At 42.8% G+C, this 144,179-nt stretch overlaps 2 protein-coding genes across 7 annotated transcripts; one reads left to right on the top strand and one right to left on the bottom strand.

The window, feature by feature from the left end:
- Window positions 1–32,555: 32,555 nt before the first annotated feature.
- RBM26 (RNA binding motif protein 26) lies at window positions 32,556–80,115 on the bottom strand. Of its 3 annotated transcripts, none has more exons than XM_083501145.1 (22): window positions 80,031–80,115; window positions 66,733–66,851; window positions 65,341–65,477; window positions 64,560–64,648; window positions 62,415–62,632; window positions 61,112–61,372; window positions 60,584–60,823; window positions 59,603–59,740; window positions 58,821–58,961; window positions 57,029–57,137; window positions 55,778–55,937; window positions 54,076–54,240; window positions 52,924–53,055; window positions 51,666–51,737; window positions 48,864–48,992; window positions 44,811–44,885; window positions 43,410–43,580; window positions 41,780–41,884; window positions 39,738–39,947; window positions 38,759–38,845; window positions 35,872–35,985; window positions 32,556–33,378 (listed from the first exon to the last, which is right to left on the bottom strand). In XM_083501145.1, the coding sequence occupies exons 1-22, from the start codon at window positions 80,087–80,089 to the stop codon at window positions 33,289–33,291; spliced, it is 3,021 nt and encodes a 1,006-aa protein (XP_083357271.1). In that variant the 5' UTR covers window positions 80,090–80,115; the 3' UTR covers window positions 32,556–33,288. The 3 variants fall into 3 exon arrangements, with proteins under 3 accessions (XP_083357271.1, XP_083357270.1, XP_083357272.1); XM_083501144.1 differs by lacking the exon at window positions 80,031–80,115 and adding an exon at window positions 77,596–78,069; XM_083501146.1 differs by lacking the exons at window positions 48,864–48,992; window positions 80,031–80,115 and adding an exon at window positions 77,596–78,069.
- On the top strand, window positions 79,940–139,993 carry NDFIP2 (Nedd4 family interacting protein 2). Of its 4 annotated transcripts, none has more exons than XM_083501370.1 (9): window positions 80,185–80,326; window positions 118,292–118,451; window positions 118,945–119,084; window positions 120,555–120,614; window positions 126,597–126,684; window positions 130,206–130,330; window positions 132,717–132,783; window positions 134,193–134,298; window positions 137,710–139,993. In XM_083501370.1, exons 1-8 carry the CDS (start codon window positions 80,264–80,266, stop codon window positions 134,294–134,296), a joined length of 807 nt encoding a protein of 268 aa, XP_083357496.1. In that variant the 5' UTR covers window positions 80,185–80,263; the 3' UTR covers window positions 134,297–134,298; window positions 137,710–139,993. The 4 variants fall into 4 exon arrangements, with proteins under 4 accessions (XP_083357498.1, XP_083357496.1, XP_083357499.1 ...); XM_083501371.1 differs by lacking the exon at window positions 80,185–80,326 and adding an exon at window positions 105,691–105,866; XM_083501372.1 differs by lacking the exon at window positions 120,555–120,614 and having other exon boundaries at window positions 79,940–80,326.
- Window positions 139,994–144,179: the final 4,186 nt, after the last annotated feature.

The raw sequence follows: 144,179 nt of genomic DNA, 5'->3' as shown, positions 1-144,179 counted from the left end.
GTCAAGAACCATGTCAACCCTGTATGGAGAAGGTTGATGATGAGGCTGAACATGGAACTGCATCTCTAAGACCCAGGTCCAACACCCAGTGGGAACAATAGCTACAGGCAACGGGATATGCAATGCATGGCAAGTTATTATTTCTGCAGCATTTACATTATGCTGTACATAAATCACAATATACTAGCCCTGCCCCAGGCTTACAGTCTGAAAGACTAGAAGATACAGGAGTGGAGGGGAAAGGATAGAGATAGTAGGATGATGAAATGAGGCTAAAAAAGGCATACCCTCCAACTTTTCTCCGATGAAAATAGAGATGTCCCATTCCATAATTATAATTTTACCAACGCAGAGTGTCCCAGCTGCTCTGGGTAGCTTCCAACATATTTAAAAACGTAATAAAACATAAAACATTTTAAAAAAAAAAAACCTTCCCTATATAGGATTGCCTTCAGTTGGGGATCAGATAACTCCACACCCTCCAACATTTCTCCAATGAAAATAGGGACATCCTAAGGGAAAGCGGGACATTCCAGGATCAAATCAGAAACTGGGATGGCTTCTCTAAATCCGGGACGTCCCTGGAAAATAGAGGCACTTGAGAGAAGACTAGAAAACGTTCATTGAATATATGGGGGAAATTGTGTACACTTGAAAACATTGTAAATAAGTGTTGATGGATGTAATAATGGAATACTGAATGGTTTAGTTTTTGTAAAACACGAGGGATTAAATAATAATAATAATAATAATAATAATAATAATAATAATAATAATAATATTTATACCCCACCCATCTGGCTGGGTTTCCCCAGCCATTCTGGGCGGCTCCCAACAGAAAATTAAAAGCACAATAAAACGTCAAACATTAAAAACTTCCCTAAACAGGGCTGATATGCAAAATGAACCGTGGAATGAGAAGAAGGGAAGTCATTTATATTTTAAAGGTAAAGGTAAAGGGACCCCTAATCATTAGGTCCAGTCGTGACCGACTCTGGGGTTGCGGCGCTCATATCGCTTTATTGGCCGAGGGAGCCGGCGTATATTTTAAGGATGTTTAAATGAGTATTTTAAATTGTAAAACAGAAAATTTAAGTGTGTGTGTGTGTGTGTGTGAGAGAGAGAGAGAGAGAGAGAGAGAGAGAGAGAGAGAGAGAGAGAATAGGGACACTTGGAGGGTCTGAGGTGAGTTTTTAGCAGGCATCAATTGGGATCAGGTTGGTCTTTTTTTGCTGGTGTTTTTACTGGGATGCAGCTGTTGCATCTACCTGGTGATGTTCAGTCTTATGCCCAGTTACTGAGGCCAAATTGTTTTTGCAAGAAGGTCATCTCCTCTGTATCCTGTTCCTACAAACAGGGAGTCTTTTGTTTTATCTTTTGCAGGGAAACAGTGCAATGGGCTGTAATGGGTGAAGGCAAAGATCACTTTTTAAAAAAATGGAGGGGAGACATAGCTTTAGAAAAAACTCTGCCCCCCCCTCCCAATTCGTTCAAACATAGCCAAATTAGGCATTGATCCATTTAAGCAATCAGCAGCGAAACTGGATCCAGCTCTCCAATTTACAGTCAACTTCTTGTGGCTGCTGTTTTTGAAAAATAAAAGACCCAACCATATTGGCATGTTTGGATTAAAAAAAAAAAAAAGCTACAGGCCAAATAAACAGAGGAAGAGACGAAAATGCGCAACCAAATTGTGACATGAAATTTCCCTTGGGCAACAAAAGAGCCGGCGAGGTATCAGCGAGCGTTTTAGTCTATCCTCCTGACGCACCTAATTTGGGAATATTCCCCCTGAAAGTCGGAGAAATGGTTCCAAGCAGATACATAGTTAATGCTGGAAAACATACCCCCAGCGCCGTCTAAATGGCAATGTTTAATACTGGTTTTTGAAAACTTTGCATAATTACAAGGGGGAACAAACAACACAGGCTTCGCAAATCGAACCCAATAGCTGTCTATGTGGGGAGTGCCGTTTTGGAAGAATGCGTGTTTGGATTTTAATGCGGTTGTGAATTTAAATTACGCTGATGGCTTTATTTATCTTACGTATCTCTCTGCGCTCCCAGTGGCACCCCAGTTGCAGTCCCTGAAGTGCATAGGCAAAGCTGCTTTGTGGGATAATGCAGTATGAGAGTAGTACAAGAAGCAAATAAATATACAGTGGTACCTCGGGTTAAGAACTTAATTCGTTCTGGAGGTCCGTTCTTAACCTGAAACTGTTCTTAACCTGAGGTTCCACTTTAGCTAATGGGGCCTCCCGCTGCCACTGCGCCACCACCGTGCGATTTCTGTTCTCATCCTGAAGCAAAGTTCTTAACCTGAGGTACTATTTCTGGGTTAGCAGAGTCTGTAACCTGAAGTGTCTGTAACCTGAAGCGTCTGTAACCCAAGGTACCACTGTACCGTATTGGCCTGAATATAAGCCTCACTTCCCCCCCCCCCAAAAAAAAATTCTGGTTGTGAAAAGTTAAAGTGCGGCTTAAATTCGCGACCTCACAAAAATAGGCTTTTACGATATCGCTGCTGAAACAGACCTACAGTAAAACAGAACCAGCGTGAGCGCCTGCAGAATTTTAAGGGAACGGCTTATATTTGGGTATTGTCTTTTTTTCCCCTTGAATTTTAAAGGTGCGGCTTTTATTTGGGTGTGGCTTATATTCGGACCAATGTGGCAGCAGGAGTTCAATATGGGTATGTCTTTGAGTTAACATCCTACATCAAAAACCTAACAGTACCTAACTATCGAAGGCTTTTCACCAAAGCCAGACTGAATGTCTTCCCCTCTGCAGTGCTAGATGGTAGGTTGAGAGGAGTTCCCTACCAGGACAGACTTTGCTCGTGTGCTCAAGACATCGATTCCATAGATCATATTTTGTTACATTGTGCGAAGTATGAGCAGGCCAGGGCTGAACTGATACTACCCTTGCTGGTGCTAAAGTCAGAGGCTCACTATGTCAGGCTCCTACTGGAAGACCGGACAAAAGCTAGAACGTTGGCAGTGGCAAAGTTTTTATCGGTGGTTGCAAGAACAAACGAGCCCTATATTCCAAACAAAGTGCTTGATTAACCTGGAGGTAGGCTGTATGAACTCTGTATTAATTTGTAATGTTTTGTTGGGTCTCTGGACCGTAATAAAGATTGATGATGATGATGAAATATATCACCCAATCCGAATTTTGTATACTGGAAATGCAGGCTCAACAACAACTATGGGCACACTTTTGCCTGCATGCTGTATGGAAGCATAATGCTAAAAGCAGCCATGGGATTCCACTTTGCATGTTCCCTACTACCCACAAAATCATAGAAGCGTATTGTTGGAAGGGACCCTGAGGATCATCTAGTCCAACCCTCTGCAAGGCAGGAATATGCTGCTGTCCTATACGGGGATCGAACCTGCAACCTTGGCGTTATCAGCCCCATGCTCTCACCAACTGAGCTATCTAGCCTTGTGCAAATACATACATAATATCGCCATTTTATGTGCTGCCTTTCCATAATTCAAACCACACTCAAGGTGGCTTGTTGTTGTTGTTGTTTAGTCGTGTCCAACTCTTCGTGACCCCATGGACCAGAGCACGCCAGGCACTCCTGTCTTCCACTGCCTCCCGCAGTTTGGTCAGACTCATGCTGGTAGCTTCGAGAACACTGTCCAACCATCTCGTCCTCTGTCTTCCCCTTCTCCTTGTGCCCTCCATCTTTCCCAACATCAGGGTCTTTTCCAGGGAGTCTTCTCTTCTCATGAGGTGGCCAAAGTATTGGAGATTCAGCTTCAGGATCTGTCCTTCCAGTGAGCACTCAGGGCTGATTTCCTTAAGAATGGATTGGTTTGATCTTCTTGCAGTCCATGGGACTCTCAAGAGTCTCCTCCAGCACCAGAATTCAAAAGCATCAATTCTTCAGCGATCAGCCTTCTTTATGGTCCAGCTCTCACTTCCATACATCACTACTAATATGATTTTTTAATGTTTTTTACATATTTACGAACATAACAAAAGTAATCACAAACAATAAAGAAGACATCAAAAAGTACACAAAACCGTGAGATTAGGGATTAGTGTGCAGAGCAAAAGCATAACGTCCATGTGCAAAACTGCCTTGCTAGATGATGCAGTTACTCAGGAGTCTGCCGCAGCCTCAAGATGCAAAATTAAAGTACCATGTTTTTCGCCCCCTTTGCCATCGTTATGATTTTCTTCCATTTGTTAATGGCTACTGTACAACTCCTCTTCCTTGCCCGTGGTAGTGCTTTCCTAGGCGTGTGAAGAAAAATATTTACCGTGGGATAGAAAGGCAGCTGCTGAATGGGTTTTTGTAAAAACAGAAGAATGCCAGCTCTCTGCTTGGGAAGCATTTGGTAAAAAAGTTGGAGCCTTTTTAAAATCAGATGGTCTGAATCTGCTATGAATCCCTTTCATTGCAAGAGGAAACTTGGGACGTTTTTCTGTCTCAGTGATCTCAGCTTGGCCTCTATCAGTGCCATTAACTGTAGACTAGCTTGTAAACAACTTGTCGCCGGGAAGGCTCAGGATCAGGACCATAGTGGAGACAAAGGGTTAAAGCCCCTCTCCAAATGTTAGGGTCACGATCCAGACAGAGATCTCTGCATTGGCAATCTGAGTGGAAAAAAACAAGAATGCTGCACTTATAACAGACAGGGAGCTAGTGGCTGCTGTTTAGGAATCTGAGTTAAAATCTAACTTCAGCAAGGCTGGCAATGCCCAAGATTTTACTTGAGATTCATTTCAAAGTTGTGAGTAGCAGAATTCCTCCCTGTGGTAAAAAGAAACCATAGTTCTCTCAAGGCACACTGTGATCCGTGGAGATAAAACAGGAAGCGAGGGTAAAAATAAAAAAATTCCTTCCAGTAGCACCTTAAAGACCAACTAAGTTAGTTCTTGGTATGAGCTTTCGTGTGCATGCACACTTCTTCAGATACTTCAGATTCAGCAGCTTCTCTTCTCTGAATTGCAACTCATTACCAAACTTAAAACCATGGAGAGACCTGGTCTGAACAAAGACATTGGATTCTTATCTCATTATACATGACTTAGCCATTTTTCACCTTCTCACCCCTTGCCTTTTCCTGTAAGACCTATTGCAGTCGTTAAGAGTCGTCAACAGGCTCATCTCAGCTATCTGCCAATCTCCCATTCCCACCACCCTTCTGAGTAATACCCCTCCCCACCTTCTCTCTATATAGAAGGATCTGGCAACTTCTGTTTCAGTGTATCTGAAGAAGTGTGCATGCACACGAAAGCTCATACCAAGAACTAACTTAGTTTGTCTTTAAGGTGCTACTGGAAGGAATTTTTTTATTTTGACTATGGCAGACCAACACGGCTACCTATCTGTAACAGGAAGTGAGGGGTAAGCATCTAGAAATTCACTCCTAGGTAGGGCTGCCATTTTCCCAGACGTTACCGGGATTTCAAAGATGGAATTGACATCCAAGGGGAATTCCCGAAAGGTGGCACTTTGTCCTGGATCTCGGGCAAGTCAAAATTGCGTTTCTTTTGGCGCTTTTTTAGAAGAAAGCTCAACAACTTTGGGGGTTCCTGAAAAAAGCTCCACAATCTTGGGTCTTTCCAAAGAAAGCTCAACAACTTTTGGGGTGTCTTTTGAAATATGGCAAGCCTACTCATAGGGCCACATAGGAGCCAACTCATAGGGGCTGAAGGGACTTGAGTCCCCCCCATAAAATTTTGAAGGCCCCCCAAGTTAATGGGTATTGCCATTTAAATGGTGTGTTTGTGCCACATAATGTGATCGACTGAGGGGACAAACGGACACAGTTTTTGTAAAGAAACAGCTCAACTACTTTGGGAGTTCCACAATCAAAGGGTCTTCCAATAATAATAATAATAATAATAATAATAATAATAATAATTCACCATTTGAGGTGTCCTGGTTTTTACTTTTTGAAATATGGCAACCCCATTCTTTCAATGTAATTATCTATGGTTTAGGGTGAAATTCTACCCGTCCTCACTGCCCAGTGGGGCTGACAAGAGCGATGGGGCAACCTCCATATTAGCAGCCGGGCCACACACAGTAGCCAGGCCAGAAGGGGGTCAGGCTGAATGATGGGCCAAGGATCCAACAGTTTCGACATTGGTTCAGACTCTCTCCTTCCTTTCCCCCAGCATGTCCCAGTTTGAGACTGGCCACAGGCATTTCTGCCCACATGTCTAGTGTAAGGTTACCAGACGTCCCCGTTTCCCAGGGACAGTCCCTGGATTTACAAATCAGCCCCCATACAAAATCCTATCATTCCTATTGAAGTTGAAAAGTGTCCTCGGATTCATTGAAAAAAATCTGGTAACCTTAGCCTAGTGGTCAGAAGGGAAGCTGGCACACCGACATTACCTTCAAGGCAACGGATGGCAGGAATGGGTGGAAGGTCACTTCTGATCAATGCAGATCCCCCAAGAGATGCTAAGCAGTGGGTTGCTCTGCCAGTTTGTGTTTGTGTATGGAGATTGTATTATTTTAATCTTGATATTGCAAGTTGGCTTAATTGTTTGGGTGAACAGTAAGGTAAGATATAACTGTTTTTAATCAATGACCACATCATCTTGGGAACTGTAACTTGGAAAAGATGCTGAGAATTCATTCAGCCCACTTCACAGATAAGAACAACAGCCATCAGAATTCCTCAAGGAGAGGGAATGGCTATTAAACCAAATGTAAAGACATCCATACATCACTGCTGGATGGAAGTGAGAGATGGACCATAAAGTAGGCTTCTTGGGAGAAAAGCAATAGCAAACCTAGACAGCATCTTAAAAAGCAGGGACATCACCTTGCCGACAAAGGTCCGTATAGTTAAAGCTATGGTTTTCCCAGTAGTGATGTATGGAAGTGAAAGCTGGACCATAAAGAAGGCTGATCGCCGAAGAATTGATGCTTTTGAATTATGGTGCTGGAGGAGACTCTTGAGAGTCCCATGGGCTGCAAGAAGATCAAACCTCTCCATTCTGAAGGAAATCAGCCCTGAGTGCTCACTGGAAGGACAGATCCTGAAGCTGAGGCTCCAATACTTTGGCCACCTCATGAGAAGAGAAGACTCCCTGGAAAAGACCCTGATGTTGGGAAAGGTGGAGGGCACAAGGAGAAGGGGACGACAGAGGACGAGATGGTTGGATTGTTCTCGAAGCTACCAGCATGAGTTTGACCAAACTGCGGGAGGCAGTGGAAGACAGGAGTGCCTGGCGTGCTCTGGTCCATGGGGTCACGAAGAGTCGGACACGACTAAATGACTAAACAACAAGAAAGACATGATCTGTTTCAGTTCATGAAATTCGAAATAAACTTCAGGTGCTGCAGTGGAATGATTTAAGGTTCACTTCAGTTGGATATTTTGTGCAAGAGCTCAGGAGTAGATTTGGTTGCAGTGGTTTTGTGAAGCAGGCAAACATTGCTGGGGAGGTGGTGCTCTGCAGCCATTGTTTCTGCCGAATCTTCAATAGATCTGGCTCCTTGCTAGATTTACTTTTGTTTAGCTTTAAGAGTTCCTTTAAAAGCTAGCCTATTTCGGGGGAGGTGGCGTGTGAATAGGGATAAAGAGACCAATTAACCATTTTTCCTTGCCTGTTCCCTCATACCCAGACACGTTCCGTACAATCCCCAGTTTTGATGTATTATTTTAATTAATCCAAGTCTCTTTGATTTCTGGGGGGGAGAAGAAGCAGGTTAGCAAATGTAACAATGCTCGGGAGTTTCTTTATCGTAAAAGACACATAATTTCAAGCATTTAATAAGGTAGATTTATTCTGGGTAGTTTAGTTTGCCCAGGCACTCAAACAGCCCTCCCCAAAGACAACATTAAAAATGTGATTAGTTAGCTGCCATCAATAACACAAAATAGAAAAACGCTCTCTGAAGGGACAGCTTTGTGGAGGGCACTGCACAGTGTGTAGTAAAAAATATATGGCCTAATAAGTTTACATTTGCAGGCTCATTTGTTAAAACTCTTGAATTTCTAATTTGTGTCTGAAAGATAAATGGATAGCACCTCAGTAAAGTGTGAGATTAATACTGATAGATGGGGATTCGGTTTTTTGCTAGGCTCTAACTTCCTTGCAACCAGGTAGGCAGTTTATGGGAGAAACCAAATGTAAATAAAAAGGCCGCACATTATTTACGTTGGTCAAGACCAATTACCTGGGATATTGTTCTTCGGAACTTTATAGTATTGATGCAAATTACCCTTATCTAATTATTGTTTTACTGTGCTTTGGTAATCGGGACTGTTGCAAAGTGTAACTCTCTGCTAAAAGGGACTGGCAGCCATCAGGTTGAAAAGGAACCCTTTTTGGGGTACGGGACACTTTCACGGGAGATACCAAGCAGATGCCAGAAAGATAAAGGATATCGATGAGTTTTATTTTCAGTTTTCAAGAATTTACAAGTACACATCTTAGAGCACGGGTGTCAAACACAAGGCCCGCGGGCCAAATCCGGCCCGCCAGACCTCGCCATGTGGCCCGTGTAGCCGCCATTCTCGCTGCTGTTCTCGCCCGTCCAGTGCACCATCGCCTGGTTGTGCGCCGCGTCACCTCTCAGCACGAAGGAGGTGGTGAGCAGAGAGGCCGCCTCCGGAGCTCCCCCGCCGGCACGACCCCACAGGCCGCCCGCCTCGTCCCGCGGGCTGACGTGTCTCTGGCGCCCGCTCCGGTCCAGCGGGCGCGCCGCCCAGGAGGCGCCCAGTGCGAGCAGCAGCAGCAAGCAGAGCGGAGCTGCCTGGCCGGACGCTCCTCCGCGCGCCCCGGCAGCCGCTGCTGGCGCCGTGCTCGGCCTCTGCTGCGCCGCCGCCGGCGCTGCCGGGCAGGGATGCGAGTCTGGCAGGCGAGACGCGGAGGTGGAGGACGGGAGGGAGCGAGCCGAGATGGAGGCGGGAGCGCGGCGCGGATGGCGGTGTGGAAAACAACGTGCCAGCAGGGCTTCCACGCCCAGGCGAGGCGCAGCCCCACCGAGCCCCGGAGCCCGGCCGGCCGCCTTCCCCGATGGCTGCTGGCAGCAGGGCTGCAGCAGGCGCGCCGGAGCAAGTGGACGGGAGCCCCGCGCCCGGCGCCTCCTCCGCCTCGGCTTGCCACGGAGGACAAGGGGAGGCGGCTGCCTCAGGCAGCAGGATCCACAGGGGCAGCTCGGTCCGTAGTGGAAATTTGCTTCCTCCACCAGCGCCAGATCTGGTGCCGTGCGGGCGCCTCACCCGCCCCGAGCCAAGGGAGCACAAAATAATGATAACAATGCCTATTTATTCTATTGGGGGGGCACCAAATTTTGTCCTCACTCAGGGTGGGTGCCATATTACCAAAGTCCGCCCCTGCCCCCCCTCAATGGGATTTGAAATCCAGGGATTTGAAATCCAATACATTCCTAGGAGTGCCCCTGTCCGTACTGAGTAAGCCCCTCAGCCCCTAAAAGCAGACGATACCAACTTTTCAACATTGTGATAGTGATGTTGTGATATGGTAGCAATATATTGCAGTGTTGAAAAGCAGAGGGAGGAACAAGCAGCATTGGCCCCCCTCAGAAACTGGGGTGCAACCGGCACATCTCCCCCCCCCCCACCAGTGCCTGGCACAGGGAGGAGGCAGCAACAGGCGGAGAAGGAAGAGAAGGCGCAGACAAGCCCCAGCCACAAGACGCAGTCTGGTAAAGGTGCCCTCAGACTGGGCCTGCACAATGTTATGATACATCACCACAGGGGCAGACTTTAGTAATCTTTCATAACAGGGGTGTCAGCCTGAATAAAATATTGAGGGGGGCAGGTAGGCCCCACCTCACATCATCATCACCATCATCATCATCATCATCATCATCATAATTTATTACTGGTCAAAGACCAGCTTGAACCTCACATAATTTATCACATGCCACACACACCCCATTTAAATGTCAAAGCCCATCAACTTCGGGGGTCTCAGCCTGCTCAAATATTTTAGGCCGATATAACCAGCCCTTTGAGGGTGACCAAACTGCTGATGCGGCCCCCGATGAATTTGAGTTTGACACCCCTGTCTTAGAGTCATGTACTTCCAACACAAATACATATCAGACCCCCCTCCCATCGCCTTTGTGGTTTCTTCTCTTACTTAGATTTTTAACACTGCATTTTCTATTTTTTGAATTAATCTTGGTAATACTTTTCACTGCTCGATTTAAGTTAACCCTACCAACGCACTTAGTTGCATACCATGAAAGGAAAGATAAAGGATTTCAAATCGGCTCCGTTAAGTTTCAGTTTGAGATCAAAATCTGCAAACGGAAAGGAAGTGAGGATAATGTTAATAGGAATGTTAAATAAATGTTGTTGTTGTTGTTGTTGTTGTTGTTGTTGTTGTTGTTGTTGTTGTTGTTAATTTGTACCCCAGCCATTCTGGGTGGCTTACATTATATATAAAAACATGATAAAACATTACACATTAAAAAGCTTCCCTCTACAGGGCTGCCTTCAGGTGTCTTCTAAAGGTTGCATAGTTACTCATCTCCTCAACATCTGATGCCATTACATCTGATGTAATGGCCCTCTGCCTGGTTCCCTGTAGCTTCACTTCTAGCAGCAAGGGAACTTCCAGAAGACCCTTGGAGCTGAACGAAGGGGATGGAGACGCTCCTACAGGTAAAGGTAAAAAGGTAAAGGACCCCTGGACAGTTAAGTCCAGTCAAAGGCGACTATGGGGTTGCAGCACTCATCGCGCTTTTAGGCCGAAGGAGCCGGCATTTTTCCACAGACAGCTTTCCATGTCTTGTGGCCAGCATGACTAAACCACTTCTGGCGCAATGGAACACTGTGACAGAAACCAGAGCGCATGGAAACGCTGTTTACCTTCCCGCCGCGGTAGTACCTATTTATCTACTTGCACTGGTGTGCTTTTGAACTGCTAGGTTGGCAGGAGCTGGGACAGAGCAACGGGAGCTCACCCCGTCGTGGGGATTCAAACCACTGACCTTCTGATCAGCAAGCCCAAGAGGCTCAGTGGTTTAGACCATAGCGCCACCCGCATCCCTTGCTCCTTCAGGCATACAGGGCCTAACCATTTAGGACTTTAGAGGTCAGCACCTGGCTTGTTCATCCCTTCATTCAGTTCTTATGCACCTGGAACTACCCTTGGCCTCCCCACTTCCTCTCCCCACCTCTAGTGTCCTGCCTTTCGCCTGCTCTTTTTTATTTGGTCCCACTGACTTTTCTATTTTTCTTCTCTTTTTCATTTTATTTCTACTCTCCCCACCACACCCCTACTTATAGGAAATAAACAGCCCCTGGCTGGCAAGAAACCATTGATTATAAATGGTCATAATTGTACCAACTTATAGCTGTGACTGGCGTAAATTTCCATCTCTCCTATTTTAATTTCTTCCAAGTTATTCTTGTTTGTTTAGTACAGCGCTCTTTATATTTTGTGTGTAACAGGCAATTAAATCAGGTACATTTTCTAACATGTTCTTGAGGAACAGCCCAAATATCTAAACAGCCTGACCAATGGCAACTGTTCCATATAATCTCATTATTCTCAACATTGAGCAAAATGGTGTAATTACTCTAGGAAGTTTTATTCAGTTGTGAAATGGCTGGTTACATCGTTTTAACCAATGATCTGTAGAAACGCTAATCACACTTTTATAGCTCCTTTCCCAGCAGCAAATACAAGATCTGGATTCTCAAGTTTAAACATCAATGGTATTTAAGGTATTTTTATTTTTTTAAAAAACAAACAAACAGGGTTGGTCATGTAAAAACGAAACTAGGCAGGTGTGAGGCACAGGGGGTCCTGAAATGGCAACCTCTGAGATCTCAAGTGGGAATTCAGCCTGGGCAGAAGAGCACAGCTGCTAAAAGGAATACTCCGACAAGAAAGCGTCTGCTTATTTAATCTTCCCTGCTGCAAGTATTTAAGTGAAACATTTAAATATTCTAATAGACTAATGTTTTCTTATGCATTCTGAATAAATACTGCTTAGTAATTGAAACCCTGCCAGCAACTTCATTTGCTTATATTCATCCTTTGCTATCCTGCCTTTCCCTCTGTTGTCATCCCCACCACCGAAATTCGGATTTGTAAAGTGTGGATTCAAGCGAGCTCTAGTATGAGCAGGAGCTACTTGCAGTAGGGTTGCCATATATCAAAAATTAAAAACCAGGACACCCTCACATTGTCACTTGTTGAGCCTTTCTTTACAAAAACGCCCAAAAAAGGGCAAATTTTCAGTTGGCTTGCACAAGATCCAGGACAAAGCACCGCCTTTTGGAAATTTCTCCTGGATGTCAATTCCACCTTTGAAATCCCGGTAAAATCCAGAGGTATGGCAGTCCTACTGTAAGGCTACTCAGCAAGCCCATGGTTATACTGAGGTGGCTCTAGATGCGGACATTCAGGCTTTTAATTCCTATGTTATGCCCACTTCAGAAATTCTAGGACAAACCTAAATTCCATGCGTCTAACTTCAGATAGCTCTAACACAGTATGTCATAAGGGACAATGTGTTAAATAAGGAGTAAGATGCAAGAACATATAAAAAGCTCCAAGAACAGAGAGCCAGCTGTTCTCAAACTGATCCCGTTTGCTGACAGTCATCAACAACGGCTGGGCAATCACACGTACAATTTATTGACTGGGAGTGGCCGCCGAGACCATAGAACACCAGTCCTGAAAGATCTTGGCTCCCAGTACGTTTCTGAGCACAATTAAAAGTGCTGGTGCTGACCTTTAAAGCCCTAAACGGCCTCGGTCCTGTATACCTGAAGGAGCGTCTCCACCCACATCGTTCAGCCCTGAGGTCAAGCTCCGAGGGCCTTCTGGCAGTTCTCTCCCTGCAAGAAGTGAGGTTAAAGGGCACCAGGCAGAGGGTCTTCTTGGTAGTGGCGCCCTCCCATCAGATGTCAAGGAAATCAACAACTACCTGACTTTTAGAAGACATCTGAAGGTAACCCTGTATCAGGAAATGTCTAATGTTTTACAATTTTTTATATGTAAGCCGCCCAGAGTGGCAGGGGAAACCCAGCCAGATGGGTGGGGTATAAATAATAAAATTATGATTACTATTACAGTGATACCTCGGGTTACAGATACTTCAGGTTACAGACTCCACTAACTCAGAAATAATACCTCCGGTTAAGAACTTTACTTCAGGATGAGAACAGAAATTGTGCGGCGGTGGCGCAGCAGCAGCAGGAGGCCCCATTAGCTAAAGTGGTACCTCAGGTTAAGAACAGTTTCAGGTTAAGAACGGACCTCCAGAATGAATTAAGTTCTTAACCCGAGGTACCACTGTATTATTATTTGGATGTCAATGAGATAAATAACTATACTGCTTTTAGGTGTATGGCTGCCCTAACTTAGAGCCAGACAAGGGGTGGTCTTTTTGATTTCCACCTATCACACACACAAACCCAGCTACAAACACTTTTCTAGGGAGACCTCAACCCCTTAAGAAACCCTTAAGCCTTATGAGGAACAGTTGAGGGAGTTGGGTATGTTTTGCTTGGAGAAGAGAAGGCTGAGAGGCGATGTGATAGCTGCCTCAGAATATCTGAAGGGAACATGGAAAAAACTTGTCTTCTACTGCTCCAGAGGGTAGAAACCAAACCAATGGCTTCAAGTTACAAGAAAGGAGATTCCCATTAAACATCAGGAAGAACTTTCTGATGGTAAGAGCTGCTCAACGGTGGAATGAACTATCTCAGATGGTGGTGGACTCCATGCCTGACGCTACCTGAAGGAGCGTCTCCACCCCCATCGTTCTGCCCGGACACTGAGGTCCAGTGCCGAGAGCCTTCTGGCAGTTCCCTCGCTGCGAGAAGCCAAGTTACAGAGAACCAGGCAGAGGGCCATCTAGGTAGTGGCACCTGCCCTGTGGAACGCCCTCCCACCAGATGTCAAAGAGAAAAACAACTACCAGACTTTTAGGTGACATCTGAAGGCAGCCCTGTTTAGGGAAGCTTTTAATGTTTAATAGACTATTGTATTTTAATATTCTGTTGGAACCCGCCCAGAGTGGGCGGGGTATAAATAAATTATTAATAATAATAATAATAATAATAATAATAATAATAATAATAATTCGCCATCTGTCCAGGATTATTTAGCTGTGATTCCTGGATGACCTTTGGGATCCCTTCCAACTGTATAATTCTGTTTGTTGGGAGACATTGGGGGCTACAGCATAAAGGAGGTCGGAAAGCCCCATTCTTGTGCTTGCCAGTGCTTGCTCCATAATACCCCAACACAGCATCACTCTGAGGCATTGTGGGAGATATTCAAGGTGGCTTTCACATCCCCCATTGTTAAAGCAGGGGCCCCAGCAGGTGTCTAAGAACGCTGTGCGCCCATTTCAAGATCAGAGCCTATCATTCTTATGGCATTAATAGGAGTAAAAAAACCTAATTCACTTTATAACTGGATGAGCAAGCATGAAAAAACAAAAGTTTTGCACATGCTAGAACTTATAGGAGAATAGAGTTCTGACATGCTCTGCAGAAAATCAAATTGCATGTGTGTGGATACTTTGCTAGCTCTGCAAGAGAACGTGGGGAGAGGGAGGGAATGGAGGGACGGTTATTTGCCCAGGTAGACAAGGGAAAATGAGAAAAATCCCCACAGAATTCACAGAGGTACTAATGGAAGCGGGAGAAAGGACTGCTGTTAATCAAATGTCAATAGATGTCTAATAGGAGGATAAGAAGGAGCTGTGTGTTTGAGACCTAGGGGAACGGCACAAAACAGTTTCCCACTAATATTGGTTCAAAAATTAAATGGATCGTTAGACTTCACACATACCTTGTGTCAGCTCTGTACAAACAGTCCCTCAAGAAATTTTACAACCGGGCAAGGGGGCGGGGGAGACAATACCACAGAATCCTCTAAAAGTAAACTTAGGATCATGGGTCCTCACCAGCTCAATTTGTACATCTTAGGAATTAAGAACTGGCCATCTGGGGTGAAAAACAGATGCACATTCAGATGAGAGATGACCACATATATGAAGGTGGAGCAGAGAATCTGTGGATCCTCTAGATCAGGCTCCCTCAAACTCAACCCTCCAGATGTTTTTGGCCTACAATTCCCATGCCAGTGGTCAGGGATGATGGGAATTGTAGTCCCAAAAAGCTGGAGGGCCACGTTTGGCCATGCCTGGCTTCTACGTAAACCCAGCACTTATTTAGGAGACCACTGGAAACAGATGGAAACAAGACCAGGATTTTGACTCACTTGTAGTGTAAAAAATATTATGGATAATATGGCTTGATATAAAAATTGGAATCTGGACTAATATGCAGTTGTAGATGTTTAAAATAAGACTCCATGGATAGGATGGGGGGGTGAGTCTTGAGATTTGGAGAATCCCCTCATACAGTATGATTCTATTGATCTCTGTTTATTTGTACTTTTTATTTGTAAAACCATTAAAATACCTTTTTTTAAAAAAAAAAAATCCCTCCACTTATGTGGCAAATCCATTGGTGTGTAGAGTCTACTTATAACCTGTAGTTCTGCTCCCCCCTTCATTTCTCAGTGTTGATTAAAACACAGACCCTTACACTTAACAGATGTCATTTGCTCTTACGCTTTTCAAAATTTAAAAGCAAACAATGTGTTTTAACAGCAAAACTCCCTGATCCCTTAAGGCACAATGCTAGAGCGTAAGTGCTTTTCATAAGTGTTGCAGCAAACATTATTCAGCTTTCGCCGGATGGCATTTAAAAGCCATTCAGCTATTCATTCCTGGATCCACGACCTCAGTGTGGAGGACCCGGACTCAAGCTTTCTTGTCACGGCACAAGTCGGCTTTTGTGGAGTGTAAGGATTCACACATGTAATCCCATAAAGAATTTATCCATATCCACAATATCTTGACTCAAACAACTACCTTTCCACGGCAGCAAGCACACACATTCGTGCAGTTCATCTCCTCCTCTTGCACTGAACCAAGAACACCAGGGACTCAGCTACATTAATAAAGAAAAATGTTTTATATGCGTTATAACACTGTGACGCCAGATGGCGCTGTGGAGCCCCGTCTTTCGCCAACGGGATTCCCCCCTTTGAGGTTTACAATGCGTTTTCCTGAAACACTTTTCTGATGTGTCTAGATCCAGCCCGGGTCAAACATCTGAATTGGCCATAGATAAAAGGTATGGTTGGACAGTGTTCTCGAAGCTACCAGCATGAGTTTGACCAAACTGCGGGAGGCAGTGGAAGACAGGAGTGCCTGGCGTGCTCTGGTCCATGGGGTCACACAGAGTCGGACACGACTAAACGACTAAACAACAATAACAGAAGGTATACTTCATACCTGTTTTACGCCTTCAAGGTTGATGTGTATGTACATGTAACAGATATGCACTTTGTAATAGAACGCTATTTATTCTGAAAGTTATAGTTAACATATGGAACTTGTTCCCACAAAAGGTGGTGATGGCCACCAATTTGGATGGCTATACAGTGGATGCTCGGGTTGCGAACGTGATCCGTGCGGGATGCATGTTTGCAACCCGCAGTGTTTGCAACCCGCAGCTGCACGTCTGCGCACGCACGGGTTGTGATTCACGCTTCTGCACATGCGCAAAATGCGATTTAGCACTTCTGCACATGCTAAGATTCTCCTTTCCTTTCTCCCCCACAACAAACACTCTGTGAGGTGAGTGGGGCTGAAAGACTTCAAAGAAGTGTGACTACCCCAAGGTCACCCAGTAGCTGCATGTGGAGGAGCAGAGACGAGAACCCGGTTCCCCAGATTACGAGACTACCGCTCTTAACCACTACACCACACTGGCTCTCATGAGATGATTGGGAGCAAGGAATTCCTTTAAAAAATGATTGGAAGAGGCAGATTGGAAGTGATCCTTTTTGTTTCTATAATATGCATGAGCCAATAATACAACAAAATGGATGAAACCACTTTAAAACCAATAAGGGGAAACAAGTCAAGTGTAGAGGAATTTTAGAGATTCATCAGAAATTTCCAATATGGCTTTGGGTTTTTGTTTTTCTTTTTAAAAAAAGACAAAATATTTTGGAAAAGAAAATGATCTGCCATACTCATATGGCATTTGGATATCTACTAATATTAATATATAATACTCAAACCGCTATACTGAATGTAAGAAGTGATATCACACACATTTTTTATTATGGTCCAAAGACCCACAAAAACAGTTTCTAAAGCAAAATGCAGCAGGAATACAGAGAAAACATCCCAAGGCAGCCACTATGTTTTATCCAGAGGATGTTGATTTCTAATTCTTATTACCTCCGAGAGAAGTTTTGACACGGCCAGGGTAATAACATTTGTCTTACCTTCGAGAAGATACTTGAGATAGGTTTCAGAATTTCCAGGTAAATTTACCAATAAGGGTTTAATTATGTGATCCCTGGAAGTAACTTTAACAATGACAACAAGCAGCAATATATTCTGCCAACACAATAAAAAACCCCACACAGAATTAGAGAGGGAGGGCACTCAACACGCCAGTACACAACCGCAAATATCAATTTAGGGAAGATGCAACTGCCGTTGTCTTACCAGGTTTTTAATTATGTGTTTGTTTGCCGTGGTGGCCTAATTTCGTCAAGTAGATGAGCCGACATTAAAAGCTGGGGGGGGAGGTAAGTAATCCCCAGGGCGTGAGGTTCACGCAGACAGTTTAAAAGGTACAGGTATGGTAGCATAACGGCACGGCAAATTTGAGAAGGGGGCCTGCATGATGAACAGCGAAAAGCCAGCAAATCAGATTTTTCACAATTAGTTGGACAACAACTGTGACAGGTTCGGCGCTTAGCGTTTTCATTTGTGTGCTCAAATTTGGTTATCCGTCCTCTTTTATGCAAATGTGATGTGACAGGAAAAGCTGAGATCACTCAACCAGGCCGATCGCTCACAACAGGAGCTGGAGCCGTACAGAGGAGAGGCCCAGATTAAATGGACCGAAAGCTGATGGAGAAGTGACAAGGAGGAGAGCTCTGGAAATCTCGTGAACTGATTTTCTTATTTTATTTCATTTTCTATTAACTGATATTTTATTGGGTGAAAATTCAAATATAAAGCAGTCAAGTGAGACAAAAAGAAGGAAAAAGCACAAAACAAAGAACTGTGTAAAGGGGGAATATTATTTGAATACATACCAAAAACACCCATAAATTCTTTTCTAAATTTGATATTGTTATCCTAATACAGTGGACCCTCTGGATATGAATGTAAATCGTTCCAGGGGTCTGCACGTACCCCAAAAAATCTGCAAGTAGAGGCGCCGCTTCTGCGTATGCTCAATAGAGCGTTTCTGCGCATGCAGGCGAGGCGAAACCCGGAAGAATACACTTCCGGGTTTGCCGAGTTAGCAACCCGAAAGTTACGTTACCCGAAGGTAACGTAACCCGAGGGTCCACTGTACTAATAGAAAGATTAATAGTCTACATTTTGTATAAGTCCGTTCCAAATATTGTCGTATTTATCCAAGCAGAGTCTACGTCTGTAAGCAGTCCGTTTGTAGGTTGCAAGTGTTATCAAATTATCAATCCACCGATTAAAGGAGATCAAATCTTCACTCTTCCAGTTCATCAATATCAGCCTCTTGGCTACCATTACAGCTCATATAATCCATCTTTGTTGTCCGGTTGTTAACTTCCATATAGTAGGTATATAGTTCAGAAGAATATTCCATGCCTTTAGTTTTTTTTTCTGAACAGTCACAGTTATACAATCCAGAACTTTAGTAAGTATAGAACACCGATTTTAAACTTCTCTGGGAAGGTGCACACCGCAGGACCTCGAATGCCAACGCCGTAATGTGTCAAAGCAGAACAATAAGAAATGAATGCCAGTTGGGCGTATACTTCATCAAAGCCCATGTATTTGCCCTCCGTTGTGAAGAAAAGAAGAAAATACATGATGAAGATTGTAATAATTGGGTTATGCATTTTTTTACGGGGCTGTGACACTTTATGGAATGGCACTTGAGGAAGAGGGGGGGGGGGGAGAAGAGAATGCAAACAAAGAAAAACATACTAGCCTAAGAGTTACTGGACTATAATTTGTTTATACAATTCACCTTTTGCTTAATCCATTTCCTCTACGGATATACAAATGGTACAGCAATAGAAAGAACTGGCCAGTAAATCTTACAGCACTTGAGGGTTCAGTTACAGTGGTACCTCATGTTACATAAGCTTCAGGTTACATACGCTTCAGGTTACAGACTCCGCTAACCCAGAAAAAATACCTCGGGTTAAAAACTTTGCCTCGGGATGAGAACAGAAATTGCACGGTGGTGGCACGGCAGCAGCGGGAGGCCCCATTAGCTAAAGTGGTGCTTCAGGTTAAGAACAGTTTCAGGTTAAGAACGCACCTCCGGAACGAATTAAGTACGTAACCAGAGGTACCACTGTATTACGATGCTTGATTGAGCTGGAACTAAGGCTGCCATGTGTCCTCTTTTTCCAGGACTCGTCCTCTTTATCAGGGGTAAAATTTCAGTCCGGGCGGATTTTTAAAATTTGCCAAAATGCCTCTGGCTATACTTTCTGGATGAGACATAGACACAACCGGTGGTTGAAGATTTGCCTTCCTCTTCTCTTCTCTTCTGCCCCCACCCCCTCAGCAATATATCACAACTTCTACAGCTTACATATAGTCGGGATATTTAAAATGAGAGTCGTCATAGAGTCCTCTTTTTTGCTCTTCAAAATATGCCAACCCTAGCCGGAAAGGATGTCTTTAGCCTAAATCTGACTATTCGGAAGTCAAGTTACACTGAATCCAGCATAGTATTGCAGTCCTGGCCACAGGAGAGAAAGAGAGAATTGTGTGCACAGCTCCACTAAACGGCAGGTATAATTTTGATACAAAAATTACAGATCAGAGATTTCATCCATTTATTTTTAAAGAAACAGACTCCCACTGGTAATATAAACCAGAACTGCCCCGAGAGCTGGTTCCTTCCATCTCAACCAGTTGAAGAAATGAGCACTTGCATTCTTCTGCACATAAAACAGAGTAGCCTTCCATGCAAAAGAAAGTAATAACCGCCTTTTAAATTTTTCCGTGTTTTTTATATACTTCTGTTATGGCCACCAACTTACACACGGCCTCAAGCCTGGAGCCGTCTCTGCGTACTGTGAGAGGAACGACAGTTTTAGATATTGGCTAAGCCAATGCAGAAACTGTTTTGTCCTCTCATTCCTCCAACCCAATTGGTCTCTAGCCAGAGCACTCTGTTAAAAGGGATTTTCTTAATAAATAAAAAAGCAGAACCCACCAAACCCCAGTAGCTGGGGCACAACCGAGCCTAGACACTACTTATCCCAGTGCTTAGCCAAGAGAGATAAGTGATTAACCTCATTCAGTGTCCTAAAAATGCATACCCCCCCCCAACATTTCTCTGATGAAAATAGGGACATCCTATTCAATAATAGGGACGCGGGTGGCACTGTGGGTTAAACCACAGAGCCTAGGACTTGCCGATCAGAAGGTCGGCGGTTCGAATCCCCACGACGGAGTGAGCTCCCGTTGCTCAGTCCCAGCTCCTGCCAACCTAGCAGTTTGAAAGCACGTCAAAGTGCAAGTAGATAAACAGGTACAGTTCCGGCGGGAAGGTAAACGGTGTTTCTGTGCGCTGCTCTGGTTCGCCAGAAGCGGTTTAGTCATGCTGGCCACATGACCCAGAAGCTGTACACCGGCCAATAAAGCGAGATGAGTGCCACAACCCCAGAGTCGGTCACGATTGGACCTAATGGTCAGGGGTCCCTTTACCTTTATTCAATTATAATAATAATAATAAAATAATAATACTTTTACTGTTTATGCCCCACCCCAACAGTCTGTTCAGCAGCCTCAGCTTTTGTAGCTGGAGTCAGTCCTGTAGCTCCAAGCCAGGCAGAAAAGGTCCTGCATATTCAATAGTAATAATACCAATAATAATTTTACTATTTATACCCAGTGGCGGAGCTCATGCTACAGCACCTGGGGGTGGAGAGCAGGTGGGGGCGTGGCTCATGCCCTGGGGGCGTGGCACCCAGTGTGGGCGGAGGGGCAGCCGCGATGGCACCCCACCATCTGCCAGTGTTTATACCCCAACTACAGGCTGCCTTATGTATGTACATGGAAGTTCATGTTTTAAAATCAAAATTCATTTTTTTTTTCCTACTGGAGGCCTAACTCACAACAAGAGGAGAATTTATAACATTTGTATTCCGTCCTGCAGCCAGAAGCAAAGTATAATATCCTAGCCTCACACTCTATATGTAAAGTAAGGCAGAGTTAATAAGACCAGAGCTATCTGGTGATCTTCATAGCCGAGTTGAGGAACGCTACTCACACTGGGACCCATCTCGCCACAATCATCTCCTTTAAACAAAGAGGTCTTAATAATGACAAATGAAATCAGAGAAAGGGACCTCAGCTAACATGCAGGAACTATGAGTGTTTCTGCATTGCAAACTCTGGTTAAACTGTGCCAAGCAAACCTCCCCATTTTAAATTCCTTCCTTCGCACACAGATGGGAAACAGAGCTGGTTACGTTCAAAGGAAAAACCAAGCCACCACAGAAACGAGCATTTCAATGTCACAAGCTATGGTTGCTGCCACAATGATTGGTTATAGCTACTTTTTTGCTTCCTCACATCGTCTCATACTTGATTGAACTTGGCAGCCCCAGGATACGTCTCAAGAAACTCGCTTGTATCTTATCTAAAACACTATGATATGCTTGTATCCATATTGGGATCCCAAAAAGTAGTTGGGACGACACTTTAGCTTGAATAATCCGAATAGAAGAAGAGGCGTTTGGATTTGATATCCCGCTTTATCACTACCCAGAGTCTCAAAGCGGCTAACATTCTCCTTTCCCTTCCTCCCCCACAACAAACACTCTGTGAGGTGAGTGGGGCTGAGAGACTTCAAAGAAGTGTGACTAGCCCAAGGTCACCCAGCAGCTGCATGTGGAGGAGCGGAGACGTGAACCCAGTTCCCCAGATTATGAGTCTATCACTCTTTACCACTACACCACACTGGCTCTCTAGCAGCTAGTATAAATTGGTTAAAGTCTTATGAATTCATGCTCCAAGCAGTCTAACCGCCACTTGCTCAACCATCTTCTTTTCTTTCTTTCCTTCCTTCCTTCCTTCCTTCCTTCCTTCCTTCCTTCCTTCCTTCCGCTTACTGTCTCAACCAATACTTTCATCCCCCCCCCCAACATTCAGGGGATAAGCGTCCCAATGAGAAGGGTTAACTACATCTTCCAGCAACCAGAAGGTTATCATCATCCTACAGAACTAGTATTTGAAAAGGGAAAGAAGAACACGAATTATGGAAAGATTAAAAGGATAAGATGAGTAAACAGGGAGAAAAGTGGAGGTATAAGGGACCATTGGGAATAATACCCCTCGCCCTGACACAACTTCCTTTGGGGTCTTTACGTAGCCTTGAATTTTGGCAATATCTCTCGCTTGTCTAGACAAGCTGGGAAAGGCACTTGTAGCCACAGATGACATCTGGGCATCTAAAGACAAAGATGTCACAAGACGTCACAGACCGCCTCTCCCCACATAAACAGACCTGGACTTTGCAATCATCACCCATGGCCCATATGCGGCCCCCAAAAGATTGCCCAGAAGGGCTGAGAAAGGTTCCCCACCAATGGTATATGTTCATAGGCACCAGCTCCTGGGGGCCGAGGCACTTTGGGTCCCCCTCCAGGTTTCTTTTATTTGAGGAAGGCAGGACCCCTCTATGTTCAGAAGGTGTTTGGCTTCACCCCCTGTCGCGTAGGGCCCCCTCAATCATCCCGAGAAGTTGGCGCCTCCGTACACATTAATGATGTGCAGGAATTGTGAGAAGTCGCCAGAGAGAAAAATAAGGAAAGGAAAGGAATGGAAAGGCTACTCAACACGCCTGAGTTGAGCTTCTGTTCACCAGATTGTGGGCAAACAACACATTCAAGCTGCTGATCTAAGCATATGCCAGGAACGGAAAAACATTAGACCAATCTGTCCAAAGCATTACTACCCCTAAGTAGAATACTGGGAACCATGAAAGAAATTTTCTAATATCTTAACACATTAAAAATATCTTCTTGTGCGGTCTTGAAGAAAAAAGTTGTGCATTAGTATGTGTGGTTTTTTTTTAAAAAAGACTATTTTAAAACTACCACAACATAATGAGCGTTTAGTCGACTTTATTGCTGAGTTTTGGCAAACGTGCAACTTTCCTGCGTTTACAAGGAACGGAAATGCAAATTGCTCAGGAAAATGCTAGAAGGACACCTGAACCTTTTAAAAATAGTGTCTTTTTCCTGGTGAGTTGGAAGTTCATTCCTCCCCACCTTTCATGTTACAAATTATCATTTACGTAGCCCCGTGAGCCATGTGCTGGCGATTATTCTGGCACATCAAGAACGCGAAACCTTTTCCTGTGGCTTACACCTTTGGAGCAGCTGGCTAGCTAGGAAGCCATCATTGTGACCGTCTGGAGATTATCGGAAGAGAAGACAGAACTATAACAGCAGCTGGAAAACAAAGCAAAAAATTGTGCAGCTGTGGAGTCTCTCTGTAGGATTATCTATTTCTTTTCCGACTTGCTCTGCTATGCTTCAGCAGCAACCTGTAGGAAGGGCAGGCAATGCAGGCAGGTAAAGACAATAATATACCTTACGACTGGGAATCACATTCCAGGTCATGAAATCATCACCAACTATACATTTGATAAGAAGCCATGCGGTGACTTATAAGGTTAACAAATCACAAACCACATTATCTCAGTGGCTCTAAAAGCAGAGCAGGCTAAACTCTGAACTTTTGATGGAACCAGTTTTCAAGTGGGGACTTTGTAAGAATGTGCAACCTCAACGCAAAATACTGGCCACAAACATTCATTCGATGGGAAAGGCCCAAGAGAGGGGAAACTGACTGAAGAGGAGCCGGCAAGTGCGAGAAAATGAATTTGGTTTCACTTACGGAGACAGACTGCCCCCTAGCCTTCAACAAACAAAAAAACCATGTACATAACAATATTATTGCCATCAACATGTTTCTACTTCGTTTTCAGAAAATCTGGACGGAAAGTGTAGCTTTTGCTAGAAGAAGGAAACTTTCCTCAAACTTGGCAACGACCTGCAAAGCATGTGTGTTCTCAAAATCTGGTCTTCGAGCAGATTGGTGGCCTTCTACATCCTTGCTACAGAAAAAAAAGGGGGGGGAATTAACAGGTGAGGAAAGCTTTCAGTCAGAAGAAGCATGATCTGCAAGGATTTCAAAAGCACACATGCAAATCAAGGGTCATTTAGTCCAACGCCTTGCAATGCAGGAATCTAAACTAAAGCATTCAGGATTCAGGACACAAGGCCAAGCAACAGCCTCTCCTGTTCTTGTTGACAGCACTGAGAGACAAACCACATTTGAATCTATATTCAACACTTAGCTATCATGCCTAGTAGCTGATAAGGCTTTCCCTCCATGAATTTGTCTTTTTTTTAAAAAAAATATTTTTTTATTATTGCAAGTTTTTAACAGAAGAAGATCACCAAACATATAAAATACCATCACCAAAAAGTAACAAACAAAGAAAACATAATTAAACAAAATCATAGACATACATAAAAAAGGTCATAACCGTTCATACATTGTTTTTTCATAACTATCTGGACTTCCTCACATCTCCCTTTCCTGCGTTCTCCAGAAAAAAGTTATAAACAGCAATTTATTACCTTATTTCAATCCTTATTTTCTAATTCTCATATATTATGCCTCAAACTTTAAGTATTTTTATCAAATGGTTAACTGATTGGTTCAAACATAACATTACCTCAAGTTTCATCTTTATCATTCCACTTATTCTCATATATCTCTTATCTAAATTGCTGATGCCGTGTTATTTCCTTTCGTGCACCTTCTTAGCATTCATACAGTTTATAATGTTTTTGTAAATAGTCTTTAAACTTTTTCCAGTCCTCTTCCACCACCTCTTCTCCCAAGTCTCGGATTCTGCCAGTCATCTCGGCCAGCTCCATGTAGTCTATCAGTTGCGTCTGCCATTCTTCCAGTGTGGGCAAATCTTGTGTTTTCCAATGTTTTGCAATAAGTATTCTTGCTGCTGTTGTTGCGTACATAAAAAAGGTACACAATAAGCTTTGTATTTGCCTTTATAAACCTTAAGACTATTTAGATCTAGATAGATCTAGATAGATAGATAGATAGATAGATAGATAGATAGATGGATAGATAGATAGACAGACAGATATTGAAAGGGAGGAGGGAACTCTAACCACTCTCTCAACACCATGCATAAAGGCATGGCATTATAATTGGCAAAAATACATTTAGATTTTGCAGGCAAAAAAATCTCCTTGAGTGTGTCATAAAAGGTTTTGTTTCAGGGTGGCTCAGTGGTTTCCTACAACCTAGGCTCAGAATTAACAAGAATACAGACTGACAATAGTTTGAAAAATGCAAGGAGAAAATAATTATTTGAGACAACAACCTGTGTACCACTGATCAAATGATATGCTGCATTTTTCTAACCAAGCAAGTATTGAAATAATTTAACATGCAATCCTCGTCAAGTCTCTTTAACAATGTGGAATGTAAATGAACATTAAAATTCTGAAATGTCCCCCTTCACATGATATTAATCAACAAATCTGATAACAAGCTATACTGAGCCACTCATTTTTGTAGGGGAATTGGTTTACATAAAGGGCCCTTTTTGATCAAGTAAATTTTGTCACTTAACAGATCAAAGCCAAAATGAGACCAGATGAGCCATGTTCATTTCAATATTTTCAAATTTGACATTCTGTTATGGTGCTGAAAGGAAAATACAGTCCAGTTAGAGGCCTGACAAAAAATTAAGCATTTAATACAGAGTAACAATGATATGGAAGATTAGCAATTACTTTTTATATAACACGAAAACACTCAGAATGTGGGAAACATCTAGGGACTCCAATGTCATAATGCATTTGGCAATGAATATTAAAAAATATTTTTAATACCTTAATAGATATAAACCCAAAAGCAGATTTCCAATAGATGTTTTTTTAATCAGTGGTACTTTATAAAATATAAATTGGGGGGAAATACCTTCAATAATGATGGCTGTTGAAGTGTTTTGTTTATCTAGTATTTCATCCATTTTGGAAATGTGAAAAGGAAAAAAATTGGGAAGGCTTTGATTTTATGTTGACAGATTACAGAAGATGCCAAAGTTGTTTTATTAATTTAAAATGGACCAGTTAAGGTGATAGAAAGCGACCAGCAACTTACGAAAACATCAGCAAAACTCTCAGTTGCTTATTTTTAGAGGCTGATCCTTGCTGCATTGGTATCCAGTTGGTTCTGTCGAATCCAGGATATGATTTTGACATGTTGCATTCAAGCTTGGGAAAGTTCTGTAAAACAAGGAAGTTCGTTTGAGGATAAGCAGTGTTTCTTTAATACTAGTATGATAAATTCTGCAGTAATATTTGGCCGTATACACCTGTCTTCTTAAGTAAACTGCTTTTAACCCTAATGTTTTTTTCTATTTTGTTGTTTTCAAGACTTAACAGTATCTGGTCATTAGGTACTTTTTGCAGCTCTTCTAGAATAGGGGAAAAAATAACAATGGCAGGAGCTAGAGCAAAAGCTGGGTAAAGTATCAACCTCTTAGAAGCAATCTCTTGAAGGCACAATAAAAAAAATCTGAGCTTAAAACTCCAGGCCTCCTATTTTGCAGAGATACACATGTATGGATTGTATATTTGAATTAATCTTTAAAATACTGTATATTTTAACAATGCCAGTTTTCACAGATCATGCGTTTGAAAAGCCAAGAGCTATGATTTAGTTATTTGGATCTAGCAATACAAAGATCTTGTTCATCACAGATGGCTGGGATTCCAGCTGCGAAAAGGGGACTCGTCCTTATCTCAGCCCCTGGCTTGTAGTGCATCCATTTAATGAGATAGGCAAGTTTGCGATAAACTTGTGGCTCGTGATACATTTTCCAGTGTGCTGAACATGTTACTTTCCCTGCGAATGGAGCATACACAATACAATCCCAGCAGCTGTTTCGATTTCATCTTCCTTTCCGAGAAATCCCAAGGAACTTTTGAGTTCAGCAATCATACATACCAGTTTAATTAAAAATTACAGCCACCTTCCCAATTCATTTTCCAGAGGTAAAGATTTGTGTGACACTTCATTTGTGTAATGATTATAAAATCTCATTTTCCATCTTGCAAGGAAACCTGGCTCAGTTAACTCCCCGAAGACACGGTGACCAACAGAGGTCTCCCCATTTCCCCATCTTAACAGGGAAATCCAAGTTACGGCAAAATGCTTGCAGTTGAATCCATATCATTTGGGGTTACCGGAGAAAGCCGTGACAGGGGTATGTGGGTATTTTCTGAGATGCCTCATTCATTTCTTATTTCTTGGCAACGCAATGTAACTGATGCGGGTTATAAAAGCAGCCAGTGTCGCTACAGGAAACAAAACAGAGAGGATTCATATTGCAATTTTCCTGCAAGTAATTCAAAGCGTGCATGTAACCACTTGGGAAGCTAGTCCATCTTTATTGCCTTGTGAAGAGGCAAGAAGAATCCTACCACACTTCCCGCTTCTAATAAAATAAAATAAAATAAAATAAAATAAAATAATAATAATAATAATTTATTTATACCCCGCCCATCTGGCTGGGTTTCCTAATAATAATAATAATAATAATAATAATAATAATAATAATAATTTATTTATACCCTGCCCATCTGGCTGGGTTTCCCCAGCCACTCTGGGCGGCTTCCAACAAAATATTAAAATACCGTAATACATCAAACATTAAAAGCTTCCCTAAACAGGGCTGCCTTCAGATGTCTTCTAAAAGTCTGGTGGTTGTTTTTCTCTTTGACATCTGTTGGGAGTTCCATAGGGCGGGTGCCACTACCAAGAAGGCCCTCTGCCTGGTTCCTTATAACTTGGCTTCTCGCAGCGAGGGAACTGCCAGAAGGCCCTCGGCACTGGCGTTTGAAATTAGCCAGGCGCATTTTGCTCACCGTTTCTGACCACTTGCGACTGAGTTTCAACCGCTTGGGGGCCAAAACCGTGCCAGACACCTCCAGCACCTGGAGGTGCATGCCTGAGGATCATTAGATCTGGACCATTCTTGCCCACTAAAACCCCCCTCCTGTAGAATTCTATCAGTTATTTTTTATCTGCACAATCGAAATGAATTTCTGGAACCAAAAAGCTTCTTCTGTGCAGCCTGAGCAGGAGCAGTCACCGTTAAGAAAGAGGTAAGAATAGGGCTGCCACATTTCAAGAAGTAAAAATCCAGACATTTAGACAGTGTTTGAAAATCCCCCCCCCATGGTAATTTTCCTCCCCGTCAGCAATACTAGCTGCAGTCTCTCCTGCTTGTGCATGCCAGCCACCCATGCCAGAGCAGCCTGCACATATTTTTTTAATATAAAAAAGAACCCCAGAAACCCAAACATTTGCCCCCAGATGGGCATGTAGACCCTCAAAAGACGACATGTCCAGGATTTCCCAGACGTATGGGAAACCTAGATAGGCCAAGAGGGAGGGAGGGAGAGACTGGTCTTAGATCAAGTGACTTTTCTTCTTTAAGTTCTCAAAATTCTTAACCTAGCTCAAGGTGGTCATCTGAACTAGCCAGAGATTTAACTGAGAATCAGTCAGTCAATCCATCATTTGAAAAATAATACTCTAGAGCCATCTTGCCCAAAAATGGCAATTAGACATTCCATTTTGGGGACTGGTTTAAGGAGCCATTTGACACCTAGTTTATATATCCGAGTTTCTAACACTACTTCTGGTGGAGTACCGTACTGTACTAAAATCAACATGTCAGAATGATCCAGGCAACTGGCCTTCCATGACGCTACAGGTAAACTACCGTATTTTTCGCTCTATAACACGCACCCGACCATAACACGCACATAGTTTTTAGAGGAGGAAAATACGTAGGCATTCCCTCCATAACACGCACAGACATTTCCCCTTACTTTCTAGGAGGAAAAAGGTGAGTGTTATGGTGCAAAAAATACGGTACATAAATCACCACACGGTAAACTGTATCGCTGTTGATAATAGTAAAAAAATAGTAAATAATAATTAAAAAAAATAAAAATAGTAAAAAATAGTATAATAGTAATAGTAAAAAAAAAGTAGTAAATAGTAATAGTAATAGTAAAAAAAAAAATTATCACTAACACATGGTTTGAAGCTAGTAAGTAGATAGATTATAAACGCCATTAAAAGTCAGTCATCAGAAGAACGATTAAGCATTGAGAACTTAGTACGTTCTTCATTTTTCACTGAATTGAAGCTTAGGCTTACATTTGCACGATGGACAGCTTGTTTCAAGCTTTTATCGGTATGCACGAAACGTAAAACTAGATCTCTTGCAAGGAAGCATTTACTACACCCCATGACATTGGTTGGATGGTGTTCTTGAAGCTACTAGCATGAGTTTGATCAAACTGCGGGAGGCAGTGGAGGACAGAAGTGCCTGGCGTGCTCTGGTCCATGGGGTCACACAGAGTCGGACACGACTAAACAACAACAACAACAACATGACATTTTCTATTGACATATATAAACCAATAACTCTGCAATTGTGATTATATTTTTAATTATTGCATTTAAAGTCTGCCTTTAAGAGAACTCAAGGGGAGTCTCCAAATCAAGCACTAACCAGAGCCAGACCTGCTTAGCTTCAACAAGTTTGCTTTGCGTTCCAGTAATAGACCTGTCTAGAAACTACATTTCCAGCATACAACTCAATGGCTTGAATTTAAAGATAGTTAATAGAATAACATATCTGATCCAAGCCTGATATTGGACAATTCCCCCTCCCTTAGGGGTCCCTGTGCCCCATCACATATTGTTCAGACAAGTCCTTCAACTTTCCGTTAGGGGCATACTTGCTTGCAGAGAGAAGAACGGGGTCAAAAGTTTCATTCAGATAACTTCTTTAAGCTTCCAACCTCTTCTTTTAAAAAAAACACAACCCAGCATCTGCATTGAGCTCCAACCAATCTCTTTGAAGTCCTAGCTTGGAAATACAGAACTGATTTCAAAGTAACTCCGGTTTTCATTAAAAAAATAAGAAGATTTTATTGGTACCATGTTTCAAAAACACAACACGACACATAATTTATTAGGGTACATTGGACCTCGGATTATTAACTTAAAATTCCTCCTTGGGCTATCACAAAATCTTGGAGGAGGAAACAGAAATTTGGAAGTTAAATACTGGGGTAGGGGGCTTATAGCAAAAGAGAAAATAAATCAAAAGACACATAATTACCTAGGTGAAATACTGGGTTCTTAGTAAGCGGCAGGAGCCCAATGTACCCCAATAGACAAATAGGGTCCCCTGGCCCCCAAATCAACAAGAAAGAAATCAGTGGGGCAAGTTCGCACTAAGGAGAATGTTAACTCCTGTGTCATGATAAAATTTGGAGCATAATTAAGCCCATGGACCTGCTTCACCAAACTTTTTAGGTTGGTGGGCAAATTTGTAAAGTAGAGACGCTATCATGGGCACCACCTCTTCTATCAGCAACAAGAGAGTATGTTTTTCAAGCCTATTTTCAGCAGGGTTGGTTCTTCAGTACCTGTGTCCCTGCTACAAGGGCTGGGCAATATCTGTTTTTCAACATCAGGATATCTCAGCAGCTAGCTACCGCGATATGCTGATGTATCACAATGCCTGGAATGTATCTCCCACCTTAGGGGAGGAAGAAGTAGTCGAGATACATCGTCCAGCCCTACTGAGCAAGCCCCCCTATCGCTCCAGCTCACAGGAGCTGGAGGGGCAGAGCCTTCCTTAAATTGCTCCACTGGGGGCAGGAAGCTGAGTGAACCCCAGTAATGTTCTGGCTTGCACGAGCTGGGGAGGGGGGGCTTCCTCAAAGCCACAGGCAGGTAAGGCAGGCAAACGGAGCCCCAAAAAGTGCTTGCCCAGAGCCTTCTCAGATTCCCATCCGCCTGCCTACCTGCGCCTTTGCCACCTGCCTGCGCCTTTGCCGTCTGTATTGCCAGCTCAAAATGTCTGAAACCGGCATAGTGATCTGAATGCCGTACCAGTTTCTGACCATTTTCTGATACATTGCCCAGCTCTATCTGCGACATTGGAGACCCCTGCACCAGGGTAAAATTCACTCTCGAGTTTCAATGAACCCCTGCACTGCTTTGTAACGGGTTCATAGTAGGGGTTTTTTTGTATACACAGGATTGTACAGAAAAAGGTTTACAAAAAAATTAACAAATCTCCTCCGGCATTCTCTAAGTTGCATAAGCACACTCTTAAAATAAAAAAAAATGATAAGGCAAAACACGAAGTTATTTCCCCTAGCCTATTTGAGAAGTTGTTGGGAGACAGAACGGACCCCAGCAAGCTTAAGAATTCGGTAGTTTCATCTTCTCGTTCATTTCAATATGGGTAATCAGACCCCACAAAGCCAGTCAGGGCAGGATGAAGTGCTTCAGGTTGCTAAAAAATATTTGACAATATTTTGAAACAGCTGCTTGGGTCCATAGCAACTCCATTAGCTTGCAAGAGTTAACTTCTCTTAGGTTCCCAGCTTACACGGCTTACCAATAAGGCATGTAGGCAGTACAGTTGTGATACAAAGAACAAATCAAAATTAAAGGCAGGGGGGAAAGACCAACAGTTGCGGCTTTCTTTGTTGTTTTTCAAACCATCTGCCTGAAATAAAAAAAGGAAATCATCAGAACAACTGTTCAACGGGTGATAAAATATAAAGGATGGAAAGCATAACTTTAGAAGGAAATATAACAGCAATCAATTCAATATTTAACTGGCTTAATAGATTTAAAATTGAGTAATTTAAAGCTGATGGTAGTCAGAACAACCTAGGAAGAGGCCTCGTGGAGTGATGAAGGAGAATAGGCCTGCTGTAAATAGAAGGGGAGGGTTTAAAAAAATAATACTTAACACTGGAGAATAATGGATGCCCAAAACCGTAAAGGCAAAATAGACACATTATAATCTGGTGCAAAATTGTATCTATAGGGTAGATGGCAGGGGCAAGGAGGCATGACTGGTCTGGCTACTTCTGGGTTCCTCCCTCCCAGGAAAGAACCTATGAGAGACCAGTCTGCCCTATCATTTGTAAAGTGATTGGACCAGATTTCTGGATGTTCTTGTTTTCTCCCGTTGTCCCTTATGCCTTGTCTATTAGAGAATAACCCATTTTGATAACCTCGATTTTTATTCTGTGTGCAATTTATTCTTAACGAAGAATAAATAAAATCAATACCTACCAGTCACGTCGCTTTGCTGCATTTCTTTAAACGTGAGCTTCTGCCACACAAGAAAAACAAGCCTTCTTGCTTTCTCAAATGTGAGTGCGGCCACGCCGTTCTTGAAGCAAGAACTCCCTTTGAAAGCCTGGTTCTGAAGTTAGGTAGCCAGCTGGCAATTTAAATTGTGCGTAAAAGGATTTTCAGCATTTGGCTTCAAGGCCAAATTGTTTTATCGTTTAGAAGGTTGAAATAGTGATAGTGATTCAGCTCTTTTCGTGAATATGGGGGGGTGGGGGTCGCCACATGGAATGGTCTATCTTTTTTTTTTCAATTTTTTTTCTTTGTTATCATGGGCCATAGTATAACATCATTATTGCTTTTTTTTTCTTTTTTCCCCAAGACCATTCCATCTCTTTATTTTTTTAAACATCTTAAAGTGATAAGGAGATATATGCAAAGCAGTCATACACTGTATCATTAAAACTCATACGTAAAATACGTACACAAATCCAACAAAAGGCTAGTACATAGTAAAGCCTAAGTATACTACTATGCAATATTATGAATACGTAACTTTAGAGACTTCAGTTTAGTAATGTTATCTATTATTATTTCTGAAAACATTCACAAAGATCTTAAATGCAAATTTCCATTCCATACTTGGAATAAAACAAAACAAAACAAAAATCTATGTTATAACAACTCCTGGTCATCTTGTTGTGTGACCAATTCTTTAAATTACAAAGAACCCAAAGAATTCCGTAATGTTTCTGTAGGAGTAATAAAAACATTGCATATGTTCCTAATATGATGTCTTCAGCAATCATTTACCGAAATGTAAATGCAACTCGAACATCAATCACTCAAAAGACGGGACCAATCAGCTGCTTGAGTCTTATCTGAAATCCAAATTCACCACTTTCACCCAAACTCCTCGAAGTACAAATATGCAAAAGTACATTAGAAAATGCTAATGCAACACAGGAACAGTTCTAGCATTCTCAGCAATCCGCTGAATCATCTTCTCCAAGAACGAGATTCATTGTCGTCGTCTTCTTCATCATCATCTTGAAGCAATGAGTCATCTACCAGGGATTCTTCCTGAAACTGAAAAAGAAATGTTTCGTAAGAACCTGCCGGAAGCACTGAAGATATGAAATTCCCTAACAAAAAAAGGGGGGGTGGCATTCAGGCACCTTTTAGGACTATGGAAATTACTTCTGCAGTTTGAAAGAATGGGGAAAACACAATACCTGTGAAAATCAGAATGTTAGCATCTTCCACACCAATTATTGATTACGAAGATTAACAAATGGAGGGAAATTCTATAGATCATGAGATATACATCTCGTGCTGGGATTCATTTATTTATGTTAAGCCGTTATGCTGCTGCAAACTGTATAATGCTTTGAAAAGCTATCTAATAAATTCTAAACATCACTGATTTATTCCGAAAGTGAAATGAGGTTTGGATAACGGTTGTAGGTCTTGTCTGGACAAGCCAACTTCCAAAATGTGATTAATGTTCCTGGCTAGTTTTGGCAAACCACCGTTTAACCACACTTCAGTGTGCATGTAACAGCAAATCATGGCTAGCTACAAATGGAAAATAAAGTTTTGCAGTTGCACCAGAGGACTAGAGGGGAGAGCATGAGTCATTTGCTCATTTATTTTACATCCAAACCCATCGCTTTTGTTATTTTGGACCAACCCACACAGGGCTCATCAGGGCTGAAGACCTGTGCTCTGAACACTCGGCAAGACAGCAGATGAATATTCAGTTTTGGTTAATGCCACATTAAAACATAGTTAAAATAAACTTTTTAATGTAAACATGAATTGTCCTGGTACATGTGCTGAAATCACAAGCTAAAACACTCCCCCTGACCCCTTCCTGCTGCTGCTGTACTGCTGGGAAACAAACCATGGTTTGGCTGGTCATTATAGCCAACCCTGGACTTGTGGTTTCTTTCCCTCCAAGCAATCTACAAGATATAAGCCCTAAACAAACCTTGCTATCTAGTAATGTGCATATATTTTACTTTCATCCTGAGCGTTTTGGATAGGGTTGAACCCGAGTAAGGAGAACACAAGCTTGATACTACTAAGCCAAAATTCTCCTATCACAGAAAATAACATTATTTATTGGATATAGGTAATTAATTAATGTTTATTTAAATAAATATAATATTTTTGCAATCAACCAATACTACTAATTCAGAATGAGAGAGAATCCATTCCAGTGAGAAGTTATGAAACTAATTTTTCATAAATGGAGTATGCATTTTCTAGGAGGTGCTTATGCAAAGGTCAGAGCCAAAACCCATAAATAACAGAAAATATCCTGACATTGGAACAGCAACTCTGACAAAATTTATAGTGAAAGCAATGTAGGTTCTCACTCATAATTTACTCTACAGCTGATACATCCAGGACCTGGTGATTACAAATATTCTATTTCAATACTCCTTGGTGTCTGTGCTAGAAGCACTCGTGAAATTCTATCTTAGGAAAAGCTGACATTTAAGAAATACAAAATGCTTGAGGGAACTTTGATTGGAAATCCATTATGTATGGGAATTTATTGAAGAAAAGAGGGGACTGGTTCTGTAATAGTGGAAGAGAACATAAATTAATATAACCTGGTTAAGTAAATCAGGAAAAGGCCAACGCATACAGGACAAAAAACATGACTTAAGTAACAGAATGTATATTAAGACTGTGAGCTAGTAAAAGGAAAATATAGGTGTGTGCTGTGCCAAAACTATTACAAATGCAAAGTACACAAATTCAGAGAAAATTAAGGATTCCCAATGGCATCACAAGATAGCAAGAGAGAGTTTGCAGTATTTTTACATTCAGCATATACACCAAGTAAGATCTGAATATCAACCACTTGCAATAGTTCTGCATGAAAATTATTATCTGAGCATGCTATTTTGAATGCACTAGTTTGATGCTGTAGATAGAACCGGAAGTCTCAGTTTTAAATTTCTGCTTAGCCACAAAGCAATCTGGATAGTGATTGGCAACTCACTCTCTCACACAGCTGGTGTAAGGATAAATATGATAACATGACCCCTAAACTACTTGAAAGGGGGAACAGTAAACAAAATGTAATAAATGTATAAAAGTTGCTCCAATGCGCAATACATGGAAATTGTAGGGATCTTAAGACGAAAGTGTGTATATGAACTACCCACTCAACTTTTGAATCATAGTCTATGGATGGTATCTGATGAAGTCTTATTCCTAGTAGACTCACTGAAATAATGGACACTTATTAATATATCATTTTACATTTTATTAATATGAAATAAATTGCCTTTCTTCAGTGGGTCAACTGAGTATGATCTGGTTGCATACTATCCCTAAGAGCTTTCTATTGACATCCTCTTTTCAATAACTGTTTTCAAGTTTTCTGCTAATATTTCTGTTACCAAAAAGACACACGTTCCCCCAGAGAAAACAAGTGGTATCAGTGTTACAAAATCACCAGAGCTGTTATGAATCCGCAAAAGCTATCTTTATTAAACAGCAACAGTAACAAGTTTTCTATTCCTTCGTCCGTTTGTCAAGGAGGAGGAGACACAAACTTACTTCTTCTTCATCTGGTTCAGTCTCCTCCGTTTCCATCGTTGAGATATTTGCGACTGGCTTGTTCCAGGCCAACTTCAGGTCTTGCCCTTTGAAGCGAGATCCATGGATAGCAGCCTAAAGAGAACAGCAATATTCTCTTTATAACGAAACATGTCCTCTGGGGGGGGGGGGGAAATGGTTGAATGGCAACAAATACCAGAATAAACTGCATGCACCTCTGCGTAACTAGGCTGCAACTGAAGTAATTGTCCCAACTCTCAGGACTTTTGTTTTTAGGACAGTATTTCACTATGCCACATGACAAATCACTTTGGAAAATGTGTGTATTAACAAAAGCAGGTTATGATATAGCATTGGGAGGTGGGGTGTTTTTTTGGGGGGGGGTTGTTGTTTAAAGAACAAATCAACACCCCAGTGGGCATCCCCAAGTCCTTTGGCAAATTTTAAGCCTAGGTTTCAATGCAGGTGTGCAGTATACAAGGTATACTGTAGTCTTAGTATTCTATTGCAGATTACTATTTCAAAGGTAAACGTGCATGCAAGCCTTTCCAGATTTCTTTTGGTGTTTACACATACACAAGGCAATGAAGAAAAATGATTTTTTTTTAAAGTCCTGAATTATTTCAACATGCAGGTAGCATGCTGTTCAGAGAAGCCAATTGTTACTGAACAATCTCCTCATTGGTGTTTTGCTTTTGAAATATTGATACTTTTTTAATCTTCATACATTATTACTACTGCCCAAAACGGGGCATCCTGAAAATAAAACTGAGTTGATTTTTTTTAAAAAAAAATAAACTTAAAGAATATAACTTATTCTGCCGAAAAGCATTCCATTTTCTGTAAAGGCTTGGTAATTGAAATGTAAAAAAAAAAAAATTTAACCTATGGGATATTCATGCCTTCTTAAGTACCAGCTGCATTAAGTGGCTGCTTTGGAAATAGTATGTTCAAATTAAAGTAACATGAACTAGCATAAATCAGTGTTAGCAACATTCCGAAATAACTGCCACAGTCACAAAAGATTTATAGTACAATCTGAAAGTACAGCATAATGTGAAATGTGGAAACAATTACATGTTTGATGACATCTGAACATGAATTGTGTGATATTAAGGTCCCCAGGTATAAATTTTAAATCTGTACATATAAATTTATGGTCAATTTTAAAAGATTCCATGCCTATTAAAATGAACCACAGGAGTGGGCTTTTTGTCCATGGTCTCATCACAATGTCACAAACTGGAATTTTTAAAGAATACTTATATATGACATTTGGGTTCAGAAACAACTTGTAATCTTTGAAAGAAATTACTGCAACATAAAAATGCAACATTTTACAACTAGGGAACCCTCCTCACCCTTTCCAAGCTCAAATGCACACGACCATAAAACTTAAACCTCTTTCATTCAAGACAGTAAAATATTAGCTACCATTCCTTCAAAGAAAGCTATAACTACTTTGAAGATTAACTTCTACTACCAATTATTATTTATAATGTATTTGATTTGCTAACAAGTAGAAACTTAACTTGCAGATATTTGATTTATACACTATGAACTTTTTTTTTGTTAGTTTTACAGCTAATCAAGTTCCTCTGCTTGTATTCGAGAAAATATTCCTATCCATAACACAATCAGATTGAAAGTTTTAGGGAAAACACAAATGTGTTGTTCCATTCGCAATGTGCACAGAGGACCCCTCTTCCAGGCACTCAGGGTTTTGGAGCGCATCTTTGGGGCCTTAATCTTTCCAAAGTAATTTTGCACAAAACTTTGCTTTGCCATTTAGTGATGAAATACTGTTAGAAGCTGCAAGATGTGAAAGAGAATCCTAGTTGACTATCCCTGTGCTCACAAGCATGGAAAACAAACGTGTTACAAGGAATTCAGGCCGTAGCTCTTTCTAGCTTTCATAAAGAACATTTCCTTTTGATTCTTCAACTAAAAACTGAGAAAGAGAACTACTGTACAACCAAAGAAAACACCGCTATGAAAAAAGCTGATAAATAGAACAGAGGTCAGCGTTCCAAACTGCATTTTACACACACACAACCATGAAGGGAAGAATTCAATGTAGTGCTGTGGCAATCATTCCCTAGACCAGGGGTCAGCAAACTTTTTCAGCAGGGGACCGGTCCACTGTCCTTCAGACCTTGTGGGGGGCTGGACTATATATATATATTGGGGGGGGGGGGATGAACGAATTCCTATGCCCCACAAATAACCCAGAGATGCATTTTAAATAAAAGGACACATTCTACTCTTGTAAAAACACGCTGATTCCTGGACTGTCCGCGGGCCGGATTGAGAAGGCAATTGGGCCGGATCCGACCCCTGAGCCTTAGTTTGCCTACCCAAGCCCTAGACACAAGCATTTTCGTATGATGCTTGGAACGAACCCCGCTCTCCACATTCTGCATGCTGTTGTGGAGGTTCTCTCAACGCTCCCAGAGCCAATCGGTTGTCTGTGCGGTGGCCCGGGGTGCGGTAGGGAGGGAAGATCCCTGCAGCACCAGCAGAAATCCTTCCATTAATGGGACTCCTTAGCTGAAGCCAATCGAAAGTGCTTAAGGTTACATTGCCAGACACACTTCATTATAGGAAACGCCCACCCCCCGCAGTCATCCGTCCTCCAACATCTTAGACTGAAATGGGAAAATGAGAGCAAAGCCTCTTTGTGAGTACACACTCACTTTATTTCAGTGGTTTGGTCTTCATTATTTAATTAAATAACTGAAGCCAGACAAAGTGTATGCTAATACACAACACATGTATTACAGGTAATAGGAAGAGGTAGAATACAGAAGCTCTGTACAATAGTTAGATGCAGTTAAACTCAACCTTGCCGCCTAACATGAAAACAAAAAAAGGAGGATATACTTACTGCCTCGGCTTCTGCTCTCGTCTTGAAAGTAATCACTGCATGGAGAGACGAGTCATCTATCTGGCAGTCTTCAATTTCACCATATTGCTTTTTAAGAGGAGGAAAATTGTCACCTTACTGAAATAATCTCTCCTTGATGCATAACATGCAAGGGCTGTTAACAGTTGATAACGCAACCTAATGGTCCCAAATCTTCTAAAATAGTTGTAAAATAAACCATCCCCAACCCAAAATTTTTAAAAAATGGAAGAACAGGAAACTGAAAAATGAAACTTAAGCAAATTTAACTATCAAGGGAAACAGATATTCAATTTATAAACAGGTCACTAATGATAACTTTTATGATTCCAAAGAGCAGCCCAATAATTAATTATGCCAGATGTACTTGAAGTTTGACCTGAAACTTTGCTTGCTTTTGACTTTGGATCAAGAGAGCTATTTTCAGTTCTTAGTTCCACTAAGGGTAGCTTCACATGAGTATGTAAAATAAACTCCATGTAGAAAAAAACATAGGCATCGAGTGTTTTACACAGGTCAGGGAATGGCTGTTGCCTTTCTAGTTAATATATTCACAGTAGAAACAAAAAGTTGCAACATACTTCAAATTATGCAACAGCACACTCTTGAGATAATTTCTGTGCAGAAAAGCCAACATGTGTGACAGGTGCCCATTTGTCTTCTCTCTGAATGACTGTTTGCCAGCACGGACGGACAAGTTAGGAAAGGCATCAAAGCAAACCTGCAGTCGTGGCTATAAGAACCAATCATACCTGGCCATTAAACTTAATTTCACATACTTGACAGAACATTATTATGGCGCCCGCCTAGCCTAAGGCCTTCCTCCGGAAGTTAGAGATGCATATTTGATTTATAACACTTTGCTGATTTTCACTGACCACAATCACACTGCAACAGAATGTTAGGTTTCTAAGACATATTATCACACTGAGATCAGGAAGGCAGTGGGGCGGGTACATACCGCAAAATGTGGGAGGAGATCTTCTCGGTCGTTCTCTGTAAAAGCAGAGATTTCAAGTGCCCTTGGACGATGATCCACCACGGCATGGATAGGAACACCTCTTCCCCGACCCCGGCCTCGTCCTCCCCTGCCTCTGCCGCGAGACGCACCGCGACCTCGTGTATGAATTCCTCTCCCACGACCAGAGGACAAAATTCCTCGTTTCGCAGCCTAACATGAAATAACAACAACATCTAATACAAGCCAAATTTATCCATATGTGTTATAGTTATAGTAATAATAATAATAATAATAATAATAATAATAATAATAATAATAAATTTTATTTATATCCCACCCTCCCCAGCCGAAGCCGGGCTCAGAGCGGCTAACAACAATAATACAACATTCTAAAATCATTTCATTATAAAATTAATTCAAATCAAATTGATGGCAACCATTGGGCTAGAGTTCTGTGAAGATTACCAAAGGAGGGAGTCAGGCTGTGCCCTGGCCAAAGGCCTGGTGGAACAGCTCTGTCTTGCAGGCCCTGCGGAAAGATGTCAAGTCCTGCAGGGCCCTAGTCTCTTGTGACAGAGCATTCCACCAGATCGGAGCCACAGCCGAAAAAGCCCTGGCTCTAGTTGAGGCCAGCCTAACCTCTCTGTGGCCTGGGACCTTCAAGATGTTTTTGTTTGAAGACCGTAAGTTCCTCTGTGGGACATACCAGGAGAGGCGGTCCCGTAGGTACGAGGGTCTGAACTTATGCTACTGTAAACCTTAAAACATCTCGATGATATACCAATATTGTTATTATTTCCACATTGTAAATGGGGACTCAGGGGAGATTGTCTAATTGCAGTGTTTCCCAAACTGTTTTCAGACTGCAATTCCCTTCATCCCTGACCACTGGTCTTGCTAGCTAGGGATGGTGGGAGTTGTAGTCCAAAAAGAACTGGAGATCCAAGTTTGAGAAATGCCAGTCTAATGCTACCTCAGGAATTTATGGCAGAGGTAAGATCGGAGCCAGACTTGCCAACTGACAGCTTATTCCCTTTGCAGCACCACACCAACTCACCTTGAATAGCAAACCTCTTGAAACACAACCCAGAGCAATTACATGCAACAACTTTCATACTCAGGCACAGATTTTAGGACTCCCAAAGACATTTGATCATTCCAGATGCTTGCATCCACCCATTCATTTTCTTATCTCTCTAATATGAGGTAGTGGTCAGTCGGTTTTGTCCTGGGCCAAATTCATGTCTGCCCGATTTAGGAAATACTATGTGCCTGATGCGATTACAGGCTCTCTCCCCATGGATACGCTGCACTGAGTCAGAGATGCAAGGCAGGCAGAGGAACACACAGATGGAAAGATCCTTCAAGATTTGGCCACTTCTTATTTCCGTATTCTTGGGGACAACATGCCAGCAGTATATATATGGTGCAGCAAATCACCTAACAGGGCAGCAAATGCCAGTGTATGAAGTTTAGGCCTGATAAAGGCACTTCCAAAGAAATGAAATATGAAAAAACGCTGATCAAGCTGGCATTACATAACGCTTCGTTTTAATATGCTTTGCAAACCAATAAGAATTGGGAAGCAATAATTAGCAAAATTCAGTTTCAAAGAGAAAGAGAACTAACTTTGCATCAGATGACCTTCTGCCATTCATTTCACTTCACTCTAGGAGTCTGGGCTTAACATAGAATCATTTTAAGGTAATGCATTATTTTCAGTGCGCTCACGCTCTTTTAAAGGCAGTGAATCGAAAACAGACATTTCCGTAACTGCTTACCAGTTCTAAACACCAACAGCACCACCTAGGGGAACATTTTGAAAATGCATGCTGCTCCCAAAGTTAAGTTATTTGGATGTTATTTTGGATATAATGCATAAACTTCATCTTCTGGGTTAGGGTGGGATATTTTATTTTATGCGTATGTTGTCATATGTTGTTAGAATCTATTTTTTCCTAACTGTTACACAAATTCACTGGGGGGGGGGGGATACATGTGGAATAGTGCCGTGCTGACCATCAAAAATGAAATAAACTTACTTCAAGCTGCAGTTCTGTGTACTTTCGTCTTAGTTCAGTGACTTCTTCACCTGCCTGCATCTTCTTATACAAGTCCAACTCAGTGTCCAGTAGTTCTTTTTGCATCTAAGGGATACTAAGCAATTTAGTATGCATTTCTTAACTCGTGCAGAAAACGTGGGAGTAATTAGCCAGACTCCCATAGAGCATTACAATGTTTCAAGTTTCAGGGGGAACGTTTTCAAAAGAAACATTAGTTGACATCTATGGGATGGATGATTGCTAGGTTAGCATAAGGGCCTACTTCTTTTTTTAACGGGGTATAAATCCAAATCCAGGAGGGTAATGCAGTTTTATTTTTCTCAAATTTCAAAAATTGTCTCCTCCTCTCCCACACTGAAAACCGCCTTAAAGGTAAAGGGACCCCTGACCATTAGGTCCCGTCATGGCCAACTCTGGGGTTGCGGTGCTCATCTCGCTTTATTGGCCAAGGGAGCTGGCCTACAGCTTCCGGGTCATGTGGCCAGCATGTCTAAGCCGCTTCTGGCAAACCAGAGCAGCGAACGGAAACACCGTTTACCTTCCCGCCGTCTGCCTGTGGACTGCCTCGCCAGAGTGGTGCATGCTCTGGTTATCTCCCGCTTGGATTACTGCAATGCGCTCTACGTGGGGCTACCTTTGAAGGTGACCCGGAAACTACAACTAATCCAGAACGTGGCAGCTAGACTGGTGACTGGGAGCAGCCGCAGAGACCACATAACACCAGTCTTGAAAGACCTACATTGGCTCCCAGTACGTTTCCGAGCACAATTCAAAGTGTTGGTGCTGACCTTGAAAGCCCTAAACGGCCTTGGTCCAGTATATCTGAAGGAGTGTCTCCACTCCCATCGTTCTACCCGGACACTGAGGTCCAGCACCGAGGGCCTTCTGGCAGTTCCCTCACTGCGAGAAGCCAAGTTACAGGGAACCAGGCAGAGGGCCTTCTCGGTAGTGGCGCCTTCACTGTGGAACACCCTCCCACCAGATGTCAAAGAGAACAACAACTACCAGGCTTTTAGAAGACATCTGAAGGCAGCCCTGTTTCGGGAAGCTTTTAATGTTTGATGTATTATAGTATTTTAATATTCTTTTGGAAGCCGCCCAGAGTGGCTGGGGAAGCCCAGCCAGATGGGCGGGGTATAAATAATAAATTATTATTATTATTACCTTATCTACTTGCACTTTGACGTGCTTTCGAACTGCTAGGTGGGCAGGAGCTGGGACCGAACAACAGGACCTCACCCCATCGCAGGGATTCGAACCGCTGACCTTCTGATCAGCAAGTCCTAGGCTCTGTGGTTTGGATTTAGCATAACCTTGGTGTGTTGTAATGACCCACCAGTGACAGGTGAATGGATTCAAACTTCTAGTCAGCCATAAAGGTCACTTGGTGGTTTTAAGCAAGTCACTACTTCTCAGTCTTATCTATTTCATGGGATTGTGGTGGTGGGAAAGAGAGAGTCCTATGTATGTTATCTTGGAGGATAAGCAAAACAAAAATGTGATCAATGCATCCGCTCCCAGCTTTCCGCAGCAAACTTATACATCCAAAGAAAATTGATTTAAAGAAAAGAAAGATTAAAAGCATCCAATGATGACAAAATACAGGTACCTGTGTTTTTGTTTTCATGTTTTTCAGGGGAGTGCTTGCTGGAGTGGAGACCCCTTTCAATTCATCCTTTAACTTGGTAATGCTGTTAGTCAAGGTCTCCAGAGTTTTCATGATTTCAGCTTTGTCCTCCGATTTCATCGTTTTATTCTTCTCCAGTTTTGAAATCAGCATCTATTGAAATTACACATATTACTAACAGGAATCCTTTACACGTGGGTTATTTTTCATCTTCGGAGGAAGTTTATCCAAGCTCCCCACCATCGTACACATTTATGAAGACACCATTTTTTTAAAAAAAAAATTCTCCATACATAAGGAAAGCTGCCAAATATCCAAAATGGCACCAACATCCATGGAAAACAGCTCCAACTGGAGAGAGGAATTAGACAACCCTCAGATTCTGATGTAGGAACTACAGTCTTGACACCAAACTTAGTGCGCTTAGAAAGATGCATGGAGAACTCTCCAATACAGAATCCCACTAGTCATTCTTGTAACTCTTCTACAAAATTTGTAATCTGTGAAGAGCTGGGAAAGAACAGCTAGGGCAACTTGTGGAAAAGCTTGGCGGCGTTTGGCAGATTTGAACTGAATTTGTAGAAGCTCTCCACAACTTGACTTGGGAAGATTTTTTATGCTGTTAAAAGCCATATTCTTAAAGTAGTACTAGCTTGGCAGTAACACCAGCTGTGAATAGCATGGATAGCTTCAGCTGAGAATCTGGAATTATTTTTCCATGAGCCAGATCCAAAAGGTTCTGTCCACGGAAGGAGTTATTTCTTTCTTGGAAGGAGTGTTTTACCTTTCACAGGGGCTTCCATGAATGAAAGTGGGAGGGCGATTCTTCGCTAGTTCTCCCTTCAGCCCTATGACATCACCTCGCACAGTGTGAGTGTCCCTGGACCTTCCAGAGTGGATTTTTGGTTGGTGACCCAAGTGGAATTCCACTCAAATAACACAGACTAATAATACCTAGGATACGGAGGCAGAGGCTTCCACCCCATTAATTCCATCACCACTTTCTGTTTCACTTGCAAAGTTCCATCTGGGTGTGCACAAGCTCACACCACCCCAGATTCATTAATTTTAGTGGGATCCCTATGAGCACTGGAATGATATGTAAGATTTGTGCTTCACCTGAATCACCACTTAGCAACCTTTGCAGCACAGGATTTTACAGTGATGTAGCAAGCACTGTATCTTACAACATTGCTTCTCAAACTATGTTGCTGTGGTGGATCAACAACCCACCCACAATATGCCATTATGGACCAGCAACTGATGGCTTGTGGACCAACATCAGTCCATGGACCACCACTTTGAGTAGCACTATCTTACAATACATCAATGATTATTAATATTATTCAACAGTAGTCCAATTGCATAAATGTATGTATTTACCTTTTGTGTTTCAATGTGCTTTTCTAAAATCTCTTGCTTTTTCTTTCTCACATCTTGCTGAAGTCTTAGTGCCTCCTGGAAGCATAAAAACACAATTATTATCACCCACTGTTAAACATAAGCTGATGAGTAACTGCGCAATTCCACCCATTTTACCCATATATACTGACCTATTAGAATAAACCAATAATGTGGAAAGAACTGATGTGACTGAGCATGGGCACGGTGAAGGTGATCTCCAATAATGGTAGCCATACCACTAACTAGTGCCTATGTCTAAGTGTAGCACAACAGCAGAATCCAATGGGTATTTAGCATTTGTGAAATTCAGCCCCTAGTGCAACTATTAAACTCTGTATGCTACCACGTGCACAATATTAGTTCTCAAACATCTTGAGCTAACAATACATGGAATCTCGCCTTGAATCGTTATGTGATATCATCTCTTCCTATATTTATAATTGACAGAGAACAGCAGTATACGCAGTTACATCATTTGACAAGTGTTATTTTTGGGCCAAATGCTTGTGTTATATCTGCTCCTCTGGACACCTGTACACTCCCTTACCACATTCAGGATTAAGAAGTGCAAGGTTCCACACTTTGCTATGGGGGTGCTGCACTATTGCACCATTTATGTATTTAGAGCTTTTTGTGCATTACGTTTTGTCACAGGTGCCATTCTGGAATTCCAAGATTACTAATTCTGTGCTGTTTACAGGAGGATTTGTTGGAGCATTTCTAAAGTTAGGGATCTGGAGGATGCGTAACTTTTATGGCTAAATTGCATCTTTCTAGTAGCTAAATTAACAAAAATATTAAAATATATTGGATTTCCAACTAATATGCATTAAGAGCCTACAGAAAAATAGCTACACATAGCAAGGAAATGCAATTCATTAAATCTGGAATGCATTCTTAGGATTGCTTCAGTAAATGTTTCTGAATTCCTTGTTTCCTTTCTGTTTGACCTTTCCATGACTCTTTGAATAAGGAATTGCAAATGAAGTTGTTTTATGTTAACAGAAATATTTACTGGTTCATCACAGTTGTAACTGCACATTTATGTTTTTTTAAAAAAATATATATATTAACAGAAAGTTTTCCATTTTGAGGCAGGACACAGTAATGACAGTCATATACTTCAGTTTCATAACTTGAACAAAAGTGAAATTTAAAACAGTTTAACAGAGAAAATTTGTCACAAAGCATGTAAGACTCTAAATTAAGGAAATAATTATCGCTGTAACCCTATGTAGCCTATTTTGCTATTCCAAAACCAGCTTGTTCTCCTCAAAAACAATTTCTTAAAGCACTGAACCACCTGCACCATGACTTTCAGAGCAAGATACCCAGAAACTCAATTTCTGGTGACAAATATGATTAATATGCAAGGAAATTAGAGGAAATTACTTTCCCCAATGATTAAATACAAAAAGATGCAACACAAATCTGGGTTATTCTGAATCAATGGCCTCTGAGAAAGAAATCTGCATATTTGGTCTCTGCAAATGAAGAAACCATCCTGCAGAACTGCTACATTAATGGGACTACAGTACTGAGTAATCCAGTCGTTTTCAAATGGAGGTGAATCCCATTCATGTCTGAATTACAATCGAAGAAAATGTGATGCAATAAGAGAAGCTTTCCAAAATATTTGATCAAATGGATTTTATTTTATTGATTTTTCTGTAGTAGCTGAAACAAATCTGAACTTGCAAGTGAAGTGAAAGAAACTCTTTTATCATGACAACTTTCTAAAGTGGCTAATAGGAATACCAGATTTGTAAGAAATCAAACTTGTTTCTGAAAGCAGGTAACTATGGATCTCACCCCTTTTTATTAGAACATATGCATAGAAATTCTAAAACATTAGAATTAGGTGTCAATGTTTCAGATATATTGCGCATATGAGCTCTATGTGGTATCTCTTAACCAAAGTTGGGCACCAAACTGAAGGGATGCTATTCAACTTATTCAGAGTAGACCCATTTAAATTAATGAACATGACTAAGCGCTATTAATTCCAAGAGGTCTACTCTAAGTAAAACTTAGCTGAATATCACTCAAGGCCTTTCCCCAAATAATCCAGAGCATACAGAGAAACGCAAAGGTCAATAAATGATTCCAAATTGTTACGTTTGGAGACTAAAGTGGATAATGCAAGAGTTTCAATTGGTAAACTGTCTGATTTACTTAGATAACATAGATGTGTTGCTGATCTTGGGACATTAGGAAGTAAATTTACCAAGTTTATTTATCTTATGGCAAAATGAAGTATGCAGAATGTCAAATGATTTCTACCACTAGGTGTTACATATATGAATAATACCAGAGTTCGCATCTTCTGATAAATTTTACCACCTGCATCCCTGTTCTGAAGATCTTATCACCTACCCCAGCATTCAAATAAATTCTCATGCCCATAGCAAAGTTCAAATACTAATCACCTTCCCCTAACTATACACTGATAAAAAATTTTCAACTAATGAAAAATGGTTTGACATTCTGAAAAGGAACGTGCACAATATTTTGTTTTTATACTAGGGTTTCTTCAGCAAAATACTGTGCAGAATACTGCAAATCTGATGTTGGAAACTTACAGCCCTGAAAGGAAAATGCCGATAAAACATTTTACGCTTGTCCACATCAAGTGAAAAAAGAAAGAAGTCTCCTCTCCAAGGATAATGAGAAAATGTAAGATGTTGAGAGAAGAGAAGCAGCAGCTCAAGGCAGATTGTTCAGGATTATTTAACTCTAGAAAAAGAAGATGAATACACCCAAAGATGAAGTGCATTGGTAAAAAAGGTAAGAAGAAAACTGGTCCATTATGTTGTGAAAAAAGTGACGACTCAGAAAGCTATGCAGAAAGAACAGCAGCAGAAAATACATACTACTGTAAAATGTAACATGAAACAAAGTTCTGTCCTTAAGATCAACACAAGATTAAACTGCTACTTGGAGCTAAGGGCATTTCAGTAATTGGTACTGAAGATGTTTCTTTCATGCTTTTGAGTGTAAGATCTTCAATAGCTCATTGTGCTTTATCGTGTAGAGGTCATCGTTTGTGTTCTTTTGTCCACAGTACAGGGATTAAGCAGGCCAGACGTAATTCATGATGGTATTATTTCTATGTAGGCACTGAATACCAGAAGTTAGGCACCAAACCAAGTCTAATGAAAGTCACAAGATATGAGTAACTCCTATGTAACTTCCCCTACATTCTCCTTTGCTTTGGCACATAAATCCTCCTTCCATTTTGCTTTATAATGCTGATATAGCACTAAATCTGCACCTGAATTTCCACTAGCCATGAACTGCTCAACCTTCAGTTTACAAACCCACCACTAACGCTGGCTGCAACTGATTTGGAGTTAAGCGTTTTTTAGCAAGCACACTAGTGAGGACAGGACACTACAGCACAGTTAGCTCGAAAAATGGAAGGGAAGGGAATCTGTTAAAAAGAGGGGAAGACGCAGAGAAGGGGGCATCTTCAATCTAATCGTTGTTAGATGATCAGAAAGCTTTAGGCTGCATCTGGCCTGATCCGATGTAAGAAAGGCATCCTTCACCTACAAGCACAACTGCAATTACAACTGTCTTATCTTTTTGTAAATCGCTTTGGGGGGTTTTCTTACATTCAAGCGGTATATAAATTATTTTTCTATATAAATAGAAAAATAATTCACATAACTAAATTCTAACAATTGGTCTGAGTACAATGTAACAAATCTTCTGCAACCCTAGAAGCCAAGTAAGATCATCAAATAGCATCTAACAACCCACTGCCTTAGGTAGCAAGGAGAAATTACCCCTCTTCCTAAAATGTGTCCATGAAAGCAGATTCATGTTTAGCCTTTACTGAGAAGATGCACCAACAAAATATCTCAAACTGCAACTTTTGAAATAATTTTCAGAACTTGACAGAGATTCTGGCAAAGGCACAGTATCCAGCTTCTTCAGGAATAAGCAATCATGGCAAACTATGTTCTAGATGTTGCAAATTTCTAAATAAATTATCGCTGTTTTATAAATAAGCAGAGTTCAATTTACCTGTTTTTTCTTCTGTGCTTCACTAGAATCTAGCATGGAACTGTTAACAACAGGCAACATTTTCTGCGCTGCTTTCAAAGCAGCTGGGTTATACACTGTTTTTGTCAAGCCAGTAGAAGTAGACAACACCTACAGAAGGAAACCATTTTATTTTGCTAGTAAATAAAGAATTCGTAAATATAGGATTCAAAGTATATTACTCCATGACAGATGCTTGTTGCTGTGATTGCAAAGATGGCATGAACATAAAAAATGGAGTAAACAGACTCATGTCAATTTAAAGACAGGCTAGGACTGCCTCTAAGGTCAGAATTGTTTTCCATATGTTGTAGAAAACAATCTACTTGAGCTTTATCAACATGTGCCTCTGTTTCAGCACAAAAGTTGTGCCTGGCAGTTTCTATATGAATCAGACGATGCAATATAAACAGTTAATGAAGAGATGGGAGTTCTCATTTCTTCACTTATTTTGGGGTGAATATTTTAAGTGCTGGCAAGTGATGTAGTTACAAAGTCATAGAATTCCACAGCCGGAATATAGCTAATAAGATCAATTCCCAGCTGCCAGCAATTGCCCGAGATGTTTGTATGTCCCTAGCATCCTAGAAAGAAGCATTATATCCAACATGGAATATGGTTGGTGAAAAAACATATAGCTCAAATAAACAAGCAAGCCAAGCTGCATGCAAGCCAAGCATTATGCAGTATTGGAGGATAAAACACAACAACTCAGTAAAATTGACTTGGGGAAGAGGTTCATTCCCACTGTGGAACAAGTTGATCACTTACACCCAAGTATGCAAGCAAGACACATAAGTACTCTCCTGACTACAGAACCCTAGGATATAGTAGCTCTATAGCCAAGGGAGATATCTGCTTAGCAAACCTAAGAATTTCTATATCGCTAAAAAGTCTTTCATTGAAAAACACAAACTATACAGAGATTAATGTTCTTCTCAGAGGTTCCTAGCACAGTAAAACCTAGAAGCAGATTCTCCGCTGATCCCTACCCGCTCACCCCCAAATGGTTGTTGCTTAACGTCTGAGGATGTCCAGTAGGATTGCTGACTTTCCCCTTTGAACGGCAGATTGCCACCCTGCCATACAAAACTGCTTTTAAACATTTCTCGGCTTCAAGAGAGTTTTGCTATGCAGTACTGAATATTACGGTCTAAGAAACAAGTCTCAGAAATATGCTCCATAAACTTAGCACAGATCTTATTCGTCACCCAACCCACACACAGGGGGAAAAAACAATAAGGGGGGAAAAGCTGTTAACTCTCTTGCCTCACACTGTGTCACAAACGAAAGGATTCACAAATAAAAAAATCAGAACCAGTCTTATTTTGTATTGCGCGTCATTAAATACAGAAGCAATGTTACCAAGTCAAGCAGTTTGTTTATATGTATATTAAAGCTATGTCAAAACAGAAATAGATAACACCTATAGAAGGAAACCATTTTCAAAATATTCCTTTAACAGTCACTAGAAATGAATTCTAGGCTGCCAAATCTATTTTAAGCATTCTCAAACATGCAAGACCTCAATTTTAGGTTACTTTCCCACCCCCTTTTCTGCAACATTGACCCTATTCACACGTAACTTGCAAGTAAGGCATAAGTATTTAGAACAAGCAGCTGGGCTGTGTTCTTAGCATGACCTGAGCCTTTCCCCACTCCTCAAAAACCATCAAATGTTGTATGAACAAAAAGCCCAACATGTTGAGTTCCTGATGCACTCAATCAGAACACCTGATCATGTGGGTGTCCTGTTCATGTGGAGCCACTACTCGTGAGCAAGAGTCTGCACACTGGGCCCTCTGTTAATACAACCACACATAGTGCTACATTTGTGGGGAGAAGGAAAAACACACAATGCTGTGGGCAGGCCTAAAAGCATAGCCCTGCTCCTTGCTCTATGTGCTTTTATGTCCAACATACAAGTAAGATGTTAACAGGGCTTCCAACTAGCTTTCAGAAAGCTTATAGCACTAAGTGTGAGCAATTTTCTCCAAGTCAAATGATCATGTATATTGATTCAGCAAAGGCAAGAAGCTAAGTCCACAATCCAAAGGCAGCAGTAGACAAAGATGCTCTACCTACTCCAGACAACCTCTCTTTCCCCTTTCTATCATGAAGTTTTCACCAAGCAAAACAGAAGAGCTCTAGAAGGGAGCGGCATCTCAATCCTGCGGGATGCAGGTCACGCACCCAAGCAGACTGGGCAAGCGGTAAGGCAACAGAAAAAGCAACACCGAAAGCAAAAAGCAGAACTCAGCAGAAGCTACCCCTCACTCACTAGGAACATTCAGAGTTTTCAGGAAGAAGGCAGCTCGCCCATGCAGTTCCAACTCTTACTGAATATCCTAGACCTCCAAAGAAGTAGAATCACGGTAAGGGATGCCTGTCACCAGATCTCAGAGACCATTTCCAACGGACCATAATTCTGTCCACTCTTCATTCACAGGCCCAATCTCAATTTAGTATTACAAATAACAACCCTGTCATGCAAGCTCCTGCCCAAACCGCAACCATTTAGGTTTCATGAAGACGCCTATATATACTGAAAACTTTATTTCATCTTAACTTTGTCAGCAAGGTTTAGTTGTGTTCAGTTCACTGCAGAGTTCTATTCATTGGGAGGAGGAGGAGGAGGAGGAGGAGGAGGAGGAGACGGAGAGGAAGAAGAAGCATGCAATCATTTTGCATTCACATGTTTAATGGACATTAGAAGCACCTATGCTAAGTGTGCACGTGATATTATTGCTATGTGACAGTTCAAGGGCACGATTATTTCCTTACCTTTTCAGTGGCTGGAGTGGGTGGCTTAGGTACAAAGCCCAGCCTTTCCTTCACAGACAGTTTTGTTACATTCTAGGAAAAACAATTAAAAAAATAGTTTGTGATCATGTGTTTTTAAACTAAACACAGCATTTCTCACTTTAACTGAAGCTATAAGCAAAGCCATTATTTCTCTTAAGCTTCTGCATTTTCGAATCTTCTTTTAAGTTCAGTTAGAAAGGCTGGCCTGGTTGGTAGGTAGGCCGGAGAGATGGATCTAGTACAGCCTCCAGGAGGTTGAAAGAAAAGGTGCTTGCAGCATACGAGAGTAAGGAGCACCACTTTAGCAGTCATGGCCAACAGGTAAGAATATGTCCCCCCACCTTTTGCTGGATGTGGTAGGATTCAGGAGCTCCATTGCTGGCATGGCAGGTGCCTATCCCAGCAACAAGGAGGTCAAGGTAGTGAAAAGTTGTCAGAGCACCATGGCAACACATCCTCCTGCATTATCACAAGACCCTGTAGCTTTGCAGGACCTTGAGGGTTGGCAGAGAGATGTCAGCAGTTTGGAAGCCATGCTACAAAATGCTTGGGAAGAGCAGGCCAATGAGATGCAGCAACAAAGCTTGCAAAAGGGGCTGTGGAGAGGCTAGGATGAAGAAAAACGCATCAGGGCATCAATGAGCCAACCCCCTTGCCTCCAACTAAGGTCATATGGTTTTCCACACCCAGGCTGAAGCTGTGCAGTAGTTCTCGTTTGGATAATACATCAAGAATTGCATGAAGACAGATTGCAAACCGATTTAACAAACGTGAATACAATTTCCATAAAAACAGAAAATAAAAATTGCTTTGCCCATATTTTTCCACATAAAGAACTTTGCTTAAGTGGGTAGGTTTTGCTTGTAAAATAATTGACATTTTCCAATATTGGTATGATATGTATTTTGTACCAAGACTTTTAATATTATCCAACCTGCAGCATAAAAGACAGATCTTTCATCTTTGACAAAATAGTGTATCACAAGGGTATTATGTCAGTTATCGTCTAGGGCTGTGAAAGGGAGTTTTTTTAAGAGCCTATAACCTGGTCCACAAATTGAAACATGGTTTTTTTACCAGTAGTCTGTAATAGGAGAGGGAAACTGTCTATAGATTTCAGTATGTTTATTAAATAAAGGCCACCAATTTCTGCTAAATAGAACCTTTTATCAAAGAGAAAATTTCAGTTTAGTTTTACAGATCTCTTAATATTTTAGAAAACAAATATTATACCCACCTGAACAGCTTCTGTACTGGCACTCTGAGCTTCAGCAGGCTCAATGTTACTGGCAGGTACTGGACCTAATCGTTCCTTGACAGACTGCTTCACAACAGGTAAAATGGGCTGTTGAGCTAAAGGCTGCATTACCTTAAAAAGAAAAGTAGATTTTTATAGCAGCACATGAACATTTCAAAATGAACTTTTCACCCCCAATACCATTTTTAAATGTTTAAGTGCAGATGTTCTCATTCCTCCATTGCTTTCTAAACTGCAAGTATTCATCTGCTGAAGAAATTTCCTAAGCTAAGCATCAAACACTTTTGTAGGAGCATTTATATTTCAGTGCAATTGTTTACAAGGCTGCAGTACTAGAGTAAATTCTAAGTCTAAAAATGAATTACTTCAAAGTCTAAACAGTCTGACAGTTTGTTTTTACTAACCACTGTTGGAATAAATCAGAATTCTTCATTCCGATGTCCCTAGGAAGTGTAGTTCTAAAGCATAAGGTGAAAAATATTCTCCTTTCATGAAGGAGAAGCATGCAAACCTAAGGCTCATGCAGACTAATTTCTGAAACACTGGACTCTTTGGAACATAAAGCTAAGCCATTGTTTGTTTAAATAGTGTGGCTTGTTTGAACATTTGAACTGAACCCAGTCCTGTAGGCTAATCATGGTTTGTCTTCTAGCAACAAGCCCTGATGTGAAGCCGTGATTTTTTTGTTGGCTTGTTTTAACTATGGTTTGGTATTATGCCTGAACAGCCTTGCTTAACCATGGTTTAGTTAGCTACTCTACCCCAGGTGCTTGCCAGGCTACAAAGGAACAATGCAAAAGCAGGTGGAAAAGCAAGCAAACCATGGCTTAGTTAGGTGCAAATGCAGTTAGGTGTATGCAGTTAGGTGTAGTTTAGGTGCAAATGCAGCCACTGAATTACCGGTACATCTGAGCCAGGCTGCTATCTTGTGTTTGTAGCACATCAGATATTAAATGAATTACAACTGCTAACCTTCCAACATTACCCCTGAGGCCTCCTCAAGGGTAGGATGTTTTTGCATAAATAAACACAAGCATACATAAATGTGTATGTGCATGAAAACTAATGTATATTTACGTGGATTAAAAAAAAATAAACAAAATTTAAACCAGGTTTCTTCTACCCCTTTACCTTCTGTACTGAAGTTGACATTGGTGGAGCACTGCCTTCTCTATGCCAATAGACTTTGATGAAGCGATTATTTAATACTGCTTCTGTGCTCGATATAGCTTTCTTTGCCTCCTCATGGGTAGCAAACTGGATAAGGGCACCTTCTGGATCTCCCTGATAAGCAACCTATGATTTTCAAGAAAAGCCAAGAATAAGAGCAGCCACATCCCTTGGGAAAACTGGGGAAACTAACCCCAAACCGCCAGCGTGCTAGACTTTAAGAAGCAAAATGTGTCCTGCCTCAAAGATACCTACAGCTATAATCTAAGCAGGCAACAGGAGTTGGATAGGGAAGTGAGGAGTAAGTAGCAAGAGAGAATGGAGATAGAAGAATAACTATTAATACAGTCAAACCTTGGTTCCCAAACACCTCCGTTTTGGAACGCTTCGGCTCTCGAAAGCCGAAAACCCGGAAGTGTTCCGGGTTTCAAATGTTTTTCAGAAGCCAAATGTCCAATGCGGCTTCCACTTGAGTGCAGGAAGCTCCTGCAACCAATCAGAAGCAGGACTTTGGTTGTCAAATATTTTGGAAGCCGAGTGGGCTTCCAGAATGGATTACGTTTGACAAACAAGGTTTCATTGTAATGAACTTGGAACACCATTTCTAAATGTACAAACACTGTCCAAAACGTGCATTAGTACTTTATAAATAGTAGCCTTTCTTTCTAATTTCAGGCCCTCTTTTTTACTATATATTGGTGGAGGGGATGACAGAACATTATTTTCCAGAGGGTGAAAACAACAACATGGTCACACTTGCCTCCGCACAGCCTTCTGTATAATGATTTGATGTGTGCAGAGCTCCTTTCTTTTAGGAACAGCGGTGTAGAAAACCACTGCAAGGCTATCTGAATATGTAAGACATGGCTATTTTGTGACATCGGCATCCCTAGACCAATCATGCTTCATGTCTCTGCACAATGATAAAGACCTTTGCTCTAAGGGATGGCAGTAGTGGCCAGAAGTAAGGAGACAAACTACAGCAGGAAACAAAGGCAATGGGGCTAAGGAAGTGGGATGAGTGCAGAAAGCATAACCATTTATACTTGGCTGTTATATTAATGGTAAGGTAAAGGTAAAGGTACCCCTGCCCGTACGGGCCAGTCGTGTCCGACTCTAGGGTTGTGTGCCCATCTCACTTAAGAGGCCGGGGGCCAGCGCTGTCCAGAGACACTTCCAGGTCACGTGGCCAGCGAGCCAGCACCGGTGCAGCACACGGAAACACCGTTTACCTTCCTGCTATAAAGCGGTACCTATTTATCTACTTGCACTTAGGGGTGCTTTCGAACTGCTAGGTGGGCAGGAGCTGGGACCGAAAGACGGGAGCTCACCCCGCCGCGGGGATTCGAACCGCCGACCAGGCAATCGGCAAGCCCTAGGCGCTGAGGTTTTACCCACAGCACCACCCTATATTAATGGTAAAGTGGACTAAATCAAAGAATTTTCAGCTCATCCTTATAAAGCAGGGGTTGCTAACCTAGAGCCCACCTGATGTTGCTAGACTACTGTTTTTTAATCATCCTTGACCACTGACTACACAGGTGAGGTCTGATGAGAGTCTAACAACATCTGGAAGGCCAAAGGTTGCCACCCTGTTAGAAAAAGCACCCTCATGATCTAGGCTCTAATAAGGAGCAATGAAAAAGTCAAAGATACCACCTACCTGCAAATTTACTAAATTTCCAAATTTGCTGAAGTGCTCATTTAGTTTGCTGATATTGTTAAGCTCTGGAGGAACTTTCCTCAATTCAAGTTTAGTATTTTCATTTCCAAATTGCACCTTCTTCTGGAAAGCAGGACTGCTTGTTCTATTAAAGTTTTGCCTGCAATAAAACAATGAGTTGGGGACTGACTTGAGCTTCTAGTAGTACATTAATTTGCAATGGGACAGACAGGTAAGATGTGGAATTTCAGTGAAAACAAGTCTAAAGCTACATTTTAGGAAATGTTCTGGTGTCAACTGAAGACGCTCCTGTCCCTTCAGGCTTTTGGGAGAGAGATGTGGAGTCTAACGAGACATTTGGTCTGCTGAGATAAGGAAATTGGTGCAGCTGAACAAATGCTTACATATGTTTTTAATCGCTGTTCTGCAATTCTTACTATTTTGGTAACTGAGAAGGGCTGTTTAGAAATGCAAAAAATAAAACACGAGAGTGGAAGGAGTGCACATATTGACACCAAACAACCACCAAAGGTAGCAACCCTATGTTCCCTTGGCCACACGGCTAAGGGGCCACAGGATGTTGCAGACCTCTCTCATTGCAGGCAAAGGCCTCCCAATGGTTTGAGTTTACGGTGTGGATGCACAAAATGTCTCTTTAAAAGATAAGCAGGGAGGGAGAAGAAACACCAGTTATTCTGGGAGCTGATCCCCTTTAAAACACTTGCATCAACTCACCAGATCTGGGCAGATCTGGGCGGGAGGGTGCTCTGAAATTTTCAGTAATCCAACGCCGAAAGCCTCTTAAGATCACAAGCTTTGTCCACTTTAGACGTTAAGGTTAAAAATTCCCTTAATTTGCAGAGATGTACATATGTTGTCCTTCCTGCTACAAGCTGTAGGTATCCATTCATTTGTGCCTCTATAATTGGCACTCAGAGCAGTGTGACTCCCTCATAGGCCAACCAGGGTTTGCATATACTAATTTACAACAACGTCATGCCATGTTGAACCAGACTTAATCGTGGAAACCAAATGCTCAAGACTTAAAAGGATGAAAGTCCTCTCCCCCATAATCTAAAAACACATAGTGATGGGGAACCAATTGAAAGGCTGTATAACACAATTTAAACACCTGATTGTACAGGTGTACGGACAAGTTATTTGGAAATTTGAACACTGGAAAAGCAAACTTGAAACACATTTCATAGTTCAGGCATTAGTATGCAGTTAACACGTCTAGCAACTACTCACTTGTCAAACCAATTCTTCTTTGCTGGAACTCCATCACCTGCACCAATAGTTCTTTTTCGGGACTCAGAATCCACCACTATCCTCATGCTGCTTTTATTAGGAGGTTTTTCTGTGTGGAAGAGAAGAGTACACTGATTAATTTTTAAAAGATGTTTGTCTGTGCATTTTATAGTAGGATTTTCTCTCCTTATTACCATCAGCTGACTTATTGCATTTTTGAAACATACTAAGTGCTATACTTCTTCAAACCCAAGGTCCCTTTGGTTCAGCATTGGTCTCCAACAGATACCAAAACCAGATGCTTCAAAAGGAAGTGCAAGAAACCCCACAGGGCAACTATAGAATACATTGCCCAGAAAGCAAGATTTCTTTTCAACTCTTAGATATTTAGCAGATGGCTTATGACTTGAGCCCGAAAGGGATGCCTTTGATATTTTCCAATATTTTTGAAAAAGAAGCTAGACAAGAGATGGGGGGCTGTCATAGATGCACAGTACAAATATAACATGGGTAGTTCAGGAGAGCCTTGCAGCTTCGCAAACTTTGTCTCCCTTCCTCCCACACAAATTTACCCTTCCTTTTTCAGATCCAACCACACCTTCCGTTGATACCCTGAGTTTAGGCAAGTCTTGTTGGCACCCAAACTGGTAAAAGTAGAGTTTCCCTAAACATCTTTCTGAGCAAACTGCCCTGGCCTCAGGTGATTCAAGCTGCAAGCCAGGGAACCAAACCAGTCCACCAGAAAAATGAGAAGTTTTGGCATGCGCAGAAAGAATTAAAGGAGTACCATTCTGTACTGTGTGGTGTATTGCAAAGTGAACCAAAGCACTTTAGTTCCCCACAACTCTTCAAGCCAATTTATAGTAAAGCAAGATGAAGGTATAACATCATCTGCACCAATCATATATGTAACATGGTCGCTTTATAATATTCTGAAGCAGCTATATCATTTCTAGTGCCCTAAGTACTGACCATTCCAAGTTTTCCAAAATGCACAATATGTTTTATGGCGATGATCAGAAGCCTAGGTCTCATCATGCATTAGCTGATATCTCTCTCCCTCCCCACCAACCATTTAATTTCAATTTTTCTTTTTTGGTGCATTTTTTAAATCAAATAATGAACTTGTAAACTGGTACTTGTCCACTTTAATCAATGAAAAACACATCTATTATTTTGGATGGTTTTTGTACATGTGCAGAACAGTATGGGATTAGCTTCTCCACAGTAGAATATCAGTCAAAAACAAACACACACACAAAATCTTGATTTGTTATTTTCTCTACTTCTTAACATTTCATAACTACATAAATACTTCCTTAAATCAGATAAAAGATGTGACATAGCAAAAACGTATGTTCAAATGTTATATTAAGCAGGCTTTTAAAATCTGCCTTTGGACAACATGGGAGGCCCCAAGACATCTTACAAATACAAAAACATCAATAAAATTGGTAAAACCCATACATACAACGATAAAATATCACAATAGCATTAAACCAACATTCAGCTAAAAAAATTACAAAAGCAACATGTTCGCTGTCTATGAACAGAGGCTTCCATAATGAGCATGTCACTGTCAAACAAGTCCTTTATTATCAATATGTTTTATTCTAATATCGCAAGCTGGTTAGGCAGCAGAGCTTGGAAAACATCTTGCTCCTAGCAGATTTCAAAATGGCAGAAAACATCACACACACACACACACCAGGGCAATTATTCCTAGTACTGTATAATAAAACAATGTGAAGACGAGTCTTGAGAACATAGATCAATAAATCTTTCACGATACCTCTTGGTGGCAGGTCCATATCCCCTGATGTAAGTCCTATCAAATTTGGTCTTTGGGCATGCACTCTGTGTCTATACATGGGCCTTGAAGTGATAGTTATACTTGGTGCTTCAGGATTATAGCCATCTGTGTCGTATGTTTCTGTTAAAGAAAAAGTTGTCCAGTTACACTACAATACAGAAAGGGTTACATAGCTCCATATTCAAACAAGGCAGCCTATACAACACTCTCCATAGCTATGAAGCTAAAACTATCTGTAGCGGACAGATCAAAACCTTCCTTTCCTCTGGACAATCTTCGCCAGGATCCAAAGAGCTGCTTTGGCTCCTCTGTGGAGCCTGAACTACCTCAGTGGATTTAAAAAATAATAATTCTGTTTCGAATTTGAACATCTGATCCCCATGACAAATTTTGTATTTTGTAGATTTTATCTTATTTTTATCCTGTTGTACGCCACTTGGATGGCTTCAGGCTATGAAGCATTCATAAATTTGCAAAAAAATAAATAAATACAAACTGCTTAAGCCCCATGAGTTTCAAAAGTAGTTTGCTGCAAGAAGTTGGCTGCTTGCAAAAAATACATTTCATGTTCCATGGGGCTCGGAACTAATTTTGCAATGCTTTTGATCCTGTTGTCGAGTGTAAAACGACATTCTACAGTTTTATTCTTTGACAATGTCAAGTCTACCAGATGATAAAATCTATTACACTCCAATGTCCATTGCATCTGTCTAAGGATAATAAGACTTTCTTTATTATGAGTAAATATTCTAGTACTGCACCTGTAAAAAGAGAGGGTGGAGCAGGCAGTGGCTGGTGATGAATACCGGTTGTTACAACCGTAGGAACAGAACTAGTTGCAGAATTTGGGGGAGCGTCCATACCAGAGGGTTGCAAAGGTGGGAGAGGAGGTGGTGGTCCTGCCAAAACCAGAAACAATTTAATACCAAAAGTGAAAAGAAAAAAGCAACCACATACAGCACAAAATATAATATCCTGACCATTGACAGCACTATGGATCTTCAGAGGTAGACAGCAGCATAAAGGCAGACATAGGGATAGAAGAACTCACTGTTTAGCTTCTGGCTGTTTAATTAAGGCTATCCTCAGTATGTAAATAAAGGTCCTGGATGTTTTAACCAATGTTTAACAAGTGTACAGTCACCAGGGAAGCTACTTGCCGTACTATGTAGGTTCACCATAAAAATAGTAGCATGCTGTTCCCTATTAGTGTAAGGTGAGGAGTAAAAGGAAAGAGGAGTAGTGCTTGGTTGGTTACAGATTTCAGCTTGGTGCCTGAACCACAATTAGTTCAAACTTCGGCCACCAGAATTTTAAATGCAACAGGTAACAGAGACAATATAAACACTCATCTTTAGAGATACAGTTGGTCTGAATGCAAATTTAATAAATGTGCCAATTTTGACCTTTGAAACTTACAAGATCTGCACCATTATACCTCAAAGTACACTACTTTCTATATGTTCCCTCTCCCAGGCAGCGAGACTTTCTGTGCTTGTTTTGCTGAGGCCCTTATGCTTCAAGATGTATCAAGCTGCTGCAAAACCTAGGGACTTCTCAGTGACGGAAATCCAGTTATGGAACTCCATGTCCCAGGATATTTTCTTGTCTTCCTCCTCCTCATTTTTAAGAAAACAGGCATTTCCCCCAATTTGGTTTAGAGACATTGTATCTGAACAGTGTTTTAATGGGTTGCAACATAGTACAGTAAGTTATTTTGAAATTTAAAAGGTACATCCTACCTGTAACAGGTGGAAGGCTGGGTGGCAAAGGGCCTGGAGGTGGAACAGGAGGCCTAAGGTTTACAGGAGGAGGAGTAAGAATAGGAGGCGGAGGAGGAAGTCCTGGAGGAGGTGGTCCTTCAACAACCGGGGGCTGTGCTGGAAAAGGCAGTATGCCTGGAAGGTTCACATCTTCTACAACTACAGGGTCACTTCCATGATCAAATGGACACATATCTCCTCTCATACAGAAACCCTTTTCTGAAAAGTTAAAACAGTATGTTACCAGGTAAAGTCTGCAGTGTTCTGAGCAGTGCAAATTAATAGCTTTCCATTCAGTTTCGGAACTGAGTTCATAAACCTCCAATCGCAAAGAAAGCTCCACCCATTTTTACTTTTTATGTTTCACTTGTAAAACAACAAAATGAAATGCGAAATACTAAGGATAAGAAATAGTTTAAAAGAAAATATTTAAAATGTCTGAAGATATAATGGTTATTGTCATCAATGCTTGGCAAGGCAATGGGAAAATTTGTTTTTTGTTCTTACCATCATAGTCTCTGCAACGTTTCTTTGGCAGTGGAGGTCTCCCGTAGGAATTGTGGTCTAATTGTTCTTCATGAAAATCTGACCAACTTTCAGTAGTATTATTTCCATGGTGAGCAGGAGCGATAACCGTTATAGTGCTACTTAGTGTAGGGGCAGGGTAATGGCTGGATGAAATGTTTGTTACAGAAGAAACAGGAGTATAGTTGTTTTCTAATGGCTCTGTTCTGTCCAAGTCATATTTTGGTTTCCCTATATCCCTTTCTGCAAAGAAGAACAAGGCATCCACATTATGTCAGTAAGACAAGTATTACGCAAACTGATGAACATTTTTAAAACTAGAAAAACTCCCAATCCCAGCTGGTTTATCGATCTGAAAGCATGCAGGACAGCCAATGGCAACCTCAAATCACATTTACAAAATACAACTGGCTAAGCATCTTAAATCCTGAAACATATAAAGAAAGCCCTTTGCTGTGGGACAAATGAAGTATCAAACCTAATAACTTGTTGTGATGTCATTTCATCAGATTTCACCCAGAGAGAGATCTGGAGGAGGCCTCATGTGTGTGCTCTTCTTCCCCAATAATCTCACCATGGGAAGAAACAGGCAAATGAACCAGAAGAAAGACCATTCAAATATATACAGTTTTTCTCAGTTCAATCGCTCCTTTGCACCTCTAGTGTACAGAGTGTGGGAAAAACATGCGAGGGAAAGCAACAAGCACGTGTCTGCTCATCCAATGCATGAGAACAAACACCATCAAACACCATGGTTTTACTTCTAAGTATATATCCACAGGATAGCACTGTACTTAAAACGTATGTGTCTTAGAACACACTTGTGTGGCATATTTGTATATTATTGTCCTGGTACTTTCAAAATAAATCTTCACAGCTTTTCTACAGCATAAACATAATCATATATATTTATTCCTACTTTATATCCTGCCTCTCCTTTGAGGATCCCAAGGCAGCACATATGATTCCTCTCCTCTCAGCGGTATCCTCAGACTTTTGCAATGTCCGGCATTGGACAGAACATTAATGCTCATCTGAATGTATCAAATGATATCTAACCACATATATTGAAAAGTCTCTGGTAAGCAAGTCTTATCCATCCAAACCTGAAAACGTTCCTTTACTACAGAGTACCAATTTGTAGTCTGGAGACAGTTCTACACTCATTCATTCATTCATTCAAGTTTATATACTGCTTGATTGTAAAAAAACAAAGAAAAACTTTAAAGCAGTTTACAAAAAGAATTGCAATGCTGCAAGTCAGCATGTGCAGAGCATCGCTCACCTCTGCTCCTTGTTCTACTTCTAGTTCGACTCCTGCTCCTGTCGCGGTCTCGATCCCGCAACCTCTCCTTGCTCCAGCTTCTACTGCGACTCCTGCTGTAGCTCCGGCTCCGCCCCCTTCTTCTGTTGTAGCGGTCTCTATAGGACTCTCTTCGCGGGGGATTCCGGTCGTAGTCTCTCTTGCGAGAACGCTCCTCTTTCTTTCTTTCATCCCTGCTTCTAAATATTTTGGATTGTTACACAGAAATAAATTCTAGGCTCTAAACAGAAAATTCATACCAAATATAAGAGTGTAACCATTTGTATCAGAATCAGTGAAAATATTTTTAAAATGAACACAAACACTATTTTAAGTGCCAATTCTGGGCAAAAACAAACTTTGAACCAGCACCAGTTATCACCTACCACAGGCCATTTTAAAAGCTATATAGCTTGGGGCAGTGCTATTTTTCTGGAAAGAGGTGCTGGAACTCACCAGGAACACCTTCCTTGTTCATTTATAATGACAATGGCACCCACCAAAGAGGTGGTGGAACTAAGTCCTGGTAAGTTCCAGCTGAAAAAGAGCCCTGGTTTGGGGGCTTGTTCAGGTATCAATACATCGCCCAGGACTGCTCTGGGGGCCAGAGCACAATGGCATCTTTCTGAGCAGTATATCATGAGTGAAACCACCACCGCTCTGGAGTCCCTCTGCTGCCAGCACTCAGAACGCGGAGGGGAAAACGAGCTGCATCAGCCCCAGCCCCATGAGGCGCCAGGGTTCGATGTAGCTTCTTGGCCCCCCCCCTCCATTTTTCATCATAGCAATGCATTACTATATTGTAATGTTTGGCTGGTAATACATTGTGATGTTGAAAGGCGGTATCGCCCAGCCTTAACCTACACTCCTATTCCGCCCTCAGCATGAACTCCCCATGGATGTAGGAATATGCTATGCCATTTGAGTTTCTGAGCTCAAGGACACAAAGCTCTGTTACTGTATATTAGAAGCAAACTGGAATACCAATAGCACAGCGCCAGTGTTAGAAACTGAGATAGGAAACCTAGGAGCTCCATGACACCTTAAACCTAGGTCATGGGCACATCAACGGAACGTCTCAGTGCACTGTTTTATAACAAGAATACAAAGCTGAAAATGAATGAACTGCAGCTAAAATATCATGCTCATTTTTCACAGGTCTCTTCTCCAGTCTTCAGAGAGTAGCTGGAACTGGGGAGGCAGAAAAAAGTCCTCCTTTCCTTCCATTCTGAAGTTTTAATCTGAAATTTCAGGTGCAGTACTGCACCCAGACATGAGAAGCTGCTCACATTAATGACATTCCACGTCGCAAAATGTGCCTAGAACAATGAAGTTTTGAGCTGCACAGCAGACACCCTCCTCCCCTCATTGGAAACACAGGAGCAGAGAAAAAAGTCTGCCCCGATGTAGACTCTCACAAGAGAAAAAGCAAATGAAAGGGGAGAGAATACTTCAAATAACCCAGCAATGTATTGTAAAGTGGCTTATATTGCCACTGTTTGATATGCAGCCTACACCTTCATGAGCTCAGACATTCTAAGCGGTAGCCAAGGCAGGATTTGCTTCCATGAAAAATGGATGCATACCAAAGGCAAATCCTAATTCAAATGCAATAATCTGTGCATAGTTGGGTGCTTTCCTGCAGATGCAAGTGTTGTGCATTTTCCCCAATATATCATACAAAATGTATATTGACTCAAGACAATCACCGTCCATTTAAGTGGGTGTAAAAAACACTGATGATGCAGTCGTCGTAGGAAAATTCAGATGTTGACAATTTTCTAACACAAAATTCACTAAGGTGCTCTTTAACTTCAAAACTGTCAGGTGGAAGGAGATAGCTATGTTTGAAAGCACACTCCCTTATGTATCTATAAAAACTTCATTAAAAACTACAAAACTTGGATTGTGCTCTGTAGGTATTACACATGGAGACTTGCTCATTTATACCTTTGTATCCTTACCATATAATTTGTTTCAAACTGCTGTAACAGCAAACAATGTAACTAAATCCACCTCAAAACATTTATATATGAAAAAGGTAAAGCCAGTAAAAAACAACAACATAAAAACTTTATTAAATAACCTCTCCTGGTTTTTACTACAAGGGACAGAATATATGATCACCTGGTTTCTCGATAGCGTGAACTTGACTGAGGGGGACTATGGTTTAGCCTTCTAGAAAACTTTTTCTCTCGCTCTTCCTCTTTAATGACCTTGATAAAGAAGGAAAATGAAAATAAGATAAGAGTACAGCACCCAGAGAAACAACCAGCAACCAAACAAAATAGAACCATTTCAAAATCCTTCTCAAGAATTCTATGCCAACCTCAGCCCTCAGAACTGCACATCTTTGTAACAAAGAAGATGCTTTGACATGAGAATTTGAAGTTTAGAAGAGGCATCAGGCAAAAAATTCCACTTCTCCCATGCCTTGGGTTAATTAAACAATCAATGGCCTTTTAAACTGGGAGGTATTGCTTTTGTTTGTTACTATGATATATCCTTTCGTGTTTTTATATTGCAAATCGCTCTGCGAACTTTGGATGAAGGGCGGTGTAGAAATTTATAAACATAATGAGTAATACAATAAATAAGGGTTTTTAGACATATATGTGATAATCCACTCTCGCTCCGGGTTCGCCAAACAAATATTGCACTTGTAAATACTAGTCCCACACCCTTGATCCAATAGTAACACCCATAGCTTCATTCTCTAAGGTTCACTATCTCTATCATGTATGTAGTTAAGAGTCACCAAGTGAAGTTTATCCTCAACGATCACCTATCAAAAGTATTGAGCTTTAAGAAATTGGCATTTAAATGCATTGTAATTGAAAACAGATTAAACATACAGACGCAAATTGCAAGATACGCATTAAGAAGAGGATGCATGACTGATCCCTACCTCTTCCTTCTTAGTTTCTTTTTCCTGATGCTGAAAAAAGTCTGATTTCAGGCTTCCCGATGTCGGCTGCTCCGGTGGAGGTAGATAGCTCTTTGTATTCACAGCATCAAAAAGTTTTTCTACGAATATCTGGGTCTCTAAAACAAGATCCAAAGGTAACACTTGACAAACAATTTCTATGGCTAGTATTACTCAGAATTCAATTAGCCATTTTGAATCAGTTGAGCAAATGGTCACCCTCCTGTTTGCTTGGGGTACATGACAACTGTAGGCAGTAGAGAAGACCAACAGTAACCCTTTCACCAACCCTTTCCCATCAATGGCACAGTGCTATCCCCAAAACCCATCCCTGGAGCTTTCAATCTTGAGAAAAGCAGCATCAGGCATTCATCTGCCTCCTCAAGTGTTGGCACACTCTTTATAGACAGCACATGGGAAAAGAGCAGTTCTGGCAAGCAGAGCACAGAGGAGAGAGAAGAGAAGTATATCTACTATGCACTTTGGAAAGTTTTGTTCGTCTGTTCTCTATAGGTTGCCTCTTGATATACCGTCACCAAACTTGGTAGAAGAATGCCCAAGGTGGGGGTGGTAGTCTTCGTCAATGTTTGGATGCCAGGAGCCATTTTGAATCAAGATGGTAGACTAAAACACAACTTTGGGTTGACTACATCCAATTTTTGGTGTGACAGATACAAACTCACAAACTGCACTATTCATTTAAAAATGACAAAATGTTTGGGTTTATAAAAATGCCTGGGGAGTGCTCTGTAATTGAAAGCAGTTGATTTATTATACTAACAGTCATACCTCGGAAGTCTAACACCTTACGAGTAAAACGTTTTGGCTCCCGAATGCTGCAAACCCAGAAGTCAGTGTTCCAGTTTGTGAATGTTCTTTGGAACCCAAACGCCCAACGCGGGTTCCGCAGGAGCTTCCTGCAGCCTATCAGAGGCCACGGCTTGATTTCCAAACGTTCTGGAAGTCAAACAGACTTCCGGAACGGATTCCGTTCGACTTCCAAGGTACAACTGTATTTTTTATATATCTAAGGCATCTACTATTTAATTCTTAGTATTTCTAATACTTAATTCTAGATGATGATCCAATAACCACTCAAAAGGATTCAGAGCTTCCAAGAGTGAAACATATGATGCATTTATTTTCTACAACAGGATTTGAGTATCTGTAATGTCTCTTAGATGTTATACACTACTTTATTTCTTTGAATCAACAAATCTGTTGAGCTGCATACTTTTTTGTTCTATTTAATGCAGCCCAGGATGCAATAATAATCTATTTAATTCAGCCCAGGATGCAATAATAATCATATACAATTAATTCAAGATGGAGTCAGAATTCAAACAAGTCAGTGATATATTTACAAGAGCTTACCCTTTTGAAGAAACACATCCAACTGATCAACACATAGTGCCCTCAGTTCTTTCTCACTTTTATCCTTCTTTACCAAAGCAAGAACATACTTAGCTAGAGCTGATGGGTCTGCATCACATCTGTAAAAGGAGCAAAACAAGACTGCTGTCAGTAATGAAGATATCCTAAAAAGTTAACTTGAGTTGGTGCAGTATGCCCAGGGTGTTCCGTATCTTTACACTTTCATTTTGCATTGATGTGTGTTATATAAAATGAATCAAGTGTCAACTTCTACTGAAAAAGCCAGTCTATGAGTTTCATCAATTTGTTTTGCTTTACTGCATTTTGGACCACTGTTGTGCTCATGGCTGTTCCCATCCTTAACAAGGGTTACCCAGCCTTCAGTAACGGTGTCAAAATGTGTAAGGTTGACCCAAAATGCTGGGCATTGTGTACCCTTCAGCCAGGCTTTCTGCAAAGTATTAAATCCCCTTTGCCCCAACCATTAAAATACAGGCATGACCATTTTAGGAGCGTTCAACTGATGTGTAATTGCCAACACTTGGGAGCTTTTGGATGTGGAATGGGGGCGGAGCAGAACAGGACTGGCTAATATATGTTCCACCGACATGTACAGGGGGGCAAGAACAGAAACCCCACGCAATATGGTCACCACCTGTAACATTTTGCTAGTTAGTAAAGGAATTGTGGCCTCTGCTGTTCTTACTTATTTAAAAAAAGGTGTGTGAAGTTTCATTGGAATAGTTTTACCATTGTGATGTTCATTTTATCAATGATAAATTACTGGGCTTCTAGCCATTAGTTACTGTTCTGCAGACTATATGTAATTAGCTGATGAGGTATGACACAGAGAAAAAGAGAACCGGCTAATACTAAACATAAAAGCATTTCATGGCTAACCAAAAGTTGGCTCAAGGACAATCACATTGTCACTTATTTCTTAACCATCTATTGACAAGTGGGGTTAAATGCACCCCAACAGCACTGAAAAAGCATTCATAAAACTTTTGGGTTCTTCCACAATTCAATGTTGCAAATAGTCCTCAATGATGAAAGGTTGTGGAATACTGTTATATATTGATACCTGTGTGTATTTAGCTTGTTATAATACAGTTCTATTTAAAAAAGCACTATGGTGAAGTATAAATTGCCATAGGTTATTTCTGTGACGATTAAATTATGGAAAAATCAAGGTTTTAACTTTTACAACTTTTGATGTCAATTCTGCCACTACTGTAGTAACTGAGAAACCATAAAAGCTGCACAAAAGTCCAAGAAGTCAACATGATCCCAAGACATTCACTTCCTTTAACACCACCACAAATGGTATCAGGGCAGGGTCAATAACATTCCACACATTTACCACCAAATTGCTTTAGAGTTCCAGATAAAGGGAGATCTAGGCTTTTCAATATGCTCATACACGTCATCTTCAAATTTACTTATCCAACTAGAGTATCCTTAAGATGTAGGTGTGATACACGACTGGCATAGGGTTCAGCTGAAACTTTACTAACTTGTTTCATCATTGTGCATCTATCTAAAGGAGACTAATTTCAGTCTCTCTGTGGAGGAGTGTGATATTCCATCTAAACAAGTAATGTTCTCTGACTGTCATGATCAAAGTAGCCTTAAAGAGATGGTTCAAGGAAACTGGGAACACCTGAAAGATCAATGGTCTTTGCAAGACTGGATGTTCTTTTAAATTAAAAATTAACGTTACACTATTTTAAATATTCCTTATCCATCATGTTCTTCAAGACAAAACAGTCGGTCACTTGCACAGAGATTAGAAAAAACACCGAACATAATATTAAACATAAGCACTTCCCATTCTTAAAAACAAGATACAAGGTGTATCTTGCCACCCAGAGTGTGGGACAACCCAATCAGATGGGCGGCATACAAATAATATAATTTGTTGTTGTTGTACTGAGAATAGAACCACTGAAATTAATAAGTACATTAAATTTCAATGGGTCTACCAATAGAACTTAGCTGGCTACAACCCACCATTTTGAGGCACTGAAAAATAATAACAATACAGTGATTGAGTACCAAGTAACTGAAGTTTGTGAAATATGGTATAGGATACCTTAAAGCAGCGGTTTTCAACCAGTGTGCCATGGCACCCTGGGGTGCCTTGAAAGAAGGTGAGATGTGCCACAGGCAATACTGGCCTCAGTCCCGCTTTCCTCCCCTCCCTCCTCTGATGTCCTCTCATGTGTCTGCCTCCAAGGGCTTTCACAGCTGTTTGTTGCAGCAGCCCTGGCTACAAGCTCCTCAGGCGAATGGTGTGTCTCAGGGACTGGTCAGGGGGTGCTGGTTGCCCGGAGCTGAGGAAGCCTTGGAGCAAGCAGGCGAGGGAGCTCAGCCAGCCAGTCCGCCAGGTCCTTGCTGTTGGGAATGGACAGACAAGTGGGAGGCCTGGCAGACAGGCACGGTTCTGCCTTTCTTGTGCTTGCTGTGTGCAAGGCCTGCCTAGGAGCCTGAGTGTCTGGTTCTGAAAGGGTGCCTTTCCACCACACAGACCCAGCAGCACGCGCTGCTGCTATTGCTGCCTCCCAAAGTGAGTAAGGTGCTGGCCTCATGTTCACCTCTGACCAGGCTCCGTTGGGCCACCAAGGCTGGGGGCATCCTCTTCCCAGGCCCCTGTGAGGCAGTGTGAGGAGGCACCTCTCTTTGGGGCAGGGGGGGGGGGAGCTCAGAGACCAGGGTTGGCAGTAGTGACTGCCTGGAGGACTTCCAAGGACAGGTAAGAGGAGGTTGAGGAAACACTCCACAAGGGAGGGTGTTCTAAAAAGGGTAAGAGGCTGCCAGTTCTGTGAGAAAGGGGTGACATAACTGGGCTCCAGAGCCCCACAGGGGTGCAGTAGAAAAATGGAGTTGGTTAAGGGAGCTGTGGACTCAAAAAGGTTGAAAACCTCTGTCTTAAAATTTCAAAGTTATCAGTGAACGGTCCCCTACCAGTATTACATTAAATTTTCTAAGCATTTCAGGAATTCATACATCTATTATATATTCTGCACAGTATATGGCCACTGAATTAATGTTTCATAGAATCATAGAATTGTAGAGCTGGAAGGGACCCCAAGGGTCATTTAGTCCAACCCCAGCAATGCTGGACTCTCAACTAAATCATACATGACAGATGGCCAACCAACCTCTGCATAAAAGCCTCCAAGGAAGCAGACTCCACCACCTCTCGTGGGAGTCTGTTCTACTGTTTTATCTTCTGGAAACCACCTCCTCCTCTGTTGAATTTACATTGTTCTCTTCTGTTTGGAACAGTTTACATACATTATCATTGCAATTGCTTCATCTGTTTTCATAATTTTGCATTTTATTGTTGTAACCCATCCTGGGACCTTACAATGAAGGGTACATAGGAAATCATAAAGATAAATAAAAATATGTGGGCTTCTCAGAAATTCAACAGTCTGACTCAAGCATGAAAATCATGTCGAGTAAAGAGGAAGGTGAGCCAACAATGGTGCTGGAATGATAACAAAAGACCCTGTAGGGGCTGGTTGCCATGATGATGTCCCTTGTTGTGTACCCTTTAAACCCTTTCCCATATGAAGCTTCCTGTGTCATGATTCCCCTGGATGCATCAAGTTCAGAAGCTTACATCTGCTTCAAATGTTTCAAAACCATGCTAGACTGCAACACACACTTGTTAAAAATCACTGTATTTTGCAGTTACTCAGCAAACCTTTCGAGGCTTGAAAGTTTACACAATTACATGGTACAAGATTAAATACCTTTTTTAAAAAAGTCATTTAAAAAAATGGAAGTTTAGCTCTCTTGTCAGTTACAGACATTCTTCCAGTTTTTATATAGCTCACAAACTCCTTCGAACTATTTACATACAACATTTACCATTTTTAATTGACTTGTTGACAAGAATCTTGTTGCCAATATGGCATAGCATCATAATTTGTTTAGCCATCTGAGCAAATATTTCCAGAAATCAAGTTTCAGAAGCCTAATGAAAATTATAAATGTATACCCCAATTTTGAGCTACAAACTCTGCCCACTCAGCAACATTCAATTATACACACTTTATCTTTGTATTCTTTTGGATAACATTATATAAAAGTGGTGCAAACAGCAAAGAACAAATCCAACTACTAGTAGCTTACCTGCAACATCATATTTTCCAAACATAACAGTTTTTAGTGCTGTTCCCTGGGAGCAAAATGAATGGGTCATCCATGCAACTTGCTCATATATTAAACTATGAACTATGTATAAAGAATCCAAATGACATGAAAAATGTGAGAAAATATAAGAAAACAGGAGACCAAAAACTTTTAGAATATAGGAAGAAAACAAATCCTCTCAGGAAGTTAAAAAAGAAAGGAGGACTTTAAGTCTCAAAACAGGCAACTGTAGAAATACATTACAAAATAAAGTATGTCCATCATGCTGTATTTACTCGAATCTAATGATCACCTTTTTTTGCCAAATGACGTTGCGAAAATTAAGGTGTACATTAGATTCTATGGCACATTTACATACGCCAGCCAATACTTTTTCGGTTTCAAGGTTCTGAAAATTGAGGTGTGCATTAGATTCAATGGCTTATTAGATTCAAGTAAATAAGTGATCACCTTCTTCAAGAAAAAGATTTCTATTCCACATTGTGACGATTCAGTCGAGGCATTTTAACATTTATTCAGGCAATGTAAATGGAATAGAAATTTATTTGCCTCAGAAATGTATACAATGCACTTCAGTTTACTGTTCCAATAAATGTCTGCATCATTTTGAGGCTTTGCCTCCTTTTGGGGACTTGCATGCCTCTCAATGCTGTCCCTTCCTCTTCCTGCCCAAAGATTTCCCTACACACCGCTTATTTACGGTAATATAAAAGATGGGAAACCAAAGTAATAATAAAACCATGAACTACATTTAAACCATCTCCTTGATTGTATTCCCGTCATAATGAATTACAGCAACAAAATCCCAGGGCATTTAACAAGCAGAAGGAACACTTTCCATTTTAATGAGCCTATGCTTCTACAATGTCTCTGTACAATACAAATGTTTAACCATGATTTCCCAAAATAACCTGAGTTAGAAAATAGTAAGCTTGTGCAAAAAGTATCATTCCAAGAGAACTAAAGGGCAATAGGTTGAATATCCTGAAAAAGGCAAATCAAACAAGTAGTTCAAATGAGAAATAAATATGACTGAAAACTCCAGGGAGCACTGCAGTGAATCAACACGGCAACAACAATGACTGAAAGTGTTTGCCCAGTCTACACGGACAGCACCTCCAGGGATGTTTTTAAACTAGGAGACAAGTATATTAACAAGGAAAACAGGGAGAAAGACTGTTCAGAATAATAATCAAAACCTATTTTCACAATAACCATTCCATATTTACTTATTGTGTTCACAAGACTGCTGTCTTATGAGGACACTCATCCTTTATCAGATAGATTCTCCATTAAGAAAATCTACCATATTTGAAGTGGCATCGGTAGCCAAATGAAAGAAAAGTTTATGCATGTTTCTTGTTGAGATTGATTGCAAAGAAGTCTCCATGTTTGGTATCAAAAAGTGATATTAATAAAAAAAAAGATTCCAAGTCAATGTTTTCCTTAGCCACATATTTATCTGCAAAGAATAGCTTGGTCCAGACATGCAGAACTATAAGATGGAAATGGGAATGGCAGAACACACCATCTCACTTCAGACGATGGAATGAGTCACATTTTTAAAAACTCTCTGGTGTGGGAAAAAAGTGTGCTCATCCAGTGCAACAAGAACAAGGCGGAACTAGAATCTTTCTCCATGGTGTGCTACTATTACTTGCAAATGTAGCTATGTAATTTGCTACTCACTTAGAGCTGGTAATAATCGTTTCCGAAGATCACCTGAAAGTTCAAGGTGAACCTGCCCAAGCAACTATTGCTGCCCTATGCTACTCTGCCCCAAGCAGGTAAATAGTGAAATGCTACAATGGTTGTATTTATTCCCTCAACTCTACCTAGATAAGACCTTTTGCTTGTTAAGAAGGCTAGACCAGTGTTTCCCAACCACTGTTCCGCGGCACACTAGTGTGCCGCGAGATGTTGCCTGGTGTGCCGCGGGAAAAATTAAAAAATTTGAAAGATAGCTTCATATCCAGAGAGGCGGCCTTCAGGCGAGTTTTAATTTTAATTTTCCTTCTCCCACTTAATGCCCCACGCTCGCCCGAGCAGCTTGCAGTCCTCGGTAACCACGGCGACCCGAGGGAGGGGAGGGAACAGGGAAGTCGAGGGCGGCGGCGAGCCGCGATAACGTCAGTGGGCCGCGCCGCCTCGCCCTGGCACGGTGTGAGAGCCCCGGCTAGTGGCGCGAGCTTCGGAATAAGTGGGATCCGCGTGCGCGAGACCGAGATCGCGGGTAAGGAGCTCAGCCCTGGGCAGGAGGAAGCGGGGCCGCGCGTGCGGGCCACATCCCCACAGAGAGCGAGCCTCCCCCGGCCCACCACTCCGGGCAGGTCCACTCGCATGAGGGGGCGGCGATGGCGACGGCCGGCAGCTTGCCTGCAATGCCATCCCTCGAGCAGGCGAGGAGCCCGGAGGCTACCAGATGCGAGTCCTCTTTCCCACCCTGCTCGGGAGTCCAGAGCACTTGGTCGCATTCAGGATCTAGAGTGGGGAAGCGGGGCTTGTGTCTGGGCTGGACACATTGGGCTGACTGTGCTGCTCGACCTGCGGGGAGAAATCAGGGTGGGAGTCACGACCGTGAGGCAGGGCTGCCAAGTGTGGCAGAAGAGGACACGGCCGTCGCACCTGTCCTTAGGTAGGAGCTTCTTCCGTGTCGACCTGCTGCCCTAAAGTCTTGGCTTTTTGGCGGTTGGCACAGAAGGAAGGCAAGGGGGAGGGGGAAAAATTGAAACTTACACTTTCGTGCGTCCCTCCCGGCGTGACGCTGCGCGCTGACGTCACGGGGCTGTAATGGTGGTGTGCCTCGAGATTTTTTTCATGAAACAAGTGTGCCTTTGCCCAAAAAAGGTTGGGAAACACTGGGCTAGACAACAGAGCACTAGGACTGCATCAGCAGCAGTACTGCATTTCCCAGCTCCACAATTAACAGAAAAGTACTATGCAATATAGGAAACGACCATACACTTAGTCAAAGCAGCCCAGTATTATCTAGGCCCGTGATTCCCTAACACTTTCCCCTCTATGAACCGTTTGAAAATTAGACTCTTGAAGGGCCAGTTAATGATTTCCCACCCACCCCACCCCCGCGTGCCTATTGTAGCTATTGTAATGCACTAGGCGAAATGATGTGTGACTTCTATTTGCATTTTAACTGCTTCTTTTATTTCTTATCCAACACTGATTACAAGTTGAAGTCCACAGAATTCACAGGCACACTGTGGAACACCAGAATGATGTTTGTGGACCACAGTTTGTGAACCCCTGGTCTAGACCGACAATGGCTCTCCAGGGTTTCTAGCAGGAATTTCTCTTAGCCCTACCTGGAGTTGCCAGGGATTGAACCTTCTTGCAAAGAAAATGTTCTACTTCTGAGCTGCAGCCCTTCCCATTTTATGAAGTGGCTACATGTGTCCTATCTCTTCTGTTCTTAAGGCAGAGAGCAACCACAATGCGGTGCCGCTTTTACCAACAAGATGTAGCAGATGACCAACCACTCCTGAAACCTAACCGCAAAACTGCACAAAAATATACGTATCTGACAAAGGATTTCAAGATTTCCCCTTCTTTGCGCATATACACATGAATGTTTCCACACACAGCACACTTCACTGGGCACAAGAGTTAAAGAATCGTCTTGCATTTTCAGTACAGTGGTACCTCGGGTTACATACACTTCAGGTTACATACGCTTCAGGTTCAGACTCCGCTAACCTAGAAATAGTACCTTGGGTTAAGAACTTTGCTTCAGGATGAGAACAGAAATTGCATGGCGGTGGCGCGGCAGCAGCGGGAGGCCCCATTAGCTAAAGTGATGCTTCAGGTTAAGAACAGTTTCAGGTTAAGAACGGACCTCCGGAACGAATTAAGTACATAACCAGAGGTACCACTGTATTTATTTGGCACCCAAAATCACACCTTTAGAATCTAAATGGTCATCTGCTCCTTCCAGGACTTTTGTGTTAAAAAAGCTCCTATTGCATTTCCATCTAGGGTTCACTATCCTCAGCCAAACAAATCAGCTCTTGCAAAGAATGTAACGATTTCTGTACAAGGTCCCTACTTCTGCATTTGAAACAAGAATCCCTGGCGTGACCAAAAACTGGACAAACTGAGAATCAATGATAACTCTTCATACCATTTCTTATCACACTGGTTATGGAGGCTTAATCTGCACACAGCATAAGATTGTTAATCTCAGGGTTGTGGGTTTGAGCCCCATATTGGGCAAGAGAGTCCTGCATTGCAGAGGATTGGAATAAATGACCCTTGGGGTACCTTCCAACTCTACAGTTCTATAATCCCAAAATGTAGTTACACATCCAGAAATCAACTTACAGTGTTCAACTTCTGAGACAATGCAAAGGAGTAGCACAGTCATTAAATTTTATTATCGTGTTTTGTCCATTCTGCTTTTATGCAGTAAGTTATATTAAAATGATGTTTTGTTATGTTAAAAGAATTGCTGATTCTTCATCCCAGGAGTATTTCCACTCTACCAACACCCTGCTTTGCCACAAATCACAATTCCTGCATGTTTTTCTACATATCAGCTGCACAGTGCAAACCCTTTGAATTGGTGGTAGCCCAGAAATAGCTGGCAAGAATAATCATCTATTAAAAACACACTGCACTCTCAAACTTTGGTGTCAACAATTCAATGTACCAAAGAGTGAACCAAGAATTCAATTTAATACATTGTTAGGCAAGAGTCTCAAACAGGAAAACAGTTGACATTTCAAAAAAAAATTGCAACTGAACTTTTACTTTTACCCTTTAATTCCTTGCTCACAAGGAACTGTGAAACATACGACTTTATGACAGAAGTGCATAAAGCATTTGTTAATTAAGTGTGCTTTCTCATAAGGAAACTATACATCATCCAATATGATGGTGGTATAATTCTATACAGCATCAGTTATTTACACACTATAAAGTCTGAAACATACATATGTAAGAGTCAGGTGTACCAGATCAAGGTATACATACATATATAACCCATAGGTGCAGATCAGTTAAGCACAGCAAACTTTCGCAACAAATACAGCAAGGGAAGGTCAAGTCACCCATCCTCTTGCCCAGCAGTGCCCTTCCACAAACTTTGAGGCAGCAATAGCTATGTGGGCTAATTTCCAACTTTTGTTTCGAGTTGTACCACTACAGGCTGCAGGTATAGGGGCTGTCGTGAGCTGAAAGCACCTCCATACACAATGTTCCCCCCTCCTCCACCCCACCAAAGACAAAAAAACAAACACACCTTCACAGAGTGAACTAGATCAGTGGTTCCCAATTAGCTAATTACTATTTTTCAAAATCCAAGCCATGGGAAAATTTGACAACTCTATGGTAGCTACCTCTGCAAGGCAATTTTTTGAACAAAATGTGGAGCAGCCCCTAATAAGCAAACGATTTTAGGTACGCTAAAAAAAAAAAAGACGATAAAATTTGTGATATTACCATGCAAAAATTTATTTAAGGGAGAAGCAAGGAATGGAGTTGCAGACCCCCGGGATAGGTGCTGTGGACCCCCAGGGGTCCCTAGACCCCTAATTGGGAACAGTGATTCAATAATCATAAGGTGATGGTGGTTTTCTTGCTAACCACAGACAGCCTTTAAGGCTGTCACTTTCTGTTTGGGTAGTGCACTGCAATAGCTTTGAACAGAACACGTGTGCTACTTTTAAATTGCCTACACCCAGCGTTCGAAACTCCCATTATTCGAGGCTTGTTCTGTGACAGGGAAATCATTAGCATGAGCCGTTTCTGAGCTCTGGGCGCAGTACAGCACCTGAGATTTCTGCTTAAAACTGCAGAGTGGAAGGAAAGGAGGACCTTTTTCTGCCTCCCCACTTCCAGCTGCTCTCCGAAGACTGGAGAAGAGGCCCTCTTAAGAATACAGTGGTACCTCGGGTTAAGTACTTAATTCGTTCCGGAGGTCCGTTCTTAACCTGAAACTGTTCTTCACCTGAAGCACCACTTTACCTAATGGGGCCTCCTGCTGCCGCCATGTGATTTCTGTTCTCATTCTGAAGCAAAGTTCTTAACCCAAGGTACTGTTTCTGGGTTAGTGGAGTCTGTAACCTGAAGCGTATGTAACCCGAGGTACCACTGTATTAGGGAGGACCAGACCATGTGCAAAATCAACGTAACGTTTTAGCTGCTGTTCATTCATTTACAGCTTTGTATTCTTGCTAAGACAATAAAAAAGCACACCGTGGAGCCCATAACCTAGGTTTAAGGTGCCACAGGGCTCCTAGCTTTCCCATCTCGGTCTCAACCCTGGCATTCCAGTTTGCTTCTGAGGTACAGTAATAGAGCTTCAGGTCTCGAAGCTGTTCAGACACTCCAATGCCTACGGCGTTCATGGTTGGGGGGGGGGCGGGACAGGGGTGTGTTATGGCTAGGCGACCCCGCTTTTCAACATCCCCAGCCAAACCTTGCAACGTAGTCACTCGTCGCGATTGGGAACCACTGAACTGGATGCAAGGGAGGAAGAAGTCGTCAGGTTTCTGCACACCAGACACCCCACCCCCCACCCCGGTGACACTATGGGTCCATTTGTGTAACCCCCGCTTGCAGAGGCTCCACGCGGGCGGGTGCGCACTTATGCACCTCCGCACACGCATATGCAGAATGAAGGCGCCCTGAATACACGTGTGCGCGCGCGTTCAGACGTTCCCCACGCTCCCTACTACTCACATGGGCGCCAAGGTCTTGCTGAGCCACGATTTCAGCGCCTCGAAGTTTTCTATGATCATTCTCGCCACCATCCAGAGCCGGACCGAGCCCCGCCTCCTCAGGCAGCGGTGACGAGGGCTTGGCGGCGAGGGCCCCGGGCCTGAGGGGACGCCGAGAGAGAGGCCCGAGCCAAGGAAAGGGGTAACGGCAGGTGGGCAAGCAGCCTCCCCGGCCCTGACTCTGACCCCGGAATGCTTATGCGGACGCGGCCCCAGCTAAAGCCTCTCTCCTTTCTTTCTTATTTCCACCCACCCCCCTTTTCCCGCCCCTTCCCTTCCTTTCCTCGTCTTCTTTCCGCGCAAGGAACAACTAAGATGGCGGCGGGGAAGCGTCGCGAGGCTTGCGGAAACCTCGCGAGGGGGCGCAACGCACGGGGAAAGCGGGAGGCGGGAGAGCGAGCTAGCGCGCAGGCGCACGGCTGGGAGCGGCGTCACTAGCAGGAGGAGGCTGCGCGCGCATCCCCGGCTGGTTTGAAGGGCCGGGATCTTCTTCAAAAGGGGGGGGGCGTGGCCGGTCTGAAGGCTATGCAATCCTATACAACCTTCAGAAGACATCTGAAGGCAGCCCTGTAGAGGGAAGTTTTTTAGTGTTTTATTTTTATTATGTTTCTTATATGCTGAAAGCTGCCCAGAGTGGCTGCAGCAACCCAGCTACACAGCTGCAAATAAAACGTTTTAAATGTGTTTTAAAGTGCAGTATACAAATGTGATGCTAGATGGCGACAGTAAGCTCTGCAAAATGCAACGTGTTTTTCAAAACTTTTTTTTTAAAAAAAAAACAAAACATTTTTACAGCGTTTTTTTATGTGTGTGTAGATTCCACCCCAGTCTTGGGAGGGTGGGGAATAAATACTAAAATTATTATTATTATTATTATTGAATAAGATGTACCTATTTTCATTGGAGAAATGTTGGAGGGTTTGGAATTTCCGCCCTCTATATAAATGTGCTTGTGTGCCTGAAATGAGCCCGTTCTGCCACAATGTGCTTGCCTTTCCATGTTCTGCAAGACTCTTTTGCGTCTGGCATATGACTATGCTGTGCCTTTGGAACGTGTCCTGATGCCTTGTGCTTCTTTTTTCCTCTTGCTCACCCCAGTTACTTGGCAGTAAGTACTGCCAAACCCTGCAGGAATCACTTTCAAGATGCACATCGTTGAATTGTTAGGAGCACAATCTTTTCAGTGCTCATCTATGCTTCTTTATTGTTAACTTAAGTAAAGGTAAAGGACCCCATTTCCAAATAGTGCAACACGTTAGTATGTCAGCTGCAGTCTGTAGGTGTGTCTCACGAATGCTCCTTCCGGGGCTGGAAAGGGGTTAGTTTAACCTCTGGTTTGCTAGTAAATCACTGATGTTGGGAAAGATTGAGGGCACAAGGAGAAGGGGACGACAGGTAGGACGAGATGGTTGGACAGTGTTCTCGAAGCTAACAGCATGAGTTTGACCAAACTGGGGGAGGCAGCGGAAGACAGGAGTGCCTGGCATGCTCTGGTCCATGGGGTCACGAAGAGTCGGACACGACTAAATAACTAAACAACAACAACACTGCATCGCAAAATGATGCAAGTCTTAAAAAAGCATATCAGCAACATGAAAAGTTTGCAAAGCTCTTACTATACCACAAACTCAGCGCTCAGTCGCTAAAGTGGATTGGAAACTCTATTCACAAATATTCACTGGGGAAACAGCTATTTTGCCCATTTTTGCCTACCCTAACACTGAATATAGCAGGCTGTGGGGAGTGTATTAAAGTGTATCTCGCCGCCATTAAGTGGGTTTGAATATACCAATATGGAATAACAAACTGTATTAGTGATGTAATTACAAAATGAAGAATTAACTTCATGATTTAGCTGGACTCGGGGCTGGAGGAACAGCAGCACTTGTAACTCTCCATGCTTTATGATAGAACATTTTCATGCTGGATGTAGTGTTGTATAACCGTAGCTGCATTCCTGTTCATGTTTTATGAGATATATGTGGCCTATCACATGTAAAGCATCCTGAGAATGCTAGTCTTGTCCGATGATTCAATAAATCTTGGGTATGAGGGCCCAAGACTGTATGGCATATGCAATTTGTGGCTGCTAATTTAAAAGGAAAGGAAGGGACTGTTTTGAGGATAGAGGTTTTTGGCCTTCTTTAGCATTCCCCATTTGGCTATTTCTGTATTCCAAGTGCCTCCAAGCAGCTAACTGCTTCCGTGTTCATGGGAGTATCAATTATGGTCATCAATACTGTATAATAAATATTATAAATAGTTTTGTCCTCCTCCTGAACACAGCAGAAATAGAAATGAATTCCGTCATGTGACTACAGCAGTCAAATGTGAAGCCATTAAAATCCTGTAGTGTGACAAATCCTCTGAGGATTTAAGCCGTAAAATGCTACATACCGCGAATGGACCTGAACTGAGGATCTCAGGCTGAAATTCTCCATGTTCCTGGAATGCATCAATATCCTTAGCAACACGGGGACTCTTGGCTGTTAAACAATTGTTTGTAGAATGGAATGACCGTGCATGGAACTTGGTGACATCGGGATGAGCCTGTCAAGCCCATGGCTGTTGTGCGAAAAATGAGATTTGACACTACGGTCTGTGGGCCTGATTTTGTGTGCCCATGAAGTATGGAAATTGACACAAGGGGAATTTCACCATCTGGCGTAGGAAACAGGCAGAATGGATCTCAGGTACTGCATCTTCCCTCATTCGAATAGCTCGTTTTTTAACAGAGGAGGAGAATAGTGCACCCCCGGAGTAAAAACAGCAGGCGTCCGGGGAAAACACTGCAATGTAAGAATATCAATGTGTTGTACATATACATGGAGTTAGAAAGCAGTTGTCTTTTTGTAAGATGGGAATGTGGGGGGAAATGAACGAGAAAATCCAAATGGAAATCTCAATATTTCAGGTTCAAGACTGGAGGGGAAACGGTTAATTCCAAATATCGGAATGTTGATATTGGCATTCTGGGTAGGTGTTTTTTTTGGGGGGGGGGACCGTCGGAAATCCTGTTCCTAGAAAATGGACCTCCACAGCAATGTTCATATACTTACATAAAATAAGAATGTACACATCTGAACATTTCTAACTTTAAAAAATGCTTCGGTTTGACAAATTTCACCTCCGCTTCTTGTTGCAACTTAGAGTCGGCAAAAGGAAACTCGACAATGTAAGCCTACTGTCTTCTGCGCTTGCTTCATGCGGACTAGTGTCTTAGTTGGGTATCATGTTTGGAGGTGGCATGGCTTCCCACAGTTATCTGACTGGCCACTTTGAAAACAGGATGCTGGGCTTTTGGTCCGATCCGCTGGGCTCATCTCTATGTTCTTGTGCTCCCTGTTCCCCACCTGTTCGCTTGCTTGTGACACCGTAGCTCTCAAAGTGGCAAGGACACTGCCACTACAATCCTGCGTGTGTCCGTTCAGAAGTCCCAGGTAAGTGGTTGGATTGGAGTTACGAATCGGAAAATCCTCCATTCAAATCTTGCCCCTTCCATGAACTCATGAGGTGGCTTTAGGCAAGGGACGGCTTTGCCTCAGTTCTCCGTCAGTACTATGGGCACTAACTATTTTTCAGAAGGGTTGAGAACGTGAGGCGTCACATGCTCCAAGGAGACCACAAGGCCTGTCACGGCAGCGGGAAGGTCCGAGGGCCCCCGCTGCAAAGATAATTTTCAATATGGTGAAAAGGAGACTGTTTTCTTTTTCTTTTTTTGTAAGATATTTATTAAAGTTTCACAAATTATATAATCAAACACAACAATACAAACAAGAAAAAACAAATCCTTATTTTCTTAAAACTTACTTCACCAACCTCCTCATACCTCCCCTTTCTGCATTCCAATTTCAAATATTTAGTTCAGCAAATCCTCCCCTTAATTTTGTCTAATTGTTAACCTTTCTTTTCTTTTAACTTAATCTTTATAGCTGTAATCCACTTACTAAAGCCGCATCATTTTAACACTCATTAATTTTACAATGTTTCTTAAGATAGTTCTTAAATTTCTTCCAATCTTCTTCCGCCGTCTCTTTTCCCTGGTCTCGGATTCTGCCAGTCATTTCTGCCAATCCCATATAGTCTATCACCTTCATCTACCATTCTTCCAAGGTGGGTAGGTCTTGTGTCTTCCAATACTTTGCGATAAGTATTCTTGCTGCTGTTGTAGCATACATAAAGAATGTTCTGTCTTTCTTTGGCACCAATTGGCCGACAATGCCCAGGAGACTGTTTTCTTGCCACTTAGCCTTGTTTGAATAAGCGGGTATAGTTTCAACCAGGGTGGACTTTGGTTTTTCAGCGGCTCCCTGTGCGAGCCCAAAATTTGCTGCTCCCTCTCCGCCTCTCTCTCTGTTCTGCGCATGCACCATGTCCTAACTGCAGCACCCTGGCGTGGAGAAACCAGTCACGCTGCCCTAAATCTGACTCTGTTTCTATACCATAAAAAGGTAAAGGGACCCCTGACCATTAGGTCCAGTTGTGACTGACTCTGGGGTTGCGGCGCTCATTTCGTTTTATTGGCCAAGGGAGCCGGCGTACAGCTTCTGGGTCATGTGGCCAGCATGACTAAGGCACTTCTGGTGAACCAGAGCAGTGCATGGAAACGCCATTTACCTTCCCGCCGAAGCGGTACCTATTTATCTACTTGCACTTTGACGTGCTTTCAAACTTCTAGGTTGGCAGGAGCAGGGACCGAGCAACAGGAGCTCACCCCGTCATGGGGATTCAAGCCGCCGACCTTCTGATCGGCAAGTCCTAGGCTCTGTGTTTTAACCCACAGCGCCACCCGTGTCCCACCTGATGTGCTTACACAGTAGTTAAACACTGCGCTTTTCTTCCAGGAAGAAAAGAGTGCCGCTTACTAACCATGATGTTGTTACAGGAAGCGCCACGCTTTTAACCACTGTTTTCTTTTTCTAGGGGGAAAATGGGTGCTGGTACTGCTTACCCTTGAATACCTCCAGAAAAAAGTACTGGTTAATTGGCTATTTGTGCCACATTTCAAAGTGCATTTCCTCATTCCTTTTCTAACCCCAAAGTGACCTCTCTCGTTTCCTTTACAAGTGGATTTGTTGGGCCAGAACAATACAGCATTTTAGTTCTCTTTAATTGCACAAACCTGAATTTCTGGTAAGGGATTGATTCCCTGCTGTAAAACAACTGGCAGTCTGGCAGTGACCAGAGTTTATTTTATTTCCTTCTTCTGTGGTCCCACCAGAGGGAGCTCAAACATTGTTTCTTCTTCTGCTTAAGTGGCTGCCCTATATGTTTGCTTTAACAATTCCCATATTTCTCCCATATTGATACACATATTTATCCCATAATGATACACAGTTCAGAGGTATGCAAGAAAGGAAAACTCTTCTTTTTAAAAACTCTAAATCTTTCCAAATGTGTACGTGATACAGCAACCTTAACAAATACACACGTTTCTCTTTTTTAAAAAAAACATTTCTAATACAGACAGAAAACCTACTCTGCAGCAGGGAAATCTGTATGGCTTCTTTTTTAAATAAATAAATAAAATTGCAAACATCTTTATGAAGGACTTCCTTTTCTCAGACGAATGTACCGTATACAGTTCATTTGGATTCTCTCAGGAATCTTCCAGACAGGACAAGTTCTGTAATCTTAGAAGTGTTTGTTGTGGTGGCAGCTGTACAGAAACAAAGCGCAAGACATCAGTATTTAGATGTAATTGTGATGTTTCTTTCCCACGTCCTTCCCTCCTATATTGCCCTAAGTTTCAGCAGTTCAGTGTACTCCACAACGGTCAACTTTCTGGCACCCCCAAAGTTTTATATGCAACATTTGCTTCCCTCAGGTACAATCTCTGGATCATTGTGAAATAAGAAACGTACTTGTGATCGATAGTTCTCCTTTCAAGTGGCTCAAATCATCTCAAAATGTTTGCGCATGAATTTAAAGAGAAAGATCTTGTAATGCTAATGCTTGTAACCATTGTCTACAGAATAGGATTTTAGTAAGTTTGAAATGATTTGGGCTATTGGTGTGGTTTGGGTTTTGTTTTGTTTTATTTAGCAGTCGCCCAGATCCACTTGAGGTACTCAAGGCAAAACTTTTGAATAATATAAAGACAGACATAGTGCACAGGGTAAAATGGCACTTTATTCCTGAATGTCATTCATCAGAGCCGACAACTGAAAAGTTTGCTGTATTGTAAATCTGAAATCAGAACTCCTGCCCTAGGGTGGACTAATATACAGTTCAGCTATATATAGAAATTGCCACCTGACTGAAGGGTTCTGCAGGGAGATGATATTGGCTATAAATACACCAGGATGCATGCAGATTAGAATAATCTTGCAGAGAAGATGCATTGCCGTTGCACGCAGCATTGTGAGGTCAAATCTGTCACAAACATTACAATTAAGTATCAAAGCCTATTTAAGCAGCTACTTTGTGGCATTCCATTCAAGATGCAATTTTATTGCTAACTGAAAATGGCAATGCATGCAGAATACAAATAAACTTACCAAAGTTACTGTTTTGCAAAACGTGAACCTTACAAATAAGCTTACAAATAAGCTTACCAAAGTTACTAGTTTGCATTGTTTATCTATATATGTCCGTTTAATCCATTTGGGGCACATTTACAACCTTAACCAGAACAGGTAAGGAGGGAAATCTATTCCCTACATTTACAGTACGATCCCCTTCCAATTTACTGATGGAAACTTCACCTTTAACTATACTGATGTTAAACCAGCGTTTTCTTTAGTGAACACATAACATACATGTACAGTGGTGCCTCGCAAGACGAAATTAATCCGTTCCGCGAGTCTCTTCGTCTTGTGGTTTTTTCGTCTTGCAAAGCACGGCTATTAGCGGCTTAGCGGCTATTAACGGCTTAGAGGCTTAGCGGCTATTAACGGCTTAGCGGCTTTAAGAAAAAGGAAACAAACTCGCAAGAACTCGCAAGACGTTTCGTCTTGCGAAGCAAGCCCATAGGGAAATTCGTCTTGCAGAACGACTCAAAAAACAGAAAACTCTTTCGTCTAGCGAGTTTTTCGTCTTGCGAGGCATTCGTCTTGCGGGGCACCACTGTATGATCATCATACCTGTGGACATCTTTCCCCTCACATTTTATTTAAAGTTTTCAATTTTACAACAAATACACATTTATTAAAGTAATCTCATTATCCTCGACTTCCCTTCCCCACCTTCCACGGTTCATTAAAGTTTCCCTTATTCGACTGCATATCCAAAATGCTCTTTTACCATTTTATATTCACCTTCAGCCTTATTTCGTTTCTCTGCTCTGATCATTCTAGTCCTGCTAGCGTTTTAAGGTGTTTACAATAATTCTTCATATATTCCACAAATTTCTCCCATTCTTTCTTAAACATCTCCTTCTCTTGGTCTCGAATTCTGCTTGTTCAATCAGCCAGTTCAGCAGATTCCCACAGTTTCATCTGCCATTCTTCTTTTGTTGGAGTTTCTCATTCCATCCATTTCTGGGCATATAATATCCCTGCTACTGTCGTAGCATACAGAAATAAGTTCTTTTGATGTTTTGGAATCTCCTCCCCTATTATTCCTTTAAAAAGGGCTTCTGGCTTCTTCTTAAAAGATACCGTATTTTTCGCTCTATAGGACGCACTTTTTCCCCTCCAAAAATGAAGGGGAAATGTGTGTGCGTCCTATGGGGCGAATGCAGGCTTTCGCTGAAGCCTGGAGAGTGAGAGGGGTCGGTGCGCACCGACCCCTCTCGCTCTCCAGGCTTCGCGGACCTCTCCGCAAGCAGTGGGAGTGCTCCTGCTGCTTGCGGAGAGTTGCCGGCATGCAGAAGCCTACGCGTGCTGAGATCAGCACGTCCAGGCTTCGCGGACCTCTCCACAAGCAGCGGGAGCCAGCGCTGGGCTCCCACGGCTTGTAGAGAGCTGCCTGTTTGGGGGCTGGGGTCGGGGGAAGCTCGGGCCTACCCCGCCCCAGCCCCGTGCCTGGGGGGGGAAAATAATTTTTCCCCCTTTATTCCCCCCCCCAGAAACTAGGTGCGCCTTATGGGACGGAGCGTCCTATAGGGCGGAAAATACGGTACCTTCATCATTCCCCCCCCCCCATTTCATTATATATCATTTCCCAGAAGTCCTTTACTAATTTGCAAGTTCACCACATATGATCCTCCTTTTTCTTTACATTTCTAACAAATACCTGTGGACATCATTTTTAAACATCACTTTAGATGGATTTTGAAATCTTGTCAAATTACGATTTCCTTAACATGTGTACATGGGTGTACTATTTAACACGCTCATACTTGTATGTATGAAACCAAGGCCTTTTGTGCTAGCTGAATTAAACACCAGTGTTTCCCTAAGCACTTGTCAAATGGATGGATCTGCCTGAAGATGGTAGTTTCATTGCACTATGACATATTTGCTTTTTGTACCTACACATACAGGTGAAACTCAAAAAATTAGAATATTGTGGAAAAGTTCATTTATTTCAGTAATTCAACTTAAAAGGTGAAGACTCATGACATGCAAAGCGAGATATGTCAAGCCTTTATTTGTTATAATTGTGATGTTTATGGTGCACAGCTGATGAAAACCCCAAATTAACTATCTCAGAAAATTAGAATATTAAATGAAATCAGCAAATAGAGCAATATTGGACCTCTGAGAAGTAGAAGCATGCACATGTACTCAGTACTTGGTTTGGGCCCCTTTTGCATCGATTACTGCCTCAATTCGGTGTGGCATGGATGCTATCAGCTATCAGCCTGTGGCACTGCTGAGGTGTTATGGAAGACCAGGAAGCTTCAATAGCAGCCTTCAGGTCTTCTGCATTGCTCGGTCTCATGTCTCTCATCTTTCTCTTGGCAATGCCCCATAGATTCTCTATGGGGTTCAGGTCAGGCGGGTTTGCTGGCCAATCAAGCACAGTAATCCCATGTCCATTGAACCAGGTTTTGGTACTTTTGGCAGTGTGGGCAGGTGACAAAGTCCTACTGGAAAATGAAATCAGCATCCCCATAAAGCTCGTCTGCGGAAGGAAGCATGAAGTGCTCCAAAATCTCCTTGTAGACACGGCTACATTGACCCTGGACTTAATGAAGCACAGTGGACCAACACCAGCTGATGACATGGCTCCCCAAATCTCTTTTCTGATGAGAGCAGCTTTTGCATCTCATTTGGAAACCAAGGACCCAGAGTCTGGAGGAAGAATGGGGAGGCACACAATGCCAGATGCTTGAAGTCCAATGTGAAGTTTCCACAGTCTGGGTTGATTTGGGGAGCCATGTCCTGACCTGAACCCCATAGAGAATCTATGGGGCATTGCCAGGAGAAAGATGAGAGACATGAGACCGAGCGATGTAGAAGAGCTGAAGACTGCTATTGAAGCTGCCCCACAGTATGCCACTGTATGATGTTCTTGGAATGGGTCAATCCCTGACCGCTGGTCCTGCTTGCTAGGAATGATGGGAGCTGTATTCCAACAGAAGCTGGAGACCCAAGAAACACTGCTCTAGGTCCTATCTGCTAATGTCATTGAATACAAGCTGGTGCCTTAGGGGCCTCTGGGAAGGTTAGATCCTTGGGGACTCATTTCCAAAACTATTGCAACCATCTGCTGATTTCAAAAAGACACCTCAAACCAGAGAGTATGCAAATCCAGCTTAAGAATTCTGCTGAACTAAGAGTTCACAAGCAATTCTCTTCTTTCCTTATCCGAGAGCTGTTGCTCTCCCAGGAAGAAGGAACACACACAGCGAGCTTCCCAGGGCTCGTCTTGGAATCGTTAATCTTCTTTCTAGATAAACAGCCAGATAACCCAGGTATACCTTGATACCTTGAGATATTGGAGTGGTTCCGGAAAATTATGCTGCATCTTTTAAAACTATTCATGATTTTTCTTCATTTTTGCACGCCACCGTTAAAAATACTGTGTATCTTCAGCTAGAGACAGGAACATAAGATGCTACCTTATATGAATCAGACAATTGGTTCACATAGGTAAATACTGTCTTGTCTGGTAGGCAGCAATTCTCCAGGGCTCCTTCTGACCCCTGTCTAGAGATGCCAGGCATCTTCTGCATATGAAGCAGATGATCTGCTACTGAGCAGTATCCCCAAGCTTTGCCCCATTGCTCTTCTAGTATAGTGGTCACCAACCTTTTTGGGCCAGTAGGCACATTTCAAATGCTGAGAGAGTGCTGGGGGCACCAGTCACAAAATGGCTGCAGTGGTTTTTGTTTTTTTATTCAAAATTAAAACAAGACATATTATCCAAAAACATATTATCCTTGTCCCCCCCCCATTTTTCCTCCCTCCCCCCTCCCACACAAAACCCACCTGTCCCCACCCCACCCCGACTTCCCTCAGTTCAAGTCTTTGGTTTCTCTAAGACTGCTGTTTTCTGCATGTTACAAAGTTGTATAGATCCTCAAACTATTTAGCTGATTATTATCAATAAAAAGTTTGTGAATGTTTATTCAAAACCTGCCAAGGAGACCAGTTCGCTTTGTTGCATCTTCAGATACTTTGTAAAGGGTTCCCATTCATCCTTAAAGTCACAATTATCCTTGTCCCGTAGCTTATATGTCAGTTTTGCCAGTTCTGCATAGTCCATCAGTTTTTCTTGCCATGATTCTTTAGTTGGGGTTTCTTCAGGCTTCCATCCTTGTGCTACCAGAACTCTTGTGGCCGTTGTCACATACATGAAGATGTTCTTCAGCTTTTTTGGCAGGACTTTCCCTACAATCCCCGACAAAAATGCCTCAGGTTTTTTAACAAATGTTATATGGAACATTTTCTTCAATTCATTGTATATCATTTCCCAAAATTTTTAAATTACATTACAATCCCACCACATATGATAAAATATCCCTTTCTTTTCTTTACACTTTCAACATATATTTGAACTAGTTTTGTACATTTCCCCTAACTGCGCTGGTGTTTTTTGGCAGGACTTTCCCTACAATCCCCAACAAAAATGCCTCAGGTTTTTTAACAAATGTTATATGAAACATTTTCTTCAATTCATTGAATATCATTTCCCAAAATTTTTAAATTACATTGCAATCCCACCACATATGATAAAATATCCCTTCCTTTTCTTTACACTTTCAACATATATTTGAACTAGTTTTGTACATTTCCCCTAACTGCGCTGGTGTTGTGTACCATCTATACATCATCTTCACGTAGTTCTCCTTCAATAGGGAACAATCTGTAAATTTTAAATCAGTTTTCCATAATTTTTCCCAATCTTCCATCATAATGTTGTGACCGCAAAATAGATGCAATGGTAGAAGAAGAAGAAGAAGAGTTTGGATTTGATATCCCGCCTTTCACTCCCTTTAAGGAGTCTCAAAGCGGCTAACATTCTCCTTTCCCTTCCTCCCCCACAACAAACACTCAGTGAGGTGAGTGGGGCTGAGAGACTTCAAAGAAGTGTGACTGGCCCAAGGTCACCCAGCAGCTGCATGCGGAGGAGCGGAGACGCGAACCCGGTTCCCCAGATTACGAGACTACCGCTCTTAACCACTACACCACACTGGTGAGGGGGCAACATGGCACAACACAAATTGGCTGCCACAAGGACCATGGCATAACGTTAGAGAGACAGCCACTTTAGACCACCTTAAATGGGGTGTCAGCTATACCCTACTGGCCCTGAATGTGGAGATCAAAAGGTATTGATTTCACACACACTGATGCTGTCGGTGTCTAATCGCAACAGGGAGCATTCCTCAGCACTAGCAAAAATATGCAAGGTTGTGGCCACAACACACTCATTCTCATTTCACAGAAATCACTTAGAGTGGACCTGCACCTTTTGCTCCATAACTTTCAGGGGGGGGGGGTTGGCTAAAGGCTTGTTTCTCCCCCTCCTCACTTTTAAAAAATGAAAGCTCAGTCTGGGACACCTGTCCAGCAATACCAGTGGACAGGTTGCCAAGTTGGCAACCCTTGCTTTGGACAGTGGTTTGGGTACTGAACCTAAGACCTCCCACTCAAAGCAATAATTATGCTTCTCGATTAACAAGTTAGACACAATAAGGAAGATTTCATTTTGGCTGCCTTTCGTTTCTTATAGGACATGCCAACACATGCTGATTTTCCATTGTGCAATCAGCATCTATCACGCCCTGAATTACAGTGTAATGCCATTTGGGTTTTCCTTTTTCAGCATCAACAATAGTACCCCACAACAGAGGCATATCAACCTGGCTACAAAATGACTTGTTAGCAAAGGGCATTTGGTACTGAAATTTCTTTCATCCTGGGTTTCATCTCATGAGTTTTCTTCCATCTTTCTCTGAGGTTTGGACTGCATATTCTTTAATCTCAGTCTGCATGTTTCACTGTTCCTGAAAATTTCCACCAAAGAGGCTTCTTTTCAAAATTATCTCTCACCCCCACCCGACTTTGATTGTCACCACATTCTTCTGAATCTCTCGGTCTATCCCCTCCCCTATTCCCACAGTAAATGTATGGGATGAAGGGGACTAGCAGCCAGGTATGTGCAGATTTGGCACAATCAGTTTCAAAACAGATGCAAGACGTCCGTCACTCATCACAAGAGAAGGAACTGTGTGTGTACTGTAAACAAGGCACAGTGTACAAAGAGCACAAAACCTTCTGTTTGGGGCTAACATGGTGACAAACATCAACAAACAAAACATTAACCCTAACCCAGATTTTTCTGGGTAAAACTACACCCCAGGTGCACTTTTCACTGCACAATTTTGCACAGAAGTAGACCTATAATGTAGTCCTCCTAAGATATTGTTGCTTGCACAGAAGTAAAAAATGGGGCTTGTCCACGCCTACATTTGATGTGCTTTCGATGCTGTTTGCATTCCTATTAATGTGGTGTTGTCCGCATGACGTCTCACTCCAACAGCAGCTATCCTGCTTGTTCCCCCCAGTAAATTTGGATTTCCCCAATCCAGGGATAATTCGATAAGTTTGGAAAAGACGGCTTCCAAGCCACTCCACCCAAGACAGTGGGCACATCACTTTTATCTTGGCGGGTTGAAGAAACACCCATTTTTACAGCTTTCCTTTTCACACACCCCACGTCCCCTTAATGCCCACTCCGTTTCAGCTTAACCTTAGTGGAAACTGTCATTGATTGTGGAGCTGAAAGACTCCTCTTTTTCAGTTTAGGTGAAAACAGCCTGTGTGGGCTTCGAAGACAGATTTGACTGGTAATCAGATGCCTACCCAGCTGTCTGCTGTCAACCAAAGAGCTCTGCTAGATCTGAGGGTGTTCGATTTGCCCTTTCATGTAATCCTAGTGTGGGTACACTTGGGAGTGGATATTCTTTCCTTAAGCACTGTTTAGGCTCAAGTGTTATATCAGGCTTCCAGTTTGAAAGCAACCTGTGTCGGGTTTTCGGGGTTTTCAAGTTCTGCTCATCATGTTGATCTTTCAAAACAAGTCTTTTTAAACAAATATGCAACTTATGGATGCAATGTTTACTTGCAGGAGAAGTTTCGCTATATTCCTGGCATGCCCATTTAGCTATTGAGAACCACACTTCTCATTTAATGCAATTAACATAATAGTTGACCGACGGATTGGCTGTTATTTCTTTGTAGTCATTAATTTAAAGAAAGGGAGCCATCCTTGCTTAGGAGTAAGTTACATTGAAGTCACTTGCTTATGACTATGAGTAAGCAGGCAAAGGCAGAAGTTTCTGCTTTGGTTTATTGTGTGAATTTTCACCCCTGTTACGTCCTTGGCTAAGTCAGTGTAGAAAAACCTATGCATCTGTTTATTTTTGTTGTGCAATTCTAGGGTTGCCATATTTCAAGAAGTAAAAACTCCAGAGGTTTTTTGGGACAATCGTCCAAAAAGTTGTTGAGCTTTCTTTTGGCAATCAGCAGATGTTTCTGCTTCCACCAAGGAACAAACAAAATCCTGGACATTTAGTATGAAATTTTAAAAATTCCTCCGAGTGGCCATGTTAGCCTCTGCTCCCAGGACATCACCAGAATTTTCCGGGATATATGGTGATCCTATGCTTTCACTGCAAGCATCATCCAAGGTCGAAACTGCATGTCATGTCGGCAGCAGAACTTAAATACTGGACATGGGACTGATCCATTCTCATCCAAAGCAGAAAGAAGGGGTGCGATTTAGTAGGATGCACAGCTGGAGGGTGACAAGCCCTTCCTCTGCTCCTGACATTTCCTCTTGGTGCCCATCCTATCCCCTAACCCTTGTCATCCAGCAAGGTTCAATTTGCTCTTGGAGGCTGACCAGAAGAAAGAAAGAAGGAGAAAGCTCCGTGGAGACAGATTGTAGGGGTAGGGATTGATGGTGCTGCAGGGGACTGCTCAACACCTCCACTTCGGGAACCCTTTGCCTCACCCCTTGGCTCGGCATGTAGCCTTTTTTCCAATTTTTTAAAATTAATTTTCCAAATTTATAACAAACATAAAAGAAAAAGATTACAATATAAAACAAACAAACAAACAAACAAACATTTATCCTAACTGTTAAGGGTATCAGGTGGTTGCTCGAGAGCAATCAGGCAAGATGCCTCACTAGTCTGTTCTAAAGCTTGCTTATTGGTGCTAAAAAAACCTTGACAACGCAGAGCGCCTCTATTCCATGTCTTGCTCATTCACTGGCAGAATCTGAGAGTGGACAGTCTTTAAATCTTCCCCAGCAGATTAGTTTATTGACCCCCAGTCTGCGCCTCCCCTCTCTGCATGGAAGCCTACTGCGCAAGGAAGGCTTGGGTAAAGGGGGACCTCCCTCCTCCCCGCTTTGCTCAGGAAAGGTGTCCTGGCACCGCCTTGTTAGTATCTTCGCTCACAGTCAGAGGTACCTGGCCTCCCCCGAGGCAATTGAACGAGATACTGTGTTTACCTTCCGTCTGCAACTGCCGGCAGGCTAGGTAAACAAACCCGGCGATTCTTCTCATTAGACGTGAGAAAGAACACACCCTCTGCTTTCCTCTTCTTCTCTCCCTCCCTGCATTCCCCCAGGGAGGGGAAATGAGACAGACAGGAGTCCTTTTTACATGTTTTATTCCTGTCACTCAGCAGTACATAGAAATGCGACTGTTCCCTTCAGACTCCATCAGAAGAGACTCGAACTCCTCCCCTGTACTTCCAGCACAGGTCAGATGACACACTGAGCTAACATCCGGTGCTCAGTACAGAGAATAGGCTCCACCTTTTCTCCAACAGTACATCTGCAAAACATAACATCCTGTTTTGCATTCCAGCCATCTGGAGCTGGCTTTTGCCTTGGTGCTTTTTCCTGACACGCCTTTCATCCTCCGAGCCCTGCATCTCCTCCCCACTAGAGGCGTGGCTTCCTTACTCCCCTGAGGAAGTGCTGCTTCCCACGATCTTTGGGGGCTCTCTGTAATCCACCCGCCTTTTCCCTTCTCACCCCTGAGCCGATGGCAGTTCCCTGACACTAACTGTTAAAATCCCAATTTTGTTATCATTGTTGGGTGACTTCCTCAAATCCTCCTAGCTGAGTTTCCATATAAGTCATTGTAGCAGTTTTCTAATACTTCTTTCAAATGAGATAAACTTAGTCAATTAACATCTTTCTTTCTTTTCATATTATCCTTTATCCATAATGTTATACAATTTAACATATTGAACTCCTAGGCCAATTTGGTACTTACAAATAATTCTACTTATGTAATCTTAGCATATTTAACTACATAACCCTTAAATTTCATTCATTCTTCTTGGTGTTCCTCCTCTTTCTGTTCACAGATTCTTCCAGTCAGGTCGGCCAGCTCCAGAAAGTCCATCATCTTCATCTGCCATTTCTCCACTGTAGGCATTTCTTGTAGTTTCCAATTTTTGACTAACAAAATTCTTGCTGCAGTTGTGGCATACAAAAACAAGCTAACATCTTTCTTGGGCGATTCCAAACCAATTATTCCCAGCATGTAGCCTTTAGACAGACCATTCACTCCTATGTGTAAGAGAATGAAGCATGCCTCTTTTAGGACAGAACTGCTACCTGAGGTTTCCTGCAAGTATTCCTATTAAAAATAAGCAATGCTTTTAAAAACAACTGTGTTTCTAGCAGACTATTACTTCTTCTTTTTAAAGCCTAGTGCAAGCCCAGCTGGCTTGTCCATTACTTAGAGATGAGAGGGGCAGGATGCCAGTTTGGAGGCTTCCTTCCTTACCTATCTGATGATATACTGTGGGCCTTCTCGGGTTGTGTTTCAGGATATGGTTTTGCTCATCAGACGCTTATAGCTTGTCTGTCAAGGAAATTTTAACAATTGCTTGGGTACATGGAGCTCAAGCAGGTCTCTTGTAACATCTATTATTGGAGAGCTGATGTTCAGAGAGCCCAGAGAATCCTGGCAACAAACCCAAAGAGGTGGTTATGTTATCCCAACTCTCACTGTAAGGTTTAGTAGCTACATTTATCCATGCCATAATGATGATGATGATATTTTTAAAATTTATATCCCGCTTATGTTGCTGGGTTTCCCCAGCCACTCTGGGCGGCTTACAACATATATAAAAACACAGCAAAGCATCAAACAATAAAAAACAAAACATCCTAAAAGAGCAGCAAACAAACCAATAAATCAATAGAAACCAATAGTAACAATAATCGTAACAATAAGAGCAATAATAAAGAGTCTACAGTTATACCCAAATTAAAATAACCGCCATTCCCAACTAAACATTAAATCAGCATCAAACCGACAAAAACAAAACAGAGGAACCAAAATTAGAACCGTATAAAACATTTTAAAACCTTTTAGCCAGTTGCCCCAACCCAAGAGTTGTGGCATCACATTGAGTGTGCAGTCAGTAATGAGGAGCACTTACATGAGTAAGCATGCCTCATTGTTGGTGGTGTTGCTATCAGGGCTGGATTTAGGTTTGATGAGGCCCTAAGATACTGAAGGTATTGGGGCCCTTTATATGTCCAGCTGTCCTTTGTCAGCAAAGACTCTCCTCCCTGGAAGACAGGGGAGTGGTTGTGGATGGGAGCCCGAGCACCGCCCCTAGCAGGGGGCGAAGCCCCCTGCCTCCACCTCTCCTGGCTGGCACCCACGCCCCTCGGGAGGCAGCCAACCAGGTGCCTCGGAGGGGGCGTGTCCAGCAGCCTTTTGCTGCGGCGCCAGCCTCTCCCCGGCCTCATTCTTCGCCATCGTCTCGTCGCGAGTCACCCACCCTCCACTCCCTTAGAGTTAGGGCTTAGGTTATTGGCCTTGCTATGGACCTTAGGTTGGTTGCCCTGGTTGCCCGGGGGGCCTGGTAGGAGTTTTTCCATTTGGCATTAGGCTTTTTGGTTTTTCACCTACCTCGTAGCAATCGTCACAACTTTTGTGGTATTGGTGGGTAGGTTAGGCATTGGAATAATGTGTTGTGGTGTGTCGAAGGGCTAGGTGTGGCCATCGCCTATGCCTTCAATTTTTGGGTATTCCGTTAAAGGAATCTGGCGGTCGTGTGTTCTGTCCGATGCCTGCCTGGCGGGAGGCCATAGCACGACCCTCGGTGACATCAGGGGGGAGCCTATAGTTGGATTAGCATCAACAGGCTCCACCTACTGGTGAATAAACCCACTTGTTTTTGAGATCCAATGCCTAAGCCAATACCTTTTCACTGCTGTAATCAATAAAGTTGTGGCCTTTCCATGCCCATTAACCTTATATCATGTGTCCTTGTGTATTCATTTCGCATCGCGGGGGTCGGGTTCTCGAACCACAACAAATTGTCTTTGTCTTTTGTGTTGAATATATGCTATATGATACCTTATGGACCTAATAGGTATCTAAAGCCATTTGCACATAACCAAAATGTATTTTATCGAAGTAATTGTTGAACTGAAATACAATTCAGAAGAAGTATATTAACAGTGAAATTTTTGGTGGTGCCCAAAGGAGTGGGGCCCTAAGCCCAGGGGTCAGCAACCTTTTTCAGCCGTGGGCCAGTTCACCATCCCTCAGACCATGTGGTGGGCTGGACTATATTTTGAAAAAAGAAATGAATGAATTCCTATGCCCCACAAATAACCCAGAGATGTGTTTTAAATAAAAGGACACATTCTACTCATGTAAAAACACGTTGATTCCTGGACTGTCCATGGGCCGGATTGAGAAGGCGATTGGGCCACATCCAGCCCCCGGGCCTTAGGTTCATAGAATCATAGAGTTGGAAGAGACCACAAGGGCCATCGAGTCCAACCCCCTGCCAAGCAGGAAACACCATCAGAGCACTCCTGACATATGGTTGTCAAGCCTCTGCTTAAAGACCTCCAAAGAAGGAGACTCCACCACACTCCTTGGCAGCAAATTCCACTGTCAAACAGCTCTTACTCTCAGGAAGTTCTTCCTAATGTTTAGGTGGAATCTTCTTTCTTGTAGTTTGGATCCATTGCTCCGTGTCCGCTTCTCTGGAGCAGCAGAAAACAACCTTTCTCCCTCCTGACATCCTTTTATATATTTGAACATGGCTATCATATCACCCCTTAACCTCCTCTTCTCCAGGCTAAACATGCCCAGCTCCCTTAGCCGTTCCTCATAAGGCATCGTTTCCAGGCCTCTGACCATTTTGGTTGCCCTCCTCTGGACACGTTCCAGTTTGTCAGTGTCCTTCTTGAATTGTGGTGCCCAGAACTGGTTGCCTACCCCTGCCCTAAGCTATAGCCTGTCTAGCGTATACATAAATCCGGGACTGGATGATATGTGTAAAACTCAACATAGGCTTGTTATTTACAGTGATGCTTCTGGCACATAGATTGATGAATGCTCCAGGGCCAGTCCAAGGGGAACCCAGTGGTAGAGCAGAAGATCATACAATCAGAGAGTTGGAAGGGACCCTGAGGATCAACTAGTCCACCCCCCCCCCCAGCAGTGCAGAAAGATGCAGCTGTCCCATACAGGGATTGAACTTGCAATCTTGGCACCAGGCTCAATCCCCGGAATCGCCAGATAGGAATCTCAATTCCTGTAGCCAGTACTAGGCTAGATGGACCCAAGGTCTGATTCAGTATATGGTGGCTTCCTTTTTGTTCCTGCCAGAGTGAGGTGGCTGTGATGCAGCGAGCGGCTAGGGTCAGCCCCATACCCTCCAGTCATCACCATCCACCTTAGCTAGTAACCCACTGGTGACCGTGCTCGCTTGCTAGTGGCCTGGCCTAGCTGGCTAGCTAGCTAGCTGCCTCCCACTTAATAGCCAGCTTCCTCTTCATATGTCGCAGACAATACTATTCGGAGCTAGAGTATGGTTACCAGATTTTTTTCAATGAATCTGGGGACCTTTTTTTTTTTTTTTTGGAAGCTGAGTAGCAACAGGGAGTCAGTAGTGGGGATGGTGAGGTGAAAGACCCTGGGCCCAAGCACACATGCATATTGTATAAAGCTGCAAAGCCCCTATTTTGCACCCTGTGAAACATAAATGCACAGAGTTTTTAAAAAACTGGGCAACGGCCGCCCACCCACAACTCCCGAGCCTCCCCCGATCAGTCAGAACAAAGGGGGAAGGGGGCATGAGATCTGTACCACCGGACGTCCCCGGTTCCCCTTCTGCAGTGCCGCTCGCTGCTGTGGCGCCCGCCAATTTGCCTCCCTGAAGTCCCCATATGATGTGTCCATAGGCGCCGACTCCATGGGGCCTGAGGGGGCCCGAGCCCCCTCAAAAATTCATTTGGGGGGCTCTGCCCCCCCAATAATCTCGGGCGCCCCTCCAGCAGAGCGCCGCCGCCGCGGTTACTTTAAAAACAAAGCAAAGCAAAGCAGTACCACTCGTAGAAACATGGGCGGTTGATCTAATGCTGCTGAGGAGAGCGGAGGTTGGGGTGGGCCTGAAACTGCTCTCGCTCGCAAGAAGATCCGTTTCATTCCCCACTTGCTTTGTAGGGGGCTCAGGGTCACTCTCTTAGGGAGCAGTGCGCTGCCACTCGAGGACTCCATTTTTGGAGGAATCCTTCCCAGTCTTTGGTGCTCTGGAGTTTGACGACTGAGCCGTCCTTCCTCGAAAGCTTGGGGTTGGTCCGATCGGGCGTGAAGCGGAGCGAAGCACCCACCCCGCGCCCAAACTGGCTCCCTCCGCCGGTTACCCGGGAGGAAGAGGTCCTAGACCACTAGGGAGTTAGTTCGGAGCAGCCAGAGGCCAATGCCTTTCCCCTTCGCCCCTCGCGTCCAGGCCGCGGCTCTTGTGGTGCAAGCCTCGACTCTTTCCCTCCATGCCATTCCACAGGATCTTGGGATCTTTTTATTGCAAGAGACCCCCGCCTCCTCCCCACCTGCTCCCTCGCCAGCCAGCCAGCCAGCCGCACGCCCTAGCCGGAGAGCCCCGGCCGTCCCCATCGCGCAATCGGCTGGATCTCCCTTCAGCAGGCCGTGCTCACAACTCGGCCCAGGGACCCCCCAGCAGCGGATCTCCGGCCCAGCTGAAGAATCCGGCAACAAGCCCCCTCCTCCCCAATCGCTCTGCCGAAATACGCTCCAAAACCCCCCAGATAGGCCGCCGGCCGCCAAGTCTCGTGGCGCCCTGAGCGAGGATCTCTCCCCAACACCACCACCTCGAACTGCGTTCTCCCGGCTACCCGAGCGAACCAGCGGCAGGACCCCGGTATGGGCCCCCCCAATATTTTTTATAAGTCGGCGCCCCTGGATGTGTCTTGTGCATAACACATCATATGGGGACTTCCGGCGAGGAAAAATGGCGGGCGCCATGGCAGCAAGCAGCTCCTGAAGCCAGCCAGAGCCAACTGCACTACCAGGCTGGCTCCACGCTGCTGAGGCTGCCGCTGCCACATTTCCCGGGAACAGATTTGCAAATCTGGGGACATTCCGGGGACGGAATTTGTCTGGGGACAGATTTGCAAATCCAGGGACTGTCCCCGGGAACCGGGGACGTCTGGTAACCCTAAGCTAGAGAGGCAACCGTCCTGAGCCATGCAGTTCAGCAGTCAGGATGCATGTACTGATGTGCCTTGGCTTATGTGATACAAGTTGGAGCTGCATTCCTTTGGCAACTGCACTCTCCCCTCCTGTGGTAGACAGCGGCTGGTATTCAGAAGAACAGTGTTAAGTACTGAATTGAATAGGATCCAAATTGCCGCAGTCTGATTGGTCCTAGAACAGTAGGATTCAGAATGCAGCAGTCTGATTGGTCCTAGAACAATAGGATCCAGAATGCAGCAGTCTGATTGATCCACAGGAGCCACCCAATCCAACTCCAGGTGGAAGTGAATCCGCAACCTGATTGGCCTACAGGAGAATCCCGGAACTAGCCAATCACGTGGGGCCCATTGTGTAAATAATGTATATAAAGCAGACATTTCGGGGGAACTTCCATTCCTCACTAATATGAGCTGATTAAAGAGCATGAAATCCACACTCGACTCCGAGTATATTTCAAACAGTATCCCATTGCCAGTGTTGAGGTAAGATTCAGCTTACTTCCATGTGCCTTCTGCACGTGGAACAGAGGGAGAGGAACCAGATCAGGGCAGATTTAGGGCTGTGTGCGTGGTGCCAACCCAATCCAAACAAACTTTACTGGTCTTTTTTAAATTAACTGAGTCAGTTAGCAACTTAGAGGACACGTGTGATGGCAACTTTCTCACAAATGTCCCTTAGAACGTATACAGCTTTTTTCCTATGCGTTTCTATATCCAAAACAATAGGATTGCCTCTGGATAATACTTAGCAAGTATATATTGAAAAGTGAGCACTTCAAACATAGCATTTTAAGTATTGGGCCTAAATTGAAGGGGTATTGTGATGTCATTGCCATTCTCCACCACAACAGAGATTATTTTCCTCTACCCCCAAAACCTTGCCAATCTGTATTATTTACCTCGAGTGTTCTGACTCAGGTATCGCCAAGGCCAGCATCTTAGCATGGTCACGACCAACCAGAGACAATAGCGGTGCCTACGCTTATAAGTAATAACTAAATGAATGTGCTTGGTGGTGGCCTTGAATGAAGCAAATGTGCAGGACAGAGGAGAGGGTAGCAAGAGAACTTTTCTGTTAAAGGGGACCTAACTTAATTTCCCATTACCTCCTACCATGTATAGGCACTTATAAATGGGGTAGCTGCCTGAATGAATAAAGGCCTCTGTTGCTATGATACTTTTTTCACCTTATAGAGGTGTAACAAATAACTCCTGCAAAGTGTGATATGGGGAGGGTAAAGTCCTTGTAACATGGGAGGGAAATGTCTAAATGTAAAGAACTAACAATCATAAACGTTAATGTTTCTGGGTCTGTTAGCAGAGGCAGTAGGAATGAGGGAAGCGACAAGTCTAACCAGCAGGCTTTCGGAAGAATTCATGCAGCAGTCACAAGCCTTACTCTGCTCTTACAGCCCCCCCAGCCCCTCCAAGTGTCCCTATTTTCCAGGGACAGTCCTGGATTCACAGAAGTTTCTGATTTGATCCCAGAATGCCCCACTTTCCCTTAGGATATTCCTATTTTCATCGGAGAAATGTTGGAGGGTTTGGAGTTATTTGACCCCTGAACCATCTGAAGGCAGCCCTGTATAGGAAAGGATGCTTATTATGTTTTTATATAAGTTGGAAGCCATCCAGAGTGGCTGGGGCAACCCAGTCAGATGGATGGGGAATAAATAATAAAATTGTTGTTGTCGTTATGGAATAGGGTGTCCCTATTTTCATCGGAGAAATGTTGGAGGGTATACCCCCATGGCTGTAGGGCGTGGAAGAGGAAATTGCAGTCCTGTTAGACAGAAGCTCCCATCATCCTTGATCACTGACAATGCTGTCAGGGTATGATGGGAGCTAGAGGACTACAGTTTTCCTTGTGTCTGTCTTAGAGCATGTCCAAAAATGGGATTTTAGTGACCAGGATCCCATATAAAGTTCTGTAATTGCCTCAACATGTTGTCCAGCTCCTAAAACTCCTAAAAAACTCCAGCTCCTAAAACCTAAGAGTTTTATATCTATATAACAAGATCCTAGTAATCAGTTGTGCATGGTGTATGTTTATATTTTGCAAAAACAGATTTACTTGGGTTTATGATGCCAACTTTTATCTTTAAAGCTGGAATGCCAAGGTAACTAAGATAAGTTGCAGATGTTGCTGCATACTTTCCCATGATTGCAACCTTGACCCATGGCCAAAGAGACATAACTGTCTGTGAGTCTTGTCCTTCAACATTAAACTACTCCTTCAAGCAGACCACTTGCATGAACAGTTGTTTGCATGGACAAGCTTACTTGAATAATGCCTGCATTGACTCTTGGACTGGAAAGTAGAGTACCCCAATCAAATATCATCAAAACCATTAATTCGTTGGGTGGCCTCAGGCAAGCTAGTTTCAATCCACATCTGCAATATGGGGGATCATAATATCAGCCAACCTTAAACGGTTGTTGTCCGCAATACTAAAAGAATACATGTGAAATATTGTTAAATGCAAAGGATTATCTCCTCCAAGTATGAAGCCATTGTAAGGAAATACATTTATTAATGATAACTCAGATAGCTTAATAATGACTCACATTGCAGTTCCATATTTCATGAAACTATTAAATTTATGAGACTGCCCATGTTGAACCTTTTAGTAAATAGTTGTGTTCGTCCTAAGCATGAGAGTAACTCCATTGCTCCTATTTTGTGAGTACTTGCCACAGTTCCTGCTTAGAGTAATAAAAGTGACAGAAACTGATAAAAAGTTAATACTATCTGCAAAGCCATTAGTGTCATGTTCAGGTATCAGTATCCAGATTATTTTTCCTAGCTGAAGAATTGCGATTCAAACATTATGTTACTCTGTTGCAGCAAGAACAACAAAAAGTCATAAATTTATTCAATTCCAACAGATTCATAGTGACATGATGATATATACTCAGAGTCGCAAAGTGATTTCATGCTCTTCATTCAGCTCATAGTGGTGAGGAGGAATGAATGAATGTCCCCTCAAAGTATCTGCTTTATATACATTATTTACACAATGGGCTGCACATGATTGGCTAATTCTGGAATTCTACTGTAAGCCAATCAGGTTGTGGATTCACTTATATCTGGAGCATGATTGGGTGGTTCCTGCCAACCAATCATACTGCTGCATTGTTCTAGGACCAATCAGACTGCTGCATTCTGAATCCTATTGTTCTAGGACCAATCAGACTGCTGCAATTTGGATCCTATTGTTCTAGGACCAATCAGACTACTTCAGTTTGGATCCTATTCAACTCAGTACATAACACATGAGATTCTGGGAATCAGAGCCAACCATCAAATACATGTTTTGGGCATCAAAGTGGGGTGGGTGGGTATCTTTTTGGTGGGGGAAAAAGGGTGCTGGTATTCATATCTTGATAAAAGTGCTGTGGATGCCAGCAAACAATGGCTGCCAGAAGCAGCAGCATAAAAAGACGTGCTGGTTCTCTATACTGCCTCGGTCCTGTATACCTGAAGGAGCGTCTCCACCCCCATCGTTCAGCCCGGACACTGAGATCCAGCGCCGAGGGCCTTCTGGCGGTTCCCTCATTGCGAGAAGTGAGGCTACAGGGAACCAGACAGAGGGCCTTCTCGGTAGTGGCGCCCGCCCTGTGGAACGCCCTCCCATCAGATGTCAAAGAGATAAATAATTACCTGACATTCAGAAGACATCTTAAGGCAGCCCTGTTCAGGGAAGTTTTTAATATGTAACGCTGTACTGTTTTTAACACTGATTGGGAGCCGCCCAGAGTGGCTGGGGAAACTCAGCCAGATGGGCGGGGTATAAATAATAAATTATTATTATTATTATTATTATTATTATTATTACTGGTGAATACAAAACAACCCCTTTGCAACGCTATAAATCCACCTCAATGGTGAAACGTTAGAAAGTGTCAATCCCTTTTCCTACCTGAGCAGTTATATTTCCACAAGAGCTGACATTGATGCTGAAATCCAACATCGCTTGAGCTCTGCGAGCGCAGCTTTCTTCTGAGTGAAGTGCAGTGTTTGAGGACCAGGACGTTTGCAGGGAAAACAAAATGCTTGCATACGAAGCTATTGTACCACCTACTTTACTTTATGCTTGTGAAACATGGTCCATTTATAAATGTCATCTCCAACTCCTTGAAAAATTCCATCAGTGGTGTCTCTGAAAATTTTTATACATCACTTGGGAAGACAGGCAAATTAATGTCAGTGTTCTGGAAGAAGCAAAGATCACCAGTGTCAAAGCAATGATTCTTCAACATCAACTTCGTTGGACTGGTCATGTTGTGCGGATGCCTGATTATCATCTTCCAAAGCAACTACTCTATTCCCAACTTAAGAATGGAAAGCGAAATACCAGTGGACAACAAAAGAGGCTTAAAGATATTCTCAAAGCAAATTTTTTTAAAAAGAAACCCCATAAGCACTGGTAACTGGGAAACACTGGCTTGCAAGCACTCCAATTGGAGAACAACCTTTACCAAAGGTGTCATGGACTTTGAAGATGCTCAAACTCAGGACGAAAGGGAGAAACAAGCTAAGAGGAAGGCACACTTGGCAAATCCACACCGTGATGAACTCCCGCCCAGAAACCTATGTCCCCACTGTGGAAGGATATGTGTATCCAGAACTGGCCTCCACAGTCACGGACAGACTCACTGTTAAGACTGTGTTTATGGAAGACAATCTTACTCGGCTACGAGCGATCGCCAAAGAAGAAGAAGAATACCATCTCAAAACAACAACAACAAAACAACAACTGTGTGTGTGTGTGTGCGTGTGTGTGAGAGAGAGAGACCTTATTAAAGAGGATGCAGGGAAAAGTATTTTTACAGAGCAAGGCCAAGCAAAGAAAGAGGTAGTACTAGATGCATTACAGTTGAATTTGAGCAGAGCACAAATGAATGCAGAAGCCAACAAGTGGGACCTGCAACAAAATGTTGCAGCATAGAGTGAACAATTTATAATTTCACTCCGCCAGTCTGGAAGGACATTCCACTCCATTCCTTCTTCCATCTCTCCCCGCCCCCCACAAGAGTGATTAAGCATTCTATGAATCCTGAGCATGCCCTGTCCTCATCAACTTTCCTTAATGATTTTTACCAAAAGATTTTTTTCTACTGCTTCAAGCCTCAGGGTTTCACCAAGCCTATTGCCGTCAACTCTTGTGGAAGTGTGTGGTGTTGTTTTTGGCTGTATAAGCAACAGCAGTCCTGCCTGTGAATCAGAAAAAGTGGGAATAATTAAAGGAATGAGTTCAAGATGCCGTCAGCATGGGTGTGATCTACTTCTGAGGAGAAGCCACAACAGACTATAGCAGGTACAGCAAGAACAATAGTGCAAATAAACAGCTAAAAAGAGACAAACGCTTTCGGTAATGAGCTAACCACACGCCATAGCATCAGAACTGCTAATGAATTCCAATTAGGAAGCTTCACGCTAGAGTTGCCTGCCTCCGGAGAGAATGAAATGCCCCTTCACTGGTTTTGGAAACAGTTTAAATGTCTTGATGTGTGCCCATTTATTTTCCGCAGTTGAACCTAACCCATTTGAGTTATGCCAGTTGCCAAAGGGCATTGTGGAATCATGATGGCATATACCGTGTTTGAAGATATGCATGTGAACGAGCCTTTGGCACCTCTCAGGTGGGCTCCATTGCCATCCTAAGAGTACAAGGGAAGTATTCACGGTGAGATCCGGCACCTCTTTCCCTAGAAAAACAGCACTGACGATTACGATGTTGCTGATGGTAACAACGCGGTGGACGGACACCATTTGAATGACAGTGCAACTTTGGGGCAGGGGGTGGCCCCCTCACATAAGTTACACGAAGACCCCTTGGCCAAAGGACGTAGCTAGGATTTTTGTTTGGTGGGGCAGAACCTCAGCTTTGTGTTGATTTGTTGGGGGGCAGGCTTTTGTGGGGGGGGAGGAACCTCAGATTTGTATTGATTTCTATTCAGTGGCGTAGCGTGGGTTGTCAGCACCCGGGGCAAGGCAAGGCAAGTAATTTGCGCCCCCTAACCCGTGGATTTGCGCCCCCTAACCCTAACCCCCAGATGTTGTGCCCGGTGCGGCCGGCCCCCCCTGCACCCCCCATGCTACGCCACTGTTTCTATTGATGGGGGCAGGCTTTTGTTGGGGGCCAGAACCTCAGATTTGTATTGATTTGAATTGATTGGAGATAGGCTTTTGTGTGTGGGGGGGAGGTCAGAACCTCAAATTTGTATCCATTTCGGTTGAATTTTTTTTGGGGGGGGGCTTGGCTGCACCCAAGCCTCGGCCCCGAAGGAGTTGTCTCCCACGCCTTACTTAGAGCGATGCTCTGTCCTATTAGTCATGTGCTCTGAATACTCCCAAGCATCGTTGCATTACACGGGGGGTTGACTAGATGACCCTTGTGTCCCTTCTCATCTCCACAGTTCATTTTAGGCAGCCCTGCCGCCCCCAGTTAAAAAAAAAAAAATGCAGCTCCTCTATCCGTGTATAGAGCCTTGCCTCCCCCCAGGGCCGGATTAAAGTTTGATGAGGCCCTAAGCTACTGAAGGTAATGGAGCCCTTTATATGCCCAGCTGTTCTTTGTCAACAACAAATTGCCCTGTTTTTTGTGTGTTGGATATGTGCTATATAGTTATTCATGGACCTAATAGGTATCTAAAGCTATTTGCACATAACAAATAGGAGCCTACACAACACAAAACACTGTTGCTGTATGTAGGTTTTATTTTATTTGTTTTTTTATCTTTTATTTTGGAAATGCACATCCAGGGTTTTTTCCCCTTTAAATTTTTTGGGGGCTCCCAAGAGAGAAGGGGCGCTAAGTTATAGCTTGTTTAGCTTATACGTAAACACGGCACTGCTTCCCTCAAACTGGCGCCACGCGCCCGGAATTCCCCGGACACGCGGCCGCGCAAATCGGCGGGGCGGTCCGGACAAATCCGGACCCGTCGTTTGTGAGGGTGGGGGGGCGGGCCCGGTTTCATTCGGAGAGCCTCTCGGAGAAGCGGGTCTTGCGAAAACGGAGCCGGGCCACCTTTACCGCGGTGCTTCGGGGCGAGCGCCGGAGAAACGAGGCCTCCGCCGACGCCGCCTCAGCCCGCCGCCTCCTCCTCCTCCTCCCGTCACGCGCGTGCCTCCGAGGGGGACGAGCCGAGAGAGGGCGGCCTCGACGCGAGGGGAGGAGCCGGCCCGAGAGCGACGAAGGCGGAGGGAAAGAGAGAGAGAGAAGGGAGAGCTAGAGAGACGCTGCACCTAGCCGAGCGTCAAGGCCCGAAGAGGCCTCCGTCGCCGGGATGGAGCACCACCAGCAGCAGCCCGCCAGCCGGTACCAAGTGGTGAGTGGCGCCGCGGGGTCCTGTCAGCGGGTCGGCAGGGCGGGGTTGGGGTAGGCCGCAGGCCAACTCGAGGCCTCCCCTGGCCAGTTTGGGAGACGAGGCTGAGGAGGGGAGCCCTCCATTCCCTCAGGCCTCCGGGGGCGAACGGAAAGCGCCTCCGCTTTCTGTAATACTGAGGAAAAGCGCACTTGGGGTGAGGCCTCCTCCTTCGTCGTCCTTAACGGTCCCCCCCTTTTCCCCTTCTGCGCTTCCCCTTCGGCTGCCTCCCAGATAAGCTTTTCGGAGCCCCCTGTCGAGGGGACGCCGAGGGTCATCTAGTCCAGCCCGCGTTAGAAACGGGAGGTCGCCACTCGACGGCCCGTGGCTTTCGCCGAAAAAAAACAAAACAAAGCAAAACATACTGGGCTTTGGGAATAGGGAGCGAAAAGAGGAAATGTTCCAAATCGCGAGGACAAAATGACACACCGCCCTCGATGTGAAATAGTACACAATGTATTGTTGTGTCTTTGTAGGCAATCAGATGGGCGGCGTAAAAATAATAAAGGCACAGTGGTACCTCGGGTTACATACGCTTTAGGTTACATATGCTTCAGGTTACAGACTCCGCTAACCCAGAAATAGTGCTTCAGGTTAAGAACTTTGCTTCAGGATAAGAACAGAAATTATGCTCCAGCAGCACGGCGGCAGCAGGAGGCCCCTTAAAATATTGTAACATTAGATTTTTACCTATTAATAGTCCGTTTTCTCATATTCCCTTATAACATTACAGCTATAAACCACTTAGTTTCTATCCAACATCCTTCTAACATTCATTAATTTTACAATATTTCTGTAAATAGTCTTTGAACTTTTTCCAATCTTCTTCCACCGACTCTTCTCCCTGGTCTCGGATTCTGCCAGTCATTTCTGCCAGTTCCATGTAGTCCATCACCTTCATCTGCCATTCTTCCAAGGTTCCTACCCAAAGTTTTACTTTAAGCCCTTTCCCTGCCCGCCCTCGGTTGGTGAAGGGAGCGAGAGGGAACTTTTATGATTCAATAAGCAGGTGATGATGCTTTACTTTTGCCAACCGCAGACAGCCTTCAGTGCTGTCACTTCCTGTTCAGCTATAGTAGCATTGAATATACAGTAGTGCAGTGGTACCTCAGGTTACATATGCTTCAGGTTACAGATTCCGCTAACCCAGAAATAGTTCCTCGCGTTAAGAACTTTGCTCCAGGATGAGAACAGAAATTGTGCTTCAGCAGCGTGGCGGCAGCGGGAGGCCCCATTAGCTAAAGTGGTGCTTCAGGTTAAGAACAGTTTCAGGTTAAGAACGGACCTCCAGAACGAATTAAGTACTTAACCCGAGGTACCACTGTGCCTCGTTTTGAGTCCGCCCTAACAAGCGTGTGTGCTGCTTTCGAAGTGCCGCCAATGAAAATGGCCCCAGCGTTCGAAACGCCCATTGTTCGAGGCACGTTTTGCGACAGGGAATTTCCTTAGCGCGAGCGGTTTCTGAGCTCTGCACATAAGATTTCAGATTAAAACTGTAGAGTGACCTTATTTTGCTTCCCCGCTTCCAGCTACTCTATGAAGACTGGAGAAGACAGCCTCTTAAGAGTATTAAGAGGTGGGCAGGGGAAGGACTAGACCATGTGAAAAATGAACATAATATTTTAGCTGCCGTTCATTCCTTTTCAGCTTTGTATACTTGTTATTAAAAAAAAGTGCACCTAGATATTCCGTTGTGGCGCCCATAACCTGGGTTTAAGGTGCCATTGAGCTCCTAGCTTTCATATCTCAAGTTTCTAACACTGCCTACACCAATGAATCAGGCAAAGCTTCAGTTAAGAAATCTACTGATTACCCATGAAAACCTTGAAGCCTGTAAAACAACATGCAGTTTCCAGCTCCAGCTCTTATTCTTAATGCCATACCTATACCACTCTGGGGCAACCCAGACCTATATTGCTTGGTAACACTGAAGAGTCCATAGGCGCACAATTTCTCTTATTAAATGAAGAAACGACCAAGCACAATGCTTTTTCGGATTTCTGTATTGCATTTGAAAGTGAATTTTGTAATGGAGATAAGTGGTCCGAAGAAAGGAATATGTATTGGCAACATACTGGCATAATAAAACATACTCTCATGGAATCAGGTTCTCTTTAATTTTCCTCTAATTGCTTTTTATTTCACATTGAGGATGATCATGTAGTTTTGTCATTTTGTTGCTTCATATTTCATATTTTTGCTACCTATTTCTGAAATATTTTTTTTTCAGTGAAAGCCACTCATTATTGACTGCCATCATAACTAATACTTTTATTAGGGTCTGAGGCTTTGGAACAAATCCCACCTATTTTATTTTCTCAAGATGGTACCTACTGCCCCCTAAATAGAAGGAACTGAAATACGGTGGGGGTGGGGAGTGTTGTTTTATACCAGGAATACTATCTTAATAGAGATGTTTGATGTCAGCTAGCAAGCCGAGAGAGGAAAATGTTGGTGTACATATAGTATGCCAAATGCCAGTCATTTCTCAACTTATATGAGCAATTTTATCTAAAAATGAAGTAAAAAAGAGATTTGCTCCTTGCCATTATTAACAGATTTTTTCTACATTGTTTCAATGATGCTCCCAAATTTTTTGCCAGTACCTCATGGATGTCTTTTTTGGGGTCAGTTTGAATGCTCTTGGGTCCAGATTGGACAAAAGATGTGAAACCTATATCCCCAAACTGGATGTTACCCATTCTTTGCTGCTGCTTTTACATAATTAAGGTGTTTTTCAGTGATGGGTAAGCATTTTACTAGAAACGTAGACTATTAAAAAGAGCCCACCTCATTCTAGATGTTAATGACCACTCCTTATCTGTAAACTAACATGCCGTATTAGTACAAGTCCTTGGATTCTTACATCTCTCTGTAGGGAAGGGCTGGAGCTTAGTGGTAGAGCACTTGGGTTGCATGCAGAAGATCCCAGGTTTAATCCCTGGCATATCCAGGCAGGGCTGGAAATGTCCCCTGTCTGAAGCGCTGGAGAGCTGCTTCCAGTCAATGTAGAGAATACTGAGCTAGATGGTCCAGTGGCAAGGGCTCACTATAATCGTAATAATAATTTTTTATTTATACCCCGCCCTCCCCAGCCAAGGCCGGGCTCAGAGCGGCTTACAAGCAATAATAAAAACAAGATGAATGATTACAACTTTAAAACAAAAATAAAATACAACATTAAAATAATGGAATATTAAAATGTAGCCTCATCGCAGGAGGAGAAGGAAAAGAAAAAAGAAAGAGAGGGAGGGAGGGAATCAGATTGGCTCCAAGCCAAAGGCCAGGCAGAACAACTCTGTCTTACAGGCCCTGCGGAAAGAAATCAGATCCTGTAGGGCCCTGGTCTCATGAGGCAGAGCGTTCCACCAGGCCGGAGCCAGAGTTGAAAAGGCCCTGGCTCTGGTTGAAGCCAATCTAACTTCCTTAGGGCCTGGGACCACTAGGATGTTGTTATTTATGGACCTTGAGGCTCTCCGTGGGGCATACCAGGAGAGGCGGTCCCGTAGGTACGAGGGTCCTAGGCCGTGAAGGGCTTTAAAGGTCAAAAGCAGCACCTTAAATCTGACCCTGTACTCCACCAGGAGCCAGTGTAGCTTGAAAAAGCAGCTTCCTATATTTAGGATGAGTGAGCCTCAACTTTCTGAAGCTCCACCCTATAAAATGTTGTGCCCTGAAATAAGGAATATATCTGAATATAGTAAAAGAGCTCATATTTTGGAATAAAAGTTATTCCGGCATTGTGATTTTATTATGGTTTGCAAACCATTTTGAGAATTGCTGAGTAAGAATGCTGGATTTAAATTTATAAACAAAAGTATTTGGCAAAAAGTTGCTTTGGACTTCGCTATTTATTTATATTTTTCTTTGCTTTGAATACAAAGAAATGTGACTATATACAAACTGTACTTCAAACAATGTGCATTGAAACATGCTTAAAAGCAGATCTTTGCACATACAAGATTTAGAACCAGAGCATCTCTTACCCTGTGCCTCATTTTATGAATGGAAAGAGTGTAAAGCTCAATGTTTCTTAGAATGTTTCTTTCACCCCTGCTGAACCTTTTCTGTAAGCAGATAATAGCATTTGTTTGTGCTGGGAAACCGTAGGTGGTTTCTTGATTCTGCTGGAGGCAGCTGTAGTTACATCATAGGTGCCTTTAAGGATTGGCTGCTTGCAGAACTTAAGGAACTAACCACATAGCACTTAACTTGTTCCTTCCTTGGCTTATCACATTATGGACGATTTTGGCATGGAGCAGCCCTTAAAGCAAACTCCTTTGCACTTATTGCTTTTGCTTGTTTGTTATTGCTCATGGCAAGTAGAAATTAAGGGTGTTAAAACAATTTAAAAGAAAAAAAAGAAACAAAGAAATAGGCTTATAATTGGATATGTTCCAGTCGTTAAAGCAAGTAAATCAGAAAAACATAACCCTTGGCTTGCAAATGAAACTTTAATAGGCATTAATGAAATGATGTACTGTAAGACTTCCCCCATGCCTCCGATTTTAGGTTACATGCTGATGTGGTTTTAAATCTGATTGCTCATGCACAATATACAAAAAAAGTATACCCTTTCATGCATATTTTGGGAAGAGAAAGTAAGGAGTATTTTGGGGTGCACATAGATATGCATAGTTTGAGTGAGGAAACTGCTGCAGATCTGTACTTACCCCTTCTTCAGAAAATCAAGCTCAGAAAGAACTATTCCCCTCCTCCCCCAAGCAGAAACTGACTATACAGATTGAATCAAGTCACTTCCCATATTTGGCCTATATATTGGGATGGGAAATTGGTTGCCACCCATTGACTGTAACTCCCCATTAGCCATGAAACTGATGGGATGTGGAATCCTAATTCTGCTGGAGAGCCATAGGTTCTCCATCCCTGGCCTATGACAATATTTAAAGTTTAATCTTCTCTCCCCAAAAACATTAGCTTAAGAAATGGAAAGTGGCAAGGGAATGGTTCACTAGATGTCTTGACTTTTTGAAAACTGAAAGCCTGCCCACACCATATGCGTATGCGGGAGGCAGGCTGCAAGGGGTACGTCTGAAAATTGATGTACCATTTGAAGTATTGTGTCACTGGCCACTTAAACCCTTAGTTCTTCCCCTTGCTCCCTTCACCCCTCCCACCCTTAACTAATTGCACTGCTGTTACAGTCAGCTCCAGATACTCCTCCTTTGTATTACATTTCTCTTTAAAAAACAAAACCACCCAACTCTTACTATGCTGTATAGGGAAAGCTGGAAATTTATGCTGGGTTTGCTCCTCCTGTATACCGGTTATGTATATCAGCTTTTAGTATCTGTGCACATTATGAATATGACCAATTAGTAATTCACAAGATGGCTTTCTACGCAATTGCTGATTGAAATCTCTGACCTAGGCCAAATGTTTCTCCACTTCAATTCCTTGACTTCAGTATATTAATTTTACTGACCTAGTTTACAGGAATGCTGTAAGGGTAACTGATTGAGCATTAATTAGCATTTTATATAAGAACATAAAGACCTGCTGGATCAGTCCATTGGCACATCTAGGCCAGCATCCTGTTCTCACTGTGGCCAACCAGATTCCTGTGAGAAACTAGCAAGCAGGATTTCAAGCACAAGAGCACTCCCCTTCCTGTGGTTTCTTGTGGTACTCGGAAGTGTTGCTGCCTCGACTGTGGAGTGATGTAAAAATTGGGGTTTGGCTTTTGCTGCCAAATTCCCCATGGGACTCTTGAGTCCCCTAAGTCCATGATCGGTCAGAGAAAAATGGATGGAGGCTGGATCCAGTGGAAAGCAAGGCAGATACTTATTTTTCTGTTCCAAGGAGGGAGACAAAGTGTGCAGGAACCTTTAAAGACTTTTGACATTGCCCAACCCCCTTAGCCAAAGACTACCCCAAAATCATTATACAGTGAGGGAGGAAAGTATTTGATCCCCTGCTAAATTTGCCCGTTTGCCCTCTGACGAAGAAATGACCAGTCCATAATTTTAATGGTAGGTTTATTGTAGCCGTGAGAGACAGAATAACAACAGGAAAAACCCCAGAAACCCAGAAGACAAAAGTCAGAGATTTATTCTATATTTGAGACCTTAGAATTCTTATAACAGGAGGCAGAGTATGGTAGCCATCAATAGATTATAACTATGATGGCACTGCTCTTTCTATACAATAGTGTTTTGCAAGGTTTGCTTATTTTTGTATGAATAACTTCCTGGGGTGTCATCATTCTAATTCTTGCTCCATTTCAAGCAAGTTCCTTGTATCACAGTTGCTCATAAATGCATTGAGGAAGTGAGGCAACTGCTGCATCTAAAATCTATATGGACCTTGTAAGCAACCTGGCTGATCAACTATTTAGAAAACAGGAAGGAAATGCAGCATACCATGTCCTATTTCTCCCTTTACTTCTATTACATAACAAAAGAGGGAGAAGAGCAGGGTGGAGAACGTTTTTTCAGCTCAAGGGCTTCGCTGCCTTGTAGGCATTGGCATGGAGAGACAACTATGGCAGTGGTGGGAGTGACCAGAGTCAAAACGTGGATAGGGACCATGGCAAAAGTGGGTGGAGCAAGATATGTGACTCTTACCAATGGCGCCATAAGTCAGTGTGTCCGGCTGTTAAGCAGAAAGTTGATGGTTTGAGCCTAACCAGGTGTGGCTGTGGGCAGGATTCCTGCATTGCAGGGGGTTCGATTGTATGACTCTCAGGGTCCCTTCCAACTCTAGACTTCTACCTTTGTACAGTAAGCTGCATAAGTCAGATGTTTCTATCTGTCTCCCTCTCTCTCGCACACACCTAAATCCAGGAAAGCAAGGGGTGTTATCACAGAGAGCAAATTCCAGCCAGGTAAAAGCACTCAAGTAAAGCATGGAGCAGGACTGGGGGAAGGGGTGTGGCCTGGTTTGAGTCCCAAGGGACAGATCAGGAGTCCTAGTGGGCCATATGTGGCCTCCAAGCCTTCACCAAGCTTCAGAACAGAACTCACTTCTAACTAGTGAAAATTCAGTAGATATCTGCTGTCTCACTTTTGACATAATTCCGTCCATGTTATATGATATGATCAACCTCATTGTGAAATTTTGAACCACAGCCAAGAAAATCTGTAGGTTGTATATCTGAATGTGATAGGCTTGAGTTGGTGAAAGGGGCTTGTGCTACACTTGGAATCAATAATGTATTTCTGTCTATTACTGTGAATGTGGGAAATTTACAGGGGTTTTTTAAAAACAGATTTTTGTTGTTATTCTGAATATAGGAAACCACAAGTGAAGGGGGTCACCAATATTCAGCAGCAACTGGCAACTTTCCCAGTTTTTGAAGCTTATAGTAACAATCATTCACTGTGTCTGTTGCAATAGTGTTTGAACTCTGTTCCAGTGATTCCTTGGAAGGCTGTTCAGGGTTTTGTAAAGGTGGACAAGCTTCTCAGTAAGGCAGCTTCTGCAGCGCTACTGATCTTCTCCTTCAGTTTGCAGCAAAAACATGGTGCCTATCAAGATTGGCCCAGGGCCCTTCCTTCATTTGTGCCCTTGAACAGGGCTGACTTCAGTTTTCATCATCTGTGCTTTTTTTTGACTAGAATTCTTATGCTCCCCCAATGTTGGTTTTACAAAGCAAGTCTTGGGCATAACTTAATCTGTACGTAAAGTTTTTCAGCAAAGATAAATTGCTCAGTCCCCCTTAGATGGGCATTCTTGCAGGAATTCCAGCAGGCACTAATAAGTCCATCAGAAGTTAGCTAGGATTCCAAGGGGGAGCTGTCATCCCTCCCCTCATAAATCCTAGAACACTGCAGAATTCTCTGCAACACACAAGTGTTGCAGATTATTCTTTCTTTCTTTCTGCTGAGAAGGTAGATGATTTGAAAGCTGCTACCTTGTTTGTCACTCCCATTTGCTTTCCGTCACACGCATACGAGTATCACTTCCAATGCAATATTATCCAAGTCTGATGAGAAGTAAGTCTTCTGAGTTCAGTGAAACTTGCTCCCAGATAAGGGTGAATAGGACTGCAGCTTTTCTTTCATTTGTGGCCAGATCAAATATCACAGAGGTGGGTGGGTGGGGAATAGGCACATCACTCAAAAATGTAAGATTGCTTATCATTATTGTTGTCAATGTTTCCATCTGTGAAACATAAATGTAATTCAAACTGCCGGGCTAAGATTTTCATCTTGCTTCCCTGCTTCCTTTAGAAGTATGTAGTTCAGAGGGCAGTGCTTGGTCTTCTGTTGCCCCCCCCCCCCCGTCAGTGAATTCACTGTTCAAGGAAGCAGGGATGGTTAAAAAAAAGTTTAATGTTGGTCAAAGCAATAAACCAGCATGGTGTAGTGGTTAAGAGTGGTAGTCTCGTAATCTGGTGAACCGGGTTCGCTTCCCCGCTCTTCCACATGCAGCTGCTGGGTGGTGACCTTGGGCTAGTTACACTTCTCGGAAGTCTCTCAGCCTCACTCACCTCACAGAGTGTTTGTTGTGGGGGAGGAAGGGAACGGAGATTGTTAGCCGCTTTGAGACTCCTTAAGGGGAGTGAAAGGTGGGATATCAAGTCCAAACTCCTCCTCCTCCTCCTTCTTCTCCTCTTCTTCTTCTTCTTCAGAAGTGCTTTCTTTGTCTACCAGAATTCTGTAAATTATTCTTCCTTATTACTAAATACAACTCAAGGAATAACCCAAGAAGCAATAAAGTAGAGCTGGGAAAATCTACTCTTTCCTACAGTTCACCCACACAGCCTGCTCTTATTTAGTAGAATCATGGTACCATAAAGTTGCATGGCACCTCCAGCGGTCATCTAGTCCATCTCCCTGCAATGCAGGAATCACAGCTAAAACATCTGCTTAAAAACCTCCAAGGAAGGAGGATCCATCACCTTCTGAGTGAGTCCTTTCCACTGTCAAAACAGCTCTTTCGGTCAGAAAGTTTTTCCTGATGCTTAGTTGGAATCTTCTTTCTTGTAACTTGAATCCATTGGTTTAGGGCCTGCCTTTCAGAGCAGGAGAAAACAAGCTTGCTTCCTCTTTCATGTGACAGCTTTTTAGATATTTGAAGATGGGTATCATATCTCCTCTCAGTGCCCTCTTTTCCAGGATAAACATTCAAAGCTTGCTCTGTATAAGCAGCAAGATTTTGTTCAGTGGGAGAAATCTGACTCTGCAGTGGGCTTTCTACATATTTTTTATCAGCTTCCCCCAAATCTGGTTCCATTCCCCAGATGCTCAATTCAGCTGAAGCTTTGCACATGCTCAATATGTTGGTTTTGGCTTGGCTGTGAGTAATGAGTGTGGCTCTGTTGCAAGAAACAAGAGGAAGTTACAGTAGCTGAAGCTAAGTATCACCCCAGCCTAATATTCTCCAAGCAGAGAGTGGCTTAAGCTAAGTATTGGCAGATACAGTGGTGCCCCGCAAGACGAATGCCTCGCAAGACAAAAAACCCGCTAGACGAAAGGGTTTTCCGTTTTTCGATGCACTTCGCAAGACGAATTTCCCTATGGGCTTGCTTCGCAAGACGAAAACGTCTTGCGAGTCTTGTGATTTTTTTCGCTTCCCCCCCTTTTTCTAAGCCGCTAAGCCGCTAATAGCCTTTTAGCCGCTAAGCCACTAAGCCTTTAATAGCCGCTAAACCGCTAATAGCGCTAATCCGCTAATAGGGTTGCTTCGCAAGACGAAAAAACTGCTAGACGAAGAGACTCGCGGAACGGATTATTTTCGTCTTGCGAGGCACCACTGTACTGACAAATATTCTCCCTATATTAGCTGTGCTGTAGAGGGAAGTTCCTTGTCTACATACCTAACTGGTTAGTTAAAATAACTGAGGCAACCCCCGCAGCAAGTACCAACTCGCAGTGATGAGATTACTGGGAGTTACTTTACAGTTATTGAAAAAGTGCTTATGTTCTTAGATGGCTTATAGAGGTTTTAAATTGTTTTAACATTTTAATGTTTGCTGCCCTGGAAGGAAGGGTAGGGTGCAAGTTTAATAAATATTAATGAAGGTAATATTCCTTGAAGTAGAAAAAGTTGTGTACTAAGAACATGGTCTGATTGGCAAGAGACCTGTCTTTTGCCTCCTTTCTGGCAGGGAAATTATATTTTGATGATAAAGGATAACTTGCTACCTGTGTTCTTTAATGCTGTGCCTCTTAAGCCCAGCCCTGCCCTTAATAAGATCAGCCTCTGTGTCAGAGCAAAGCAGTGTTGGTATTTGCAGAGTAATCATGCTTGTTGCAATGAAATTTGTGGTGCACCTAAAAAGAACAGACACCACAGTGCTAAACTGTGTGTGAGAAGCTGCAGAATTGTGAAATACTATACACTTTCATGTGTGCATGGTGTAAAGTCACATGCTGTGAAGAATGTGAGGACATTCATCTGGACGTGAATCTAGGGTTGTGAAATGTAAGTGCTCTGGATGTCTAAGCATTAGGCCTAGATGTCTGCAAAGTAAAACTTGTGTAAATACGTCTGTATATATATGCTTTTCTTTGTAGAGGGCATCTTCATTGAACATATGAACATTGGGGTTGGGGCAAGTGGTATCATGTGACCTCAGGGTGCTTTCAGACATTGGCTGTACAGCCCTGTTGTACACAAACACCCCTTCACATAACTGTGAAATCAGGGATGTTAGATTTCACAGAGCTTTTAAATTTTGGTATAAGGTCCCTTTTCATCAAGGGACATTGGGAAAGGCTTGAGGAATTGGAAGGTGTCTCGCAGTGCTTTCACTTACAGGATAATGCTTTTTGAGTGCTGTTATATAACCTTTTTGGTTGTAGATTGAGTGGTGGAATTTTCAACTCTTGTTCAAGAGGAGGACATTAAAACAGCCAATGTGATCTGATATTAGTTGTTAATAGAATTATTTCTGACTCGCACAATGTGAGCAATGTAACTGCTGATAATGAACAAGTTACAGTACAGCTCTTTTTATTTCTTTAATTAATATCACATAAGTGCAAACTATAACTAGCCTCTTGAACGTACCTAGATGAATCATAATGTAAATGCAGATGAATCACAAACCTGGCAAACAGAATGAGCTGTATAACAAGAATACAGAAAAAGAACAAGCACCAATTTGATCACAAGAATTTACAGTTCTTGAGGAAATGGTAAATGGCTACATCTCAACCATTTCTGAATAGATTTTTTCTGAAATCTGGTCAGCTACAAGTGGTTTGCATAACCCTTATCATGTCTTGTTCTGACTTCATATTCTGAAACTAGGACTTCGTAGACATAGTGAAATAATTGGAGGATTTTCAGGCAAATCTGAAATGTTACTGTTGTTCATAGGAAACTCTTGCTTCATACTCTGGACTAGTATTTGAATCAACCATAATTAGACATTATGGGGCCTAACATCAAGGGTTGTTAGAAGCTTGCCTAGTACAAGCTACATAATAAGTTACAATACATCAAAGGCGCAATGAGTTGGACTTCGCTCCCAGTTATCTGTCAGGAAGAGTGCAGTTGACAGTTTAGGCAATGTTCTGTGATATTCTTAAATAGCACATTGTTATCTACATATCATGAAATGATTTCATATATTCTCACCCATTTACCATATTTTTTGCTCTATAAGACTCACTTTTTCCCTCCTAAAAAGTAAGGGAAAATGTGTGTGCGTCTTATGGAGCGAAGGCAGGCTGCGCAGCTATCACAGAAGCCAGAACAGCAAGAGGGTTTGCTGCTTTCACTGTGCAGCGAACCCTCTTCTGTTCTGCCTTCTGAGATTCAGAATTTTTTTTTTCTTGTTTTCCTCCTCCAAAAACTAGGTGCGTCTTGTGGTCTGGTGCGTCTTATAGAGCGAAAAATACGATACTTTGTCTGGGTCTAGTTGATCCTTATGTTCTTTTAGGAAAACTCTCAAATACACCCCTTCCCCCAATACACACAATAGGGTGATGGTGAAACACTACAGTACCATTCAGTCTTTTATCATGGGCAAATACTTGTAAGTAGCACATGTTTTTTTTGGGAAAAACATTTTACGTACTTGCTGCCTTTTGGGAGAGACAGGAGGTGAGTACAGTGGTACCTCGAGTTACAAACGCCTCAGGCTACAAACGCTTCAGGTTACAAACTCCGCTAACCTGGAAGAGTTACCTCGAGTTGAGAACTTGCCCCAGGATGAGAATGGAAATCGTGTGCTAGTGGTGCAGCAGCAGCAAGAGGCCCCATTAGCTAAAGCACACCACTAGTTAAGAACAGTTTCAGGTTAAGAACGGACCTCTGGAACAAATTAAGTTCGTAACTAGAGGTACCACTGTAATATAGTTAAGTTCCGATTAGGAGTTACTCTTGTTACTGGTTTCTCTTCAGTCATTACTTAATAAATTGCATCGGAGTAGATGAAACAGTTCCCTGAATGTATTTGTTTTTCTTAAAAGCTTCACAATGAAGATGATCTTCCAGAATCATCAGTGGCTGAACAACCTTCCACATCTACAGAAACTGCACCAGCCTCTCAAATGGAGGCATCTTTACCTGAAGAAGATACTTCACCTCCACCTTACTGTAGTATTGCTGCAGAAGCAGCTGCAACAGCAGGTATTTCCTTTCATTTATATAACCTCAGATATTTTTAGCAATGCTGGAGCAGTAAATATAGCTTGAATAATCTTTTCAGAAGCATATGGTGCCATCATCTCTTCATGCTTCCTTCTGCTGCCCTTTATAAAATACGATCTGCTCTTTTTCTTTTTGTACAGGACCCCAAATGACTTTGCGCTTAATAGAGCAAATAACCAGATTAAATTAATGTTCTTTGTGATATGCATTTATCTTGGATGCCTTTCTGTCTATGTATGATAAAGCTAGCATGTCTTATTTGATTAAACTTGGACCACAATCCTAACAGTACAGAGATATGAGGAATCAATTGTATTGATAAATATATAAAACCACCCTCACTCACTATTTCTAGCTATAAGAAACAATACAGCATTCTTAAAGGCTTTATAGACTTGTAGTTCTGACTAATGATTATTTAGTCTCTAAAACATGAGTTGATGTGTGTGTGTGTGTGTTTTCTTTTTAACAGAAATGGAATCGCCTAATGACTTTTACCCTGTGCCACCTCCATACAGTGTAGCTACCTCTCTTCCCACTTATGATGAAGCGGAGAAGGCCAAAGCTGCAGCAATGGCAGCTGTTGCAGCAGAAGCAGCAGCAGCTCAAAGAGTGAGTGAGCAATCTGTACAGCATGAAAACATGCAATTTTGAAATACGTAACTTTGGATTGGCTTCGGTATATATTGGATAAAAATCAATTTCTGAAGCAAACTTCATTGACACTTGCTTAGCTTGTTAAAGGAGGTAGTAGCTAGCTAAATGAAGGTGGGGTTTGTTTTTATTATTTGCACAAAGCACGAGAATGTTTCTGTAGCACTTTATGGAGTAAAAAAAAAAGACCCATTGACTGCTTCAAGCTTTCTTTCATGCTTAATATTCATGAACTCAGTTCATAACTAATCAAACCATGCACAGCCCACCAGCTACAAGAGCTCAGTAGTCCTTTCTACTTTGTAGACCTAGAGAGGCAACAATAGTAGCTCCACTGAATTCTTGGTGGGCCACCATATGCAGTGGTTAAGCTGCATTTAATCTGAAAGGTCACCAGTTACAATGCTAGAGAGTAAGTATATGTCACAGTACAAAACTGCAGGTACCTGGCTGCATGCACATGCTTAATAATTTTGCTGGCACATAGGAATTTTTGCAGGTTTTTATTCTCATTCTTGTTCAAGATTGGTATTATTTATATATATCTATATAAAACTACGGTAGTGCATAAATATTTGAAATGTTTTTCCATCTCTGATGTCATTGTACTGGGCTGTAGGTGGTATTCAACTAAATAGCTGTGCTGTTACAAGGATATTTCCCTTCCCCACCTCCTTACACGCTCCTTGTACCACCCCAAATCTGCTATACAGGGTTGGAGGAATCCCCAAAATTGATTTAGGGGGTGCAGGTACCAGGAGAAATCCTTGCAGTGATGGAATGTTTTGGTTAGCTCTACATTGAATGCAACATATTGTATTCATCTGAATGAAAAGACATTTACTTACTTAAACAAACAAACTCACTCACTCACTCTTACACTTAAATGGGGGTAGCATTGGAAACTTCCTGCCCTTTTTAACTACTCTCAAATCTTATAAATCGGATAAGAAAGTGTTTGCTCAAATACAGGGGTTTGCCATCACAGTAACAATGTGATATGCTATCTCAGATAAATGTTAAGACCACAGAAAGCTGTTTTAGCCTGTATTTTGACCTCAGTTGCCCATTTGTCAAAGCTGTTGCATACTGTGTAGTAGAACACCTTTTGGTGTGACTGTTTCCTCGTGAGTTTTTCATTTCTAATCGGACCAAATAGCAACGATCTATTTCCATGCTAAAATTCTGTGCTTCAGAAGTAAGTCCCATTGTACAGTGGGGCTTGCTTCTGAATACAAACGTATAGAAGAGCACTGTCAGTATTTGAAGTACTGGATCTCTCTCTGTGAGCTATTTTCAATTCCTTTTATATTACATTACATTTAAATTATAATTTAGTTTGCTAGAAACATTGCTTGAATGTTTGACTTGTACTGAATGGCTTAACATTCCTTTAGTTCTTCTGTCTTATTTTCTTTACATGCTTAGCACGGCCAATTTAGGGAGTCTAGGAGTCTGTTTGATGAAATATTCCTGAGCCCACCAGAGGTATGAAACAGTTCTATGAAGTTTAGATTTTGCAGTGAGTTTTCTTCCTGCCAAGCAGAAACAAATGAATTTCTCAATGCCTTTACTCGATGAACTTGCCGCAATTCTAATATCACAATGCTATATGAAGGTTCTCATTAGTTTTCTATAAAGACTTAAATAGAGATAAGGACTACGGAGCACATTGGGACTTACGTTTAATTGTAAGCATGCATGAGATTCTGCTGTTATGAAAATATCCTTTCATCTGCTATAGTAGTAGAAATAAATTTGAAAACATGAGGGAAATAACCAGGAATACCTGGTAAGCTGGGCATCCTTCCTCTAGAAGAGCCTTCACTGTGTGCCTTGTACCACAGCTCCCATCATCCCTGACTATTGACCATACAGTGGTGCCTCGCAAGACGAAATTAATTCGTTCCGCAATTCTCTTCGTCTTGCGGTTTTTTCGTCTTGCGATGCACGGTTTCCCATAGGAATGCATTGAAAATCAATTAATGCGTTCCTAGGGAAACCACCTTCAGACCAGGTCCGGGGACAGTCTGTCCCCGGACCTCTTCTGAAGGCTGGGGGGGGGGGACCAAGGGCTTTTCTTCCCACCCCCAGCATTTTAAAAAACCCTGGGACAGCGGAGGACTTCTCCGCTGTGCGGGGCTATCTTAAAATGCTGGCGAGCGGCATTTTAAAATCGCTCCGGACAGCGGAGGACTTCTCCGCTGTCCGGGGCGATTTAAAAGCCCCTGGGAAGGCAGGCAGGGGGGACAAAGACTTTCGCCCCCTGCCCGCCTTCAGAAGGTGTTCCCGCCCCCCGCCCCACTTCGGAACAGCTTTCCGAAGTGGGGCGGATGGGGCAGGTGTCCCGCCCCCCCCGCCCCACTTCGGAACAGTTTTCCGAAGTGGGGCGGCGGGGCCAGGTGTTCCCGCCCCCCCTCCCCACTTCGGAACAGCTTTCCGAAGTGGGGCGGCGGGGCCAGGTGTCCCCGCCCCCCGCCCCACTTCGGAACAGCTTTCCGAAGTGGGGCGGCGGGGCCGGGTGTCCCCGCCCCCCGCCCCACTTCGGAACAGCTTTCCGAAGTGGGGCGGCGGGGGCGGGTGTCCCCGCCTGCCCGCCCCACTTCGGAACAGCTTTCCGAAGTGGGGCGGCGGGGGCGGGTGTCCCCGCCCCCGCCCCACTTCGGAACAGCTTTCCGAAGTGGGGCGGCGGGGGCGGGTGTCCCCGCCTGCCCGCCCCACTTCGGAACAGCTTTCCGAAGTGGGGCGGCGGGGCCGGGTGCCCCCGCCCCCCGCCCCACTTCGGAACAGCTTTCCGAAGTGGGGCGGCGGGGCCGGGTGTCCCCGCCCCCCGCCCCACTTCGGAACAGCTTTCCGAAGTGGGGCGGCGGGGGCGGGTGTCCCCGCCCGCCCGCCCCACTTCGGAACAGCTTTCCGAAGTGGGGCGGCGGGGCCGGGTGTCCCCGCCCCCCCCCGCCCCACTTCGGAACAGCTTTCCGAAGTGGGGCGGCGGGGCCGGGTGTCCCCGCCCCCCGCCCCACTTCGGAACAGCTTTCCGAAGTGGGGCGGCGGGGGCGGGTGTCCCCGCCTGCCCGCCCCACTTCGGAACAGCTTTCCGAAGTGGGGCGGCGGGGGCAGGTGTTCCCCCGAGCGCTTCTAAAGGCGGGCGGCTGGGAGGGAATCCCTTGGCCCCCCGCTGGACTTCCCGAAGCTCTTTTGAAGTCCGGCGGGGGTCCAAGGGATTCCTTCCCAGCGGATCTCTCTGCCAGCAGCGGCTGCTCTGCCGCTGCTGGCGGAGACTTGCCGGCATCCCGAAGCCTGTGCGCAGCGCGCCCAGGCTTCGCGGATCTCTCTGCCAGCAGCGGCAGCTCTGCCGCTGCTGGCGGAGACTTGCCGGCATCCCGAAGCCTGTGCGCAGCGCGCCCAGGCTTCGCGGATCTCTCTGCCAGCAGCGGCAGCTCTGCCGCTGCTGGCGGAGACTTGCCGGCATCCCGAAGCCTGCGCGCAGCGCGCCCAGGCTTCGCGGATCTCTCTGCCAGCAGCGGCAGCTCTGCCGCTGCTGGCGGAGACTTGCCGGCATGCCGAAGCCTGCGCGCAGCGCGCCCAGGCTTCGCGGATCTCTCTGCCAGCAGCGGCAGCTCTGCCGCTGCTGGCGGAGACTTGCCGGCATGCCGAAGCCTGCGCGCAGCGCGCCCAGGCTTCGCGGATCTCTCTGCCAGCAGCGGCAGCTCTGCCGCTGCTGGCGGAGACTTGCCGGCATCCCGAAGCCTGCGCGCAGCGCGCCCAGGCTTCGCGGATCTCTCTGCCAGCAGCGGCAGCTCTGCCGCTGCTGGCGGAGACTTGCCGGCATGCCGAAGCCTGCGCGCAGCGCGCCCAGGCTTCGCGGATCTCTCTGCCAGCAGCGGCAGCTCTGCCGCTGCTGGCGGAGACTTGCCGGCATGCCGAAGCCTGCGCGCAGCGCGCCCAGGCTTCGCGGATCTCTCCTGCCTTCAAAAGCCGTCCGGGATAGCAGGAAGCGCTTCCCTGCTATCCCGGACTGCTTTTAAAATGCTGGCCCTGGGGAGCAAAGCCTTTTGGCCCCCGCCAGCCTTCCTGGACCTCTTCTGAAGGCCGGAGGGGGGGGAAAGGCTTTGCTCCCCACCGCTAGCATTTAAAAGAGGTCCCCGGAGATTTCCCTATGGGCTTTCGTCTTGCGAAGCAAGCCCATAGGGGAATTCGTCTTGCGAGGCAAATCGCGGACGAAAAAACCTTTCGTCTAGCGAGTTTTTTGTCTTGCGAGGCATTCGTCTTGCGGGGCACTACTGTACTGGCTATGACTGATGGGAGTTCTAGTCTAAAACAACTGGATAACATCAGTTTGGGGAGCACTGATCATGGTCATTCAAACTAGTATCATTTCTGTGGGCAATTGAGCCTCCCCTGTTTTAGAGTGTATCTTGCTGTGAACAAGGTTTCTGCCTTTGGATTGGATATTGTTGCAATTTCCAATATTTGGGGGTGGGGTTGGAGTGGGAAATGTATCCAGTAGGAAGGATGAAAGGAAATAAAATGCAACACTTGCTTTTGGTTCATTGAGTTTCTGTGAGGTGTTACTACGCAGCACCTTTACGCTTCCAAAGGATGATTGTTTGGTACTTCTAAAATACCAACGAAGATGTGTTTAGGCTAATTTCTGTCAAATACTTGTTTATGCTGCAGCTACCAAACATTGCCAGGCAGAATGCAAAGCAAATATACGTTTGTTATAATGTCTTTCCATATAGTCAAAATAGGTATAATTTTCACTATTACATAGTACATACTAGCAAGTAAAAAAAAAAAATCATGAATAATTATCCCTTTAATGTAGGGATGCCATACTGCTGCTTAACATTGCAATGGTATGAGCAACAAAACTATGGTACCTCAACTGAAGTTGTATTTTTTAGGATGTTAGCACCCTCTGCTGTCTGATAGCAGCAAAGCTTTTGATTTAGAATATTCATTACACACTTGCGGATTGTAATTGGACAATTACATGAGCACATGTTGAATATCTCAATAGAGTAGCTAGAATCAATGAGATTTAAGTTCATATTATTTAGTGGGAATTTAGAGAGAGTCCCTAACTACTAAAATGTATGTGAACAGTTGAGGGTGGAAATCAGAAAATATTTAGATAGGTCTGTCTATGTTTATACCGGGGCTGCTGCAGCATTTTAAATAATGCTCAATAATGTTCTATATGCATCTTCAAAATAAAATATATCCAGGAATGCAGTAGAATTATGGGTTCTCCAGCTTCTTTCATGACAAAGTTAACAAAAAATAATCTTCAATCTTCCCAAAGTGCCACTAAGAAAACAGGAAAACAATCACAAGAATCCTTGGAAGTTGCTGAAGTGTCTTAGCTGTAGTTCTAACTTCTGTCCGTTTTGATCTAACGCTAAAATACTAACTGGATACCTTCTGACCACCTACTTTATTTACTGAGGAGTGGAAGCCAGAAGTTAAGACTTGAAGCCCAAGGCTCAGTAACCATAGGGAGCAGGTTAAACATTGGGCTTTGGTGGAGTTTCATTGTGTCTGTCTCTACAGCGGAAATAATTTTCCTGGAACTGATTTCCTTTTCAATACAGAAGTTGGGGAACCAACCTAGACCTTTCTGCAGTCCCTCAGTAAACTATGGCTCCTCGTTGAGACACATAAACTCAACAGAATCTAAAATCTTAATTACTGTAGGGACTTAGGGAAGAAAGACACACACCTGAAATTTTCCGTTGAGTTCACTAGAAAGCACACAGGTGTTTCACACTTTAGGGTGTTGTGTTAAATATCCATACATAAACTGGTGGCCCCTTGACATTTTAGTGTTCCCCATAAATGTACATTTTGGGGGAGCGGCCAGTCACTGCTGCCTCCTGTGTGTGTGCATTTTTAACTGGTGTCTTTGTCGTACATGTTACACTGCACCCCAACAACTTGAAATGTGAAGGGGCTCTCTGACTTAAGCGGCCGCCACCCTTTGCTGCTTGTTTTGGTTGACTCTTGAGGGAGACAAAGGAACAACCAGGAAGGAATGTGGGCCTAACCCATTAGCTTGGGAAAGAGATGAAGTGCTGAGGAATGGTGAGAATATAGAAGCCATTCATGGGCCTATACCAGGCTTCCTCAACCTCAGATATCCTGATGTTTTTGGGCTACAACTCCCATGATCCCTAACTAGCAGGACCAGTGGTCAGGGATGATGGGAATTGTAGTCTCAAAATATCTGGAGGGCCGAGGTTGAGGAAGCCTGGCCTATACTTTGGTAAGAGGGAGACTTGGTTGGTGAGCAGTTCCCAGGTCTGTATGGGACCGCACTCCTTCTGACGGACCAGATGTGTCATTTGGGGGCGGGGTGTGCTCTGTGATCCATCTTTGCCGAGGGAGATCTGGGTAACATCGATGGCAAGGCATGCCTATTATTGGCTTAATTTGGTTCACCAACTGTGACTTTTCCTCAGCAAGGATAGGTAGCCGCCTGCTGTATGTGTGTTGGTAATCTCAAATTGGACTACCTTAATGTGCCTTTCAAGAGACAGCTCCACAAGCCATAGCCAGTGCAGAACACTACCCCGCAACCAGGTTGTTGAGTTGAGTACATGGCTGCAGACATATTATGGAGAGAACTACACTGGTTGCCAATTAGCTGCCAGGTCATTTTCAAGGTCTTGTTCCAGTTGGACAGGGCTTCTGTACGTTATTTACCTAAAGGACTGCCTTCCTCTGTAAAGTCCTGTACTCATACCCCACCCCACAGCAAGGAGAGAATCCATGGGGCCTGTAGATGCTGCTGAACTCCAATTGTCATCAAACCGTGCCAGCGTGGTTTGGCCAGGGATGGTGGAATTCGTAGTCAGGCAACATATGGAAGGCTGCATGTTTCCCATTTGAGCATTAAGCGGAAAATCAGAATTTTCTGCTCTTGCTCCTGTGTTCTGCATCCTGCATCCCTCCACTGCCCCTGAAGTGTCCTCTATCAGTTGCTTCGAGCATCTGACAAAGACAGAACTTTTTGTCCCAAGTTTTCCCAGACCCATAAGATTCGACCCTGCCATTACTGTATTTGTTTTTATGATACTGTTTTTCTGTTTGTCCTTAGAAATCTTAGAATATGAAGCAATTTAGAAACACTTCAGTAAATAGGTTTAGCTTGGCTTCAGTACAATATTAAAATAAATGATACTGAACTAGGGATTTTTTCTTAGTTATTTTTCTAATTATTGCATTTCATGTTTTTAAATATTTCAGTTTTATTTTGTAAGTCACAGAATTTTACTGATGTGTGGCCATGTACACTTAATAAATAAAAATAACTTATTATGAACAAGCAATCTAAGCAACTGAAGTGTACTTATGTAGTCACCTTGGTTTTTTACCTAGATACCTACTCCCACTTAAATTAGTAGTTTGAAAAGTATTAATTTAATTCCATGCAATGTGTGTTTATTAATCATCATCATCTTAAAGGAAGAAGAGTATCCCCCAAGGGACGATTTCAGTGACGCAGACCAGCTTCGCGTGGGCAATGATGGCATCTTCATGTTGGCTTTTTTCAGTAAGTAGCACATCTTTGTGTCCTCGTAAGCAGCAGTTGTTTGAGGCGTGGGTGGGGAACACCCTTCAGTCCAAGGGCCCCTTCTCATTGCAAAAACTTTCTGACAGCTGCATATCAGTGATGGGAGTGGCCAGACACCCATCACTGTCCATCCTCCATTCAGACATGCAGAAGGTTTCACCAGAGTTCAAGGACACATTCCAGCAGGTAAAATTGACAGAGGAGGAAGTAGAGGGAAGGGGGAGCACAGAGCCTGGGTTGAGTCCTGGGGACACACTCAGACCCTGAGCCAGAGGTTCTTCCTCCATGGTAAATGCAGCAGGATTTTTGATGTCACTCAGTTGGTAGAGCATGAGACTCTTAATCTCAGGATCATGGGTTCAAGCCTCATGTTAGGCAAAAAGATTCCTGCGTTGCAGGGGTTTGGACTAGATGACCCTTGTGGTCTCTTCCAGCTCTACAGTTGTATGATTCTAAGAATCCTCTCTTCCCAGTCACACAAGATGCAGCATTTACTAATGGAGAATAGAGAAATATATGAAAGTCTTGTTCATACTTTAGCTCTCTTCTCTTCCACACATTAGGCAGTGGCAATGTACGCCACAAGGAGCCACAGCCAGCCTTGATCCTCACGTTTTACGATTTTAGGCATATGCGTCAAATTGCAAAGCATGTTAGAATCTTGAGAGAAAGATCTGTGTTGTTAAGAGTTGCCATTGACATGCGGTTTGAGCAAATTTAACTCCATGAGCAGCCAATGATATATTTGCACTTGACTTCCGAGGCTGGATAAGTGGAGGCAAAGTGTAGGCTGATTATCTGTACTCTCAAATATCAGTTTTTACTGACATCAATAACATAGGCTGGGCTCTTGATATGTGGAGTAGGATGAATAATCTTTCTCACCCAGCTCCTATCCTCCTCCCCAGTAGACCAGTGTTATGATAAAAGAACCTGGTTCTGAATTTACAGTAATTGAAGCATTGTAATTTGAATCCAGTAGTTCCATAGTGTGACACACACACTGAACATTGCTCCTTATTTTGAAGTTAAATTAATTTCCGTCCTTGCTGTGGATCATGATACGTGACTGCCATCCTGTGACAATTCTCTGTATTGCAGCTGCTGTCATTCATGACTTATATGCAACAAGTGTTTAATGTTTTGCAACTATTCATGTCGATACTTGAAATTACCTGCAATAACTCAGGTTTTTAGCATAGAGATTCTGTGTTTGTATTTTAATTGAATACTACAGATATGTTATACAAGCATATCTTTGGGTGCTGTTTGCAAAGTAAAAAAAGCACATTAGAGCAGAGCTTTCCAAACTGTGTGTCACAACATGTTAGTTTGTCAGCTGCAGTCCATGTGTCACACGAAAGCCTCTGGTTTGCTTGTAAAACTGAATTACTGTGTTGCGAAAAGATGCATGCTTAAAAAGTGTGTCACCAACATGAAATGTTTGGAAAGCTCAGCATTAGGATAATGGGGCAGGGGCTTTTTTCAATTCATGTCAGCCAGGTCAGCACTGCCCAAGCACAGCAGATGAACCACGTATGATAATACCAAATGGTTTCGCCGCCCCTAATTTTCACAGGCAGCAAAATCGGGAGATTTATCAAGCTCTGGGTAGTCACCATATATGGCCTTTAGGCTATGTTCAGTTCGGTGGGTTGCAAGTTGTGCAATCTAGATGTAAACAAGGAACTGGTGGAAGAGTAAAATTACATTTTGACAGCGCTGATTAATGTTTCTGGGAAACTGGAGCAGCTTCTCGAATAGCTGAGTACTCTAATGAAAATAAGAGCTCCACATGATGGAACTTGCCACTTGTAAATGGAAATGTGAGTTTGTGCACCTCTTTAGCACAAGGCATAAGACGTGATGCTCCTTTAAATATTTAGCACAATAATGTGGAGGCTGCTTTTCCTGTCTAGCAGTATTGAGCAATGGGGTGGGGAATACAAAACCTCCCTGCAATTTATGGACCTCTAGAAAGAAAAGGACCATTAAATCTGTTAATCTTTGGATAGTGGGTTGTGTTTATCCCCAGCAGTTGAAGCCCCTCACTTTTAACAGAAATTTCCAGAGACGCATGCAATGTAAAACCTTAAAAACAATGAAAGGGTAAAATATATTCAATGAAAAATACAGATGGAGCAGCCAGCAGCCAGCTAAAAATAGAGTTGAAATTGGTGACCTAAAAAGCCTGTTAAGTGTTTCACCCTATGCTGAAAAGATAAACTTGGTATCTGGAAAATCTTTGGGAAGATAATTCTAAAGCCAGGATGATGCTATAGAGAAGGTCCAATTGCTAATTGCTATCATCCTAACATCCTGGAGGAGGGTCTCTAAGGCAGATCTTAATACACGTTAAAGATCAATACGGATAGTTTGAATTATTCCTGGAAATGAACAGGGAGCTATTTTAGCCATTTTAAAGCGGGTGTAATGTTTTGTTCAACCAGACCCATCTAGTTTGAAATATGGCTAGATTGCCAACTACATTTTCTGAGAGTTTTTAAAGGCACCGCAGTACACTATAATCAACGGGAATGTTAATAGATCATGGATAAATTATCGCCAGGGTATCTGTGTTCAGAAGGGGCTAGAGCTGGTGAATTGCCAAAGCTGGTGAAAACTGCTTTGTGCTATGGAAGCTACTCAGGGCTCCAAAGACAAGGAGAATGCAATCCCATCAAGAACAGGTTGAACTTCTCCTAGAGCAGACAACCCAACTCCTAACTCCACCTCCACCTTGTCTGGACTGGATTTCAGGTTTCTGGCCCTCTTGCATCACTTACCAGATCCAGGCATTCGCTTAGCATTCCTACAGTTTCACCTGTCTTGCATGACAAGTGAAAGTGCACCTGGATGTTGATGACATCTTGTTCCAAATCTCTGGATGACCTCCCTGGGTATTAAAACAATGAGTGCTTCGTTTAAAGCCATCTTTCATGGGGAAACTTTGTTGTGTTAGAAGTGAGGAAGTCCACATGTCCATAACACACTTTTTTGACTCAAGCTTTTTGCTATTTATTGGGAGATCCTCAGAGTTGCTCACTCTAGACATTTGTCAGGAGTGTCTGTGAAGCCTTAGAACAGGGGTCAGCAAACTTTTTCAGCAGGGGAGTCGGTCCACTGTCCCTCAGACCTTGTGGGGGGCTGGACTATATTTTGAAGGGGGAAAAAGAACAAATTCCTATGCCCCACAAATAACCCAGAGATGCGTTTTAAATAAAAGGACACATTCTACTCATGTAAAAAACATGCTGATTCCCAGACTGTTCACCCATGTCTTAGAACTTTGATTTGGTTCATCCCAGTTCACCCTAAGTATTACAAGCTAATCCACTGCTTCTCTGTTCTTAGCGGTTTCTTTTTTATTGTTTGCTTTTACCTTTTAAACAGTCTTAAATAAGTATCTTGATAAAGTCAATTTACATAGACACACACACATATGAATTCAGCTAAAAGAAATGCATTTAAGTTTTAACGAGGCGTACGTTTCATTTTAGTGGCCTTCATTTTCAACTGGATTGGTTTTTGCTTATCATTCTGTATAACGAACACCATAGCAGGAAGATATGGTGCCATCTGTGGATTTGGGCTGTCTCTGATCAAATGGATTCTCATTGTTCGAGTAAGTCTCTTCCAATTACAGATTTTAAAATGAATTTTAAAAGTACTTTTTTTGTTTAAAATGAATACTGGCAGATAATTATGTCCACTTTGATAAAGAATCTACTTAAAGGACCAAGAATTTGTTGTAGTTTAACGCAACAAAATTTGAGTTATGTGGGGTTTTTTGTGACATGGGAACTTTTGCCTTTATAGTTGTTTTGTTTCATTGGTTATCTTTTAATGCTTTAATTTCATTGAACTATGATGTTGATATTTCTGCAGATGATTCAATTTAGGCAAGAGGAACAACATGTCTATCAAGTAACTTGGTAGTTTGTGTATTCCATTCTAGCTACTCATTATTATAAGACCTACTATTCACATTTAAGAATTGGTGTCTGAGTTTGCTTCCCCCCTCCTCCCTTCAGATCCCTTTTTCATTTTGGGCCATGCATTTTGGATTTTTTGGCCTGAAGTCTGGAAGTGTCCTCTTTTAATTGATTGTATTTAAGCTGTTTTGGGACAGGGTACAGAAGCTCCCAATAAATGATACAACATGGTACCTTTTTGCCCCAAACCATTAAAAGCTTTTCTAAGTGCTATTAATGTTAAAATTTGTGCCCAGGTCAGGCGTGAGGGTCTGGGCACGCCACAGGCACATGGGCACCAGCAGCTACTTAAGGATGCCACAGATTCCCTGCTCCTGCCACATTTTTGAGAGGGTACAATGGTGAGACAAGTAGGTCACATCCAAAGGGAAGCAGTGGGAGCAAAGGCAGTCTGTTGCAGTTAACACAGGAGCAGAGACCCCCTTAAAATTGCTCAGGCATGGGAATTTTAATAGATGTCAGATACTTGACCTGTTCTGTCTACAGCTATTACAAACCTTCCTTGCTGGCCTGTTTGGGTTTCCTGTAGCTCCCCTCTTTTTGCCCACAGCCTGGGGAAATCTCGGACTTACAGCAGGCTTAAGCCCTTTCCAATGTGTGTCCTCTGCTGCACTGCAGTTGCATCATGATGCTAAATCTAGGTGATATAAATAGGTGGGACCACACAGAAACAGAGGCAAGTGTACTGCTTGGTTGCAGTTGGCAGGGACAGGTTGTTCATGGCCCTATGAGACACTCATAGTTGGCCAAGCTATAATAATGTGGCCATCTCTTACTAAAGTTTAGTGAATGTGTTGTAATACTGTGGGAAGCTTTTCTGCATTTGATGAAGGCATATTGTTAGACCTTGTTGGAAGTATTTTTGTTTTTACTGTGTTTTCTTTTTGCAAATGCCATAAATACACTAACAAGCTTTAAATAATGGAAATGCTCCATTAGCCAGTTTAAATGATTATGTGCAAACTGGCCTTATTTTTCTGCTATGTAATCATTTATAAGAGCATTTGGCCCTGCCTTGTTTCTTTAAATGTTTGACTTAACATACTGCACCAGCCAATTAGCCAATTATTTACTGACACGAAATAACCTAGAGTTGATTGGCAAGTTGGGACAATTGTAGCAACAGAGAAGGAAGTGATTGAACAGCCCCTGCTTGACTAAATTGTTTCTTACCACCCTCTAAAAGTTGCAGTGGACGTTCTGCGTTACTTTGAGTTTCAGGCTGTAACTGTGCTGAGTTCTTGGAGACATTTGAGTCAACCCTTTTTATCAGTGAAGCATGCAGTCTGCAGTCTGCTGAAGGCCAGATACCTGTCTCCAAAACCATCGCGCCCTACCCTCCAGCTGCCTGTTCAGATTCCCACATCACAGAGAAGACAAAACTGTCTACCGTGCTTGCTAACAGGAACGATTGAATTGGCCCTTCAAGGTTCATTTAGCTGCGTTCAGCTCACTGCTGGGAACTGAATGCAGGAGAATCTAGTTTGAAAATGAAAAGAGTTTAATGAATCGGGGGTCTTTATGGAACTGGTATTCTTGGCAGCGATTATCAGTAGGGGGTGTACAGAAGGTCAAAAGCTCTCCTTTTGTGGGGTCAGCCAAACATCCCCATCTGATAAGATTAAACTAATGTGACTTTTGGTGTTAATATCGAAAGCAGCAGGCTCCTGTAATGTGTTTGAGATGGCAGACAGGGGGGGGCGGGGGGGGAGAGACGGATTTACAAACGCAACCATTATTATGGTGACTGTCTGATTCTAATGAGCAATGCTTAATAAACCATTTTTTCACAGGTTGGTTGAGACTTCTTTGCTTGCAAGAAAGTAAAAGAAATAACTCCTCTTTTATTCTAAAGCTGCACAGAGTTGTCTTCCCAAATGCACCAATTGTGATTTTTTTATTTATTTGTTGTGTATGTTCTGTAATGTCTTAGATATGTATTTTCAGTAATCCTAATATGTTACAAGCATGATATGAAATGTAGCTAACATGTTGGGGGCTTTTCTCCCCTTTCAGTTCTCAGATTACTTTACTGGTTATTTCAATGGACAATACTGGCTTTGGTGGATATTTCTTGTACTTGGTAAGTCCCAATCAAAAACTTTACTTTTTGAATTTCCAAATAACTTGATAACTGAGTAGAACAATCCTAACTGGGTTTAAGAAAGATTGACAGTAAATTTGCACATGTATGCTCATTGAAATCAAGGGCTTACTGTAGCAGTGGTAGAACTTATCACAGATCAAGCACGTTAGATAGAATTTCCATATTGCCTCTTTACAGACAAAGTAATTTTCACAAGAGGCGGTATCCTCAACGTTCTGTTTGAAAACCTGTTTTATATTTTTCATCCTCTGTGGGTTTCATTGATACTCTTTGTTTTACTACCACTCCTTTTTAAAAGTCAGAAAAATAGAAGTCTGTTAGAGACAGAGGGTAGATTTTTCTGAATATTTTTTATGTTTTCTAACTCTGAATAAGATGAAGCTTATTTCTGAATTGATCTCATTATGTTTAAAACACAGCATCATAACTGAACTAAGACTATTCAAGTATATAAGGTCAAAGTTTATGTATAAGCATTCCTTTTAAGATACCTAGTTTTTATAATTATTTTCCTGGACTATATGAATGGTTTTGAATGTCTGTCACTTTGTATTCAATCCATGGAGGTATCCTTTTTGCCTTAGAAATGCACTGTGCATTAATCATTATTCACTCAGGCAAGGGGAAGGGCTTTATGCTGCTGAACACAGTGCTTCTGTTCCCTCAATTTTCTTTTGAAAAGCTGTCTGCCGAGCTTCAGGCTTCTGGGGCAGCTGCAGGGAAGGTTGCTGGGGAAAAGAAGGCTTTTAAAAGTGTATTTGAGCATCTATTGTACGTCCGAAGCTTGGCTCACTTGCTTGGGTCAGCTGGTGATCTTGCCTTGTGGTGTAACTATCACCCCAACTATTTACAGCTTATTCCTAACACTTTATTTTAAAATTCCGTGCCAACTTTCTTGAAACGGCCCATAAACAATAAAATATAAGAACTAAATGTAAACAGTGGCAATTTATAGATGCACCACTGATGCAAATAAATGCCCATATAGCCCATACATACCATGGCAGAAAAAGCAAGAGTAAAACTCAAGTCTAATTAAAATTAAGGCCGTTGATTGATTCAGTAATTTATCACCAAAATCTTAATATAGGTTCCTTTTGGAGATACTGTGATTGATTGCATAGGAAAGTTAAGCTTTCATCCTACTCGCCACATATTTTTAGCTTCTCTGTACAGTGCCCGACTTCCTACTTAGAAAGCCTGCTTAGGAAAGCACCCTTTCTTTGAACTTGCCAAGGTATGTTGATGTGACTGTGACTCTCTAAAAGTTCCTTGGCATACGTACTGAAAGTGTAAAATGGCAAATCGTTGTAAGCTTGCTTCCTTTCAATTAGCATGAGAATGCATCTTTTAATCAATGTTTCACATTGCACCTCTGCTTTCAGGCCTCCTCCTATTTTTCCGAGGTTTTGTTAATTACCTGAAAGTCAGAAACATGTCTGAAAGTATGGCAGCTGCTCATAGAACAAGATTTTTCTTCTTGTACTAGAGGTAAGCACCGTAGCTCCTTTCGTAGGTAAGTACTTGGCACAGAAAATGCCTTCAGCCAAATTGCTTTCTCAGTTTTGCACACTTGGGTATGCATGCACAAATATTGCCTTCTATTGCTTGATAGTTGTCCTTTGTTTTTCAAGCCTTTTTCTGCAATGTCAGGGTTGAGGTTCCCCCATTCTTTTTTTAAAAAAAAGCAAGTCCCATGCATTCCTCTGACAGAAAAGCAAGCTGTTAATATCTGATTTCCCCAACTTTATTACCGTATTTTTCACCCCATAGGACGCACCTAATTTTTTTTTTGGGGGGGGGGGAGTAAAGAAAAAAAAATTCCCCTCCCAAGGCACGGGGCAGGTGTGGGGGAAGCCCGAGCTTCCCCCGACCCCAGCCCCCAGAACAGCCTGCTATCTGCAAGCCTAGGGAGCCGCGCCGGTCTCCCCAGGCTTGCGGAGAGGTGCGTGAAGCCCGGGGGTGCTCTTCAGCGCGCACCAGGCTTCAGAATGCAGGCAGCTCTGCGCTACCCTCCGGAGCCCCGGGCGGCTTCGCGCCGGGATCTGGAGGGCGGCGCGGAGCTGCAAGAAGCCCTGGAGCGCAGGCAGCTCCGCGCCACCCTCCGGAGCTCCGCGCGGCTTTGCGCCGGGATCTGGAGGGTGGCGCAGAGCTGCAGGAAGCCCGGGAAAGCCTGCATTCGCCCCATAGGACACACACACATTTCCCCTTCATTTTTGGAGGGGAAAAAGTGCGTCCTATAGGGCGAAAAATAAGGTAAGTGTTGTAGGCCTCTACATAAATGCCTGACTCTTCTGTAGTGAGGCTAAATCAACTCCCTAAACACCTTTTTAACATTTGGCAGGCATAACTATTATGTCTTCAAAGTCCATGAGCATTTAAACTTCAACCCACATTCTATAGAAAAGAGATATACCAGGCCTTGACTGATGGTAGTATGGTCCCATTGAACATTGCCCATGATATTTGCATTCCCTTTTCAGTTTCCAGATCACTTATCATAAGGCTTTTGCAAGGATTGCTGACAAAATGCAAGTTAGACCGGCATTATTATCCCATGTTTCAGTTTGGGAGTGTGTGTCATGCTGGCTGAGAAAATAGCAAGGTGCATAAAAGTAGCTCTCAAGTTCATTGCCAAAGTGCGATTTGAATGAGAGGTTTCCCTTTGCAACACTTGTGGTCCTAGTATAATATTCATATCACAGTCCTGACTCTTTCCAAACATGCTCATCTCCCTGGACAAGGAAGAGGATGTTTAAACTGCACCATCAGTGTGCAGTGGTGCCTTACAGAATTATGCCAGCAATGTAGATGGGTTCCTGTTTCCCAAGGAGCTTAAAATCTAAAAGGGAGAGTGGGGAGGGGGGGGGGGACGACAACAGAAGAGGGAAGAATGTGGGCAAATGCTGTTGCAAACACTTGAAGTTTGGATGAGGATTAAGAGGATAAACAAAAAGCCATGTGGAAAAGGTGGGTTGTAAGGAGTGATTTGAAGGAAGAGAGAGGTGGCATGCACAACGTTCACTTTCCAGAAGGCTCTTTCATGGGGGGGGGGGGAGGAAAGGACAGAGTAGTTTAAATGCATAATAGTCTGATTTATTGATTCATCCGGGTTATTTCCTGAAGTTTGGGCCACAGCGGTAGTCATCCCTATATTCAAAAAGGGGCTTGCATGCAGTCCGGCTAGTTATAGACCAGTTAGTTTGCAACCTGTAATTAGCAAATTATATGCAAAGCGTCTTTACAATAAGCTAGTTGATTGTATAACCGATGAAGCTATTTTTGCCAAAGAGCAAGCAGGATTTAGATAAGGCGGATCCACTCTAGACCATTGCTTTGTACTAGCCCATTTTATAGATAAGTATGTTAAGAAACCAGGTGGTGTGCTATATGCAGATTTCATTGATCTGAAAGCTGCATTTGATTCAGCCTCTTGAGTAAGACTGTGGGATAAGCTGAACTCTTCCAAGTAGAGATAAAAATATTGTTGCTCTTTGTTAAATGTCTGTATAAAAACATAGTGCTGAAAGTGTGTTGCTCTACAAATGGACAGCTCACAGGATCCGTACCAGCCACAAAGGGAGTTAAGCAAGGTTGTATCCTAGCTCCCACACTATTTAGTTTATATATAAATGATATTGTCCAGAGTTTAACATCCCCAGAGTATCATGCCCCTAAACTGACCACAAAAGCTATCTATAGTATTATACGCAGATGCATGGAAGGGATAAAATGAAGAAAGGGCCCCCAAATATAGTGTGGTAAAGATGTGTTTAAGGCAAAGATTATCTTCACACTTAAATAGTTATCAATATTCAGTATTAATCTGTTATAATCTACTATACTATAATCTAGTATTAATCTTTTATTACTCTTTGTATCAATGTCTGAATATAATTCAGGGGCTGAAGATAAAAATGTAAACCAACCAATTTAATATGGTTTCAGAACAATGTAAATGAGCGGTGTGCTTGTTTTCAAAATGTATAACTGACTGGAGCCCTTAAAGCATAGGTGAAAACAACATCATAGCATAAATTTTCAATAAAAACAGCTGAATGTCTGACCATTCTTGACATGGAATAGGTAAAGGGACCCCTGACCGTTAGGTCCAGTCGTGGCCGACTCTGGGGTTGCGGCGCTCATCTCGCTTTATTGGCCGAGGGAGCCGGTGTACAGCTTCTGGGTCGTGTGGCCAGCATGATTTAAGCCGCTGTTTACCTTCCCGCCAGAGTGGTACCTATTTATCTACTTGCACTTTGACGTGCTTTCGAACTTCTAGGTTGGCAGGAGCAGGGACCAAGCAATGGGAGCTCACCCATTGCAGGAATTCAAACTGCTGACCTTCTGATCAGCAAGCCCTAGGCTCTGTGGTTTAAACCACAGCGCCACCTGCATCCCTTGACATGGAATAGGTAGCAGTCTGTAAACCGTGTCTCCCAAGGGTTTACACACCTAAGATGTTTCCAAACAGAGAGCTTCCCATGGGCTTTAGAATGAATCTTGAGTTTTTCTGAAGGAAGGGAATTCCACAATCGTTGGCCACCACCCTAAGGTGGTGGCCAGTCACATTTCTGATGGTGGTTACACCTGCTGGAAAAGCCTTGCTTCCTGTTCTTAACACCTGGGAAGGAATGCAGGGGGGAAATGCTCACTCAGATACCATAGGGGGAAAGCATATGGGGTTTTAAAGATTAAAACACCTTTAACTTAGCCCAGAAACTAATTTGCCTCCACTGGAGTTCTTGTTGTAACGGTGAAAAATTCTCCATGTACTGAAATATCCCCAAGGGACTATATTCACATACATATTTCAGAATGCAGTATTGTTAAATATGTTGTTTGATTATCCCGCTGATTTTTTTAGTTAACTAAAATACAGCTCTTTTCTTTTATTCCCAGACTGCATCGACCAGACATTCCTTTCTCATACCAATGTGAACTTCCAGCCAATCTGTAACCTTCCAAGCGAATAGGGAAAGATGACTACTAGAAGCAGGAGATAAATTTGAAGCAGGATCTTTTTGCCGCTTAGGGAATGACAGGGTGGTCTATGCTTAAGTGCCATTTCTGTTCATTCCACTAAATATTTATATTAAGCATTGCCTTTTGTCTTGCACATATGCATATGTGCTAATTTAACAAGAACTTTAAAAAGAATAAATTCCATGCATATGGTCTGCTAAGCAGTTGAATACAGCCAGACTTGACTAATTTGTGTTTTGTATCTGGAAGATTTAAAGTGGTAACTTGTTTTCACAGTATTATGTACTATCTACTTAACAGAAGTTTCATTAAGTACAAGTAATTTGTACTGAATGACTCACAGTAAGCCACTCAGACTCTGTTAGTATGTAAATTGCATTCATCCAATTATGCACATAAAAACTGCTCTATCACATGATATGTAGTTCTATAAACACGCATTGAAAAGCTGTCAAGGGCTAACCAAGGTTTCCCTAGTGCACCTCTCTTACACTGGTGTGAATTTGGGTCCCCCCCTCCGTACATAGATGTGGGCCATAAAAGCAGTAGCCTTAATCACTGCCATTTTAAGCCCAATTTGAACACATTCTTAAAGTAAGCATATACAGTAAAAACATCTGCATGTGCTATAGTTCGTAAAGTCCCAATATTTGATCTGATAATTATATTACAGGAAAGTGTAACACCATCCCATGCTGTTCTAGTGATCTAGGAAACCGGAAGAGAGATTGGAGCAGTAGCCTCAGTTATCAGATCAGGAAGTAATGGGATTGCTCTCTCTCTTCCTATGTGGCCTCTCCATTATTTCTGCCTTAGCAGAGCAACATGGGATTGAGCCATGTTGGATCAGTGGCTGCGCTGTTCCCAAAACATTCCCACCAGCCCTTAAACTTCAAAAAGAAGTGTCCGGATTACAAACAATGGCAAAATGTTAGCAATATCACTTCTTCTCCAATGTCTTACCAGTTTGATGTGCATACGGGTCTTTGGGGCTGTGTAACTTTACGAGCATTAAGCCCTGCAAGAAAGCTTTTGGCAACAATCTGTACAGAGCCAAAAGAATTAAGACGTGCATCAGAACAATGATGTTTCCTTAAGGGCACAAATCTGATGGATTGTGAGTCCCGGTCCTGCAGGGGGGGGAAAATCTTACACTCGTTTCACTGTCATGTTCATCATCTCATTGGAAAGGCTAGTGTAAGATAATTGCTAGTCTGATCCTGCACTTTTTTCTAGGTAGGTAGACCTCTACCCCACTCCTTTTTCTCACCCTACAATCATTGGCTCTAACTGGAGATCAGGGCTGCACACTCTCTGACTCCGACTGCACAACCTCCACTCCTCTAGGTGAGTTTGTCAAGGAGCCCTGCTCCATTCCAGGTGAAAGGAACAGACATTGCACACCACCAGTGGATGAACAACCTAGTTCTTTAAGCCGGAGTGTCAGCTTTCCTTGTTGTTGTGTTTTGTGGGAGTGTTTCCATAATCGCCGTTCCTTAACCCCAAAGGCTCCTCGCCATGCTTTCACAGGAATGATGTTAAGTTTAGGTCAATTCCATTGGGCACATTTTCATTTTCCTTGCAAAAATACAAGCAATTCGCCATCAGTGGTATCCGCACCATAGTAATGATGGCCCTCCCGTGCAAAGGAATATATCTAGGGCTTTTTATGGGGAGGCAAATGCTGAAGCACATGTGTTTCTTCCCCAAACATCTCTGGGACTCTGCACTCTGGCATGACGGGAGACAAAATCTCCCAGATATCCACAAACAGCTCTCATCTCAGTTGCTGCCAATCACTAATCACTCTGCGTTTGGGGAGTGGTAGATGCACATTCATTCTTTTGTTTGTTTCTTAATTTGAACTCTTGCATTTTTAATACTAATGTGTAGAGGAATTATATGTCTCATTTAGTGCTGTATCCAATTTTGTATCTATTGTATGCATAAGGTTTATATTCTTTAATATTTCAGGATTAATAATAATTAAAAAAAAGGCCGAAGAGTTTGAAAGCAAAAGCCCACTACTGCTTTTCATGAAAACAAGATTCTCTTGGGAATTCCCATGTGTTTCTCTCTGAATTCATCAGTATTTTTTCTATGATTTTCTCTCCTCTCTATCTCTCTTATTTATCTTCCTTTTTTGCATTATTTGTTCTCATAAGAGGCAGGTGAATAAAAGTTTTTGTTTTGGAATAAAGGCTCCTGGTTTTGTGTTGCACATTAGGAAACTCTGCTGCAGTTTCTATCAGGTCAAATGGTTTGTCTGGATTCTTTCTGCTTGGTTCCATTTTTAAAACTATAAATTTGTTACAGTGTTGTGGAGGATTTGTAAACGTGTGTGTGTGTGTGTGTTAGAGAGAGAGAGAGAGAACATGCATGTGTGAGTGGTGTTTTTATCTAAGATCAAAGCTGCTGCTTACTCATAGCTGAGTAAGATTGTCTTTCATGAATATGGTCTTAACAGTGAGTCCAATTCTGTGGAGGCCAATTCTGGATCCACACTTCCTTCCACAGTGGGGACATAGGTTTCTGGGTAGTAGTTGAAGGTTTGCCAAACATGACTTCCTCTTGGCAAGTTTCTCCCTTTCATCCTGACACCATTGGTAAAGGCTGTTCTCCGATTGGAGCACTCACAGGCCAGTGTTTCCCAATTGTCGGTGTTTATACTACATTTTTAAAGATTTGCCTTGAGAGAGTCTTTGAACCTCTTTTGTTGACCACCAGCATTACACTTTCCATTCTTGAGTTGGGAATAGAGTAGTTGCTTTGGAAGACGATAATCAGGCATCTGCACAACATAGAATAATAGAATCATAGAGTTGGAAGAGACCACAAGGGCCATCGAGTCCAACCCCCTGCCAAGCAGGAAACGCCATCAGAGCACTCCTGACATATGGTTGTCAAGCCTCTGCTTAAAGACCTCCAAAGAAGGAGACTCCACCATACTCCTTGGCAGCAAATTCCACTGTCGAACAGCTCTTACTGTCAGGAAGTTCTTCCTAATGTTTAGGTGGAATCTTCTTTCTTGTAGTTTGGATCCATTGCTCCGTGTCCGCTTCTCTGGAGCAGCAGAAAACAACTTTTCTCCCTCCTCTATGTGACATCCTTTTATATATTTGAACATGGCTATCATATCACCCCTTAACCTCCTCTTCTCCAGGCTAAACATGCCCAGCTCCCTTAGCCGTTCCTCATAAGGCATCGTTTCCAGGCCTTTGACCATTTTGGTTGCCCTCCTCTGGACACGTTCCAGTTTGTCAGTGTCCTTCTTGAACTCTGGTGCCCAGAACTGGACGCAGTACTCCAGGTGAGGTCTGACCAGAGCAGAATACAGTGGCACTATTACTATTACATGACCAGTCCAATGAAGTTGATGTTGCTTTGACACTGGTGATCTTTGCTTCTTCCAGTACAGTGGCATTAGTGATGTGTAAGTGATGTGTAAAATTTTTCTGAGACATTGTTGATGGAATCTTTTCGAGGAGCTGGAGATGCCATTTTTAAATGGTCCATATTTCATAAGCATACAGTCAAGTTAGTAGTACAATAGCTTTGTAAACAAGCATTTTGGTTTCCCTGCAAATGTCCCAGTCCTCAAACACTCAGATACTAGGGGCAAAGCACTAAGGGAGAGTCTCTTGGTTCCCCCATCCTGGTGGCAGTGTCCTGTTTTTAAATAACTGTGTTCACAGAGAAAGAAAGAGACTTGATATTTGCCCACAATGGAAAACATACAGGGATTTGAGATGAGTAGAAAAGTTATTTCCCATGGCTAGAAATAAATCATTTTAAGGTGACTTCCTAGGTTTGCTGCTGCTTATAAGAAACTGGTTCCTCCCTGGAAACTGCAAGGCAATAAAGGAATTTCTCATTCGGAATGATCTTGCTGCGGAAGTGACTGCATTCGTTATTCTTCCCTGAGAAGTCGAGCCTGCAAGTTTCTGTTGTATATATGTACTTTGCAGTCCCCTTAAAAATAATGAGGTTGTAGGGCTAAGTTCTTGAATCTATTGTGTCTGCTCCACACCTACACCTGCCCCAGAGTGGATTATTTTTAAATGAAAGATATAGATGAGACATTATTTAGAATCAGTTTCCCCCATGTATACTCCATGTGAAAGTGTTCAGCTAAATAGGAGCTTCATTCTGCCTACAAGTGCAGTCCAAAGCCCTTAGAAGTGGGAGGGCAAGTAATAAGGAAATGAATTATTTGGGTTTCTCTGTACACATAAAGCAGACATTGAAAAACAGTGCATGCTTCAAGATGCAAGAGCTCAGAAGTTTTCATAAGGGGGAAGGACTGGTAGTAAGAGGACAATACATTGTCTCAACCGGTACAAGCTCCCAATTTGCTGCTTTGGGTCCCTTGCCTTTTGACTATGAATTCATCCTTTCCCCTTCTTCAGTTCTATTAAGAAAAACAACCTGAATTATTTACAAGGGTTTTTATTATAGCTGCATTGGTTTCAGTGGGGGGGGGGGGGTAACGTGCTAATTTGCCACAATAATACATAATCTATAGCAGTGTTTCCCAAACTTGGGTCTCTGGCTGCTTTTGGACTACAACTCCCATCATTCCTAGTAGGACCAGTGGTCAGGGATTATGGGAATTGTAGGGAAGATGGGGATTTGTAGTTCCAAAACAGATGGAGATCCAAGTTTGGGAAACTCTGATCTATAGTGTCAAATGCTTGGATATTGTTCCCAATAGTTTTTTAAAATGTAGAATAGGCTTTAATAGAGGCTCATGGACTTGGTTTTTAAGAGATTTAAGTATAGAGTTTAACAGACGTCTGATATTAAATACTGTAGATTTTAAAAATAATCTGTTTTACATTTGAAACAGGCATTTCAGTTCCTGGGACCAAAAGTCCTTCTGCATCAGAGATCAAAATAGCAGAACTTTAAACAGCCCATTCATAAAGTTTTGTTCTTTGACTTCAGTTCTGGATATCTGTGAACTTATCTCAAGTTCATTTTGTGCTCTCTTCAGACAAATATTAAAGCTGAGGGATTAGTAGACATTGTTCTTGTAAAGAGTTATTTGAGGAAAATAAAATAAACAGGACTTAGACGATCTCTTCTGAACATTTTAATGGTTTTTGGCTGTAGTCTTTTGTTATTGCCATGTTGGCAGAAAGTCCTGCTTTTTTTTTACTTCTATATTAAGCTACTAGTATCATAGGAAGCGTTTAAATCTGCCATTGGAGTGACTCCTATACAGAATCTCCATCAATTGGGGAGACTTACTTGAATGGGACTGGTGCACACGTAACAAGATGTAGGCTCATAGCTTAGGATTTCCAAGACACCCCGAATTTTTTTGGGGGGAAGGCCTTTTAAGGAAAACCCAAAAGTTGTTGAGGTGTGTTGTTGTTGTTGTTGTTTTACAAAACCACGATTTTTCAATTGACTTGTCTAAGATCCAGCAGCACCTTTTGGAAATTCCACCTTTGAAATCCCAGTAATGTCTGGGGGAAATCCCGACAGATATCAGCTCTATCATAGCTTCTGGGTATTAGATGTTTTGAGAAGTCTTGTAAATGTGGATTTGGTATTTTTATTGTGGAGCACCAGTCGGGGAACCCCCCAGGGGAAGAAGGCTGAAGAGTCAGGGGATTGGTGGATTGGTGGTGGGATGATGGTGAGTGGTTAGAGGAGAGGGAGCTGGGAGGGACTGGGAGGAGGAGGAGGTGTCAGAAGCTGATGAGGCAGCAGGGTTTAGTGAGCAGGAAGAGATTGTGGCAGAGAGCAGTCCAGACTCCTAGACAGGAGCGGAGACTGGAGACTGGAGAGGAGAGAGGGCAGGCTGCTGAAGAAGCCAGGGAGTCTACCCCTCCTTCTGTGTCTAGTACCCTCCTCGCTCGCCTTCCAGAACACGGGAGACAAGAAAAACAAGGAAAAGGAGCCTCTGGTTGCTGGGGGAGGAATCTTAGATAGCGGTGGGAAGGTGGGGACCTTCATTCCTCACAACGGCCTCATTGGGGCAAGACCTAGTAAGAGTTCCTGGGATCACGAGGCCTGTGCTGTTTCGGTTTTTCTGAATAAAGAGTTGACATCACAGACAGGAATTAAGTGGCATCCAATTCTGTACATTCCCAAAGTGCATCACTCTCTGCTACGATGGGCAGAAATGTTAACTATTGGAGTTCCCCATCCCTAGGGTTACCACGTGTCAGGAATTTTTAGGACATATCTGGAATACTGCAGCCACACGCAGTGTCCAGGCGGAAATCGTCAGAGAACAATAAAAAGTGGTGTGTGTGGGTGCGCAAAAATGGAGCCCTGTTTATACTGCAAATAAAATATCGGCAGCAAATGAAGGAAATGGTGAAGCTGGCATACAAAGCCCTTCCTATGATTTTGACGGGAAAGGTCACCAA

This window comes from Podarcis liolepis, assembly GCF_965112155.1.
Source record: "Podarcis liolepis genome assembly, chromosome: 4".
Lineage (NCBI taxonomy): Eukaryota > Metazoa > Chordata > Lepidosauria > Squamata > Lacertidae > Podarcis > Podarcis liolepis.
The sequence above is the reverse complement of the archived record's forward strand: the minus strand, read 5'-3'. Positions and strand labels throughout refer to the sequence as shown.

Excerpts from the sequence above, each read along its gene's own strand:
- RBM26 (XM_083501144.1), bottom strand. The coding sequence starts at position 77,666 with ATGGTGGCGAGAATGATCATAGAAAACTTCGAGGCGCTGAAATCGTGG. Across the intron at positions 58,962-59,602 it reads TCCACCCTCTCTTTTTACAG|AAACATACGACACAGATGGC; the intron begins GTGCAGTACTAG and ends TTTCTTTAACAG. Across the intron at positions 41,885-43,409 it reads ACATGAAAACAAAAACACAG|ATGCAAAAAGAACTACTGGA; the intron begins GTACCTGTATTT and ends AGTATCCCTTAG.
- NDFIP2 (XM_083501370.1), top strand. The coding sequence starts at position 80,264 with ATGGAAATTGACACAAGGGGAATTTCACCATCTGGCGTAGGAAACAGG. Across the intron at positions 126,685-130,205 it reads CTTCATGTTGGCTTTTTTCA|TGGCCTTCATTTTCAACTGG; the intron begins GTAAGTAGCACA and ends GTTTCATTTTAG. Across the intron at positions 132,784-134,192 it reads GTGGATATTTCTTGTACTTG|GCCTCCTCCTATTTTTCCGA; the intron begins GTAAGTCCCAAT and ends CTCTGCTTTCAG.